General features: G+C 38.7%; 9 protein-coding genes and 3 long non-coding RNA genes across 28 annotated transcripts; 5 read left to right on the forward strand and 7 right to left on the reverse strand.

Moving 5' to 3' along the window:
• Positions 1–459: 459 nt before the first annotated feature.
• On the reverse strand, positions 460–10258 carry LOC131312425 (phospho-N-acetylmuramoyl-pentapeptide-transferase homolog). 4 transcript variants are annotated; one of them, XM_058340152.1, is made up of 8 exons: positions 9888–10258; positions 9368–9436; positions 7189–7406; positions 5682–6132; positions 5330–5394; positions 2363–2556; positions 1328–1536; positions 460–785 (listed from the first exon to the last, which is right to left on the reverse strand). In XM_058340152.1, exons 1-8 carry the CDS (start codon positions 10014–10016, stop codon positions 603–605), a joined length of 1518 nt encoding a protein of 505 aa, XP_058196135.1. In that variant the 5' UTR covers positions 10017–10258; the 3' UTR covers positions 460–602. The 4 variants fall into 4 exon arrangements, with proteins under 4 accessions (XP_058196135.1, XP_058196136.1, XP_058196138.1 ...); XM_058340153.1 differs by having other exon boundaries at positions 7189–7353; positions 9354–9436; positions 9888–10242; XM_058340155.1 differs by having other exon boundaries at positions 7189–7353; positions 9888–10016.
• A 3120-nt stretch (positions 10259–13378) lies between these two features.
• Positions 13379–17541, reverse strand: LOC131312426 (cytochrome P450 710A11-like). Its single transcript, XM_058340156.1, has 2 exons — positions 16735–17541; positions 13379–14459 (listed from the first exon to the last, which is right to left on the reverse strand). The coding sequence occupies exons 1-2, from the start codon at positions 17465–17467 to the stop codon at positions 13693–13695; spliced, it is 1500 nt and encodes a 499-aa protein (XP_058196139.1). The 5' UTR covers positions 17468–17541; the 3' UTR covers positions 13379–13692.
• Positions 17542–21943: 4402 nt separating this feature from the next.
• Positions 21944–31046, reverse strand: LOC131312427 (protein THALLO). 4 transcript variants are annotated; one of them, XM_058340158.1, is made up of 16 exons: positions 30750–31046; positions 29288–29379; positions 28969–29032; positions 28706–28845; positions 28267–28413; positions 28052–28191; positions 26927–27014; positions 26341–26520; positions 25726–25884; positions 25555–25632; positions 25203–25348; positions 24966–25107; positions 23936–24180; positions 23502–23568; positions 22413–22481; positions 21944–22327 (listed from the first exon to the last, which is right to left on the reverse strand). In XM_058340158.1, exons 1-16 carry the CDS (start codon positions 30859–30861, stop codon positions 22196–22198), a joined length of 2001 nt encoding a protein of 666 aa, XP_058196141.1. In that variant the 5' UTR covers positions 30862–31046; the 3' UTR covers positions 21944–22195. The 4 variants fall into 4 exon arrangements, with proteins under 4 accessions (XP_058196141.1, XP_058196143.1, XP_058196142.1 ...); XM_058340160.1 differs by having other exon boundaries at positions 25750–25884; positions 30750–31022; XM_058340159.1 differs by having other exon boundaries at positions 25203–25360; positions 25750–25884; positions 30750–31022.
• Positions 31047–32882: 1836 nt separating this feature from the next.
• Positions 32883–40211, reverse strand: LOC131312428 (protein DUF642 L-GALACTONO-1,4-LACTONE-RESPONSIVE GENE 2). The gene is made up of 3 exons (XM_058340161.1): positions 40002–40211; positions 35289–35798; positions 32883–33641 (listed from the first exon to the last, which is right to left on the reverse strand). Exons 1-3 carry the CDS (start codon positions 40090–40092, stop codon positions 33046–33048), a joined length of 1197 nt encoding a protein of 398 aa, XP_058196144.1. The 5' UTR covers positions 40093–40211; the 3' UTR covers positions 32883–33045.
• A 5407-nt stretch (positions 40212–45618) lies between these two features.
• On the forward strand, positions 45619–46026 carry LOC131314096 (uncharacterized). Its single transcript, XM_058342588.1, has one exon. The coding sequence runs from the start codon at positions 45619–45621 to the stop codon at positions 46024–46026; it is 408 nt and encodes a 135-aa protein (XP_058198571.1).
• Positions 46027–46783: 757 nt separating this feature from the next.
• Positions 46784–48346, forward strand: LOC131312430 (uncharacterized). The gene is made up of 2 exons (XR_009195869.1): positions 46784–46987; positions 47711–48346. It is a non-coding gene; the product is annotated as an uncharacterized LOC131312430 (long non-coding RNA).
• Positions 48347–49065: 719 nt separating this feature from the next.
• On the reverse strand, positions 49066–52634 carry LOC131312431 (uncharacterized). The gene is made up of 2 exons (XR_009195870.1): positions 50840–52634; positions 49066–50786 (listed from the first exon to the last, which is right to left on the reverse strand). It is a non-coding gene; the product is annotated as an uncharacterized LOC131312431 (long non-coding RNA).
• A 15455-nt stretch (positions 52635–68089) lies between these two features.
• On the forward strand, positions 68090–73341 carry LOC131312432 (potassium channel KAT3-like). Its single transcript, XM_058340163.1, has 11 exons — positions 68090–68850; positions 69175–69390; positions 69482–69637; positions 69733–69790; positions 70150–70467; positions 71139–71378; positions 71498–71596; positions 71698–71730; positions 71922–72107; positions 72204–72885; positions 73083–73341. The coding sequence occupies exons 1-11, from the start codon at positions 68672–68674 to the stop codon at positions 73217–73219; spliced, it is 2304 nt and encodes a 767-aa protein (XP_058196146.1). The 5' UTR covers positions 68090–68671; the 3' UTR covers positions 73220–73341.
• On the reverse strand, positions 68981–75072 carry LOC131312433 (uncharacterized). 4 transcript variants are annotated; one of them, XR_009195871.1, is made up of 9 exons: positions 74961–75072; positions 74776–74870; positions 74036–74223; positions 73847–73903; positions 72853–72926; positions 71648–71828; positions 70411–70517; positions 69714–69788; positions 68981–69545 (listed from the first exon to the last, which is right to left on the reverse strand). It is a non-coding gene; the product is annotated as an uncharacterized LOC131312433 (long non-coding RNA). The 4 variants fall into 4 exon arrangements; XR_009195872.1 differs by having other exon boundaries at positions 71648–71786; positions 74776–75053; XR_009195873.1 differs by lacking the exons at positions 73847–73903; positions 74036–74223; positions 74776–74870; positions 74961–75072 and adding an exon at positions 73398–73518.
• Positions 75073–78404: 3332 nt separating this feature from the next.
• Positions 78405–83862, forward strand: LOC131312434 (nuclear intron maturase 1, mitochondrial). 8 transcript variants are annotated; one of them, XM_058340170.1, is made up of 5 exons: positions 78405–79212; positions 79958–81398; positions 81502–81616; positions 81791–81891; positions 81985–83862. In XM_058340170.1, the coding sequence occupies exons 1-2, from the start codon at positions 78459–78461 to the stop codon at positions 81205–81207; spliced, it is 2004 nt and encodes a 667-aa protein (XP_058196153.1). In that variant the 5' UTR covers positions 78405–78458; the 3' UTR covers positions 81208–81398; positions 81502–81616; positions 81791–81891; positions 81985–83862. The 8 variants fall into 8 exon arrangements, with proteins under 8 accessions (XP_058196153.1, XP_058196150.1, XP_058196149.1 ...); XM_058340167.1 differs by lacking the exon at positions 81791–81891 and having other exon boundaries at positions 81985–82304; positions 82619–83862; XM_058340166.1 differs by having other exon boundaries at positions 81502–83000; positions 83097–83862.
• Positions 83863–92033: 8171 nt separating this feature from the next.
• LOC131312435 (gibberellin 2-beta-dioxygenase) lies at positions 92034–95965 on the forward strand. Its single transcript, XM_058340173.1, has 3 exons — positions 92034–92623; positions 93405–93753; positions 95383–95965. Exons 1-3 carry the CDS (start codon positions 92220–92222, stop codon positions 95662–95664), a joined length of 1035 nt encoding a protein of 344 aa, XP_058196156.1. The 5' UTR covers positions 92034–92219; the 3' UTR covers positions 95665–95965.
• A 9374-nt stretch (positions 95966–105339) lies between these two features.
• Positions 105340–106665, reverse strand: LOC131312436 (probable F-box protein At2g36090). The gene has a single exon (XM_058340174.1). It carries the CDS (start codon positions 106497–106499, stop codon positions 105477–105479), a length of 1023 nt encoding a protein of 340 aa, XP_058196157.1. The 5' UTR covers positions 106500–106665; the 3' UTR covers positions 105340–105476.
• Positions 106666–112290: the final 5625 nt, after the last annotated feature.

The raw sequence follows: 112290 nt of genomic DNA on the forward strand, positions 1-112290 counted from the left end.
AAAATAACACACAAAAGTACTCTATTTTTCGATTTGAAAATCATAAATGCTTTGTAAACACCACATTTGTATAGACCCAGCCACCCCCCACTAGTATAAGGAAAGTTGATGGAAATTTGATTCCGGATATAAAAAGATTCGAGAGAAATGTGTTCATGCGCAGGGAAGGTCTAGTTGTCTTCAAGGAGAAGATTTCAGTGCCGAGCGAGTACCACATGGTGCCTGCTCGGCGCATCCGGGCCGTCCATTTTGGTTTTGGACGGCTCGGATTTGGAGAGAGAAAAAGGAGAGAAAGAGAGTGTGTTGGGATGAGAGGAGGAGAGAGAGTGTTTCAATCTGCGCTGTTCAATACACTTTTGGACGGCCTGGATGTCTTGCTCAGACACCACGTCGGCCATGTGACGCAGTACCCACCTGGCACCCAAAAATTTCTCGCCTTCAAGCGTCATACCAACATTATAATTTAAAATCATAGAATTAAAAAATTATTGTTGAAATTTTAGGCACGAGCAATCTTCACAGTTAAATGACAAATTACTGAACCCCATTATCACAAAATTAACGGCGGCCCGGACACAAAATGCTTCCACTGGCCTAGTTGCCTATGCTGAAATTAGACCTACATATCCAGCAAGTAAAGCCGAAAGGGAAGAAATAACATACGCGGCCGCAACGATAGTTGGTTCTTTGATTCCACATAACTCAAGGTGGTGGTGAAATGGTGCCATCCGGAATAAGCGTCGGCCTCTTCCCTGTAGGCGCTTGGTGGTCTTGAAGAAGGATACCTAAAACACAAGGACGAGTGTGTATCAGTGAATGAATATCAGCAGCAGAGCTGGGATTTTGGGCTAAGTAACCCCACATAAAACTACCATCAATATAACTGCCCAGGTAAGGCTTTCAATATATAAGGTTGATTATTGGCACCAAGGTGGTGGCAGGTGGTAATCGCGATTTGAGAAGTCAATAGAAGTTGGAGATAAATGAACGGGAAGATGAGCAAAGAGACTTCTCAACAAAATAAATAGAACTCATGCCAGGCAAATTGAACGGGTTTTTCTAAACTAAATAACAAAAGTGTTCTGCTGAAAAACATTTCACACCGAGAATAATCTTCCAGTAAATTGTGGCAGAGGCAACTTGCCCGTCTGCAAATGAAAAAAGAAAGATGACAAGATTACCAAGGAAATGCACTCGCACAAATGCAAGGAATGGAAGAAACGCAAGAAACTGGTTGGAATTGCACACATGAACTGAAAAAGCATCCAAGTTTTTTCATCACCAGTAAAGGGATAATTAAGGAAAAGAAGTCGTGGATGCATAGTACCTGCATTATAACAGATACTGCTTCAAGAACGAAGATCCCAGACGAAATAAATAACGGAAGAAACATTCCTGTACAAGAAGCCATTGCAGCTAGAGCTCCGCCCAGCGCCAAGGAACCCACGTCACCCATAAATACAGATGCCTTGTATCGGTTGTGCGAAAGAAAACCAATACAAGCTCCTGCCATCGATGCTCCAAAAACAGAAAGATCTGATATCCATAAAGTCAGTCAGTATTTTGGTTTGAATTATTTTACTTCCCATAAGGATCCGGAACCATCTCATAATTGCTTATTTTTCGTCCTCAGTGAACTTTGTTTAGCTTTTCGGTCCAAATTTTTTTTGATAGCTTTTTTGGCTAGTTTGTCTTTTCCAACTGCTTTTCAATTTTGATCCCTAGTTTATTAAATTTCCAATTCGTTGCGTAGAGATAAATCGAATTACTGTCTTAAAATTGTGGTGAAAAATGTAGAAAGATCAGAAAAGACAATAACCAGGAAGAAAAAAAAACAGAGCAAAAGTTGGGCCAAACTTGGTTGGCACGGCTTTTCATGATGATTAGCATTCTAGAGACCATTCCACTTAAAACAGTAACTAGATTTCAACTAGCCGACTGCTATTCTGTATGACAATTATATGGAATTACCTCGGGACAAAATACATATATTTTCTATTAACTTGTGTTATTAGATGACGCAAATGCAGCACAGTTACACTAGGGAAGTAAACAGTCACATCCAGAGCTAAGTTAACTCTATAAGCTCACAACTAATTTCTCATACATTTTCCTTGACCAAGTCTGGCAAGTCAGATGGATTGACGTAAATGTCAGGCACTAGTTTCCTCAATGTGATTCTGTAAGAGCTGCTCTGGGGAAAGACTAAACTGGAAAATCAATTCTATCCAAAGAATCTCCACTTAAAGCTTGTCAATCTATTCTCTTTGGCAAAGTCTTTAAACAGTCCAAGCCAAATAACTCAATCGAATTCAACAAATACTTATAAACAGAATATTGGATATCCAAATTCCAAACTAACCAGAACATATTGGAAGCACAGCAATCGACATTCCTATAAAAGCCAATGCAGCGGTCCCTCCAGCCAGTCCATCAAGACCATCTGTTAAGTTGATTCCGTTTGTCATGGAAACAAAACAGAATGAAGTCAACAATAGATAGCACTTTCCCAGGCAAACAAGCCCCAGAGGGGAAGGTAGAGGAACCAACATTTTCCTGCATTGCAACATTAAAGATCAACATAAGTAGCACCAGCAGATGTTTTAAAGATTTGTCACATGTGCTATTCAAGTAGAATGCAAGTGTCTCAACAGCAGATGACCACTATGAACTTCGAGTCAACTCAAACGGGTGGACAATACTTCACAAGTACAACAATCAGACTTCACAAAGGCTTTGTTACAAAAAAAGTGAGTGGAATAGATTGTTTTAGAAGCAAAATCCCATCTTATCATTGCTTTAATGAAACAAGCACAAGAAATACAAGAACCCGTTAACCATTATACAACTGATGCAAAGGTTTTTAACCTTAAAACAGTAATAAGAAAGAGCTCAAATACTATTCTGTGGGACAAGCAGCGAACTAATAATATCAATAAAATGACAACGAAACTTCCAGATCATTTAAAAAGCAGTAAATATAGTTCTTTTCATTTGCACATTTTTAGAAGGCTGGCATAGCACAATTTCAACCATGTCAGTAAATCATAGTAATTGAGGGCTCCTTTGAACATTGCAAGGCCCCAGTGGTTAACTTTACAGCACTTCAAACCTTTCAGGGCGCACTAAGATTTTACTCCCTCCATCCCAAATTGTTTGTCCGGTCCGCAAAACGATAACTTGAAAATGATGTAATTTTTTAAAGAAAAAATTCAAAGTTTTTCACAAATTAAAAGAACTCATTGATATCTAGTAAGTTGTTACAAAACTTTCGAATTTTTCTTGCAAAAATTGTATCATTTTTAAGACTCCATTTTGCGGACCGGACAAATATTTTGGGACGGAGGGAGTAACCAGGTATTCAAGACATGCCATTGCAGCAGCTAACATACCTTGTACTTAAATACCTTTTATGCCTATTTTTAAGTTACCAACTGTCCCAAAAGTTTAAGCTATTAGGAAATGGGCCCAACCATGTTATGAAGCTATTCAACACCCTACCTCACCCTACCTCACAAGCAACCTGGACTTGTACTTGGAGATGCAAATAATGATAGATAGAGGGAAATAGAAAATGAAGGAAAGAAGCATAATGCCAACAAGAAACAAATTGCAAATGAACAGACTTGAACCCAAGACCTCTCTCAACTTGAGCTTTGATACCATGTTAAGTAACCGATTGTACCAAAATCTTATGCCTTGTTCGGTTTATAACTTGAAATTTTTTTTCCAATTCCAAAAACACTCATTACTCATACTTCCAATCATTACTCTAATTTCTCTCTCCACTCATTACCCTTATCTCGAATCATTATTCTTATTTCTCTCTCTATCTCTCTCCACTCATTACCCATATCTTCAATTATTATCCTAATTTCTCTTTCCACTCATTACCCCAAAAACCAAACCCAAAATTTTTGAAAGCCTCATGTAAACAAGGCATTACGCTTTACTATTAGGACATGGACCCAAAAATGTTTTGTTGAGCTATTCAACCCATCCAATAAAACCACTTTTCGCTTAAGACATTTTCACTCTCAAGAAAACAATTGAAAAGATATGGGTGCGTCGACATGGCAATCATGTGCACGGGTACGGATAATATACAGCTATGATGCACCGACACGGACACGGACACCGAAACCGACATCGAGACACGGGAATTCTAAAAAAATGGGGACACGGACACGGCGGGGGACACGTCACGTGTAAACTATATTTATTTATATATATATATATAAATAAATAAATAATTATAGTTTAACACCCAGAAATTTTGAAAAAATTATAATTTGGCCCCAATTTTTTTTAAAATTACAGTTTGACCCCCAATTTTTTCAAAAATTACAGTTTGGCCCCCAAAATTTTAAAAAAAATGCAGTTTGGCCCCCAGCGGTGTCCCCAGCCATGTCCCCCTCAAAATTTAATATTAAAATATGGGACACGCCACGTGGCGTGTTCCGTACGTATCTCCGAGGTGTCCCGCCGTGTCCCCGTGTCCTGACGCTGCGATTCTTCGACGTCTAGAGGTGTCAGTGCTTCATAGAATTATACAGGTATGTTGCTACTGCAATAAAACATAAAAATAAATAAATAGTATGGATACGACGAAAAAAAACATGTTGTAGTCTACAATAACGTGTTACATGTAAGAATTGTACGTAAAACAAAGCAATGAATGACTTTGGTGAATTCTGAATTCAACATACAAACAATAGTTCAATGTGAAACTAAAGCAACAAAAAAGAGTTTAATGTCATTACACTAAAGTAACATATTGACCAAAATCTTGATTCTACAAGATGCTAAGCCCAGGGAAAAATTCTTATCGATTTAGCGCTCTGTATAAAATCAAATACTATTCTGGGTGCGGTACAGCTTGAGTATAAATAGGGGTGCAGTGCTTCTGGGTTGCGGCAAAAACTAAAGATAATTTTTTGGTGTGTATTTCGTGTGCCTGGTACGCATGTAGAAGTGCAATGCAATGTATCGGTACCTGGTACGTTACAAGTACGGTTGGACATGGTATTATTAGTACCCATGCTTCAATTCAGGAGAGAAGGGTAGGAAGGGAATTCTACAGAGTTTGGCTCATTGACTTTTCAAAATGGAGAGACCTTTTCGGACATTCAGACATCCAAAAGTGGATAACAAAATTGGGACGGAGGGACTAGGAGGGTAGGATTGTCAAACAAACTTTTAACACATTACTCTAAATGCAACTAATAGTATAATTCAAACAGTTGGCCTTCTCTTCAAAATTTATGAGAATAGATATGTGAGTTACCATCAGACAAGTGTTGAACAAATTAGTTACAAGAAGTTATACATGCTGTAGGGTGATGATATCTTTGTAGTTTCCAACCAAACTGAAAATATCGATCCAACAGCTACCTGTATCGAACAACATTTATAATTACTGAAGATATTGAAAATCAAAAGTAACCAACAATATTACTCCCTCCGCCCCATATGTTTGTTGATTTCCAGCAATCGTCTCTTTGATGGGATCAACAAATATTGTACATCGTGAATTGTTTTTTAACTTTTCCACTAATCAACAAACCCAAGATATTAGTCAGGAAAATTGTTTCATTGTTGATCCGGTTAAAGGCACGACTACAAAAAAGTGAACAAACAATAAGGGATGGAGTAAAAGGATGCAAGAAAGCATGCTTTACCTCCAAAAGAATCTTCATCAAAGCAGATAAACCATAGTTGTGATTCTTGATGATGCTTAATACATCATCAAGCAGCCCAATTGCAGCAAAGGCTAGAGTTGCTACTGCAGCGCCCCTAACCTCAATAGAAGAAAAACCAACTGATACTTCCGCAACAATTATGCCAATTGGTACAAAAAACAACCCACCCATAGTGGGGGTGCCCTTCTTAGAGGAGTGCCTAGCTGGCCCTTCTCTTCTAATGATTGAGTGAATCTTCAAACTCCGAAGTAAGGGGACGCATACATAGCCTGCACAAGAGACTACAATTGCAGATATACAAAATGGCCGCATCAAATAAAAGGGTTCTAAAGGCAGTCTGACAATTCGCCATGCACAACAATCCACAAGTAAAAGAAGAATAGTCAAGAAGGTCATGAGTCCAATGTTGGTTATCACTCCATGTTTAACCCTGCATTTCACATGTTTAAGGGAACCATTTCAATACTTGAACTTTGAAATAACAGAACCATCTTGCTGAATTCAAAACTTAATGAACCACCACAAAAACAAAAATGAAAACAGAACAAATGTAACAACAGAAACAGTTCTACTATACTAAACTCTGCACATCAACAATCACTTTCCGAATATGATGAATGCAATAAAAAACAAGACTATAGAAACGTACACCACTTAGAGGATGGGGATGGGAACGGGGTCCACTGTTTGAGAAGGGGATACACCCTTCTAGGAACTCTAAGAGTATCCACTACAAGTACTAGTTGGATGTAGAAAAAGAAATTCAACAGGTCACCAATCATAATGTTGTAAAATATCAGGATATTAGGGACATTTTTTTGAACAAGAACAACATGAAAGTACCAAGAAGCATTCAGCAAGCTATAATGAATTTTGAAAATCACATGCGAGGAAGTGTCTGAGAAATGTGGACACATACCGATCGTCAAGTCCTATGCACCTAAGAAGTGTCCTAAGCGTTGTAAAAGAGTAATGGACACGTGTGGCGAGTGACGTGTTCGACACGGATACAACCCCTTCTTTAAATTATTTATGCTTCTTAGCCTTTTTACGATCTCTACAAAGGTCCTACCAGAATCTTGGGTTCGCTAATTTTATGAATGATGTTATTTAAACTTCTCCCAATTGGAACAATGGCTTATTTCTGTACTAACAAACGGAGTACGAACATAGCAAATGGAAGCATGATATATTGCCTCTTTATTTGACAGAAGATCCGTAACAAATTACAACTATTTGGCTATTATGGAGTAACTAATTTGCTCTACATCTCACGCAACCTTTTACAGTCTCTAACTCAATCTTGATTTCCTTTCCCACAAACTTGAAGCCAAAAGAGAACCAAAATGAGCACACTGCAGCGAAGGGAAGAATACTTATAAGTCCAATGAATAAAGATAAAATGCAAGACATTGAGCATGCATCCGAAAATATCCAAACAGCTACTAGTTATTTAGGAACTGAGGATGTGCCCTTGCGGCCTTGCCTGCTTTTCCTTCGTCCTCTTGTAATCATGGCCAACCGGTGGGCAGTCCCAGTCAAAGCATCATTAGTTTCAAGAAATGGCTCTCTAACCGTTGGCAAATCGATATCAGACACTGGATTTAGCAAGTCATCTCCATCGCTTTCTTCAACTTCACTTGATGAATGCCTGTATTCAAGAATATCATCATCGTCCTCCCAGTCATCAAGTGAAGAAAAACCCTACAAAGCAAGACATATTCCATTGACAGTATGAAAAATGTTTTTCTCAATAATATACAAAAAACAACACTGACCATATATGGTTCTACCATCAGCTCTATAAAGACCATTTATACATCGCATAATCATGTACGACTTTTGTGTGAAAAAGAAAGAAGAGGGGGAGTGTGGAGTTCACATATGTCAAAAATGGGAAATGTATCAGAAGAGCCATTCAATAAGTCAACAAAAACCCTAAGTAGTTGTTATTCAAATTAATATTCCAATAGATTTCCTAGCATCCAAAGTTCCAAACTTGGGACCTGATTGGCGGGGTTAGACAATGGGGTAGATTATAAGTCCATTTAGTGGCGCAACCAGACATTAGACATATATTGTGGGGGAACTTATAAGTACAACCTAGACAAATACTTCACAGTAAGAACCAAGGATACTGAAAGCTTTTTGCAATGAATATAAGAACAAAGCTAGTATCCAATAATAAGGTTTCTAAAGTAACATTAAAAAGCCCTACAAAATTTTCTTATATTGAAAGTTTTTATTAATTTTATTATCAATGCCATTAAAGATGTCTCTCTATCATGTTGTCGCTCATCAACTGATCTCAAATGGTTTCACCAATAATTCTTTCAAAATGTTTATATTGCATAGCATTTGCAACCAATAAGAGTCTTTATTATATGGATATGGATTCTAGAAGAGGATCTGGGTTGGATCTCGGGCTTACGATCATCTAGCGATTGAGATTGCACGGATGAGCTCTGCAAACGGAAGAGAGGAAAGAGAGAGATCAGAAACAGGAATTATGTGATCTCTCTCCTCCCCTACGTGTCCTATTTTATAAAGAGGGGGGAATAAGGGAAGCATTGTGTGGGATAACAGGGGAACATGCGATGGTTCGTGAATGTCCAACCAGTGCCTGCCACTTGGCGCGATAAGATAGTGACAGGGGCTAAGGAGCACTAGCACCAAGCCGAGCCAGAGATACCAGCCAAGGAGGCCAATCAACCCCTCATTCTGTTTCGTTGAACGGAAAGGAGGAGTTGAGGACTTGAGAAGTTATTGTAGTGGGCCATAATTCAACACCATTCGGCCCAAGCCTAGTGTGTTAACCCCAACGAAAAAGGGGCTAGGAGTCCAAAGATGGCCTCCAATGGCCCAGCCAACTAGCACAGGTCGAGAAACCTGATTGGATATGCACGGCCCATGGAATGGCGGGTGGAACGTATCTGCGGACTGGATGTAGCCAGGATGTAGCCATGTAGGTACCGAGTGGCACGGGTCGGCCACAGGGTGTCTGCTTACATGTCATGGATGATGTTATTTGGGAGCATGGTTACGAGTGACGTCATGGAGGGCACAAACTCAACACGAGCTTACTTGGAATTCAATACAGTCTCCCTATAAAAGGTACACGATAAACCCTAGAAAGGTACGCCGTTCTTGTGACCTATATCTTGTGCACTTTCCACCTCCCTGAGTGCCTTCTGGGTGAAATACGACTGGACAACACTTACTATTTGCCCCCTTTTGCACTTCTAACTTTTGGGAAGTACAGGGACTAAGCTGTGCACCACGGGAGGTTTTGCATTTCTGACTTTTGGGAAGTACTACACCTCACACTTACAAGTAGCTTAGAAACAAACATCTCCAAAGGAGACAACTAAGTAATCAAACAGAAATATCTAACCATGGAACTTTTAATAAAAGAAAAACTTGATCCCAGTAACCAGTTTTCTTCCTTCTCTAAATAAGTGTAAACCGCCTCTACAAAAAGTTAGTTTGGACCTTCATCACATCAAAAGGAAAACAAAATAAAGATGTATCAATTCAATGAAAACAAATGAGAAACTAGTTTACTTGTAACAGAATCAAACCAAGACTGGGCAAAAAACAAAACAAAGCAAGATGAGTCAGAGCAAAAAGCATGTGTATACCGATACGCACATTAAACTCAGTACCTCATCCGTGGCTCTAACTTGAACAATCCTACGTCTAAACCCATGTTTCCGAACGCCTGATTCCGATATCTACATCAGCAGCAAAGATACAATCAAGCATACTGTCTACCAACTCTTTCTTCATACATACGCAAGCATATATGGAGCGACGGATGCAGAATTTTAAGGTTGGGTGAGCGTACACTACAAAATCTGTTAATTTATTACATAAGCATATCCAATTAAAGCATTTTTATAAATAAGAAAGATTATGTTCTCCAAAACTCTTGCTTGGGCCGGTGTTTGAATTGTTCAAAATGATGTCGGGCGGGCTACATGTATAGTCTTTACATTTGTTGAGATAAAGTCTAATATAATACAACTCTAGTAGAAATTTGAAACGTGGGTAGGCCGGTCGCCCGAGCTCCTTGTATATATGCGTGCATAGAATATATGTGTGGCTTTCTGTATCAATATGAAAGATAAAAATTCGGCAATGATTTTGGCACTCCACATATTGATAATCACGCTCCACTATTACCTCAAGACCGAAATAAGATCTGGGTCGAAGACGGCGAAATGCTGGATTGGACGAAATGCGAAGCAAAGAGATAGGGTATCTTTGCGACCCCAATCGAGCGAAACAATTTGTATTTGCGACTAACGACATGTCTTTCTTCGTAACAACGATACACAATTCAAGATGGTCACTGTGATTTTTCAATTCTGCCAACTGGGTTGTCGATTGAACAAAGCAAGGAGGCCGTTGAGGGTGTCGATGCAGATGTATAGTTCCATTGAGGGGAATGCATGTGTATTGGGTTATTGAGCATTTTCTGAGCGAGCTTTGGATACGGAATATACCCGGAGAGAGGAGAGTTCATGCTTGGGAGAGGAGAGAGAAGAGAAGAGAGAGAAGACACAAAGTCCGCCGGCACTTCGTAATTCACGCAACGATAGTGACTCGCTTTCTTTGGGTAAATTGCTATTCCCACCCCACCCCGCCCCCCGCCCCACACCAAAGCCTTCCCTTTTTGTTTTTTTTCAATTTTACCCGCCCCCCAGCCCCAGCCTTTCCTTTTTGTTTTCTGTTTTTTTTTAAACCCACCCACCCACCCACACCCCCCTTCCCTTTATTTTTTATTTTTTATTTATCAAACCACAGCCTTACTTAAAACCCGGATTATCCCCGGGCCTCCCACCCAAAAAACATCCCGCCCCCCTCTTAAAACACCTTCACCTTTTAATTTTTATTTTTATTTAATTAATTTTATCTTATTTATTTAATTTCTATAAATACACCAGGTCAAAAATCGTATTTTTTTGATCATTTTATTTTAAATTCATAATGAATTTTTTGCTCTAAGAGTTTTCAACAAACACCCTAAAACTCATTATTTAGTTTCAAGACTCTCTTAGGGTATTCATTAAAAGGGCTTGGAGGCAAAAATTTATTACGACCATTTAAGATGAAATGATCAGAAAAATAACATCTTTGCACTGATTCAAACAGATTGAAAATTGAAACATTTATTTTTGTAACTATATTTTTATTAGACTTGAACCTAGAATTAGACTTGAACCATAGAGCAAATATATGGGGGGGGGGGGGCGCGGCCATATGGGGTGAGGAGAGAAATCCTCATTTTCCTATAAATAGAACCCTTTGTGAAACTATTCAATTCACACCTTGAATCTCTCCAACTTTTCTCTCTAGAAACTTTGTGTTTGCTCTTTGTTCTTACTTTGTTCTTGCTATTATTGAGTTTCTTCTTGAGTTCTTCAAGAAACTCAACCCAAGGCCGCCACCAAACCACCACCCGATCAGCCTCTCGATCCAAAAAATTTAGTAGTTTAGTCAATATTTATTTTCAAGAGAACAAAAAAGTATTTTCTTTTCTCTTTCGAAGCTACCGTAAGATTACCGTAAGAAGTCACTTCGTTCGATAGCCACATTCATCTTCCGTAAGCTACCGTAACCTTCTGTTATATTTTATTTTTGTGTTTAAAAATGCATATTAAGTTAAAGTACTAAAGATAGCATATTAAGTTAAATGCACATTAACCAAAAAATAAATAAAGAAGGGAGGTAAATGAGAAAAGAAATAAATAAAGAAAATAGAAAAGATTATTAAAATAATAATAAAAAGATTCAAAGTGGAAGGAATCAAAAGGGAGTAAAGAGAAAAAAAATGAAAAAAAATTCTAACAGAAAAGAAACAAAAGGAAATAAAGAAGAAAAAAAAAATGGAAGGAGAGAGGAGCAGGAGGACGGGAGGAGGGGAGAGGGTAATATGGGAAATGGGTGTGGGGCCGGGGGGTGGAGTGTCAGGGGGAGAAAAGCAGCCGTCCTTTCATTGGGTAAACTATAATTACACTGGTCTCCCCTGCAGGTTCTTTCAAATACAGAAACCTCTCTGTAGTTTCAGAAAATACTTTGTTTGCAATACACCACATTGCTGTAGTATTAGCAGTCCAGTGGCGACTCCATAAATTTTTACGGTAATAGATTGTTCAAGAATTATCTTAACTATACTAGCTCAATTAAATAGTAGTAATATACTCATACGAGATTTCATACATTAATGTGAATAGTGAAAAAAATTATAAAACATAAGACTTTCCATTGTTCTCGACGGATTTTTATATTTGGAGCTGAGCAAGATTAAATTGGTGCAACATTCTATAAAAATATTCTTTTGGAAAAATTTGTGACGAATAGATTGACTCGGGTCTTTTGGAACACATGCTTTTATTGTTAGAGATATGAAGTCGACTATGTAGAAAGAATCCCTTTATTCAATTGTTAAGTGCACTAAATTTTTCTCTCTTTCGATCTCTATTTCATTTTTCCTCAATTTCCCATTCATCTATTTGGATTATTACCAAATTCCTATGCTCGGTCTACCTGAGGTATATTACTCCATTTATTTATCTTTCTAAACGCACCAATTTCTTTCTCTTTCTATATTGTAATTTTTTTACCAATGTCCCATTCATTTATTTGACTATTTGGGCAATTGATGAGCCTGACCATGTTCGAGCTTCTAGCACTTCAAAATTTTGAGACAGAAGTTAAGAGTTAGACGAAAGTACTTGCTATGTTGGTTCACTGAGACCTCGACATGTTTTTTTAGCTTTTATTTTTTGAGATGGAAGCCTGAGGTGTTGGGTTTTTGAATAATGTGTGCGGCCACACGTATGTGAGAGTGATGTGGTCGGGGTGTGCCCGAGTGAAATCAGTGAACAAACTGGATAATCGAAAACAGACCACTCCAGTTGTTGCTTTTCTTTCTGTTACTTCGAAAGTAATTGCTCCGGCTTTAGCCAATCGAATTTTTGATATTCCCTTTTATTTCTCATCAAACGAATAGCATCGTCTCCTAGAAATCTTAGTTATTCTTAGCATGGTATTGGGAAATCTCATTTTTTATTACTCAAACTAGTATGAAACGTATGCTTGTATATTCGTCCATAGGTCAAATCGGACATGTAATTATTGACATAATTATTGGAGACTTAAATAATGGATATGCAAACATGATAATTTATATTTGTTCTACATCTCCATGAATTTATGAACTTTTTCTTGCATTGTATTATTTGCTCAACGTATCGGAACTGATAATATTCAAGATTATGCAGGATTATACACAAAAGATCCTTTGTTTTACGCCCTTTTTTTCACCACCTGATTACCCCCATCAATCCTCTTATAAGAAATAATTCCAACCGCTTGATCAACAAATCTCTGTTCTTGTTTTGGTAAATTCTGATCAATCAATAAAGCCATTACAAATGAAACAACACACCTGGATTTTCTATTTCCGTACTAACCCAAAATTCACCCAAAGCAATTGAATCAATTTCAACAAGTCTATAAAGGCAGATACCCAAAAAAAAAAAAAAAACTATGGGTAATGTTGGCTTAATCAGATTAGCCTTGAACCTTTGTTGATTAGTGGAGAAATTAGTGACCAAAGCAGGCAATTAAATTGCCGACATGGGTTTCGGATACACGTGTAGAAACTGGAAACAGGGGAATGCACCACTGAGATTTCTTTCATTCATCATTCTAGAGGTTTCTTTATTATAGCCACACAATTGGACCTTGGACCTTTCCTAGACAATACACAAATGTAAAAAGGCCCAATACAAAACATAACATTTGGCCCAATTTCCAAACACTCTATTTAAGCCCAAATACAAAACAAAAATTAAAACAAGAAGACAGGTACAACATTTGGTTACACCCGGGTGTGGATCCATCTCGGAGTTTTACATAAATGATTGGAGCTGTTCAGAGGGTATACCGTAGTTGAGCTAAATCATGAATGGGTGGAATACTATGCGCACCGCTGGATGAGAGAGACTTTGCAATCGTCCTTGGGACAAATGGTGGGGATATAAACAATCTCATCGCAGCCGTCCGATTGGCGCCGCTTGAAATCCATCAACGATGTGAACATGGCGATGAACAACACTAGATGGTTGATAGCGTACCTCTGGCCCACACATTGGTGTGCCCCCGCTCCAAATACTAGAAAGTTCTTTTTATACACCCGGTCCTCCTGCCTTTCGTCCATGAATCGGTCCGGGTCAAACCGATATGGTTCAACAAACCCTTGAAATGAAGACTCGTAAACTGCCGGAAAAACAATGGCTCCTTTTGGAATGGTGTATGTATCCGTTAACGGAAAGTCCTTGCCTGCCAAGTGAGGTACTGACGAGGCTGGCGCACGTATTCTTAACACTTCACGTGCCACTGCCTCGGTGTACTTCATCTCCCGCACCTTGTCTGCAGTGATCAAGGTATTTGATTCTGGCAACCAAATCGAGGCGACTTCACGGCGGACCTTCGCGAGGATCTCTTGGTGGGACTCGAGGAGCGCCACCGCCCACAACAGCGATGATGTGGAGGCGTCCTGTGCTGCGAAAAGGAAATCAAACACGTGGCTGCCGATATCGGCGGTACTTGTGTGCGGCGGCGGCGGAATTCCAATTTTTACCGTTGCTTCGGTTTCCCTTATAATGTCCTTCATCCAGAAATCGATCACGCAAGTAGGCTCGCCGCCGTCCTTCATCTTCTTCTTGCTCTCCTCTGCGCAAACACCTAACGATTTTTTTTTTCAGCAAAAAGAAAATTTCATTATCACTAAGATAAAAGATGAAGTCAAAGACAAATGAAAAAAAAAATGCATAGTCAGAACTTCGAAGAGAACTCGACACTCTTCTAATACCGCTACTTGTACAATCTCAATATTCTGAACCCCAACACCAACCTCTCGACTTTTTTCATTTTAAAAAACAACTATGCTAAAAAAACCGTAGGAAAGGTCAATAGTCGTGACTGTTGACCGTTTAACCAGCCAATGAGCATGTGACACGTGCACTCGTCCTCGCGGGGTTGACGATTTGACCAATCGCGCGACACGTGGCCCTGCGCTTGGGCGCCACGCGCTACCCATAGCTATGCCGCACTCATGTGAAGGTCGCGGGCCCAAATTCCTCCTTTAAGGAGAGAACTATATTTATTCAGGTGGATGCTTGGCGCGGTCCTAATCTAATGGAGACGATAACGCGGTCTAACCAAAATGCACAAAGAACTTGTCCAGACTCTTATATCTGCTTCGGCCTTAAGGCAGGACCCGAGGGGCCCCTTGAGGCTTGGCAGCAGTATTAGCGTGACCGAGTAGGTCACGACCTTGCCTTACGGGAATGAAGGGGATCTAGTGGCTTGGTGGCTGTAAAAGAAGAAGAGGATCTCCGCGAATAAGAGGATACACTTACCGTCATACTCGCGGTCATCGCGAGGGTAGCGACACCTCGACGGTCAGGGCGTACAGAAGGGACACATGTCATTTTATCAGCGCGCCACTTGGTGCCCGAGCATTAACTCGTGTGGTCTATAAACATGAACGTCTCGTCACTGAATCCCAAGAGGTTGTTGAGCACATTGTGAACATTCTCTAAAGAGAGAAAGTTGGCAATCATTAATTTTAAAGGAGGTTTTATCCTCTTTCAGGGGCTTTATTGTCTTTCTTCTTGAGGATCTATGGGTTTGGGTCTCCACTGTCTACCCTCTCTGTTCACCCATGCTCTTTTCTTCACCCTTCTAGATCACTCCTCTCATTCCTTTCCATAGACTATTCCAACCTCTCCGGCATATCTATTCCTAAGGGATATTTGTCCACTCAGAAATCGGACCTATCCTACAAAAACCAAATGGAGCAGCTCGATCACTGTGAGTTTTATTTTGTGAGGAGAGCTTCTAATAGTGCAGCTCATTTTCTTGCTACTCATGTGTCAGTTGGGCTGGGGTCTAGTATATACGTGGTAGGGGTGTAAACGAGCCGAGCCAAGCCGAGCCAAGCCGAGCTTCGGCAAGCTCGAGCTTGGTTCGTTTACTTAACGAGCCAAAAACTCGAGCTCGAGCTTGGCTCGAGCCTTAACGAGCCAAGCCCTTAACGAACCGAGTTTAGACATTTACTAAACGAGACTCTTTAATCGAGTCGAGCCTCCCTTAACGAGCCGAGCTTTTATCGAACGAACCAAGTTCCACTCAGCTCGTTTAGGAAACGAGCTGAATACTCGAGCTCGAGCTCGGCTCGTTTACTAAGTGAGCCGAGCTCGCAAATAGCTCGGCTCACTTACAGCCCTAGTACGTGGATTGACCAACCTCCCTTTTGGCTCTTTTAAAAAGAAACAATAATAAGTCCTCCCTTTTGGCTTGTTAATTTATTACGGAGGATGATTGCCATTCCTTATGTAATCTTTGGTGAATTGACAGTCTCTTCTATCGTTTTTAAACAAGAAAAAAAGAAAAGAAAAAAAGAAGTACTACACACCTAAATGTCCCACCTAAAAAAGAACCAAATGAAATGCACACCTAAATGTCCCCTCAAATCCTCTATGCCAAAAATTTTGTGTACCCATGTTTTGATGTGTTTTGAGCCATTGAAGTATTTGAAAATTTCAAGGGATAATTTTTTTATCCTTGATTCAATGGCAGGAAATACATAGAAACAGAGAACCGAGGATTTTGGGTACTATTAAATTTGTCTCACATCACTCATCTAAGTCACCCAAGCTTGGTTAATAAATTTTAGAGGTTACTCCACCTAATGCCAATTGATTTTAGGTTGGAACCCTTTAAGAAATCTAACATGGTATCAAAGTTAGGTTTTGGGTGGTCTCACCTCTCGGGGAAAAATCATCGCTCATCTAAGCCACTCAAGCTTGGTTAATAAATTCTAAAGGCTACTCCACCTATTGTGAACTGGTTTTAAGTTGGAACCCTCCACGACATCTAACAGGTACAACAAGACTTTAGCTATCCCTAAATGTAACTAAACAAAATGTCAGCAAATTTTAGCTTCATTGACCACCTAATGTTTCGATAAGCCTCTTCCCTGCCAACCTCGCCTCCCGAAACGCGAACCCCGGCAGATCAATCGGGAGCTTCATCAACCCGACATTAAACAAGTTATAGTCGAAGTTGAACCTCTCCTTCGACTTGCCCGACAAATATGGCCCGACGAACACGGTCTGTGACGTGTCAAGGTTCAAGTCGCGACACAACCATCGGAGAGCGATCGGCTTTCCATTCGAGAGCCGCAACCAGCGCGCCAGGTGCTCGACGACAATCCTCTGTTGGATAGGAACGTAAATGGAGAGGGCCCTGGGGGTGAAATTGGGAGCGAGAAGTCGGCGGAGGTCCTTGTGGTCCTGACCGAACATGTAAATGAGGTTGTGGTCGCCGAAGAGTTTTTTCCCAAAGGGGTGGGCGATTAGTTGGAAGGCGTCAGGCCGAACGTTGGCGAAGACCTTGTGGGAGAGGTCAGTGGAGCGGACAAAGACGACAAACTTGCCGGTGATGTAGTTGGCGGAGATGCCGAGGGGGGAGGTCCGGGCTAGGTCCGACTGGGTTTCCCAGAACCGCGTTGGGTTCTGGACAAGCGATATGGCGTTGCCCAAGAAGGGGAATACTAGTGAAGGGCCCGGGACTGTGCTCTTCTTCTTTAAGTAGGAGACCTGTTCAAGGAGGAGGAGGAGGAGGAGGAGGAGAGGGATGAGGTACGATGAGAGTGATGAGAGAGTGGCCCAGATTGATGAGTCCATTTTCACTTTGTTCTCTCTCTCTCTCTCGTAGTCGATAGAGGCCAAATCTTGGGTTGATATCTTATCAAGAGGAGACAATTATAGGAAGGAGATATTGTGACTCAACTATTTATAGAAAGAAAGAAAGAAAGAAGGATACGGTGGAGAGAAGGGACATGACAATTCAGATTCTACTATTGGGTTTAGAGAGGGAGAGAGAAGCGTGAGGATAAAGTCACATAATACGTGTGCGCATGCTAGACAAAAACGAAATTGGGTATGAGTTTGGTCCGACTTGCCTACCCTATAACATTCTGAAAAGATAGGATGCATGAAAGAAAAACTTGAGTCTTGACCATCCAGTATTGTTTCATAGAAAGTTTTTTTTTTTCCCCATAAAAAGTGAATCTGTAACGTCTAATGTTGTTTTATGAATAATTTCATATTTTTTTCATATACTATATCAAGCCTCTATAACATTAGAGTAATGTATGGTGAGACATGATTTTTCGACGAATATCAAAGCCAGTTGTCATTATTGTGTATGACAAGTGAGTACATTCTACTACTCCTCATCTACTATGTAACCTAATCCCAACGTTCTCTCTTCCGTACTAGTTCTATTTCCTTTCACAAACGTGAGTAGGACTGAAAACGAACAGAGCTCGCAAGCTTGACACAGCTGTTCGTAACTTGGCTCGTTAATGGCTTGTTCAAGCTTGGGTCGGAGGTTTAACAAAAGATCTCAAGCTGATTTTTTCAACTCGTTTCATAAACGAATTGAGCTCGAGCTCCCTATAGCTCGGCTTGAACGAGCTCGCAAGACAAGCACTGTACATAATCATCAGTCAAATATGATTATTAATCAGAGTGCCAGAGGTGGGTTTATAGCCCAATGTCACTTTCAACGCCGGCAACACCTCAAAGGTGGAATCGAAACAAGTGCCCCCATCTTTGGTTTCCCACCTGATGATGTTTATAAAAAAAGAAGAAGGTTTGTAGCCCAATGTCACTTTCTCATCTATTCCACATGAAATGTGAGGGTTCGATTCTCGCCAGGAGTACGAGTGCTTGGTGTAGTGGTTCCCTTTGAGCTTGCCTCACTCGTATGCCGCTTAACGGCACCAATTTTTCATCTCTTTAAGAGTATGGTAAACATCTATCGAGTGATAAAAAAAAATTAAGATAGGCCTTCCCAAGAGGACTTCACGTTTTAATCCTTTTTTTAGGTTAATTAATTAATCAGTCCAACTGAAAATTAAATCAACTATCTCTATGTCATTTAGTATTATTGGTGGAAAGTCCACTATCTCTATTTTAATCAATCAGTTCGGCCCTGTTTGGCTAAATAAGTCAATTGGTTTATTTTTTTTTATCTTTATTCAAAAAAAATTCGTATTTGTTAATTTTTCTTCAATTTTTTTGGGATTATTGAATCGTCATGAAGAGAGGAATCTAAAAAGTAAAAAATTATAATCGAAATCCAATTTTTTTTGAATAAAGATGAAAAAAATTGGTTTATTGACTTATTTTTGTCTTTATTCAAAAAAATTAGTTTTTGATTGTAATCTTTTACTTTTTAGATTCCTCTTGTCATGACGATGCAATAATCCTTAAAAAATTGACGAAAAACTAACAAATACGAAAAAAAAATTAAATAAAAACAAAAAAAATAAGTCAGTTAGCTTATTTAGCCGAACCCCATCTCTTCAATGTCAGTCTGACAGTTTGGCAGTTAGAGGTGTCGATGTCCTTTAGATGACATAAGGGAAATTATGGAATCTCAATAAAAGAGGGATACGCCGGCACTTTGTAATTCACGCAACAACAATCACTCGCTTTCTTTGGGTAAACTAATAACTATACTATACGGGTCTCTCCGGAAGATTCTTTCGAATACAGAAACTTCTCACTAGTTTCACAAAGGAGGCTGATTTTGGAGAATAATTTGGGTCACCTTCTTTTAAAGAAGGTGAATATTACCATTCCAGCGATCGGTGAAAATTGTGTAGGATACACAAAATTAATACACTTTTTTGTTAATAATGAGTTAGTTTGTGGTAACACCCACATAATTTCCACCAACCAAGGGAATGTAATGTCCTCTTTAAAAGAGGGTGAACAAAAGTAATTTCCGCAAACTACGCCGGAGAAGGAGAAAACACAAGCTACGCTAGAATTTTTTACGTAACAGATTGTTCGAGAATTATCTTAATTATACTAGCTCAATTAGTTAGAAGTAATATACTCCTACGAGATTTCATCCATTAATGTGAAAAGTGATTAAAAATATAAAAAAAAGTAGTAAGAATTTATATTGCTCTCGACGGATTTTTATATTTGGAGCTAAGTAAGATTAAATTGGTGCAACATTTCATAAATATTCTTTTTGGAAAAATTTGTGGCGAATAGACTGGCACGGATCTTTTGGAACACATGCTTTTGTTGTTGGAGATATAAAGTCGACTGTCGTACAAAAAGAATCCATAGCACGATACTGATAGATCTTTTTACTTAGGGTCCGTTTGAATGGAATAAAAGTGATAAAAAATACAAGAGAAAATAATGACACTTTTCTGGTGTTTTTTTTAGCATGAAAGTACAAGAAAGTGTGAGAACGTAAAAAAATTTCTTGCACTACTCTTTAAAACATTAGTGTATAGCTTCAACTTTTTTGCTAAAAATATAAAAAAGAAAATTTTCTTTTGAAAGTTACCGTATTTTATGACACTTCCTATTATGTCCATAACTTTTCATTTTCCATTATGGTCCATAATGTATATTAAGGCTGAGTTAGTATATTTATATTTTTTCTTGCAAGATTCTTTCAAAAAAAAAAAAATCATTTTAATCAATCAAGTGTAAGAAAATAAAACCTCTTTTCACTTTCTTTTCTTCTACTTTACTTTCCTTTATTTTCATTTTCCAGCACAATTTTATTTCTAATCAACGAGGGAAAGTCTTCAATACACACCATTTTAAGGTATGTACCATATGCACCTATTGCGTGGTTCATATTGTGCCACATAAAAAATTACTTGTAGGACCAGTCATTCATAACATTTTATTTCATATCGTAACTTTTATACTAAAAATTCGTAACTTTTCTTCAATATGAATCGTAACTTTTTAACAATAAATTCATAATATTTTGAGAATCATAATATTTTGGTGTGTTTCAATAAGGGTGCATATGATACACACCCAAATAGGGATGTGTATTGTAGCACTCTCCATCAAACAGACCCTAACCATAACAAAACCAAGATAAACCATCCACCAAGATAAATATATCTCCCACAAATTAAAGCCTATAGACATTCACTCAGTAAAGTCCAAACTGCAGACACTTAAGTTGTCCAATTAGAAACCATATTTGGATATGGGCCAATTATAAATTGATGAATTTAGGCAGATTCATGAAACTGGGTCCAAATTGCCACATCTAGTATTACATCACATTGTTGTAGTATTAGCAATCCACTGGCAGCCCCAAAATTTTTAGTCGATTGTTCAAGAATTATCTTAAATATACTAGCTCAATTAAAAAATCCATAGCACGATACCAATAGATCTTTTTTCTTTATCTGTGCTGATTAACTTCGTAATGTAAGACTTGAATGTTCAACTAAAGCTTAAAAATAAAATTACTACTACTAAAATTCAAAGAAATCTTTACTCTAGGGTGTTCAACTGCACACCCGGGCACGGGTGTGCAGCCATGGGATTTGGGAATCATGCATTGCAGCCCATTCGGTTGTGTTGCAGTCAATCCGGCCGTCCATTTCAACAATGAATGGCTCCGATTTTAATCCGAACAATGAGCAGGGTTCAGATCCATAGGAGTTCGAATTAAATCTGAGCCGTCTATGCAAAAATGGACGACAAGTTTGTAGTGCTGTTGTGCACTACAAAAAACACCAATCCGTGTAGCCACCACCACTAAATTAGGACATTCTTCGTTTTCAAAAACTTCGTGTTTTTTAGTGACCAATATAAATTGGAGAATCCGAAGTTAACAATTTGAGAAGTGCAAAAATCAACTCCATTTTTATTTTCACACTCCCAACAATTTGGAGGGTCCAAAAATCACTTCCCTAAAAATTAACCGATTAGAAACAGCCAAAACTTCGAACAAAAACAAACATTACTTCAGTGCAATTCACACATCGTTGAGATATTACTTCGATTCTCCTGTCCGCAAAAATTAGAGAAGTATATAATTTTTTCCAAAAGCCTTAAAAATATTCATGACAATGAGAGAACAATACATCTTGACTTGCTTTACAAACCTAAAATAATTTGTGAGCATTTATTTATTTATTTTTGGTCAACATTGTGAGTAGTTTGCGCAGTATAATTTGTGAATGCCATTGTTTTCGTAAATATTAGTATTTCTACCAGTAAAAATTTGATTCTCCTTCCTTTTCAATAACAGGAGAGGCAACTCGATGCACTAGACTGATGGACACACCGTGGGCATCGACTACATGCAGCTATCAAGAAACTTAAGCTCGTGGCGAATAATTTGAAACTCACATGAGAAATAAGTATTTCAATAGGGGATTATATTTCCCACAAATTGAAGCCTAAAGACATTCACTCAGTAAAGTCCAAGCTGCAGACACTTATTCCGGGAAATTAGTTTTTGGATTCCTGCTGATCCTGGAACGAGTAACTTACACAGACCAAAACTTCGACAAAATTTTCTGGAACATTCTGCATCACATGACCAAGCCCGCTATCTTGTTAACTCTTGAATCGGATGCTCCTACTGATACCTGCATTGATTCCAGAAGCTTCCCCACCGTAAGGACCGGCTGGCTTCTTGATGTCCCGCACCTGCCCTTTCCTGCGCACCACTGCCTTCGCGTGCTTATTCTGCAGGATTTGAGAAGAGAAAGAAGATAAGTCTAGCAAACATGGGTATGTGGTTTGTTCAAAAGATTGAGATCCTATGGAATACCTTGTAATTCTTCCTTGGATTCTTTTTCGCCTTCTTGCGAGCACGAGTCAATCCTCTGTTCTTCTCCATCTGGTGTCATAGGCAGCAAAATTAGGCCCCAGCCAAGAGAATTAGATGCAGTTATTATAACCGGGCACCTATGAAGCACTGATACTCTGAAAATGTCGTATGAGTGCCAGTACTGGTAGTCTAGTACGGCACAGGTAGGAGTCGTAGGACGCCGGTAAAGAAAAGTGCGTACCATGTAGTGCAAAAACGCACAGCGTACTTTTTAGTTTCCGGGTACGGCACTGGTGGTATGGCAACGGGTACTTATTTGGATGTCTTTGTAATGCTTTTCAAACTTCATGGGTTCCGGAAGGATAGACTTAAATTCTTGGTCTTGGTATGCAATTTCTAAACTGAAGACCACTATGTTTCACATCTAGGGTTAGAACTTTAGAACCTGTATCGACTCTTACAAAGGGAGATGAGAGCTGCAACCACTCATGCGACAAAGGTGCCGTTGGCTGTAAGTGTGTATCAACGTTGGAATTCTGCGTGTGGACTATTAAGAGTTGTGGCCACTCTCTCCACCCTCTTCCTCTTTCTGCTCGCATTTGGCTTGTTTTTTGCTTGTTTATGGGTTAAGCACTTAAGCCCTTTTTATGCTATAGTCAAATAAGGCTTATAGTTGTTATACATTACATTCAAAACATGCTTAGTGATTTTAAAAAAAAATTATTGGCAGGCCCTACCTGTACCCAACGTTTTTAGTTTTTTGCCGTATCCCCATCCACACCGCACCATACCGGTACCTGTACTTCATAGTCGGGTATCATTTCCACTTTTTTTTCCGGAGTTTAGGAAACACTGAAAACTTGTTTGGCAAACAGTTATCACGAAAATCTTATTTAGTAATAGACTTTTAGCAAAATGCCAAAAAAATGTTCTTGGGTAGTTGAATACTTTTTGATGCCAACAAAAAAAAAAAAGTGCATATTTTCTCAAACTTTCTGCGGCCTTTTGATAACATGAAAATCCACCACGGAAAATAAATTGGGCCAGCCCCCAGCATCTAACAAGCACGTAGGAATCGGGTATCCTCACCTGATATGTAATATGGCGCTTCCCATCCACCAGGGCTTCTTCAGGCATAGGCGGTATTGCTGCAGTTCTGCAGAATCAAAACATGTTTTAAAAATCGCACATATTGAAACTATGAGAAAAAGATTATTTACACATACTAAGGTTCAAATGCTAAAATGAGCCTCAATCAATTGAAATATTGAATAATGCCTACAGCATGAGACTAAAGCATGATAGTTTACGTCATAAATTATTAAATCCTCCCAAATGGTTTGACCTTTTTCACTAGTTCCAACAAACATCTCAACAGATCGTCTGTATCTTTGAAAAATTTATCCACACTAATTAGCTGAAATATTTTGGTTGGTACAAAAAACTTGAAATTTTTTTTACACAACTTTGTTGAAAGGCTCGACTGCATAAGAAACGACAAACATGAAAAGAAGTTTGCATACATCTTTGATTTGGCCGCAGCAAGCTTTGAAGCACGTTGCTGTTTTACTTGTTTGTACAAATCATCTTCTGATTCAGATTCTCCAAACTCCATGTTCTTATCTTCATCACTCCCAAGAGTGCCAGGCCCATCTCCGACCTCATCACCAGACTCAACTCCAGCTCCTGCAAGAACCCGGAGCTCGTGCTTCCTTCGCCTTTCTCCAATGTCATCCCGCTTTGGCAAATCATCATCACCAGAAATAATCTGCCAGGTGAAGTCACATGAATAGTTTATGATGAAGAAACAATGTAGGAGATTATTAGCCCAAACGCACCATCTACATGAACATATAGATATCAATCATTGTAAAACTACATATGAACGGTATGTAGAGTAGACCACTTGCAGAGAATTGTTTATGCTTACAGGTGGGATTTGTGGTACGACTTTCAAGCTAGCATTTGACATATTTAAATTATTAAAGCACCAAAAAGCAGGCAGCACTTCACATTCCATTTCTTACAGAAACTTCTCACTCCTTGAGATCATCAATTGTGAAAATGGGCTGATATCTAGAAAGTAGACATTAGACACACCCTGTAAAGATGGATGATATACAATCTTGACAAATTCCAAATAACCTTGAATCTAAATCTAACAATTGCCTTAACTTTGACATTGATGTCAGACTCTCCCTATACTTTGACAAGTATAACACATACGGAGTAATACAAAACTACCAACTGCGAGTGCAATCAAGCAGCTTCATAAATTGAAGGTCAAGCACCTCTTGCCAAGGTCTCATCAGAAAATGCAATAGTACAAAATTCACATGATGCATGGGAAGCCGAAGATAAATGGCAAAAGTTTCACAAACGAACAAATTCGGATTTCAACATATACCAAGGGCAACTAATATCACATAAAAAGGTAGCATATTCTGAAAATAAATTGACTTCTTCCATGCAAAAGATAAATCTTCTGACAGGAATTAGCCTCTTAAAGACTATCAAAAGGGGGACAAGAAATCCCAGAATCCAGATCAATACCTTGGTCTTTTTCGATTGACGAATTACTAGTTGGGATGGTTTGCTTGAACTCATAGACGTTGCATGCCCCTTGCTCATCCCAGCAGTGCCTTTACCCAGATCTGCAGCATCATCATCGAAATCATCTATTGTCTCAAGTTGTCTGTCCAATTACAAGTTGCATTTTAAGTGAATCCTCAAGTCTCCAAAATGTTAAAAAAACAATGTAAATGCAGACGCACAGAACGAGAGTGTTACCCATTCAGCAGTCTTGACCGTTTCTGAACTTTATCACGTTTTGAGGCAATGGAGCCAAAAATACACTTTTGTTTCAACTTTTCTTCGAGAGCAGCTCTTACTTTTAACATTTCCATGCTCTGTACACCAATGTGATCACTCTGAGTCTGAGACATTGTTTGTGATTCATGTTAGTCTATATGGCTCATTAATAAGTTACACAGAAACATAGAGCAACAAATGACACGAAGTTGGGAAGTTCAAGTTTCAGCTACCGCATCCGAAAACTGGCAGCATTTACAAACAATAATAGGTTACCAGACTACTGGTGGTGGGACTTCGCTGTTAATGCTGTTGGATGTTTATGGCTTACCAGATGCTTGCGCCTTTTTCGATTGCTCTCAATATCCTTGGAAGAGTCCACCATTAGTTTGGGAATTTCTTCATGAGGCTGTAAAGATCAGTAGATGTCCACATATAAAAAATTCAACCCAGTAAAACAGGGAGGAAATATTGTTGACAAATGAAAAGCATGGATACTAACTATAACTGTTGCTCCTTGTCTTACAACTGGCTTGTTAAAATTGTTCAAAGAATCAGATGTAGGCGCAACGTCCTCTCTCAGAGATTTCAACACGGTTTGGTCTTTCTTGCTCAAAATATCCTCAAGTTCAGATGGAAGATTCCCATCAAGTTGTTTTAACTGCGACATACACAAATGTCAAAGAGGTAAGGTCGACTTTGATAACCTTCAAGAAGAATCATATCTTGACTCAAACCTCAAAACAATGAAGTGAGCCTGTAGTAATCTTTGGTACAATGGTGATGCCATGCGGCAGTAGGAACCACAACATTGCTGGGTTAGTTAGAGACGAAGGAGTTCCAAATAATCTGATTAGCAGTTTTTATTTACTGGGGATACCATGCATATTTTAACTGTTGCAGTAAATAATTTTTTTGTGAGCTAGAGGTTTGCTGCAGACTAAAACAAAAACTGGAAAGAAGAAGAAGAAGAAGAAGAAGAAGAAGAAAGGAAAGGAAAGGAAAGACAAGAGAAAACTTCTACAATAGCAGTGATGGTTTGGATCTAAACTTTATTTCAAGATTTAATTACACAGAGGAATTAGATACTCGTTAAGCCAGCCAAGAGAAACAGTACGTTGTCTAATAAATTCTTAATCTCCACCAGGCGAGCAATGACCGGATGATCACGAACTGGCTGCCCTTCAGCCTTGAGAAGAAGATAAAAGGTAATAGATTGGCAATACGCAAGAAGCAGCAGCTGTTTCACCTCCATGTAATGCATGCCTCCTTTCATTGCGTTTCCCCATTCTTTAACCTTAACAAAACACGAAAGCAGTTCAGAAGCTGAATAACATCATAATCAAAATCAAACTTAAATGCCCTAGAGATAATTAAAGCACCAAGACCACAAAGAAGAACCAAGAGTCTTCATCAAGTTCAGGGACAGGTGCCGAATCTCTCCTTGTCAGGTGCATAGCATTTGGAAGATTGAAAAAATTCCTTACTTGAACCTCTTCAGGTGCACCACATGTGGCACTACGCACTCATGCCATTATTTCTTGTGATCTAAGCCTTTATCAATAGAAAGGTTTGAAATGGAGAGATTATTGTCCACCATATGGTCCAGCCGTACAGGCCATCGTAGCCAACCATCAGACCAGGTCGATGTAGCAGGAGGTAACTTCAACTTTGATTACAAGTTGTGCAAAAAACAAACATACCTTTCTCAGAAGTGGGTTGACTTTATTTTCTAGCTCTTCAAATGCATCATTCAGCTCTGACAACAAACCAACTAATTCTGGAGCAGAACTGTAAGAAAAAGTACACAGAATATTAGTGGTTACAACTTACAAGCATAACACAGACAACACAGTTGTCAATAAAAGCAAAAATTAGAATGAAAGAGAAAGGGTTTGTCTCACGTATACCTGAACTTCTTTCTTATTTGCTGGAGGGCTATTTGCAAAATATGTTTAGTTTTGAACTAAAAAAAGCCATTACAGATCTGAAACTGTGCTACTGCCCACATTTGGTGGCATTGTCCTGAGCTTGGTTGTCCTCTGTTTTCGGGTATGTTTTGCTGTATTCCCCAGGGTTCTACCCCTGATTGTCTTAGCATAAGTTTTTAGTTTTCTGATAGAAACTTGACATACAGGACAAACAAAAACAAAACATATCTACTGCCGCATGTTAATCATTGCTTTACTCCTACGATACAGACTTTAAGCCTCCTGCTTGGCCAATCTGTTAAACTAAAAATGACTTTGCAGCCTTACCAAATAATGAGGGAGGGAGGGGGGTTGCGGTTTCTATAATTGTATTGACATATTAGAGAGACACATATATGATTGTGGAAGCTCAAGGGGAAAACGAGGCAGATAGAAGATCGAGATCTTAACAGATGCAACATGATAAGGTGATTCAGCTGATTTTAACCGAAACAAATCTGAAATTAGATTCCCTGAAACCTTTTATATGAAACGATGTGATTTTTGTGCCAGAAAACAAATCTATCTTGAACATATTTTATCAGGAATAAGCACATAGATTGTTTTCTTGTTTGTTTTAGGTGTTCAAGCCCGTTCAAGGATTGCTCCTTCAATTTCTCTTTTCCTTCAATGGCTTTCAAGAAGCTTTCCTTCAATGGCTTTCAAGAAGCTCAGCTCTTCCTTCCATTTTCTGACGCAAACTTCCTTCTTATATTGCTTATTTCTCACCAGAAAACATTTACCAAACATGTGCCTTCATAGGACTACAGTGCTAAGCAGACACAAAGAACTTTTGATGGCTCACAAGCATAAGGTTAATACACCTAAAATGTGGAAATTATGAAAGCAATGGCTCACCTATATACAACATCCATTTGCTCTTCCTTGGTCAAAGCATTCAAATCTTTCTCAACTTCTTGATAAACTGAACCAGGGCCATCATGAGCTTCTCTGCCAGCTGAAGCTTTTGGTGCAGCTTTCCCTTTGACCAGAACCTCCTACAATGTTGAAAACCTAATAATGACCACCAGCACTCATCAAATCATACGTAGAAAGGTGATATAAAACCCTACCTCCAATGTTGGCTCTCCGTTGCTCTCATCTTGACTAACATCTTCAAGGCCAAAGTCTTCCAAGGATAAAGATTTTGCATTTTCCTTTCGCAATCTTAACACCTCTGCCTCCTCAGCAGCAGGCTGATCCTCATCACTTGATTGAAGCTTCAAATAACAAAAAAAGCTAAGTTAAGAAGATTGCAAGTGACCAATGACATGACACTTCATCATTTACTTGTTTTTTATTGGCAACCAAACGAAAACTTATCACAGGATACAAACAAGTATGATGGACACAAAGTCCACCAAAGAGAAAATAGTAGGACAAAGAACCAAATCAAAACAAAGAACTCCCTCAAGGGGAGGTGATATTGAACAACACTCGTGACACTTTTACTTCACGTATCAAAACACACAACGGAGAAAAGGAATGACGTCTTTACAATCTGAATCTCACCTCATAATCCATATTATCTGCATTATACATATCACCTCTACGCCATACAACCCTTTGTTTTTCCTCATCTTCAACATCATCGTGCATTTCATCCTCAACCCCACCAATCTTGGCATGTAAATATCTCTGTGTCCTCGCCACTGGAGAACAATAATAGTTAGCACTACAGAAGAAACAGTTCAACCTATAGTTAGCATAATAGCATTCAAAGATATTGTGCGTCCTGCGAACCAAAGAATCAAACAAGTGCTGAGTTTCCTTACTTTTTGCAGCAGTGCCAGTAAGACGAGTGTCATCGTCAATGTCTTCATCTTCCTCCTCCTCATCCTATATGTAGACACACAAAGAAGAAAGGTTTTTCTGACCATCAACAGAAATACATAAACAATCTACTTCCAACATATCTTTCAAGTTCGAAAGACAATATGATAACATCAGGAAAACAACGTAGGGGCGTTCTAATTATAATATTGGCTACCCTGCCATAAATGATTGAAAACATAAGAAAATAGTACAAAATTTCTAATATATATAAACACACCATGTAAATAGTACAAATAGATAAACAGAGTTTCCTATAACCTGAATGTCAAATACAAGGTGTTCATCATCTTCATCTGATGCCCCAATATCATCACTAATGTTGAGTGGGATAACATCCCTCTGCTTGTGAACTGCAACAGCAAAACACTATGTTAGAGCCAGCACAATCTTGGATTAACACTATGGTGACTTTATTCGTACACCACTTAGGTACCCTCTAAAACGGCGCCATGCAAGCACCAAGCACATCTCCTGAGGAGCCCCACATAAGCTTGATTGGACTGTGTAACATGCCACGTTTATATGGCACCAAAGGGGTTGAGAAAATGTGGTCACCGTACCAATATTGATAGTTTTGGGTTCTTGTATTCTTAATTAGTAAGTTCTGAAGCTACAGAATCACTGTACTGACTTCAGATGCAAGTATTGAGCTTAATAGTTCAAAAGATAGCTGGAAAGTGGACCAAAAGAAAATGATGTTAGGCTGTGTATGGGGTTTTGGCCATAAGCAACAGAAAAATTCAAACCATAGATTCTCTAGCCAAGAACCCACCTGAACTATCCCGATTTTCCTTGCTAAAAGCCACCTAAAAAACCCACAGTTCATCCTAAAATACTTCAAAAGGGTCAGCAGTCAGCACATTTTTTCACTCGGCCAAAAAGCTAACCTTTTTGCACATCCAAACACAGCCTAAGCAATACAAGCCATAATTTCCATAGCCTAGATTGATCCTTTCCATTTCATACAAAACAAGAATTAGCTTAATCTAGGCTGCGTTTCGAGTTTTTGCCATTTTGGAAACATTCAAACTTTAGATACTCTAGCACCTTAATTTTCTTAAGCTTAAAAGCCACCCAAAAACCCCCACAGTTCTTTCTCAAACCCTCCAAAAAGGTGACCCCAGTTTTTACTTGGCCAAAAAGCTAACCTTTGTACACATCCAAACACAGCCTAAACAATACAAGCTAGAATTTTGACAACCTAAATTGATCCTTAAAAATCCCAATTTTCCTAGCTTAAAGCCACTTAAAAAATCCACGGTTCTTTCTAAGAAACTTGGAAAGGGCTGTCAGCTCAGTTTTTCACTTGGCCAAAAAACAACCTTTCTATACATCCAAACGCTGCCTAATCAACACAAGCTAGAATTTCCATAGCCTAGATTGCCCTTCCATCTCATACAAAACAAACATTAGATTAATCTAGGCTGTGTTTGGATTTTTTGCCATTTGCGATAGAAATGTTCAAACTTTAGATACTCTAGCCAAGAACCCACCTTAACTGTCCCAATTTTCATAAGCTAGAATCTACTTGGCCAAAAAGCTAACCTTTCTATGCATTCAAACACGGCCTAATCAACACAAGAAAGAATTTTGATTGTGACAACCTCGATTGATCCTTTCCACTTCACACAAAACAAACATAAATTTTACCCCAAATTTTGACGGCGACCCAACAGAGTGACAAGGAACTTATTTAAAATTGACAGATAGAAATATTTACATGCGTCGATTTCGTCGTCCATCATGTCGTAGTCAGGCGCAACGTCGTGTTTTGTGGCTCTTTTCTTAGGGTTTCTGCTGTCACCCTTTGGACCCTTTCTTCCTCTACCCATCGCCTACGAGCAATTCACCAAATGATTAAAGCAAAAAACTGTATCGTTGAAACGAAAGAGAAGAGAAAGGTAGAGAGAGAATGGGAAGATGTAGACAGAGTGAGAATTTTAGGGTTTTAGAGGGAATAACGAAGAAGTGAAAGTGATAACTGGGTTTAGGGTTCTCGTGAGCAAGTGGTGTTAGAATTATTCTAATATGTGAGATACGGAGCTTTTGCCACCATCAATTGCCACCGCATTAATTCGCATTAATGATTCCATCTGACGGCTCAGATTAAAAAGATCTCGCAACTTCTAAATGACTTTACACGACAGCGTTTTGTCATTTGCTCCAAACAGGCAAACAGAAGCTTAAACGTTGAACAGTGCACCGTTCCTCTCCAGAAAGTCTGATCACACAGACTATTAGTGCACAAATTTTATTGTGGGGTCTACCACGGATTTTACACAAATGATCCGATCCATTAATTAAATGTAAAGAAATTTTTAAAGGGTCCCTGCGAAAAATTAGCTCAATCCGATATCTATAGATTGTCGATCCAATCGTCTAACTTTTCATTCAGATTTCGGGATGATGAAAAGTTAAACGATTGGATCAAGCATCTATAGGCATTAATTTTGCTGATTTTTTGCAAGAACCATCAAAAAAATATTTTGCATTTAATGAACGGCTCGGATTATTTGTGTGGTACCCATTATGAGCCCCACAACAAAATCTGTGTACAGATTATCTATGTAGGAGGGTTCGTTTCTCTCCCGTCTCTCTAGATTTTTATTTTTATTTTTAAAGAAAACAAGGATAGGTTTTGTTCAAAGTGCAATATGATTTGCTTTTTGCCTATTAAAAAAAAATATTGATTCGCTTCCGTTTTGATTTTTAGTAAATCGATCAAGACTTTGTTTTGGTTTTCCAGGTCGCTGACAAAAGGAGAAGAGTTTGTTTCCAATTTCCAGATTTGAGGAATGGATACAACAGTAATTGTGAAGAATGGAACCAACACGACAACGTTGTACTTGCACTTTTGCTATTCGATAGCTACTCCGATATTTATGAAAAATCAACTGAATAAATATTCAAAAAATCAGTTGAATACCACCCTACAAACACGAGGTTCATGGAAAATAGCCTTTCCTGTATAAGAACACAAGATTCACATTTACTTCGAATTTTACATATCGTTTGGAAAAATTTAAAAATAAAATAATCTAAAATAAAGTGTAAAAGTTTTTTCTTTAGAAAATACGTACCACTTCGATAAGATTTTTGAACCCTCTGATCTATCTTTTTGGAGCCACCGCGGATGGGAATCTCCTTATTTGGCAAAGAACAAATATGACAGATAGGGAAACAAGTTACCGAGGGAAGTTCTTCCTATTTGGCCATGAAACAGCAACTTAAAGTGGGAAAATAAGTGAATGCTGCAAACAATGGCTCGTCCTCCATGAAGGGGTTGATCAAGCAACAGATCATATACTACAAACGAAGAATATGCAGATCATAGTCATAAAGTACAAAATCTAGAGCAAGCGAAGGCCAAAATATCAATATGCAGATGGCAGTAATAAGCATAGAACTAGGCCCGGTTCAATGCATCGTTGGGATTAAGCAGACGCTGAAACTGAAATCCAGGGAAATAACACAGCCTCAATTCAGAAGATAACAGTACAGTATGTGAAGTAAATCAAAGGCTATTGTTGATGGAAGCCGGAGGCCAACCATGCTCTCCTTCCGGCATTCTAGACCCTGAAAATTGGCCTCAAGTGTTCACTGCCATAACTAGGACAACCTAGGCCATGCCCTTCGAATATATGCTTTCTGGGATGAAAAAGGTAGTTCGACAAAGCAAGATGATCCACGGGAAGGGAAAAAACCGAAAAGGAAAAAAAAAAAAAAAAAGTGACTCGTATAATTACCATGCCCATTAATGCCAGTCTTTGAGTCCTGGTATTCGGTTTCGACACTTGGACACAAGAAAATGCAGCCAAGCTCGTATCTCGAAAGTAGCCAAATAGACCGAGGGTTCCGGCTTGAAACAACCAGGTGCTCATATCTCAAACAGAACTTAAAAACCAAAAGATCCAACATAGACAGGGAGCATGGTTTACCAACACTCCCATGCCAAACCACACAGAACAACAACACAGCTTACTTAATTCAACAAGTCTTTTAACCTTAACCTTTAGCTAAGCCAAAACCAAACCAAACAATACTAATCCCAAACCCGCCACTAATCGAAAACTTCCAAAAACATTCCTATTACCCCTTGACAAAGCAACTCTAACATCATCCACCACCGGCCCACACAAAGAGCTCATGTCGTCGCTCCTCGTATTGTAATAGACGCTGTAGAAGGCGACGCGTGTCCTCTCAGCCTTGGCGGTGAAATTCACACCAGCTGTTTGGAACGTCGAATTGGAATTAGGAGTGTAATGGATGTTCTGGGCTTGATCTCCGGCAAATGCCATTACTGCAAGCGGTTGTTTGCAGGAGTCTCCAGCCTGTCCTAGAGAAAAGGTCAACCGATAGGGCTTGTTTGCCTTGGTTTCGACCATCTGCGAGATTATTCCTTCCTTGCCCGAGAGGAGTTCAATGGCACGTTTGCCCTGTGGGACCGCAAAATGGTACGAGTCAATGTAACGGACAGCCCTGTTTGATTCCACTATCCAACCGGGTAATGAGGACGTCTCTTCGTCGAGGTTGGTGGGTAGAAGGACGCCTAGGGATTCGTTTCTGAACATCCACGGACCTTCTTCGAAATCACCGTTAACCACTGCATTATCTGCATAAATAAATGGGGACGGTAATCAGTATGTTGAAACTAGGTATCCAGTGCTGCAATGCAGTGACAGTCCATCTCGATCCTCTAAGTGATTGATCTATTTTTGTTTCAAGATTATATCGTATTGTTGTTCATTGACACCTACGGTAAGCGATATATTTAAATACAACCTTTTGCCTTTGCATCGGTTGTGTAGCTTCCAATAGAATCAAATTTCTCTAATGGCATTAGAGAGACTGAAATGGGTACCGAGAATAACCTTTCGGGCAAGGTTTATCAACAGCTGTAGGTGGACAAGGGCCTTGTAGCTAGCGCGCGCGCGCGCGCACACATATATGTGTGTGTGTGTGAGCATTATTTACCTTGTATTTACCAATTAGTTTGTTACCACTAGCATTAGTCAAATATTGCGAGGTACTTTACAAACATTGAATCGGCATAGGACTTCTTGGATGCAATTCATGTTTGCACCACTATCAGTATCAACTAATGCTAGTATTACATCAGAAGCTGTTCTTGTAAATCCTTGCTTAACAAACTGCATTTACACTTGAATGCTTGATAAATAGGTTCTTTACTCACTACGAGTAACAATTTTTGGTTCATAACCAGATTTTCAGTAAATTTTTGTCAGCTCACATTGCCTCGTGCCGAGCATGTACTAGTGGATTTCTATGGGGTATGTATAATCCTTATGTACTGCTGTTGCCAACATCAATGAAGAAAAGCTAACCATTTTAAGGGCGTGTTTAATTAGATTTTTTGCCTACAACTTTTGTCGTTAGCCAATTTATTTTCACTAAGCTCGTCCATTTTTAGTGCAACTTGTCTACTCTTGTTAGTTTAGTGGAAAAAACTTTAGGCTTTGTTTCAAAAAGCTTAGCGGAACAAGGCCTTAGCTGCTTTATTTGTCTATAACTTTATGCTTTTAGCCAACTTTTTTCCACTAAACTTGTCCATTTAGTTTAGTGAAAATAACTTCTCTATATGTTAAGTGAAACAGCTTGTCTACTCATTTTAGTTTGGTGGAAACACGACCTAACTCGATTAACGTACATCAACCGGTATCCATGTTGATTCAACTCCGTGGTTGTATTAGAACTCAGTTATTTGATAATACTCGGGTAAAACTTACCCCGTACTGTGTACTCTCTTTTTTATCGGCGAAAGTTAGTATTGTTAGAATCTCGTACTGTGTACTCTTATAGCTTAATTAAGAGTAGTGCTAGCTGCACCGACCAAAGTGTAGGGAAACCGTACCGACGGCCACCGGACGGCCGTCTCCGGCCACCGGACGGCCGATCCGAGCCGTCCAAAAATTTTAAAAAAAAAAACCGAGGGGCCCAACGCGGGAATCAACGGCATCCGAGGTGTGTAAGGTGCTCGGATCAAGCACCTTACACACCTCGGATGCCGTTGATTCCCGCGTTGGGCCCCTCGGTTTTTTTTTTTAAAATTTTTGGACGGCTCGGATCGGCCGTCCGGTGGCCGGAGACGGCCGCGCGCGGCGGTCGGTACGGTTTCCCTACACTTTGGTCGGTACACATAGGATTTCTGCTTAATTAATGCATGCTTTCGCTTTTAACCGAAATTATAAAAAAAAAATGGAGAAAAGCTAACACAAGAGCTAGCTGATGAATCTTATACCTTTGGATTGATCAGGGGTGAAAAGCTTCTTAATCGCCACGTCATCAATGATGGGCCCACAGGTCGGATCATCCTCCATGCCCGGATTCCTGAACACCAAGTTCGCCCCGTCCCCCTCCGCCTGGAACGCCCAGGCGTACGAGTCCCACCCCTGCACGCTGTACACCGTCTGCAGGTCTATCGTCTGCGACGCCCCCCACGGCGGCGCCGACACGTTCAGCGACTCCAGCTGCGCGCACGTGCGGGCCGCCGCGAACGTCACCGAGTAGACCGACCCCTTCTCGACGCCGCCGACCTCCTGGCTGATCTCGGCGTCGTTTCCGAGCCGCACCGCGTGGCTGCCCTGCGGCACGATAAGGATCATGCCGCCCTGTTTCTGCCCGGACTCGACTAGCTCGACGGTGCCGTTCGATTTCCAGCTGGGGATGGTGGCGGGACCGTCGGCTGACGCCAAGCTTGACGAGAAGCCGCCCGTCGGTGGGGTCTCGAAGTCGCCGTTGGGTAGTAAACCTGCAACAAAGCCATGGTAATCACGTGGGACACACGTGCAGATGTTATTGCGGGAGAAAATCATTCGGTGTAACAGTCCGCATAAGAGCATTGCATACAATCAGTCAATAATCTATATAAGTGGGGCCATAGAATATTAAAAAAAACGTTAAAGGGTAGCAAATTTACCAAATACTACAAATTTAATAAGATGAAATTCAAAATAATAGTATATATTAGAATTCTAAATTAAAAAATGAAAATAAATCGGTGGAGGCCCGCGCCCCCAATTGTCCTACACTCGCTCCCCCACTGCTTGCATACGGTATGGAATAGATAAAGTTATTACCAACCGCGCTATTGGTATAGCAAATGTTGTACATACAGCGAGTACAATGTTCTTTCGGATTCGTCTCGAATTCATCAAAGATAATCGGAACCGCTCATTTTGTTTAGAGTCCCAGTAAAAATTCAGCCTCATCCGATATTGTTAAGGGCATTTATAAAATGTACATATTTGCTAGCCTAAATTGGACGTTTTATAAACGCCTTAATGATAGCGGATGGAGCTAATCTTTTACGAAGATCCTACACAATATTTTGAATAAAATAAGTGGCTCTGATTATCTTTGTTGAACCCGAAACAGGCCCAAAAGAGCATTGCACGAGCTATCTATACATCACTTGCTGTACCAATAACATTTCAAAATTATTAATTACCCGATCAATTTGGTTTTCCATAAAATAGTCTCTCTGTTCTTTGTCAATATTGTATACATTAGCGGTGATTAATGAGGTGTTAGAGTTAACACAAAAGAATCCAGAGGTTATCCATAGTTCTGGCCCCCAAAGCCCGCCCATCATAGGGCTCAAACCAAGACCTCTACGGAGGGAGAAAATGAGACAACCAACTGAGTAGCAGTGGCTTCTCACCATAAAATAGTCTGCACAGCGTGGTAAGATTTGGTCGATTGCAAGTGTCCATTTTCTTGAAAAGCTGAACGTGTCCAATTTTACTAAGGGAGACAAAGCAAGTTCCCCAGAAGAAAAACAGGGGGTAAAAGTAATTTTGGATAAAATATTGTTACTCGATGGAGTAAAGATACTCTCGTATGTTGCAAAAACGAGAATTATCACGGTCCTAATTCACAATTCAAACGTTCATGTAATAAGCTTTATATGAGTTTAACGTTCATGCCAAAAGTCAAGCTTATTGGAAGATCGGTAAAATCTTCATCGGTCTAATCATATCGTAATTTTTTTTCGAAAAAGAAGTAAATGGTCAAAATCTTGTTGTCTATTTTTCTTTTGACAAATATGACTTCTGAAAATGGATACCGATATCTCTAATGCACTTGATAGCACATTCCGACTTAAAAAATACTCCGTAGTAAACAGTTTTAATTGCGAAATGAACTCGTGATCGATTTCGTTTCAGAGCGGAGGATCTCGAGCTCAATGATCAAACAATGAGACAAAAGCAGAGGGCAGTGTCATGTCAAAGGCTACGACGCTTTTGGACAAAAGTGTCAAAAGACGAGAAAGCAAGGAGAAAATGCTGCCAAACGCATGCTATCCGCCCAAATAGGTCAATTGACTAGCAGAGCGCAGTGTGATGATTTCCCTTGATTGAAGGATTAAACTTCGAAGTTGGAATGTATTTCCAGCCACCGAAGGGGGTAGCCTCATTGGTAAGGCCTCCCTCGTTCCGCCCAGGACTCGAGTTTGGGTCGTGCAAGTAGCATGGGATTGGGATTTTGTGCTTTTACCAACGTATACTTAGGTGGTGTCGTGGTAACGATAACGATCTTTTATTCGCAATGAATACACTGTATCCAATAACTGGGTACTATAATTTTGACTTCTTACAAGAAAGCGTGCAATTTTTTAATTAAAAATAAATAAAAACAAACTATTTTAGGCATTGGTTTCAATCTTCAAGATGGTGAAAAACTAATGCACAAAAAATACTCAATACTAGTAGTAACAATCATTCTAGCACCACTTCCCGTTCCGCTAAATACTTATATTTTAGTTAGTAAAACACACCCATAAACACATACACAAAGACACTCAAATACATAAAGACACGAGTGCACGTGAGTATCTGTGTATGTGTTTTTTTGTGTGCAAAACCTACAGTGCATGTCAAGAGTCTATGGGCTCGTTCGTTTGGGAAACTTAAAATTTTTGCGTACGGTTCCTAATAAATTTTTTCTATCTATCTTTCTTTTCATTCATTACACTTATCTCTTTCAAAATCCAAATCGGAGAGGATCTATATGCATGCGTTTGCAAGGGTGCAGGGAAAGTAGCATATAATGACGATGCGACATAATCCCGATCTACGATGATGGCGATCAGGCGATGGGGGTCCCATTCAACGTTTCCCTATCGCACAAGGAAAAGATGCCGCGTTAAACGGGTGGGGCCCGTGATTACCCGCTCCGGGGCTCGTCTTTTTGGGCGCCGAATCCCGACCATCATCGCAAGAGCCAAAAGAGAAATTCTCTCTCCCGCCACTTTGCGACAAACCAAAAGTATGGCACCCGAAAGTATACTTCCGATTTCCCACCATACATATACACACTCCACACTACCGGCTCGTCTGTTAGCGGGATATATTTTTAAGGAGAGGCGATATAATAAGGTTCCAATTTCTTTGCAGAAAGGTCTCTGTCGTTCATCTTTGCATTTAACAGTTTGAATTTTAAGAAAACTTTTTCAAAAAAGTGTTAAAAACACTTTTGTAACAACTAAAATTACGAAAACGATACTCTACGGTCCAACAACAAACGGCAGAGAAGCCATGAGTGGTAAAGAAGTGGATATGGTTAGAGGGGAATAATGATGGTGCTTTTTTTTCTTTCCACGGATCACGGTCAAGGGTGTCTAGGTCATCCAAGTCGACGCTAAAAAACTCATACGATATTACTATTTGAAGTCTGATCCTAAGAATCAAACCCCGATTAATTGTGTGAGGAGTAAACCTACCAAACCAAAAGTGCTACATACATAACAATCCAAATATAACCTCTTACATACATGTGGAGTCACACATATTAGAGCGTGTGGATCTCACATGTATATGAGAGATTGTGTTTATTGTGATTTTGCTAATAATAAGTTTATATCGGCAAACAACTTACGAATATTAACACCCATTTTGTGAATGTCAATATACTTTATTTTTATTATCGATACACTTTCTACCTATTAAATGGGCAGAGACTAGCATGTTCCCAATTCAGATGGTCCACCCTTCTGACCCCCCTTTTTTTGGGGTGTTGTTTTTGACCCCCCCTGTTGAAGGTAGTAAAATATAGACTTGCTCAGACAAGAGGTAAATTATAGACTTGCTCAGACAAGAAGCAAATGTTCATATTAATGCTGACTCAGGAGAGTCAGAATATTGGTCTCCAAAAGGTTTTCAGTGAATGATCTGGGCCCTCAATGTAAAATAATTGTAGATTTCAGGTATCACAACCACTGCAGTTTCTGGTTTGGATGAAAGGGAAGAGAAAATGAAAATAGGGAAAGGGGAAGGGACGTTTGGATATTTTTTTTCTTTCATATTTCTATTGTAGAAACAAGAATATAATTATACATTTTGAAACGGCTATTGGAAGTGACAAGACACAGAATTAAAAAGAGAAAAAATGGGGACCAAGAATATAAAATTTTTCAGATAGTGGGTTCTTTGTTTGGTCCAATGACATCTTCTTGTTGGCTAAAAATACAGATTCGTGGGTTCGAAACTTGGCGAACTCTTAGCGTTAGGCCACAAGAGAGAAATCTCTAGTGAATTTTTTAGTTTCGCATGTGAATTTCCTAATTTTGCTTTGCGAGTAAGCTGGTCCGGACGTCTTGTCCATCGAAAAATAAAAAAAAAGAAAAAAGAAAAAAAAAGGAAAAAGAAGAAGAAAGGAAATAGTAAAATGTCTCCCCCTTCCTCTTCTACTCCCTTGGAATCTCATTCTCTGTTTCCGTACATGTGAAGATAAGCATTTGGGATTGGGGGAAAATGCAGAGTTGCAGACATACAAAACGATGAAACCACACCCATACTGAAAAACCAAATTGAAAATAGGTACCGATTGAGATCTCAAAAGAGCAAGAAGGACCCACAAAAGAGTGATCCATAGAATTTAGAAATCAGCCTAATAGAGAAGAGGCATGAGAGAGAAAAATCAAAGGATGGAGAGAGAAACGGGGAGTACATACCGTCTTGAACACTTCCGAAGGCAAAATCAGCAAGCAGCAGCACGCAGAGCAAGACCCGTTTGCTTCTCATTGATCTCCATACCATCCTCATAGCCAAATCCCCACACACACTCTCTCTCTCTCTCTCTCTCTCTCTCTCAAAGACTGAGTCACTGCTCTCTGCACTCTGCTCAGGGGAAGGGAGGGAGAGAGAGACAGTGGAAGTGTCCTTTTATCCAAGATTCCAGCTACTTTGGTCCCTTTAGGTTCTGTTTGAAACTCAGGAAAAAGAAAGGAAAAGAAAGAAAAATTAAAGAATTTTTTTTCCTACTATTATTTAGTTATAGAGAAAAAGAGAAAAAAATAAAAATTTTGAATGTAGTAAATAATAAATTTTCTCTTCTATTTTCCTCTTATTTTTCTTCTCTTTTATTTTCCTTTTCTTTCTTTTCCTTTCCCTAAGTTCCAAACTTAGACTCTTTTTCAACTTAAGTACTCACTAATCTCCCTTTAAAAACACGCTTGAGCACTAGTTACTTTATTGAAATCAATTGATCCAAGATTACTTTTAGTTTTTCTACTCTCTAAAAAGGGTTTCTTTGATTATCAAAAAAAAAAAAAAGGGTTTCTTTAATTCTTCCAAATCCACGAGAAAAGAATTGCTCATGTGTTCCCACTTAAACAGTGCACACATACACACAGATGGCCGGGTTCTCAGGGCAGGTGGGTTATGTATGAGCCCTGCTACTGGTACAGAAATCTGTGCACAGATTTTGTGGTGGAGTCCACCACGGGTTCCACACAAATGATCCGAGCCGTTCATTAAATGTAAAATATTTTTTCAAGAGTCCCCATAGAAAATTAGCTCAATCTAATACCTATAAGTGCTCGATCCAATCATCTAAATATTTATTCAGATTTTTGGGTAATGAAAAGTTAGATAATTAGATCAAGCACCTATAGATATTGGATTGAGCTGATTTTTTAAGGAGCCCTTAAAAAAATATTTTACATTTAATGAACGGCTCGGATCATTTTGTGTGGGACCTGTGGTGGGTCCTACAAAAAAAACTGTGCATAATCTGTGCACAAATTTTTGTATCGGTAGCATTTTTGGTTATGTAATATGTATGGATGGGGGCCCGCGCGACGTACTTAGACAGTGATGAGACCACCCGTGTATATTCAATGATACAAAAAGTTTTAGAGCGCAATACTAGTACATTCTTACCATCACTTTCTCTCTCTTAAATAGGTGTGATCTCACACGTTTAATTATTGAATTGGCCACACATATGTAATAGAGGAGTGGCCGATACATAGACTTAGTGAAATTTGTAATAAGGGCGAAGAATAAAAAAATACAACTTTTTATACGTTTTATAAACGTTTTTCTGCCTTGTTGACAATTGGACTTAAAACAAAATTTTTTATAATAAAAAATTAATTTTTTGCACTCCTCAAATTACTAACCGCACTCAAAAGGAGAGTGCAAAAATCAACTCTTATATGGACTTGATTTATACTCCCCCTTTTGGGTGCGATTACTAATTTAGGGATTGCGAATACCACGTACGAATAAAAATAGATTACTTTTGGAAATCTATTGCCTCATTCTTTTTTTCACTTGCTTATTTTGTATGGATTTATAACATTAGTACTACTATCTTCTTATGTGTAAACAATCAGTACTAAAGAAGACTAAATTACTAAGCAATACAAATGTCTATGGATGAAGACAAACAATAAATGATTTATTATTATTTTTAATCTTGAAGCAATAGATAAAATATATAGAAGTGTAAAAATTACTCATTTTGTTCTTTATTGATAGTCCATTAGAAAATTGTGTCACTTTTTAAGGTATGTTTCGTGTATAATTTTTTAATTTCTTTTTGGATCATTAGTTATAATTGATGGGGGGACTCATATGATGCAACTTTTTCCCTTTTGATGAAGGAAGTCAAAAACATTTTATAGGTTTTTACTTTTATCCTCCTAGTTTTAGTTTCGTTTATTCTAACTCTGTAATTTTTTTTTGGTTGCAATTGAGTCCCATTTGCCATCGTCCTTAAATATTTCGCATGCAAAGAATTTTTTTTGAATTTGAGGTGTTTCAGACTTCAATAGCAATTTAAGCCCAAACAAGGTAAAATAGGTCACTTTATTTGTTTGCACGAATGTAATCGGTTCCTCCTCATTTACATTAAAGAATCTCTATCTAAGCAGTTATCATTGGTACAATTTGTTTGTCGTGGTGGCAATGGAGTTGCTCATTGCTTGTCCCAGAATGCTGTGAGAGGGAGTCATTCTTGTACTTGGGAATTTATCCCTCTGTCATGGCTTCTGTCCTCCCTTAAGAGGGACGGATGCCTGATTTGATGTTTTCTACTTCGTTTCTTTTATAATCAAGATCATATCATTTTGATCCCAAAAAAAATAAATATTGGAATTGAATCTGGCCGAAAAGTGATGGAATAGCTTCTGGTATTCAATTGGGCCTTTCAGCTCTAGAAACTGATTCCTTTCAATCAAATGTGGGAATGTGATGCACAACGTGGAGAATTTTGAAGAGCCTCAAAACTCATTCAACTCTTGGGCTTTCAAATGCACACAAAAGAGCCCAAACAACTCACATGCTCAATAGTCCAAGTCCAATCCAAACAAGCCCAATCCCAAGGTCATTTTTTGGCCAGTAAAAAGATGTAATGTAGAGGCCAAAACCCGAAGCACGAATCACAGGTGACGGGCCCATGGCCCGGTCCGTTGGTATGCCCAAGTCTAGCTAAGTCTAAATTATTTGGTAAGTAAAAAAATATAATAATTGGGCCCAAAGCCCAACCACCCACGGCCCAACAGCAGCAACGCGCCGCGCGTGAGTGATAAATTGGCCGAACCCACTTTATACTTTACACGCCCTCCCCCTTTAAAAACTTGGGTGCCCTTTTGGGCTCAACCCATAGGCAAACTGTGACTTATAGTCCGCCAATGTTTTTCATTTTTGAGTAATGTGAGGTTGAGGGGAGGGGACTCTTCCTTATCTCCACCAAACCCGTGTTGAGAAACAAGTTCTTATTCATCTTTTGACGAGTTTCGTTCAAATGTTTCATGATTCAAACTCCTTACTTAGGAGTATCTAAATCTATTTAGAGTCACCTCAAAAGGTTGTTGGATTCCACGTTAGTTTTGGCGCAAAATTGTCAAGAATTACGTGAACAATCTGTTAAGAAAATAAAATCTCACATTACTTGGGAGTGAAATGAGTGATCACTTAATAACATCTGAGACCTCTCCACTCATTGCCAATTGGTTTTGAGATAGATATAAAGTTTCTACATGGTATCAAAGCGGGGCCCGTTCCACCCTACATTTTAAAAATTAACAATCTACACCTCACGATGACAGACCAACAAAAAGGCTGCACGATGATAGGACCCAAAAAGTGGCCACACGTGACAGACCTCAAATGCGGCTGCACGTGAGGGGGGATGTTGAGGAAATAGAATCCCACATTACTTGGGAGTGGAATGAGTGATCATTTAATAACATCTGGGACCTCTCCACTCATTGCCAATTGATTTTGAGATGGATATAAAGTTTCTACACAATCCATTTTTTCACATCACCATTATACCACATGTCGGTACTCATTGGTAAAGTCCATTTTGACCTCCTATGGTTATCGTCATGTGCAGATATCTTCCTCATGGTTCAAAACTGAGCACATAACTTACTTGTGGTTTTAAAAATGTGCGAATAGACCCCCTGCCGTCATGTTTTCCATTCATATTAATAGACACAATATTAAAAGATCGATATACCCTCATTATGTTTCTTGATTCTTCTTCTTTTTTAAATCTAACCACTCCATCCTTTATACCAAAAATTGAATCCAAACCGTTGATATTGTAAATTTTTACGAGTACTACATCTATGCCAAAATTCAAGTCAACAAAAAAATGAAAAGCTCGTGGTCGAATCGATTTTGTTATGAAATTAAAATTTCAAAATTGAATTTACTAAAAATTAGATCACTGGGTTATTGATGCCTGATTGAGATGATTTTTTATGGAGATACTCTATTCTTTATTTAATACATTATGAACGACTCAGATAATATTCTAGAGGCGTGTGAGATACACCTCCGTTAATATGGATGAAAAACATGACGGCATGTGGTCTATCTGCATATTTTCAAAATCACAAGTAGGTTATGTGCTCAGTTTTAAACCATGAGGGGGTATCCGCGCATGACTATAACTACATAGGGTGAAAGTGTACTTTGCCCAAAATTTATAGCATTCTGTGCCTCTCTGTTTTCATAATACCCATCCGTTTCTCTCGAAAAAGCGAAACAAACGCTTCGGCCGCATGATTGAGATGCGTGAGCGTGTCAGGACCACGATTGGTCCGAGTGCAGATGGACTGACTTCTTAACAGCAAGTTGTGTGCGCGGTGGATGAAATCTATCGCCGATTCTTTTTTTTTGTCTCACTGAAGAGGACTTCAAATTTTCTCAAGCGATGTACGCCGAAGGAAAAAAAAAATGAGCGCGTTGCTCAGATGTGAAAAACGCCCGTTCGAAATTGATAAAGGAAAGGCATTTGATTGTGTGGTCGGGGTCCTCGGGGACCCTCTGTTCTGTCTTCTTCCTCTGATTTTATAGCCTCCGATTGCCATTCCATGTTTTGAGGTTCATGGCTTCTCTTTGTTGCTCTGTTCTACCGTTGCCATGTGTCCCATGACTCAACACCACTACAAGAAACATGAAGCCATGTTCACCTTTTTACCCGTGGCTAACTCCACGTGTACTTCTCATCTTATCGGCACATCTCCGGCTTCCACAAATATGAAGGGCTTAACCTACAGATATGAGAAATTTTGGGGGTACGGGTGGATATCACGTGGACGTGCTCACGTGGTGTTCGAGCAGTTCATCCGGATCCGGATTGTCCAAAAATGTGTTGGACGGTTTAGATTAAAACCCTTTCTCTCCTTTTATCCCACCACTCTCTTTCCTCTCTCTCCCCAAATTCAAGCCGTCTAAAACCGAAATGGACGGCCTGGATGCGCCAAGCAGGTATCACGTGGTACCCACCCGACGCTGAAAAATATCTCGACAGATACATACTTTGTGAGTTTTGCTCTATCTTTTTCACCAAGTATCCGCAATGTGGCACATTTTTATTGAATGGTCATTTTTTGGTACAAACACCATAATACTGACAACTCTTACATATTTAAAATCTATCATGACAAATTTAAAGGATTATATAAAGAGAAATAAAACAACATGGCAAATGATTCTTTAGCTAGTGAGATTCACACCCATTCACTAGGAATTTTGGTATTGGCTTATCGATTGCTTTTATTTTCAAATTCTAGGTGGGTCTTTTATCGATAAGGGAAGAGTTGTTTGTATGATTGTAGTTTCCTTTAGATTTGCAGGAGACAAGTGTGTAATTTTTGATTGATATATTTTTTTTAAAGAGAGAACTTTATTGATAACTGGCATGCTTTAGGCCCTTTATACCATAAATTTGGTGATGCTGTAGTAGTCGACAGAGGGAGATCTTTGCTTACCAAAGTGTCTACCATTATACATCAAGGTACTTGGAAATGGCCTAGACCTCGGAGTATGGCCACAAGGGAAATTGTTGCACGTACCCCCCCTACTTTGATTCCAAACATTGCTATTCTTGATTCGGTTAGGTGGATCTTAACTAAGGATGGCAAGTTTTCTGCCAATTCTGCTTGGCAAGCTTTGAGGGCTGCTCTTCCTATGGTTCCATGGGCGAAAAGTGTTTGGTTTCCCCACCATGTTCCTCGTTGGGCCTTCATAGAGTGGATTACTTTTATGGGTTGTCTTTCTACAAAGGACAGGTTGCTTAGCTGGGGTATGGGGATTGATGCTAATTGTGTCCTCTGCCTTGGTGCCATGGAGTCCCATGAACACCTATTTTTTGAGCGTCCATTTTCTAAGGAGGTTTGGAAAATGGTATTAACCAAGAATCAAACTGCAAGAATTGTTTTTGGGGCTGGCTGAGGAAATTGATTGGGTGTGTTCTCGGATGATTGGTGCCTCTATTCCTAGCAAAATCTATAAACTCTCGTTGGTAGCTTCTATCTACTGGATTTGGCGCGAAATGAATACCAAAATATACCAAGGTAAAGCTATTCTTGTTCCGCTCTTGGGCTCTCACATTATTAATGAAGTTCGGGCATGCCTATGCTCTTGGAGAGGCCTCAAGCGGACTGATGGGAACCATTTGCTGGCTGATATCTGGGGCTTAAATTCTAGGGTTTTTAGTTCCTAGCTGGTTGTCGTTTTGGCTAGTTCTGTTGTTTTCTGTTAGCTGGTGTTTTAGGCTTTGGTTCTCATTGTTTTTTCTTGTTAAGGCTCCTTGTTGGTAGTCATTTCAGAGTCTGTATTGGAAAATTCTATATATTCTGTTTGTTTGCTCTATAAAGTGGTTAATTTACCCCAAAAAAAAAAACAAAAGTTGTCAAGAATTTACGTGACCAATCCATTTTTTGAACACCATTACCACATGTTGGTACTCATTGAAAATTTATACTAGCATTCTGTGCCTGTAGAGACCCGTATTTTATTTTCATATAATTCTTTATGTTTTATGAAGGCATGAGTTGTAATATAAAATAGAGAATGAGTTCGGATGTCGAATGTGCTAGAATTTAGAAGTTCGGGATGTAAGTGTAATATGCATGGGTGTATTAGTGAAGGTGTGTGTAGGGGATAATTTTCCCCCACCTATATTTCTTTTCTTTTCCGGGCCAGACACAACACACCCACGCCATCTCTCCCACGGCTTCTCTCTCTCTCTCATCAAATTTCTTCCCCAAATCTCAAATTAACCAAGGGATCTTGGAGTATTCTTCTCCTAGAGTCGAGTTCTAGCCTTTGATCGCGTTGGAAAGCTCGGAGGAGGTGTTTTCGGGAGAGGTTTTGCCTGGAGATTCTTGGGGTTTTAATTTCAACCTTCGAGGTAGCGATCTCCTGCCTTCTTTACATGTCTAAGTGTTAGTTTGATGTACGGGAATCAAGTTTGATCATTTATTTTGAGTCTTGAACAAATCTGTTATATGCTGAAAATTTCATGGGTTTTGGAAATCTGTCTTTTGGGAGCCCTTCTGCTAGGAATCAATTTTTGGTGTCTTCATATCAGTTAAAGTACGTTTCAATACGAAGACTTCGGTACCAAGATCATGCAAAACCGATAATCACACAATTAGTTATGGATTTTTGAATACTGGCTGTTTGCTGGATGCGCGAATCTGTGCGTGGCTGTCTTCTTTTAACTTTCTGGGCATGACGAACATTTTGGGTGGCTTTGGGTCTTTTACAGGAGGTGCATATTTAAGTTAAGAAGAGATTGGCGTTGGAATCAATTAATTTGGTTAAGTATACAATTTTTGGTGAATTTCTAAAGCTGGGTTGGTTGATAGGTGCAAAAATGGTTGCGAAACTGTTTTTCCTTTGATTGTTGGGTTAATCTCCTCTCGTTTTTGAACCTGGGATTTTTACTGAGCGTAGGGCTTGTAGTTGTGCAACTTTTGGCGTTGGTTTCAATATTTTTGGGTTTAAGATGAAAGGGAGTATGATTTATTTGGATTGAATTGAACTTAAACACTTTTAGGGTATTGTATTGAGCATAAATAGAATCATTGAGTATTGTCTAAACCTGTTTCCATTTGATTGAATGTTCTAGGAAGTTCGAGTCGTCACGTGGATCGAGGTGAGTGATTAATACCCAAAACACATGGTTTGTTACAAGCTTTACGCTTCAATGATGTTTTATAATTTGATATGAACTCCATGGAATATCAATGGAAGGTGGACATGTTTTATATCTATTAATGGCATCCTCCCACGTCCCAGCTTGCTAGGGGACACGTGCTAAAAGGCTAGCAAGACATGGCTACCAAATCGGATAACGAAAGACGTCTTAACTTATCCACTACTGGGGACGCCTGGTAGACATGAAATGAATAGAGGATGTGCATTACTATGCTATGTTGCTATGAAATGTGATTCGATTTTAAATGGTTTTATCATTGTCCATGGAAAGCATGCGAATTGCGTATTAATCATTCATACGAGCTTTGGCTTATGTATTTTCTTTTCCACCTTTCAGGAAGCGACGCGTAGTGTGGCAGAGTGTTTACTTTTGAGATGTGTTGTATATTTGGAAAAGGAAGTTATGCTTCATGGTCACTTAGCTTTGTGTATGATTTGTTTAGTTTATAAATTTGTAGGTAAGCACAGCTCTGAGAGGTTTATCCTTTTGGTTTGTTAACCTATGTAAGACTTTGGTTTGTTATCAATAAAAGTTAACTTTTGCTTCCGCTGTTATGTTTAGCCCCTTTTGATTATCGTTTGCTTAGATGATATTTGATTTGTGATTTGGCCTTAGTGAGAAATCACTGGCATTTGTCATGATTAAGACCTCAAGGGGCGGGTCAGGGTCGTGACAAAGTTTTTGGTATCAGAGCATAGTCCGACCGAAAGTGTGGAGGTTCACATCGCTAGGGACACATCCTTGGGATTTATAGGACCTCAATAGAGTTTGAAATGGAAACATAGTCTCGATGTAAAGTATTTAGGATGATTCCAGGGGTTATTCGAAGGGATTGTTTATCTTGACCGGAGCACTATTTATGACTACACTTACACTTACCCTCAGAGCTATAGGATGAACTCGTGTAACTGAAAATTGAATGCTTTGTGATTATGTGTATCCTTAGCGACTATGTGCTGTGTTGTGTTTTACTAGTAAATGGTGAAACTAAAGGTATTGAGATATTAAGTTATATACCTTGATGTATATGTGGTATATTTCTTTTTAGCTTTGAATGTCGAAAAAGAAATGTGTTTTGTGTATCATTGATTGGCATATGCGAGTTAAGGTTGATAAATCAATTCCTAAAGATGTACATGGGGTTAATTTAGAGCAAATAGGTATACCTTACCTATGTAGTTATCTGATTGGTATAAAATGTTTTTGTCTTTGTACATCTTTGTATATGTTCTTGCTTTTAACTAGTCGTAACCAAACTACTTGACTTTTTAAATTGCCTGAATTTCATATGTGTTCTATTTTAGGAACATTTGGTATGGAAATAGGAGAGCAGAATGTGATGGTCGATTTTATTGTGCTATTTAAGATGATAAGCTTAAATTTACAATGCATTGATATGTGTGCATGCTAAGTGATGTGTTGGTTGTTAAATGTGAATGTATATGGCGAAATGTGAAATGCATTCTTAAGACTTTGGGAATCTATCTCCGGATATTCAATTTGAAGTGCGACTGGCCACCGCGGCTTTATGATTGGATATCTAGAATAGAAGCCCTTAAACAAGATTAAAAAAAAAAAGAAGAAGAGAAGATTCGTACCCTACGAAGGAACTGAATATCGATAGTTCATGTGTCATTATAGTTAAAGATTTATACTTGCTTGTTGATCTTATATTTTGAAATATGGGACTATTTTGGTGTGAAGATTTCAGTGGCAAAATTAAGAAAAAGAAAGAAGAAAACATATCACTTCGGACCTTGTTGCTATATAGGATACAAGTAAGCAAAATGCTACTCGATTTCTTTTAATATGAAGTAAACGATTTAACTATGATGACTTCTCTCTAAAAATTAGCTTATTAATTTGTTTGAGCATAATTATGAAGAGTATGCATGTCCTCTTATCATTGCTTGATGGGTCTACTGTGAATATTGTTTTCATGTTCTATAAAAAATTGGTGAAATTATAAATGGATAGGTAGGAAAAGATGATGTTAATGACTTTTAGAGACTTGACTTGTTATCATAATATGTTATAGATTGTCATATTTGGAGTTACTAGAATTGAACCGTTTGTTTTGCTCTATGTGTAGCAGCTCTAGATGTTGATGTTCTATTAGAATAGGAGTAGAATGTTTTGGAAACAATTAGTGTCGATGGGACTTATCTATTTCTGTGTAACGAGAATCGGTAGTTAGGTTAGGAGGATATGGGAATCTAAAATGTCTCCAAGAGTATCTGAACCATACAAGATTCGCTTTATATATAGAGATACAAAAAGTTGGACAATAAGCTTTGACAGACTAAATCCTAGTTTGCTGCTAAAGTTATAATTAGGTGGATTAATAGGAACTGAAAAGGTGAAGAGGGAGCATAAGAGGAAGGGAGCACATTAGACTTACACGCTGACATAATATGAGGCAACATTGTTTGTTAGTTTTGACCACAAAAAAAAAAAAAAAATGAACTGTCTCCTCCATGTTTAGAGTTAATATGTAATGACGGTTATGCATAATATGACTTGTATATATTGTTTTGAGATCAAATCGTATGGTTGTCGAAAAACTAGATTGGAAATTCTTAACAAATTTGAGATACTTACTTTCTAATAATCTTGAGCTATGAAGAAGAAAAAGAACCTTTTTGCTTCCTGTTGTTGAATTACTTATCTAATGTGAATACATGAAGCAATCCGGTAAAATAACGCCGTCAATTATTATGACGTACCAAGGAAAGAATAAAAAATAAAATAAAATTTTGTTGTAAGTTCAAACTGTATCTTCTGTTATGAAATCCTATTGGGATATGATGAAAATTATTAATCTAATTCATTTTTGGTAAAGAAGATCACAACTGAACTGTATTTTGCATCATGCCATGGGAATTGGATTAACTTCCTAAAGGTTCGACTCCTAATATTGTAGAGTGTAATTCTGCATGTGTTTGGAATCTTTGGAATAAATGCATAAGATTATGGACTGGTATAACTTTTCAATTATTAAACTGTTGGGTAACACACCTTATAGATCTAAGTCCTAACAGATGGGATATTGCCTCCGTTTATAACTTTCTGTTTCGCACATTGTATACTCCATTGAGCGACTTTTCCATAGTACCCTCACTAGTAGAAAGGTTACCTGAACTTCATTTTTGTTGTGTGACCTATCAATTCAAAAAAAAAAAAGAAAGAAGAAAAGAAATTTACTTCCCAATGGTTTAAGTGTATCACTGAATATACATTATTCCCTCACGTATGATCAGAACGGTATCTCATGGTCATGAGTTAAAATCTCAATTTTTGGAAATTCTTGCATCTAATCACTTTGAGTCATTTTTGGAGTATTGAGGCATATTATCCTTTAATCTTATTGCATTGGTTGCATTTGGTTCTCTATTAGGGATAGAGAATAAGAATTGGGAACAAATTTTAGACATGTTCATACAGTATATTTGCAATATTCTCCACCTCCGATTGAGAAGGGGGCTTCCTGCTTGTGTTCTTGTTGGTTTTGTAAAGGTTGGGGTATATCTTTGAAATGGAATTCGTAGCATACAGACTCGTTTGGACGCATAACTCATCTAGTGTAGCTTCTTATGTATGTTTGTTTTAAAAGCTGACTGTAATCTACTTAGTTGACTTGTCTTGTATTAGTAGAGAAAACCTTAACAAGAATGATAATTTTCATTTAGACAGAATGTGTTAACCTTTCTGGAGTGGGGTATTGTAGATTTACAAGATAGGGATCCATAGTTTGGAGGACATGTTTTGTGTTTCTATTTTAGATTTCAATGGAAGTTGGTGGACACTTGCTTTAGTGTCGAGTTTTATACCTTTTATAATTTTCAGCTAGTATCGGAATAGCGCTTCTTTGGAATGATAAGAAGTATTAAAGATGTTAGTTTCTAGTTAGCTTTGTCACTAGAACTGCCCTATATACACGATGTTTTACACGTAGATGTTTCAAGATATCTTCTCGAAGATTTGTTACATGATTACTATAAGAATTCTTCAATTAGATTCCAAGAAAAATATGAATTCCCGAGAGTGATCCGCTGAGATCATTAACCGAGGAGAAAGAGGTTGTGACAAGCATGCATGTTTAAGTGACTTCACTTTGTCTTCTATGAATACGTGAGAGTGAAGTAAAATGGTCAAACACATTTGAAATTAAAATGCTTTCTATTACTTTCATGAGATTAAGTTGGTACGTATAGCCTTGATGTTAAGTGATGTTAGAATGTGATTTGATGATATCGTTTGATTAACTAGAACTCTAGTATGAATTGGTGGTTGATTTTAGTCTCATGACGATTCTACGTGGAAGAAAATGTTGAAATGAAAAGTTGTGCCTTGAAAGGAAAGAGTGGATATATGGGGATGTGATGAGGTTATTGTAATGTGAGAATTTTAAATTGCAAAAGAAATGAAACGAGAAAAGATGAAATAGAAAGAAGTATTTGGACTTATCGTCGTCGTGATTGATATAAGTTTCTTGAATCTGGATTCCGAGGTGGTAGATTCGTTGTGTTCTCTTGCCTGGTGTGTTGTTACATATCTAAATTGTTGCATGAATTAGTTGATGTGGGTTATCAAATTTCGAGGACGAAATTTCTTTAAGGAGGGTAGGATGTAGAGACCCGTATTTTATTTTCATATAATTCTTTATGTTTTATGAAGGCATGAGTTGTAATATAAAATAGAGAATGAGTTCGGATGTCGAATGTGCTAGAATTTAGAAGTTCGGGATGTAAGTGTAATATGCATGGGTGTATTAGTGAAGGTGTGTGTAGGGGATAATTTTCCCCCACCTATATTTCTTTTCTTTTCCGGGCCAGACACAACACACCCACGCCATCTCTCCCACGGCTTCTCTCTCTCTCTCATCAAATTTCTTCCCCAAATCTCAAATTAACCAAGGGATCTTGGAGTATTCTTCTCCTAGAGTCGAGTTCTAGCCTTTGATCGCGTTGGAAAGCTCGGAGGAGGTGTTTTCGGGAGAGGTTTTGCCTGGAGATTCTTGGGGTTTTAATTTCAACCTTCGAGGTAGCGATCTCCTGCCTTCTTTACATGTCTAAGTGTTAGTTTGATGTACGGGAATCAAGTTTGATCATTTATTTTGAGTCTTGAACAAATCTGTTATATGCTGAAAATTTCATGGGTTTTGGAAATCTGTCTTTTGGGAGCCCTTCTGCTAGGAATCAATTTTTGGTGTCTTCATATCAGTTAAAGTACGTTTCAATACGAAGATTTCGGTACCAAGATCATGCAAAACCGATAATCACACAATTAGTTATGGATTTTTGAATACTGGCTGTTTGCTGGATGCGCGAATCTGTGCGTGGCTGTCTTCTTTTAACTTTCTGGGCATGACGAACATTTTGGGTGGCTTTGGGTCTTTTACAGGAGGTGCATATTTAAGTTAAGAAGAGATTGGCGTTGGAATCAATTAATTTGGTTAAGTATACAATTTTTGGTGAATTTCTAAAGCTGGGTTGGTTGATAGGTGCAAAAATGGTTGCGAAACTGTTTTGCCTTTGATTGTTGGGTTAATCTCCTCTCGTTTTTGAACCTGGGATTTTTACTGAGCGTAGGGCTTGTAGTTGTGCAACTTTTGGCGTTGGTTTCAATATTTTTGGGTTTAAGATGAAAGGGAGTATGATTTATTTGGATTGAATTGAACTTAAACACTTTTAGGGTATTGTATTGAGCATAAATAGAATCATTGAGTATTGTCTAAACTTGTTTCCATTTGATTGAATGTTCTAGGAAGTTCGAGTCGTCACGTGGATCGAGGTGAGTGATTAATACCCAAAACACATGGTTTGTTACAAGCTTTACGCTTCAATGATGTTTTATAATTTGATATGAACTCCATGGAATATCAATGGAAGGTGGACATGTTTTATATCTATTAATGGCATCCTCCCACGTCCCAGCTTGCTAGGGGACACGTGCTAAAAGGCTAGCAAGACATGGCTACCAAATCGGATAACGAAAGACGTCTTAACTTATCCACTACTGGGGACGCCTGGTAGACATGAAATGAATAGAGGATGTGCATTACTATGCTATGTTGCTATGAAATGTGATTCGATTTTAAATGGTTTTATCATTGTCCATGGAAAGCATGCGAATTGCGTATTAATCATTCATACGAGCTTTGGCTTATGTATTTTCTTTTCCACCTTTCAGGAAGCGACGCGTAGTGTGGCAGAGTGTTTACTTTTGAGATGTGTTGTATATTTGGAAAAGGAAGTTATGCTTCATGGTCACTTAGCTTTGTGTATGATTTGTTTAGTTTATAAATTTGTAGGTAAGCACAGCTCTGAGAGGTTTATCCTTTTGGTTTGTTAACCTATGTAAGACTTTGGTTTGTTATCAATAAAAGTTAACTTTTGCTTCCGCTGTTATGTTTAGCCCCTTTTGATTATCGTTTGCTTAGATGATATTTGATTTGTGATTTGGCCTTAGTGAGAAATCACTGGCATTTGTCATGATTAAGACCTCAAGGGGCGGGTCAGGGTCGTGACAGTGCCTCTCTGTTTTCATAATATGTACCCATCTGTTTCCCTCTAAAAAGCGAAATAAACACCTCGGCCGCATGATAGAGATGCTCGGACATGTCAGGACCACGTTTGGTTCGAATGCAGATGGACTGACTTCTTAACAGACAAGTTGTGTGCACGATGGATGAAATCTACCGCCGGTTCTTTTCTGCCTCACCGAAGAGGACTTCAAATTTTCTCAAGCGATGTACGCAGAAGGAAAAAAAAAATGAGCGCGGTGCTCAAATGTGAAAACGCCCGTTTGAAATTGATAAAGGAAAGGCATTTTGATAAGAGGTGTTTTGTGATAAATATGATTGATTCTCATTAATTAATTGGTGGAACACAACCACACATATGTCCCCACACATATATGGGAAAAGAATATAACCAATTAGGAAACGATAACTATGGAAAGAGAATAATAATCCTAGAATTATGGGAAGAGATTGCTCCTATAATTATTCTGATGGATCTCAATTGATTCGGTCCGCTAATACATTCGATTGTGTGGTTGGGGACCCTCTGTTATGTCATATTCCTCTGATTTTATAGCCTCTGATTGCCATTCCATGTTTTGAGGTTCATGGCTTCTCTTTGTTGCTCTGTTCTACCGTTGCCATGTGTCCCATGACTTAACCCCACTACAAGAAACATGAAGCCATGTTCACCTTTTTACCAGTGGCTAACTCCACGAGTACTTCTCATCTTGTCGGCACATCTTCGGCTTCCACAAATATGAAGGGCTTAACCTACAGATACGAGAAATTTTGGGGGTACGGGTGGATAGCACGTGGCCGTGCCCACGTGGTGCTCGAACAGTTCATCCGGATCCGGACCATCCAAAAGTGTGTTGGACGGTTTAAATTGAAACCCTCTCTCCCCTCACCCCACCCCACCTCTCTCTTTCCTCTTTCTCTCCCCAAATCCAAGCCGTCCAAAACTGAAATGGACAACCCGAATGCGCCAAGCAAGTACCACGTGGTATCCACCCGGCACTGAAAAATATCTCGACAGATACATACTTTGTGAGTTTTGCTCTATCTTTTTCACCAAGTATCCGCAACGTGACATATTTTTATTGGACGATCATTTTTGGGTACAAACACCATCAATACAGACAACCCATACATATTTAAAATCTATCATGACAAATTTGAAGGATTATACTGTATAAAGAGAAATAAAACAACGTGGCAAATGATTCTTTAGCTAGTGAGATTCACACCCATTCACCAGGAAATTTGGTATTGGCTTATTGATTGCTTTTCTTTTCAAATTCTAGGTGGGTCTTTTATCGATAAGGGAAGAGTTGTTTGTATGATTTTAGTTTCTTTTAGATTTGTAGGAGACAAGTGTGTGTAATTTTTTATTGATTTTTTTTTTTTAAAGACTGAGAACTTTATTGATAAAAGATATCATAACCTACCGTGTGCATTTAATACAATTAGAAAAAATCAAGTCCTAATGCATGTGTGAAAGACAAATAACACATATAAATCAAATGAAGGATACACCCAATGGTAAATTGATGAGAAGGTTAGATGTCAGAGAAGCACATGCAAATTGTCGATAAACCGATGTCATGGTAGTTCCACAGTTCCACAATTGACGAAGCACTCCACGAAGACTGACTGATACCAACCAAGTGACTCTTGCAATTCAGGTAGAAAGGCCACAAGCTCAGGTTCGACACTTCCAAATGAGAAGGACCTAAGTCACATAATACGTGTGCGCATGAGCGTGAAAGCGTCTTCTAAAAACATCTCAAACTAATATAATCCGGACGAGCTGAGAATTAAGAGCGCGAGCGCGATCCAGGAATTGAATCTTAATGGATAGCATGATCTCCTCCTTCATGAATCTCCAACATTTTTTGGACGAAAATGCTACGTGCACAGGAGTTGTTAGATCCAGCCGCGCGTATGCTTCTTGTTGGGATATTACTCGAACTATGCGATCAATCTCACCAGCACACAAAACACCGACGAATCTTGTAGAGCATTTCAAAAGCTTCGCGTTAGGCTAAAGACTCACCCAAAACGGACAAGGGTGGATTGGGATATTTCAGTTTAAAGTTGCTGCTCATTTTGTGAGAAATTGGACCACAGTTTTTTCTGATTCAAATAAAAATAAATCGAAAAGAAAGAAAGAGGAGAGCAGGACCAGTACTGGCCACTCAACTTGCACCAGTCTCTAGCCCAAGATTGGGTGAAGGTTTGGGGTACTGTCTTTTGTCTTCCATCAGCGACAATAGGAGCATCCCATTTTGGATGTGATGGCTATGGCATTACGAAAAGAATCTAGCTTATCGGCAGTCCCTGACTCTAAACAAAAAAAATGAGGCTTTTCTTATAGTCAAGAAAGTGCTTATTGCTAGTTTTATTCTCAAGCTTACAAATGTTAGATCGTAATCGCCCACCACATTATGCTCATGGACCTAAGCCTGGATGGACGGACGGACGTAAGATTTCAATACAGTTAGGCTGTGGGAAAGTAATTTTACAAAAATTATCCTAAATATTTTTTTTTAACCTATACATTCAATTATAAAAATATAGTCACACATAATGGTGGAAGCACTTGTGCATTCCATTTAAATACCAAACCTAGTGTTAATTTATTAATATTCTATAAATGCATACAAGTAAGAGGACGATTATTAAATTCGTCAAGAAATCTTGAATGGGCGGGTTTCAGGTTTTTATAAAAATTTTAGGCGGGCGAACTAATATTATTTTTGACATTTTTGAGAAAAAATAATCTAATTTTAAAGAGATCTTAAAACTCTGGCAGGGTGGTCATTCGAGCTCATTGGCCCCTTGATTCGCCCTTGCTTTGGGCCTAAATTTTGTCACAATTAGAGGTCCATGATAGATATAAGCTACATATGTTTAAAGTATGTGTTAAAGTCGATCTTGTAATATTAAGAAAATTTAGTGTTCCATCGGCAAGTTTTCGTAGTAAAAACTCATAGGTGGATGTTTAATCAATGTATTTATCCACAATTGCACAAATGTACTTTTAATTAGGATTCGGACTGGACACACACTATGGCATTACGAAAATCAAGGCTTTCCGGAAGTCAAAAAAGTGCTTATTGCTAGTTTTAATTCTCAATCTAACAAATGCTAAATCGTAATCGTAATCGTAATCGCCCACCACATTATGCTTATGGACGTCTCAATCCTGGATGGAAGGACGGACCTAGGATTTCAATCCAATTAGAAATTTTTAAAAAAAAATAGTAAATATTTTTGATCAACCTATACATTCGATTATAAAAATATATAGTCACACATAATTGTAGAAGCACTTGTGCATTCCGTTTAAATACCAAACCTATTTTATTCTATAAATGCATACAATCCTATAAGAGGACGATTATTAGATTCGTTAAGAAATCTTGGATGGGCGGGTTTTAGGTTTTTATAAAAATATTGGATGGGCGAATCAATATTATTTTGACATTAATTCTTAAGAGATCTTAAAACTTGGGCAGGGCGATCGTTCAAGCTTATCAGTCCCTTTGTTCTCCCTTGCTCGAATCTGAGGCAAAAATGGCATGGTGGTTGCTCTGGGCCTAAAATTTTGTCACAATTAGGGATTCCCAATAGATATAAGCTACATATGTTTAAAGTACGTGTTAGGATCGATCCTATAAACGGTGTTCCATCATAAGTTTTCACAGTAAGAACTCATACCTGGATGGTTAATCAACCTATTTTTCCACAGTTGTACAACTGTAGTTTTAATTAGCTTCTTAATCGATCTTCTTTTCTTTCTTTTTTTTGATGTATTTTTCAATCTTTTAGTTCATAGCTGTCACTTTATCTCTTAATCTTAGATAGAATAAGTAAAACATTGCACTCTCGCATAACTTGCACCGTTGCACGCGCAACATTGAGGCAAAGTTCTGCCAAAGTTTTTTGGGCTTTTTGAGCGTTTTGTCCTCATTTAAATTTTTTCGCGTTTGTTAGTTTTGCGCCTAACTTTTGTAGATTATTCATTCGTCTCGAATAAAAAAAGTAAAAAAAATTACGACCTTTACCAAAACATTTTTGAAAATATCCAAAATAGAGCTTCAAAAGCTGTGAAAAAAATTTGAATAAGGACAAAAGACCCAAAAAGCTCAAAAAAACTTAGCGGAACTTAGCCTGATTACCCTTAATTTGGTGAAGCCTACAAACTACGACTACGTGATACAGTATCTACCCCTGTTTCTACAAACTACCCGATTTTTTGTTAACTTAGGTGTGTTGGTGCAAGAATTAGCTTACGTACACGCGCCTCAATTAATTTTGGGGACCAATTCCGCCGCCTACTCGCGGGGAAACAAGATAATCTTGGTAGTTTAGTTCCCGTTTGTTCCATCCTTGTTGTGAAAGGATAAGTGCCGCTTCCTACCACTCAAAAAAGGTGTGGACAATGAAATGCTCATCATACATGATGAGTTGAGCCGTACAAGCCAAAAACACCCCAAATCCCTTGAACATGGTGGTCCGTACCGTAGGTGGCCACAAGTTAGTTAGCATGGCTTCCGTCGGACCAAGGGCAGCCAAGGAGTCCGCTTGTTGATCGAAGCATTTGGTCCCCGGCATTCGTCGTTAAGCAAATGAGTCTATCCCTAATTCCCTCGCCACTTGTTAACTTGGGGTTGGGGATTCCTTTGCTGAATCACTTTCAATGAGTTCAAATATTGTATGGACGTCAATCGTCGGTTAATTTTTTACGGTGCAACGGCATACATTTATAGTGGTAGTATAATTTAGTAAAAGATGGAAAGACAGTAATTCTAAAAATTAATGATTGCGTTTTGAGTTTTTTCTCTCTTTTTTTTTTTTCAATAATTTTGTTTTTTAATTGCAAAACACTCAGTAGGTGGAATAAACATCAGTAATCCAGCAATTGATTGACTTATGCTTATTGCTGTCATTCGATGGAATAAACATCAGTAATCCAGCAATTGATTGACTTATGCTTATTGCTGTCATTCGATTGACTTACGCTTCTTTTTTTTTCAATGGCAAAAGAAAATTTTCATTAATCTTTGAAACATATACAAAGACTTATAATACAAGGAGAACGGCATCATATTTCTAACAAAGCTAAGAATAATTCTTTATCCAGTCCAAAACTCAATCCCTCAATTGGTAAGAAACCAAACACCTATATGAGTTGAAGCCCAAACACCTAGATGGGCCAAGTCCAAACCCAAAGAAAGTGCCTTGTTTGGATGGTGTTTGGAGAGGGAGAAGAAATAGAGGAAGAGAGGAAAGTGATAGAGGGCGGGGGGGAGGCATCGCCCCAAAGAGGAACCCTAAAATTGGCGCCGAGGAACCATAAAATTGCCACAAAGAGAGAGAGAGAGAGTGCGCGCGCGCTCTGTAAACATGATTGACTTAAGCTTAAGCAATAATGTTTTATTCGACAGGCTCTACAAATTAGAAGGATCATATCCCGTTTTTTAAGCTCGAGATGACATCGATCGATTTTGGGGGACCACATGTGCCCCCAACCACAAGCCTCCAACAAGAGTAATGATAACATTTGGGAATCGGGATACCTTGATTCGGTTGGAGGAGGAGGATAGATCACAAGCCAGAAAACTTACCCACCTAACCTTAATACGAAACGCATGTGCTCTGTGTCCAGGCTTCTGCAATACGGCCACGTGAAACCTGAAAAGGCATCTTTTGTGTACTTTTGTTTTTTTTTTTAATAAATAAATCAGGTGTTCGGGCCAACTTATGCTTCCCTCGACTAATTCTGGAGGACCAATCTTACTGCTTACTTGCGGGGGTCCCAATTAAAGTCAGAGCAAAACTTTGTTTGTACGGCTCATTTTGCTAACCTAAGCGTCTGGGCCAACTAACATGCTCCTCGACCAGAGGACCAACCCAGCCGCCCCCAAAAAAATTGATATCACTCGAGAGGTTTTGAATCTTAGATTTTAAGAGGGAGGGCTGCCTCTTTTGTGACCTTGTGTAAGGACGTACACGGAATTTGAACTTTAAAATGATCCAAGAAAGGGAAAAAAAAAAAAATCAACTTTAGAGGAATGAACGTGTGACAAAAATAAAAAAAATTCATAGCAAACGTGTTCAATTTCGGGACAAATTATTTATAGGAAGATGCTAGAGTGTCCCCCCTCTTGTCTGGGGGACACACTATCACCCTACTTATCAGCCGTTTGATTCATCACAACCGTTGATTAAAATATTACATAATACTTAATAGTTGAAGAACCGGTCACTGTGAAAAAAAAACCCTTAACTGATACCTTTTAACCATGGTTAATTGGTTATACAGTTTTGTTCCTCTACCTCTCCCTCCATGGATTAAACGTTTAATTTTCCTCTCCATCTCCATTTCTGTTTCTCCCGCCTGAAACTCTCAAACTCTCAGCAGAACAAAACCATTTCTCAAATGGCGAACAGAGCCGGAGGCCGGTGATCTCGATGTTTTGTGTATCTGTGTATGGTCTGTGTCTTTGTTGGTTTCGATTCCTTCGGCCATAACAAATGGTATCATCGTATCAGAGCCAAGGGAAACCAAAAACTCAGTTCACACCATTGTTTCCGTCTCTCTGTTCAAATCTGCATTTTTACAAAAATTATCCTAAATATTTTTGATCAACCTATACATTCAATTATAAAAACATAGTCACACATAATGGTAGAAGCACTTGTGCATTCCATTTACAGAAATGCTACACACACATACAATCTGTGCACAGATTGTGCACAGATTTTGTTGTGGGGCCCACCACGGGTCCCACACAAATCATCCGAGCCGTTCATTAAATGTAAAATATTTTTTCAAGGGTCCCCGTAAAAAATAATCTCAATCCGATACCTATAGATGCTCGATCCAATCGTATAACTTTTCATTATCCGAAAATCTGAATGAAAAGTTAGATAGTTGGATGAAGCACCTATAGGTATTGGATTGAGCTTATTTTTTACGGGGACCCTTGAAAAAATGTTTTACATTTAATGAACGGCTTGGATAATTTGTGTGGGACCCGTGGTGGGCCCCACAACGAAATCTGTGCACAATCTGTGCACAAAAATCTGTACCGGTAGCAGGACTCTCATTCAGAAATCTTGGATGGGCGGGTTTTAGGTTTTTATAAAAATGTTGGGTGGACGAACTAAATATTATTTTGACATTTTTGACAAAAAAAAATAAAAATCTAAGAGATCTTAAAACTTGGGCAAGGCTGTTGTTCGAGCTCATCGGCCCCTTGGTTTGCCTTTAATCAAATCTAGGACAAAAACAACATGGTGGTTGCTTCGGGCCTAAAATTTTGTCACAATTAGGGGTCTCCAATAGATATAAGCTACATACTTTTAAAGTACGTGTTAGAGTCGATCTTGTAATATTTTAAAAAATTTAGAGCTTGTTCGTTTGGGGGTTTCAAAACCCCTGCGCGTGGTATCTAATAAATTTTCTCTATCTATCTCTCTTCACTTATTACCTTTAAAAACATCTCTCAAAACTCAAACCGAACAGGGTCGAATCTTGGGATGCAGTCACAAATATTGAGAGGATGCAATCACAGTGTGATAATGCATCCTCTCAGATTTTATTCTCAAAATCCCTTTCAAACACTCCCTCAGTGTTCCATCAGCAAGCTTTCACAGTAAAAACTCATAGGTGGATGGTTAATCAATCTATTTATCCACAGTTGCACAAATGTACTTTTAATTAGCTTCTTAATCAATCTATTTTTCTTTTGATGTCTTTTTCAATCTTGTAGTTCAAATCTGTCACTTGATCTCTTAATCTTAAGTAAAACGTTTCCCTCTCACATAACTTGCACGCGCAACATTGAGGGGTGTTTCCACTAATATTTTTGGGTAACAACTTATGTCATTTTACTATCTTGTTCATATTAATCACTAAGTTTTGACATCTTAGCATTTTGTTCACACTAATCAACAAATTTTAACATTTTGTTCACACTAATCAACAACGTATTTCACTCACAATCAACAACTTATTTAGCATCTTGTTTACATTAATCAACAACTTATTGGTTAGTAGAAACAACTAACAACTTGTTAACAATAACATCTTCTCCTTAACTTATTCATTACCGGAAACACCCCCTGAATACCCTTAATTTGGTTGCTTTGAAAGGAGGGCAAGAGGGTAATTCCACATACCAACTCACTTAGGCAATACCATTAATTTGGTGAAGCCTACAAATTATGTGATACAGTGTCTACCCTGTTTCTACAAATTACTTGATTTTTTGTTATAACTTAGGTGTGCTGATGTAGGGATCAGCTTACGTACACGAGCCTCAATTAATTCTGGTGACCAATCCCACCGCCTACTCGCGGGAAAACAAAATGATGTCGGTAAGTTTAGTTCCAATATGATCCATCCTTGTTGTGAAAGGAAGTGCCCGCTGCCTACCACTAAAGAATGGATGAAGGAATGGGGTACGGTCTCTTGTCTTCCATCAGCGACAATAGAAGCATTCCATTTTGAATGTGATGCAAAGGGGGAAGGATCCCGTCCAGTCTGTCCAGACCAGTTTGATCCTGTTTTTGCATCCAGACCGTTCCGGTCCAGATTTTTTCAGGTACATTTTTATTACTTCAAAATATCCAAAACACCCAGAATAAACTGGACCAAATTGGACGACTTGGGTACAAAAAATGGACAAAACTGGTCCGGGCAAACTGGATAGGATCCAGTTGGACACACACTATGGCATTACGAAAATCAAGGCTTTACCTGTAGTAAAAAAAGTGCTTATTGCTAGTTTTAATTCTCAATCTAACAAATGTTAAATCTAAATCGTAATCGCCGACCACATTATGCTTATGAACATTCCAAGCTTGGATGGAAGGACGGACTTAGGATTTCAATCCAATTAGAAATTTTTTAAAAAAATATTGTAAATATTTTTGATTACCTATACATTCGATTATAAAAAATATAGTCACACATAATTGTAGAAGCACTTGTGCATTCCGTTTAAATACCAAACCTATTTTATTCTATAAATGCATACAATTCTATAAGAGGACGATTATTAGATTCGTTAAGAAATCTTGGATGGGCGGGTTTTAGGTTTTTATAAAAATGTTGGGCGGGCGAACCAATATTATTTTGACATTAATTCTAAAGAGATCTTAAAACTTGGGCAGGGTGATCGTTCGAGCTCATCGGCCCCTTGGTTCGCCCTTGTTCGAATCTGAGACAAAAACGGCATGGTGGTTGCTCTGGGCCTAAAATTTTGCCAGAATTAGGGATTCCCAATAGATATAAGCTACGTACATTTAAAGTACGTGTCATAGTCGATCCTGTAAACAATGTTCCATCATCAAGTTTTCACAGTAAAAACTCATACCTGGATGGTTAATCAATCTATTTATCCACAGTTGCACAAATATACATACTTTTAATTAGCTTCTTAATCAGTCTTTTTTTTTTATATCTTTTTCAATCTTTTAGTTCAAATCTGTCGCTTTCTCTCTTAATCTTAGATTGAATAAGTAAAACATTGCACTCTCGCATAACTTGCACCGTTGCACGCGCAACATTGAGGCAAAGTTCCGCTAAGTTTTTTGGGTTTTTTTGAGCGTTTTGACCTTATTTAAATTTTTTTCGCGTTTGTTAGTTTTGCTCCTAACTTTTGTAGATTATTAATTCGTCTCGAATAAGAGAAGTAAAAAAAAATTATGACTTTTACCCAAACATTTTTGAAAATATCCAAGATAGAGCCTTAAAAACCGCGAAAAAAATTTGAATAAAGACAAAACGCTCAAAATGTTCAAAAAACTTAGCTGAACTTAGCCTAATTACCCTTGGTGAAGCCTACAAACTACGTGATATAGTGTCTACCTCTGTTTCTACAAACTACCTGATTATTTGCTATAACTTAGGTGTGCTTGTGCAGAGGTCAGCTTACATATGCGAGCCTCAATTAATTTTTGGGATCAATCCCGCCGTCTACTCGCGGGGAAACAAGATAATCTAGGTAGTTTAGTTCCCATTTGTTCCATCCTTCTTGTGAAAGGATAAGTGCCGCTGCCTACCACTAAAAAAGGTGTGGACAAAGAAATGCTCATCATACATGATGAGTTGAGCCGTACAAGCCAAGACACTCCAAATCCTTGAACATGGTGGTCCGTACCGTAGGTGGCCACAAGTTAGTTAGCATGGCTTCGGTCGGACCAAGGGCAGCCAAGGAGTCCGCTTGTTGGTCGAAGCATTTGGTCCCCGGGCGTTCATCGTTAAGCAATTGAGTCTATCCCTAATTCCCTTGCCACTCGATAACTTGGGGTCGGGGATTCATTTGCTGAATCACTCCCGATGAGTTCAAATCTATTGTACAGATGTCAATCATCGGTTAAATTTTTACGGTGCACCTGCATACAAGTATAATGGTAGTAGATATATTATTATAAAATAAAAGATGGGAAGACAATAATTCATAAAATTAATGATTGTGTTTGATTTTCTTTTTCTCAATAAAAATAGGGAAATGATATTGACACTCCAAATATTGATGCAGGCACTCCAAAAAACAAAAGAAAATGGCTTTGGATACTTATTTAAATTGCAAAACACTCAATAGGTGGAATGAACAACAGTAATCCAGTGATTGACTCATGCTTATTGCGGTCATCCGATTCACTTAAGCTTAAGCAAGAATGTTTTATTCGTCGGGGGCGGACCTACATAGAGGCAAGCGGGTCACCTGACCCCACTTGATTGGAATTCTCTACAGAGATATGCACATATTTTTGGATATTTTGATAATTTTGCCTCATGACATTATACTCTCATTCCTATATCTTGTCCTAAGTAGTACAGTATTGGAAAATTACAATCTTGCTCAACTTGTTTCACCTAGCGCCTAAACTTTTTTTTATTTTTTTGGTCCCATCTACTTTTTAACTCAAGTAATGCATATATCTTTTTAATTTTCTTATTAATTTTTAATTTGAATAAAAGTTACAAAGATTAAAAAGATCAGGACATCATGACATCACAACGAGAAGCACACCTTCCAATGAGTTCCAACTAAGTTGGTGTCCATGATTACCCACAATCATATGCTACTAGGACTCAAACGAACCAAACTAGTACAGTAGTTGGCAAGAAACCAACCGTAATTTTCTGAATATTGAATTATTTTGGTCGCGAATATTTGACCTTAGTACCATAAAATTCTAGGTCCGCCCCTGCGTCGGGCTCTAAAAATTAGAAGGATCCTATCCCATTTTTTAAGCTCGAGATGAAGTCCATTTTGGGGGAACCACATTCCTCCAACGAGAGTAATGAGAACATTTGGATACCCAAGTGATTCGGTGGACGGAGGATACTAGATCACAGGGCAGAAAACTTGCTCGTTAATATTGTGCTTTGTGTGTCCAGAAGTTGGCAATACGGCCACATGAAACCTGAAAAGGCCTCTTTTGTGAACCTTTTGTTTTACTAATAAAGAACCCTGCTAACCACATTTGTGCACAGATTTTGTTGTCAGGCTTACTATGGGTCTCACACAAATGATCCGAGCCGTTCATTAAATGTAAAACATTTTTTCAAGGTTCTTGCGCAAAATCAACTCAATCTAATACCTATAAGTTCTTGATCAAATCATCTAAATTTTAATTCAGATTTCCCGATAATGAAAAGTTAGATAATTAGATCGAGTACCTATAAGTATTGGATTGAGCTAATTTTTCGCAGAGACCCTTGAAAATATGTTTTACATTTAATGAACAGTTTGAATCGTTTGTGTGGGACCCATGGTGGGACCCCCAGCAAAATCTATGCACAATTTGTACACAGATTGTTTGTGTGGATAGATTTATCCTTTAATAAATCAGGTGTTCGGACCAATTTACGCACACCTTGACTAATCCTGAAAGATCAATCTCACCGCCTACTTGCGGGAGTCCCAATTAAAGTCAGAGCAAAGCTATGTATGACTCGTTTTGATAACTTAAGCATCTGGACCAACTAATGTGCACATTGACTAATTCCGGAGGACCAACCCCACCGCCCCAAAAGAGTTGATATCACTGGAGAGGTTTCGAATATCAGATTGTCGGAGGGAGCAAATTCCTAAGTCTCAAGTACCGCTAGGTGTTGCCTCTCTTGTGACCTTGTGTAAGGATGGACACTGAATTTTAACTTTAGAATGAATCAAGAAAAGAAAGAAAAAAAAAATCCAACTTTAGAGGAATGAGCATGTGAAATAAATAAATAAATAAATAAATAAAACCCTTATAGCAAACGTGTCCAATTTCGTGACAAATTACCAATATTCCCAATGGATTACCACTACCTTGTCTTCACCAAAGCTATATCAATATATTCCCAATGGGTTTTCTGGGGTGATAAGCAGATAAAAATGCTTTCTTTCACGTCTACAACCTATTCTTGAGGAATATGATTCCAAATCCTACAATTTAGGATTGCTTTAAGCCTATCTAATAAAACAAGGATGGATTACCAAATGAGTGGGCCGTTATCCATCCATAGACACATAAATGAATTGTTCAACAGCTTTGTGTCACGCTTCTTTTTCCTCGGCAAAAGAAATTTTATTAGTAACTCGAAGCGAAAATGCAACGAGAAAAAAGGATGCAGGCAAAAGCAACAAAGCATGAAAGATATGCCCCCGAATGGAACACGTCGCCCCACCAGCTAAGCCAGCTTTGTGTCGTACTTGCAGTTGATTCCTTGCATGAGAATTTCTCACGATGCAACAACCCCCAATAACGAAGGTAGAACAAAATCAAAGTGTGGAAAGTATAAAATGTTTGACTGCAGAGCATTCTAATTGGATGTAGACATCTACACCCTGCTATTAACAGTTTATGATGCCCAGTTGAAGCTACAATGAATTTCTTGCAATAGTTGATGCCTAAGCATTGAATCCACAGTGAATTTCCAGTACATGAAGGGATCATCAATTCCTTCCTTATTAGTAGGGCTATAAACGAATAGAACAGTTCACGAGCTCGGCTCATTAACTCCCGGCTCGACTCGGCTCGTTTACTATTCCTTCCTTATTAGTAGGACTTTAATTCGAGCCGAGCCTCCCTTAACTAGCCGAGCTTTTGTCGAGCCCAGAACTCGAGCTCGGCTCGGCTCGTTAAAACGAGCCGAGCTCGAGTTTTCGGCTCGACAAAAGCTCGGCTCGACTCAATTAAAGAGTTTCGTTTAGTAAATGACTAAGCTCGGCTCGCTCGTTTAGTAAACGAGCAAAGCTTTACAGCCGTACTTATTAGGGCAATAAATTCGTACGATGCAAACAGCGAAATTTCGCCAATCAAGCTAAGGACCACGGGGCTGAAGTTTTGCTGTAGACCACCAATATTTTCTAGGACCACAGTGCTTGCATCTTCCCTTGTGTTGTACCCATCGGAACATCACGAGATCTCTTTGTATTTCTACTCTGGTCTCTCTTAGCCGCACGATTCGCTGAAGTGGTAAACACGTGTTCGCAGACTTTTCACAGGTCATGGCACTCAGTTCATATGATTTTCACCGAACACGAATGTGGTGTTATCCTTGTTGGGAGGAAGCGCGTTGTGTTTGGAGGTCGGAGACGCAATGAGTGAAGCCCGCCACATTACAGCCCTTACCTCTCAAACCCTATCAAACTACACAGTACACACACAACCATATTTAGTTACTAAATTTGAGTTTCTGGGAATGCCTCTATTTAGAACTAGACTCTACAGGTCCACGTGGCATCCATAACATGTTATCCCCCTCCCTTGTCTGGAGACTGAAATGAAAACACTATTAGACATATTTCACTCATATCTTGTCCTTCAAAAAGCCCCGACTATATATCACTCCTCATCTACTGATGATGGAGCTTCCACCATTTCCACCAACAACATTACTCTCTCTCTCTCTCTCTCTCTCTCTCTCTCTCTCTCTCTCTCTCACACACACACACACACACACAGCAAGACTCATATCTCCGCAACTGCATGACATATTACCTCATGTCTGCCACTTCATACTCTGGCAGCATTCTTCCAATCTCGGTACATTTCTTGTTCAAGCACAACTGAAAATACTCCTTTCGCCTTTTGCCTTTCTAACCTTTAGCACCCGTAGTGATGCACTAGTTGCAAAAATCATAACAAACACGTTCAAAAAACCATTATAAAGGTGGCATCAAAGAAAAAGTTAATAACAGTTAGACACCTTGCCCCGTCACTAGCCAACATCGATGCTTATATATCAGCTCGTCCCAACAACTTAACCCATCAAAGTTTAAAAGACTCCACCGTAGCCTTTGAGTGAATTCCAATTCAAAACCCACATAATGTCGCTTCCATGTACCAAAAACTTCTTGCAACGCTTTTGCGATGAGTTTGGAGGGGGTAACGATAGGGCTTTCGGCTCCTTCTCCAGTGATCACATCCTCCCTTCCCTTGGAGCCAGAATCAACCAAGCAACCAAACTCCGAAGATGCATTATCTGCCCGTTCACCCCTCGTTATAGGTACTGATGCACTCTAAATCTGCTTGCACCGGTTTGGTTGGTGTTTTCTCAGAACACTTTTGAGATATTGTCTTTCGAAACAAACGACACACTCATACTTAATATTTCATTTGTTCTCGAGGGATGTAGTTTTCAAGAATCGAAAAGCATCTTGTTTGTGCTTTCTCAAAAAAATGAGTTAGTTTCACGAAAACTGAAAACAAAAGCAAATTTCAAAAACCATCAACCAAACAAGTTTCCTGTGTCTCAGAGAAATCATAACATAAAACAAGAAACAAGAAACAAGAAACTATGCCAAACCTCATTCTATGTTCTTCATTTCAGGGCTTGGGAGATGTTCTTGATTGTTCTAGTGGTTTACTCCGCCTGGATCTGCCCATTTGAGTTTGCATTTCTGAAAAACAAGCAAGATGCCCTTTTCATAATTGACAACATTGTCAATGGCTTCTTTACCATCGATATTGTTCTCACCTTCTTTGTGGCATATCTTGACAGTCAATCGTATCTTCTTGTTGATGACCCCAAGAAAATTGCAACCAGGTCCTTAAGCAAGGAATTTCAATAGTCATTTGTGTTTTCTGTCTAAAAAGTTGCTGACCCTCTTTAGATGACACCCTTTTCCAAATTACAGGTACATATCAACCTGGTTTCTTTTTGATATCTGTTCAACACTGCCCTTCCAATCCCTCAGCCTCCTGTTCACAGATCATAGTAGTGGAATTGGCTTTAAATTACTCAACATGCTCAGACTTTGGCGTCTCAGACGAGTCAGCTCTTTGTTTGCAAGGTCCATCAACATATTCGAACCCTTTATTGGTTTGGCAACTCTTGAATGATTATAATGGAAAACACAAAATACTTACAACATTTTCTTTCCTTCAGACTAGAGAAGGACATCCGCTACAGCTATTTCTGGATTCGGTGCACAAAACTCATATCTGTAAGAAACAAAATTTTATCAGATTCCTATACGTCACATTGTAACACAAGTGATAAAACGATAATGAAAACTTTGATTTCAATCCATTATAATTTTCCAGGTTACAATGTTTTATCAAAAGTACCTACAATGATGAGAATGCCACATAAAAGTTGCATGCAAATCGAAAAATGTTGTTTTATATCCTTTCAAAAAATTTGACCTACAATCAAGATGCCCATAATTACAAAAAGTTTGTTTCATATCCTTCCAAAATTTTCTGTTACAATTTTTTTTTCAAATTCAAATGATCCGAATCTGCACATAAAAGATATAGAACCGAAACGAAAACTTAAAATTTCTTTCCTATGTTTTTTCAGGTTACACTATTTGCAGTACACTGTGCCGGATGCTTTAACTACATGATTGCAGATAAATATAAAAATCCAAACAAAACATGGATTGGTGCAGTCTACCCAAATTTCAAAGAAGAGAGCCTTGGGGACAGATATGTAGCTTCGATTTACTGGTCTATCACAACATTAACCACTACTGGTTACGGGGACTTGCATGCTGAGAATACCAGAGAGATGTTGTTTACTAGCTTCTACATGCTATTCAACTTAGGATTGACAGCATACCTCATTGGAAACATGACAAACCTCGTCGTTCATCGGACCAGCCACACGAGAAATTTTGTACGTTCTCTTTCCTACAAAATTATGCTGCTTCCAAGCCGTTTTTAAACCTCTTTAAGGAAGAAAAATTCACACACTAAGCAGATTCTACAAAACCAAAACTATGATCGCAACCCACCAACAAAAAAAGAAAGAAGAGGGACCAGATTCAAAGTCACCACCGTCAAAAGTACAAGAACATACATTTAATACTCCCTGTGTCCCCTATTGTCTTTATTTTCAACAGTCGTGCCTTTGCTAGGATCAACGAGTAATGTTTTCGTGAACAATTTTGCAGAATTTTATTCACCAATCAAAAAGCTAATTGGGATATTAGATACGAGAAAAATGTTAAAAAAGTTCTTCACAAAAAGAGATCATTTGTCCATCCGATTCAAAGCACGACTACGAAATGGATAAACAAAATATGACAGACTCAGTGGCTCAGTTTATCCTCTCAATCATCTTGTAGTTTTATATGGAGAACTTCATACACCTTAGCATCCTTTTTAAGACTTAAAAGAACAGTTATTTGCAATTCCTACAGTAAAAAGTATTTTACAACAACGTACTCTCAATCATCAGCCGCCACACTATAATGGCCCATTCTAATGGTCAAGTTTTCTTCACCACTTCATGGGATCGTTTTCTCAAACTTGTCTTGTTAAAAGAACTTGCTTTTGATCCTGTAGAGGGATACTATCCGAGCTGCTTCAGAATTCACAAGAAGAAATCAATTGCCCTCGCGCATAGAGGATCAAATTTTGGCTCATATATGCCTCGATTTCAAAACAGAAGGACTGAAACAGCAAGAGACCTTGAATGGCCTACCAAAAGCCATTCGTTCTAGCATTGGCCACTTTTTGTTCTTCCATGTCGTTCAGAATGTCCACCTTTTCCAGGGTGTTTCTCACGACTTCCTTTTCCAATTGGTATTCATTTTCTTCTCTCTTCGATTCCATTTTTTCCATGTTCATGTGTTTTGATGAAATCCTCTGTCAAAATTTATTCTATGGCCGTATATAACACCAAACCACATGCATTGCAATAGGTTCCTCAAATGGAACCAGAGTATTTCCCGCCCAAGGAAGATGTGATCCTTCAGAATGAGTCACCAACAGATCTTTACATAATTGTCTCAGGAGCAGTGGTGAGAAAGCTTTGTATCCATCAAGAACTGTAATGTTTTAATAATGCTTACCTGTAGCATATCTGGATTGAGAATGATGTCCAAATGATTTCTGGTGGCAGGATTTCATTGCAGAGATTCATGGGCAAGACCAAGTACGTACTTGTCACAGTCATGAATTACTCCTCCGTCTCCATTTGTGTCCTTGGACCTTGACAGTTGCAACTTAATCAGGTCCAATTGTTTGAGATCTCTAAGACAAGCAAGTGGAGACGGTAAATAAATGTATGTAGAATGAACAACAAAGCCAATCTAACTTCATATTCGTTCATGCACTTACATACAGTTTCTTGGAAAGGCCATTGCGGGGGATATATTCGGAGAAATTGGAGTTCTATGTAACAGGACACAACCATTCACAGTTCGAACTGCTGAGATTTCTCAAATATTACGACTGAACAAAACTATACTGATGAAACTTATTCGAGCAAATACAGAAGATGGTGATACCATTATGAGCAATCTTGAAAAGGTATACGCAAGATTAAATTTTATTGGCTTTCTTTCTCATTCCCCAAGACACGCTGCAAGGAAGGTTGATTTAACTTTTTATACATCTAATTTACAGAAATTGAAAGGGATGGAAAGCTTTTGCTCCGTGAACCTATGGAAAGATCCAAGTTCGAACATGGGTGAGTGGGTTGATGAAGCAATTGAAAGAGAGAGCTTTTCTCATGATACAAGTGAAGAGCATCCGCATGGAGATCCATCAATGCAAGATATGAGCAATATAGGCTTCAATAATTCAGATGTTAGTGGGAAAAAAGAAACTGGAGAAGGTCATACTTTCACCAGAGAAGGAAGGGACATAAATTTATTTGCTGATTGCAGCCAAACAGCCTTCCATGTTGCTGCTCGTAATGTGCATCTTGAAATGGTTAGAGCTCTTCAGGAAGGAGGAGCAAATGTAAACAATCCAGATGCCAGCGGGTGGACCCCAAAAGCTCTAGATGAACAGCAGGGAAACAAAAACAAAAAAGACCTTATACTGAGTTATGGAACGAGACGGATGATAGATGAATACAAAACCAACATTTTCAGACCAGAAACAGCACAGAACACTAGGAATGGTCAGTTCAAGCCTTCAAGAATCAATGGTCATTCTAGGGCTCAGGCTGAGAATCATATTATCAAACTCCCTAAGAGAGTCACCATTCACATGAAATCCCACAAGAAGATTTCCTCACAAAAGCAACTTGGGAAGCTAATAATCCTACCTGATTCCTTAGAAGAGCTATTGAGGATCGCCGGTAAGCTTGCTTTGACCTCAAAGAGTACTATGACACTGAACCTGCAATTAAAAACTATTTATTTAGTTGATATATTCGGTTATACATATAAAGACAGTATGGTATTCAATTTCAAGAAATGAGTACGCTCAGGCCTAAAAGGTATGTCATATTTTTTAGTGCTTATGTTTGCATACTATGCCATTGTGGAACTGCAGGTGAAAAATTTGGAGACCACAGTCTAACAAAAGTGGTAAACGCAGAGAATGCTGAAATAGATGACCTAAGTGTTGTCCGAGATGGGGACACTTTGTTTCTCCTTCAAGTTGATTCTGAAAGTTCAGAGTGTAATTAAACTAATTATTGAAAAGCGATATTGAATAAATGGAAAAGCTTCTAGCTTCAAGGATACTGTGTTACAATGAGAGTAATAACAAAACAACAGGGTATATAAGTCAAATGAATTGTCTGTCCAAAGAAGTTAATAGTACTGAAAACTGGAAAAGCCAATCACAGTTGCATTCAACACATACAGGATTAAGAAAACATCTCATTCAATTGCTTCTCGTATCCAGGAAAAAACACATCTTGCAAAATTGTCATGATTTGGTGGTGTAAAGATTGACAATTCCGCAGTATTGTTATCATTCCTCCAATTACATGTTTTTTGTTTAGGACTGCAAGAGAGAACCCTCCTGTTACTTTTTCTTCTTCTTCTTCTTCTTCTTCTGTTTAAAAAAAAAAAAATAGCAGCAGTATCCTTAGGTACACTGGGTTTTTTTTAGTGTGACAGAGGGCTGTCGATCAACAACTATCAATTCATTGGACAAAGAAAGACCAATTGAGCCACCTCTAATACTTGTTATGTCACTGGGCTTTTTTTAGTGTGACAGGGGGCTGTAGATCAACAACTATCAATTCATTGGACAAAGAGAGACCAATTGAGCTACCTCTAATACTTGTTATGTAATGGTCAGACTACCTTGGCTTCCAGATGCAATAATAGAAATGCAAACAATTTTCCGCTCACTTTCTCCTGCTGCGACCTCCAAAAAGTGACACAGGATTATGCTTTATACAATATAATGCTTCTGCTGAAGGAAAAGCAGAATTACCTTTGAGTAGTTCCTTTACGGAAAAGGATGAGCTTCCATGTTAAAAACGAACTCACCGAAACGATTACCAAAGTTGTCCCCAAGAGCCAAGAACAGATACTTCAGTGTTTCACCGGAGCAAAAGGTCCCAACTTGTCCCTTCTTCGAGGAAGAAGCATCCTCAAATCATCTGGAGGATTCCTCCAGAATCAACCTAGTGTAATTGTCCCATGCCTTGAAAATCTCACAAACGGATTAGCGATAGCTGCACAAAAGTCAAAACTAATTGAAACTTAAAATGAGACGGGAAATCAAGATTGTTTACTATAATAACCGTAATGCCATGTTAGATTATCTGGGAAAGGGAAAGATTGTATTGATAATGCTTGAGTTCAGTATTTGTTACAAGAGAGGCTATAATACCCACACAAGTATGGACTTCACTGAACGGAAAATTGCAAACAATCCAAATGGTGATCTTCAAAACTCATGCGTGAATGGCCAAAAGGACCAACAATTGAAAAGTCAAATTTAGTCATTGCAACAATTCTCACATATAAACATTAACATCCATTGCACCAAAATAAGAATTCCATTAGAGCATCTCTAGCCCTTTACTCAAATTTGAGTAAAAGCTTCATTCGGTATGTGTCGCTCCAATGGGAAAACTCAAATAGAAGCACAAATTTGGGTAAAAGCTTCCTTTTAAGGCATAGTTGTAAATTGTGAAGTGCAAAACAAGATAACAATAATTTGAGCAAAACTCTACACGGCATGAGTTTGAGCCAACGATGGGGAGTGAGTTCAAGGCTTTTACTCAGAATTTGGTCACGAATCAATCGAAAGAGTAAGAGCCGGAGATGCTCTTGCCTCTTTAGTAAGTCGTGGAAAAAGCATTTTCAATCACGTTTCCTGCGAATGGCCACAGATGTAAGCAACAATTGGAGCTCAAACAACAAAAAAGAAACAAGACAGACAACCCAAGTAATCATATGGACAAACCTAGAGGATTTTGAGGTCTAGGTGCTGTCCTGGTCCTTAATGCACGATCATTGGCCGACTTTGCGTCACCGTGGTGAATATCTTTCATCGAGTATGGCAGTCGCGCGCTAGGACTGCGGTGACCGTCCACCGCACATATATATATAGGCCTACTCCGGGCCTCAAAAAAATACAGAAAAATATTTATAAATTTTAAAATAATATTTTATGGGACCCTGTGAAAAATCAGCTCCAACGAATATCGGTAGATATATATTTTTATTTAATTTCTAGGGAGGTAGATATGTTTTTTGATTTTTTTTGAATTTATAGGGAGGTAGATATGTTTTTTGAATTTGTAGGGAACTTACGAATTCAAAAAAAACAAACTTATCGATATTCGTTGAAGCTGATCCCATAAAATATTATTTTAAAATTTATAAATATTTTTCTATATTTTTTGGGACCCACTTAGGCGCGTGGTTGATGGTCTCCGCATTTTCATGCGGTGTACTAGACTTTCCGGGCAGTCGCGAGCTAGGTTTCAGATTCTCGATCCACCCAAACGGCCAAACTTATATTGAGTTTGTATGCAGAGAGAGAGAGAGAACGAAGCCAAGAGAGAATGCGGTTCCTTTGGCTTAACGGTTAACTTTCTCCCCATCTTTTTTTTATTCTTAACTTCCTCCACCGCCCCGGCCGGGTTCTGAGCGGCGTGGGCGAATTGACATCCCTAATCTGATTCAGTGAAAACGTTATGACCAAAATTTGCTAAAAATTCATGCAGTGACAGTTTTTACGATTTCATGAACTTGATTCGAATTTGCTTTATAATTTCAATGTTTTTTATTCCTCCCGTCGAAGAAGATGGATGATTAACCAAAATTTATGAACGTAAAAAAATATTTCCTTTCTTCCGATTTACTACTATCTGTCTAATTTTGAAATTTAGGGAAATTACATTAAGCCCCCTCCAACTATACCTCGGTAACGAGTTGCCTCCTTCATCGTTTAACTCGGACACTTAACCCCCTTCATCTTTTATCTGGCGCAAAATGGAAGATGCCGTTAACGGAACGAAGACAATACTGAGGAATTTCCGTTTGACCGGAAAAAAAAGGAGGGAATACTGACTGATTTAAGAAAAAATTTACTAGCTTGGGATCCGTGAGTTTACTTAATTGACATTATCATACACAACCAACATAATTTAAAAAATTAGTCTAGAGTTCATTATAGAGAACTTATAACCTAGTTAGTTCACTTCTAATATTTGTAACCCCTCTAGTCTACTAATATAGTTTAGTAAAAGCATCTCCAGCCTTCACCCATATTTTTCCTCAAATTTGAATCAAATTTTGGGTAAAAATTCATTTTGGGTAGACACATCTCCAACCATCAAACCCAAATTTTACACATCTCCCTCTTTTTCTCTTTCTAACTAGCCGTTGGAGAAATGGGTCAAGGCAAAAGTTGTCTCAAATTTGGGCAAAAAAATGGGTAAAACCCAAAATGGGGAAGGGTTTAAGTCAAAGATTGGAGAAAGATTTTTGTGATTTTTGCCCCATTTTTAAATTTGAGTCTTAAAATGGGTCAAGACTAGAGATGCTCTGAGCCCTTAAATTTACTTCTTTTAAAAAAGAAATTAAACCAAGACAAAAATATCCTCCTATATAAGCTGACATATAGAGAGAAACTCTATATCACAAACAAATCTACAGCACAGCCTCCTCTCTCTTTTGCCTCATCTTCATCCTAATCCCCTCCGCCCCCATCTCCGCCCACCACATGGGCCAGTGCCGACACCATCGCCAACATCTCCACCTCCCTGCGGACAGCATAGTCAGCAGCGGTGATTGCGATGACATCATCCCATCTTCTCTCTCCCTCTCCTCATCCCTCCTCCGCCTCAAACTCGTCTTCCTGCCGGAGTTCCTTTATAGCCCCTTTGATGCCCAGGTGAGAAAGGGGAAGAAAGGGGAGTGGTCTCCCTTAGTAGTGAGAGAAGAAAAAAAAGGGGTGGGATTTCTCACCATCCCATCCAAACGCACGTGAGAAATGAAACTCTCACTCCCATCTTCGGCGACTGGTCTTTTCTCCGGTGACTCTCTGGCGACCTTGAACTATTCTCTCTCTTCTCCGGCAATCTGAAACTGTTCTCCCTCTTCTCCGGCGACTACACAGCCACTGGTCCAAAGACGAAAAGACGACGGCGTAGCCGACACGCGTTGCCGGAAGTTGAGCGAGTGAGATCTACTCTCACTCACGCTCTCCAATCGCCTGTCTCTTCTCCTTTCTCACGGAATCGCGCCAAAAGTGGCGAGAAACAGAAACGGGCAACGATGAGACTCTCGTCTCCCACCCTTCCTCACCCTCTCTCGCCTTGTGGATCATCTAAACGGAGGAGAGATTGAGTTCTTCCTCCTTCCCCTTTCTTTTCTCCTGAAATCGCTCGATCCAAACGAGCCGTTAGTCTAGGCTGTTTTCCTGGCCGATCTCGCCCTATTCCGCCTAACCGTGCTCTTTTTCGGTCATACAGGATCATTCCGTCTGGTACCGCTCGCTTTTGGCCAGAGAAGAAAGCAAAGGGTACGACAGAAAAATGTAAATAAAGAAGAGACGTTATATATTCTTACCTCTGCAACCCACAGGCTATTTTATCTACTAGTCTACCACTTGTTTGCTGTACCTTTTACAAATCACGGTGAAATTATTATTTATGAAAACAAGTTATAAAATGATGTACTATTGCATTTTTAATTTGAACCATATACACTACTTTTTTCTGAGATTTAGGTGAAAATATATGTATTTTTTTGACAAATATGCATGTACAGTGGTAAATCCGAAACGGTAACCAGTAAGACACCGGTACCGGTACGTATATCAGTGACAAAATCAGTATCATCTCCAGTATGGTATTCAGAACCTTACTAGTAGACGTTATATATTTTGTCCTGTAAAACTCCAAAACAAAAGAACTAATAACGTTATATATTTTCTTATTGAATTGATCTGCGCAGCAGCCTCTCAAAAACACATATGAATATATCCATATATGATTATATATGGTTATATGAGAATATTTGTGACCATGTGTGTGTGTCTCTATATATATGAGCTTGTATTGATTAAAAAAAATATTTCAATTTGCATAGAGAACATATAACGTTGTGTATGAGATTTTGTCTTGTAAAACTCAAAAAAAAGAAGAGAAGAACTAATAAAGTTATATGTTCTCTTATTGAATAGGTCCGCTCAGCGGCCTCTCAAAAGCACATATGGATATATCCATGTATTATTATCAGAAGCAAGTTGAAGAGGCCGCTGCGCAGACCAATTCAATAAGTGATGGATAACGAAACATATAACGTTATACATGAACTTTTATCATATCATATGTAATATGTGTTTTTTCAAGGTTCATAATTCTATCATTATCATAATTATTGAAGGTTGAAACCAACGAAAACAATCAGTTCATACTATCACCAAGACTGGAATTGCTAACAAGAAGACATGACACTGAGAAATTCCATCAAACACCTGAGACGCATCACCTCCTCCCCCACCCAACCCCCTCCCCACCGCCGCCGCCATAACAGCAACCAAGAACCGCCGCCGCCACACCACCACCCAGACCCACACTCCCTCCTAAACCAAGACCCAATCCAACTCCTCTCCTCCCTCTGGATCAAATGCCAAACCCACCCCACCAAACCCTTCCCCAACCTCACCGGCTTCCTCTCCAACCTCGACCTCTGGGTCCTCTCCTACCAGCGCGCCTCGGCCCACCTCACCGCCTCCTTCCCTCCCAAATCCTCCCTCCCCTCCCACACCCTCCTCTCCCTCCTCTCCCTCCAAAACGCAGTCGTCAAAGGCCGCTTCCAGTGGAACTCCCCAACCCAGCTCCACATCCTTAGCCCTAATCCCGCCAAACTGCTATCTCCTTCTTTTTTCCAAGACCGTGTTGTTCAGGAAGTGCTCTTAATGATCCTCGAACCGGTTTTCGAGCCCCGGTTCTCGCCGAGGTCGCACGGGTTCCGGCCCGGGCGGAACCCGCACACGGCTATTCGGACCATCCGGAGTGGTTTCGCGGGGTACCTGTGGTTCTTGAAAGGGGATGTGAGTGGGATGTTTGAACATGTTGATGTGAATGTGGTGATGGGTTGTGTTGGTAAGGCTGTCAAGGATAAGAAAGTTTTGGGTCTGATTAAAGGGGCATTTAGGGCACCGATGAACGACAATGGAGGAGCTAGGTGCAGTAGTGGAGGTAAAGAAGAGGTTTTTCTTTTCTTTATTTTGTTGAAGTAATCTTTGTTGATGGTTTAGGTGTTTTCTTGGCTTATATTGTTGTGATTATTATTTTTTGATAACAAGTATCTGAATTATATCAAATGGGACGGCCATTAAGGGAACAAATAAACAAACAAACAACCCTTCAACCTCCAGGGGTGTAGCCTACTGGCTCATGCCTCACTCCCACCCATGGTGTTTGGGTTGTCAAGAGATCACGGGTTTAAGTCGTGCTAATGACGCTCTTTCGAACTTGGTCTCCACTAGCCCTTGGTGGTCGCTTCTGGGCCCGCCGTGCTTTATTGTGTGTTAGCCAGGTGAAAGGCTTGCTTGACTATAAATAGATTGGTAAGAAGGTATTAAGGAACTAGTAAAACCGCTATTCCCGTTTTTGGGCTATAAGACTCTTAGCATCCAGGGAGCTACGTGCATAAGCTTTACTACAAAAACGATTCCTCTCCCGGCAAAACGTGGTTCGTCAACTGAACCATTGGAGATGCTATTGGGGAGTGTATAGTTCGCTGGAATTTATTTGCAAATGAATGGAATGGCCATTTACCTAAATTTTGAATGATCCTTCTATGCTGCCTCCAGTCTAGTGAACCTAATAGTGCCTTAGGGAGAATTCGGTTATCGTTTTTTTTCTTTCCTGTTTACTAGATGTATATGGTTTGTGCCTAATTCTGACATAAGTTTCATTGTTGCTGACAAAAAAAACAAAGGTAAAGAAGAGTTTGGAAAGAAGAGGAAGAAGAAGAAAACTGGTTCAAGTAAGAAAAAGATTCTAAATGCAGATGAGCCGAAGCTGGACCCGTATTGGTTGAGAATTTTTGATAGTTTTGCGCCCGAGGAGGCTTTCAAGGTACCCAATTATGGGTGTTGTGGAATTCTTAGTCCTTTGTTGGCTAATGTATGCCTTAATGAATTGGATCATATGATGGAAGAGAAACTTGTTGAGTTTTTTAGGCCGTCCAAGCTTGATTCGATATGGAAAAGTTCATTGGATGATGGTAGTCATAACCCTGCTTGGCCAGAGTTTGTTCCATCAAGTGGGGAGGATAGAACGAGGAAAATGGATTACCTTCGTTATGGTGGTCATTTCTTAGTTGGGATTCGAGGACCTAGAGAAGAGGCGTTGAGAATTCGGAAGGAAATAATTGACTTTTGTGAGAGCAAATATGGGTTAAGTTTGGATAATTCAAAGGTGGAGATAGAACACATCAGCAGAGGAATCCAGTTCCTGGACCATATAATTTGTCTCCGGGTGATACACCCAACTCTTCGATACACTGCCACTGGTGGTGAAATTGTGAGCAAGAAAGGTGTTGGTACTTTGCTTTCAGTTACAGCTAGCTTACAACGATGTATTCGTCAATTCAGGCAGCTTGAGCTCATTAAGGGTGATAAGGATCCAGAGCCACTGCCTTGTACGCCAATGCTCTATTCAGGTCAAGCTCATACTAATGAACAGATGAACAAGTTTCTTGAGACCATGGCAGATTGGTACAGATATGCAGATAACCGCAAAAAAGTTGTTGCTTTTTTTGCATATGTGATACGTGGTTCTCTTGCTAAACTGTATGCTGCAAGGTATAGATTGAAATCTCGTGCCAAGGTATACAAGATAGCTTCGCGTGATCTCAGTAATCCACTGAGGGTGAGTAATAAGAGTTCTGTACCTGAGTACTCTGATCTTCTGAGTATGGGACTTGTTGATAAGATAGAAGGTGTGCAGTTCTCTCGCATGTCTTTGATTCCTTCTTGTGATTACACTCCGCTCCCAAGGAACTGGGTCCCGAATCATGAGAGGGTTTTGCATGAGTACATCAGATTGCAAGACCCAAAATTCTTCTGTGCATTACACAGGTCAATCAAACAAGAGGCTCTGAGTGTGCCTCAAGATGAGATATCGGAGATTTTGTGGGACTGTAAAACACTTGGTGTTCATAGACTGTTATCTAATCCTAAATGAAATGAAAAACGATTAAAAGAATGTATTGGTAGTTTGGTACCTACAGATCTGAGTAATAGAACCAGAGAATCTATTTAAGACCTCAAGGAACTTAATTGCTGGCGCTTTTTGGTAGCACGTTTCCTCAAAAAGATTGTGGGCATTGTGTATCTGCGTAATGGTCAGATGCGCACTAAGCGCAGTATTTTTCGGTAAATAGCACACTCTTTATGTTGTTGAGGACTATATTCTTGTATAATTTCTTCTCTTCTGTCACCTCAATATTTATTCTTGGAATATGTGCTATATGTTTAGGACCCTAATAGCCGCTGTACCTGCGAGGAAGTTTGCGAAATAGCATAGGACAGTGCATAGCAAGGGGCTCGTAAAGCAAGCTTTCGGTTTCTCATATTTGGTTAACTGCCATCAGGTTTTTCTGAACTCTCCCTTTATTTGCTAACAAAATTAATGGAATTCTTTCATGATTTTGTTTTTATGTAACTTATGGTAAAAACGATTAGGGTAAATCACAAAGATGTATGTTAATTGCAATCCTACACTGATCTTCCTGAGCTTCATCAATAATACCATTTTTCCACCTCAGTTTTGGAGCTACATGGTTAGAATTTTCCTGGAGACTTGAGTAAAGTGGAGAATTGAAGGCAAAGTTACCTAAATGTCAGAAGTGTTTTATGTCTGAAGCATGTAGGGATATTCATATTGTGGATATTTCAGTAACATGTTTTTAAAACTAAGAGGACTTATGGACCCTTCTCACCCTTTCACCTCCATTCTCAGGACAATAGTATGAAGCCAGAATGAGTGAGAGAACCACCAGAAGTTTCTTGGAGGGAGAGGGAGGGACAGTTGAGAGGAGGGAGAGAGTACATTTTCTCTCCGAAACAAGTGTAGGACGATGATACGGCTTCTCCTTTTTGCTTACAGGACCTTAGACAAAAGCATTGGTATGTTAGAGATAGAAGACAACAATCTTCATATCTGAAATGATGGGGTGAAGAAAGAAGTATTCAGATAAAACCTGACCTGAGATGAAGTCCCAATCAATATTAACCCTTTCTGGGCTCAAGCATCTGAAATGGTTGCGAATAATGATCAAGGTAAGTCTTCTCACTGTCGTACCTTTTTGATGGAAAAAAAGTCTTGGCTGTGAGCCGCTTATATAAGTGGTGACATTTCAAACTGGGTTTTGGATATCATTCGTCTCATTCGAGATGATTGCTTTATAATGAAATGATTTTGCTAAATTTTTCATATTTTTTCAGTAAACTGCACAAGAACCCCGTCCCTTTAATTTGCGACCGTGAAAAGGAAAACCTAGGCGACTTGAGCATCATACTTTGGATTCTCTTGTTCTCTCATTCAGCTTGTCATGGTACACGATTTAATCCATGTTGTTGAAACCATTTTTCAGGTAAAAAGGAAAGGATCAGTAGCTTGAGGATCGTTTTAGTGTAGGAGATTTTGTGTTAGACCTAAAATGCCACACATGTTTTCTGTTTTATTGCAAGGCCTTAGAGAAAATGAATTATTGTGTTAAACAGTGGAATATTGCAAGGCTTGAAAGTTATAAAGTTCTTACTATCAGAACATGTACTTGTACATTTTTCAACAATCAACCCAAAACTTAATGGGAAGCTCCTTTATTCTTGGTTGTTTCATGAAATATATTTAGTTGATTGGCCTTCGTGAGGTAAAGTCCTTAAAATTCGTTGAGGGGTTCAGATGCAAGAAAACCGCTTGAGCCGGTTTGTTTACTACGTTTGTTGAGTGGACCTTGGCGGCTTTACGCTCAGGTATATTCGTTTTAGGCAACCCTACTTTCCACATTTTCCCATCCCTCAAACCATGTTACTAAACTTTCTTGCGCAATTTGATTTCGTGACTTTTAGGCACACCTTGATGCAAAGCCTTTCTGGAATAAAAGACTTCACCGGAGCATTTGCCCATCCTTCGACTCTAGGGGCACCCACATCAGATGAAGAGCGTGAAATTGTAGGAAGTCATGTTTAGGTTTGCAAAGGGCAAAGGGTTGGCTTGGGAAACCTCTTCGGCTTGTAAGGATAAAAGAGAGTCAGACGATGGCCAGAGCTATTCTAGGAATCACTCTAGCAAAGTAGTAATGAAGAAGGATAAAGCATATGACAAAGCGGCGTTCTGTCAACATGCTAAAGGAGAGTGGTATCAGAATTAAGGCTCAAAAGTCAGAACACCCAAGTTGATCCATCCTCAACAAAAACATGTATTCAACTCTTTAAAACACAATGGAGGAGTTCGTGGACCCATCGCTGTTTGTCAAGACTTTTAACAAGCTTGCTGAGGGCCTTAGCATGGTGCGCGCTTGGGTCAGTAACCTTCCTTGAGGCCAGTCAGTTGACGATGTCAGTATGGTGGTTGTTAGGTCCTTCTTCGATGTGGTTCTGGGTTGTTTTCTGTTTGTCATAGGTGCAATTTAATCTCCTGTTGGTTGTATGCGGTCGTATAGGTTGTCTTAGGTTTAATTTCTTGTTGGTCGTTGGCTGTCGTAGGTTTAATTTCCTGTTTTTGTTTTACTATGTAGTAACAGAATGCTTCGAACTATGCTGATAAAAAAAAAAAAAGAATGCTTCGAACTATTGCAGTTCTTGTTCAATGAATAAAGTAATTTTGTGAGTTTTTTTTTTTCATGTTCTATGTTTCTGTATAGTTCTTCAATGCTTCATACTCATCTTTTATTCACTTGTCAACAAGAAATAGGCTACACATGAACTCATACTCGCGTCAGATTGTTCGACGAAAATAGAATCGGAAGCTATAATGCAGAATCTGTATCCAGAGCTATAGCAAACACGCCTTCAGAATGGGTCTGTCAATGGGCCGGATCCGATAATGATAATTTGAATCCAAAAAAATCGGATCCGAAAATCTGAATATGATCCGATTTGAATTTTTTTTTTTTAAAAATTCCAGAATTTTTTTAAAAAAGGGAAAAAATGTATTTTTTTTCTCTCCAAAATATGAGAGGAGAGAGGGAGAGATCCAAAATATAGCAGTCATACAATAACTAGCCCTCCCTTGCACTGAGACTTTACTAAAATTTACAATCAATATAGAGTTCAACCTATTTCATAAAAGCAAACTGTCTATGAGGATGGCAGCATTCGCAATTCCTTGTTTCTGCCAAGCTCCATCTATTCGAAAACAAAAGGAGACCCCTCCTCCACCACCCCTCCTGCTACTAGCCTCATCAACAATATCAAAGTTAGAAGCATATATATGGTTAGAACCCATCTTTAGAGCATCCGCAATGGGAATAATTAAATTCAATAATCAAAATGTGTCACGTCAGCATTTGATTATTCATTTAGTTCATAATCAAATTTAACAAACTTTACCTTCACATTGGTTATTTTTGCATTCCTATAAAAAAAAAAACCCCACAATACGCAATGCACCTATGTCCAATTGCAAACGAGTTTTAATCACGCACTCGACCACACAAATTATTCGTCTTGATGAGACGATTCTAATGTGGGGTGTTTTTTAGTTTTTTAGTTTTGAGTTTGGTTATTGGGTTTGATTATTGAGTTTTGGTTATTGGTAAAAGTTGTTAAGTTTAGTTATGGAATGGATGAAATTTGATTATTTGCTAAAAGACTTGTAACTTTGCTTATTACAATGTGAGGTGTTTTTTTAGCATTGTTGTTAAGTTTACGTATCCATACCAATTTGCTTATTACAATGTGGATGCTCTTAGGCCCTGCAACACCTGAACAGAAAAGCAAAAGCCATTAGGAATTTCATGATTTGGGAGGACCACACTATTCCATACATCTCACAAGCACCAGATCTGTAACGATCCGGATTTTTGCCCTTTTTTTTTTTTAATACAAATTTGAAATGTTAAAACTAATTCAATAATTAGTTAGATTTATTAATTAAATTACATTATTATGTGTATATTTGATATTACAAAAAAAAATCGTATTCGAAACATATTATACTTTAGAGATATGCATTCATCCCTTATCATTCGTATCTAAACGCTAATTAGAATTCTATTGAAACTATATCTCTCTCTCCTCCTGAATTCCACCACCTCTATACTTCTCCTCTATAAATACCTCTCTCCTCTCTCACAATACAACACTCTTAGTCCTCTGCAAAAACAAAAAAAAACAAGAAAAGAGGGATCACACCCTTTCGATTTTCGTCCATATCACGTCCCTCTATTCACGGCGTGTTTCCTCCTAGTTGCTGTCGTTTTTAGGCCTAAGTTTCTTCACAAAAGTTGTAGAGGGCGTCGAGAGCTTCGATTTCGACCCAAGAATCGCCCAAAACGGTCAAGAATTGATAGAGTTATTGCCATTCAAAGTTAGGTAAAATTCTCGGATTCTGATTTTCAGGCAGATTTAGCGATCCTTCTAAACTTCCATTTTTCTACTACTTAGAGTGGTTTTCGGGCTTAGACTTCTTCATGAAAGTCGTAGAGCGTTTCAAGATCTTCGCGAGAGACATAAGAATCATCCAAAACGGAAGATGTTTGGTTAAGTTATTCCAGCCCTAAGTTGCTGCTAGAATATCAATTTTTCGCCATCAAACGAAAACCCACTGGACTCCACCGAATCGCCTTGTCCGGATTAAAGGTATTATAATCCATATCCTAACTTCTCCTAAGTATAATAAGTGTTTGTGTATTGTTGTTTAACGTTTCGGAGTAGGAGAAATCAACCCCGACGTCGCACGGTATCTCACGGTATTCCTCTATTTTTGTTTCGAACTGTTACTGTTCATGTGTAGCTTTTTTTTTTTTTTTGGAAAAGAAGATGCTGATATTACACTTATCCCCTTGGGTTTCCTGAGTTTATGATTTCGGCCCAGATGTATTAATAACATATTAACCTTAATCCCTGTGTTTCTTACTCTAGAATTTCGGACTATAACAAGTTTTGTCCTTTTGTTATTATAATGCGAGGAAATCATGTTTAGTTTTGTTAATAACATTAACAAGATAAGTTAAGTCACTTGTGTAATAAAAATTGCTTGCACAAGTAGTAATGTATGGGCATCGGCCTAGTCATAAAATATTAAGGGATTATTTACTTGCACACTATCAATTGTCATGCTTGCTTTCACATAGAAACATATCATGTTTATTGATTACGTTATTATGGATTCTTGATTGTTGTATTTGTTGGATCGGAACTTGGTTCGCTTGGTGGTTTCAAATGAGAATTTTGCAGACGTTGTAATTGTTAATGAAAAAGGAAAAAAGGAAAAACAGATGAAGGTTGTGGGCTTAGCAGGACCTCGGGGGTAGCCTGACAGGACCCCGTATCGATCGGGGGTAGCCTGGTAGGACCTTGAGGGTAGCCTGAAAGACCCGGTGTTGCTAGGGTGGCCAAGCAGGACCTCAGGGGTAGCCTGGCAAGACCTCAGGTATTGAGGATAGCCTAGCAGGACATTGAGGGCAGCCTGATGGACGTAGAATTGTGAGGGTGGCCAAGCAGGACATCAGGTTTTGAGGGTAGCTTAGCAGGACAGGACCTTGAGGGCAGCCTGATGGACCTGAATTGAGTGGATAGTCTACTAATACCTCGTGATATTGAAGGTAGCAGGACATTTAAAATATGAGTTTGTAAGACGATGGATACTATGATGCAGGTATGATTATGAAATGTGAGATTCAAAATAAGGTAATTTAAAGGCTTGTTAATAGATTTATTTATTTAATGCTGGTCGTTCTATTATTTCCATATGAATTGTGATAAGACTGCTTAGCTGTAAAGTAAGGGGTTGGTAGGGTTAGGATTATTCTACCGAGTGAATTATCACTCACGGATACGTTTGTATCTTGGTAAATCGGTTGTTTCGGCGATCAATTTGCCAGAGTATGCAGAATTCAATGGTGGAGCAGGTGACACAGGAAGAATACTAGGGGCGGAGATCGAGTATGCTTGGGATCTGTATCAAGACTAGAGTCGTTCTGAAGTTATTTCAATAAATTGCCAAATTTTATTAAGGTTAAATAAAATTTTTTTTTTTGAGTCAGTATCTTCCATGAGAAGTCGGCTCAATGCTCTTCAGACCAATGTTTACCTTTGAATAAAAGTTTTGTATTTACAATTTGAGTTGAAATAAAGAAATCCCTATGTTGATACTTCCGTGTTTATTTGGTTGACTAAAGAAATTATTTTCGAAAAATAATAATTTATGCTGCCGATATTCGTTTAAAATATCGGGGTGTTACAAGATCATAATTAATCTAATCTATTACTACTACCTAAAACCTCTAGAATTACTCAGGTTTTCAGTGGGAAAGTCGTTTAATTTGGAGCCTGGGAAATGTAAGACACAAAATGCTATGCCTTGAACATTTGAATACTTTTTTGTTCTGTAATATACTAATATGCAGTATATAAGCATAAGGGTACAGTTACTTTTTGGGTTGAGTAACATAGAAGTAGCTTATTATTGTGAAATCCACATAACACAAAAAAGATTCATAAACACTCTCCTATGCAGATTAGCATAATTCCCACAAGTCCTATGCAGATCCCACTCAAGCCAGACAAATGGGATTCAGTAGTTAATTGGAGACAAGAAACAATGGAAATGTAGGTTGTATTTCGGATTGAGAAACAGAGACAATGCGAGAGCGAATCTATGAAATGTAGGTTGTATTTCGGATTGAGAAACAGAGACAATTGAAGACAAAAACCCTAGAAATTGAAGAGAACAAGGAGGGAGGGTATGCGTGCGAGGTTATTGAATGCGAGAGAGAGAGAGAGAGAGAGAGAGAGAGAGAGAGAGTTGGTGTTGGTTGGTGACGAGTTTGTCGGAGTGAAAGGAATAGGGTGTGTTATCAGGCTTTTGGGGGTTTTTTAAAAAAACAATCCTGATCGGATTTTTTTTCGGATTTAATCCGAATCCAATCCGATCCATCCGTATTTTTCGAATTTGGATTACCGGATTACGGATTGCCGTTATCGGATTCGAATTCAGATCGAATTTTGCAGATCCGATCCGATCCATTGATAGACCTACTTCAAAATTTAAAATTTGATCCGAAAAGCACTTCAAACCCAACATCTCTAAAATCAGAGTTTGGACCATATTTTACTGTAGCTTTTCGGAGTTCCTACATCCAAAGAATCTACTATTGATAAGGACTTTTTACTAACATCAGGGACAACTTTTTAAAAGTCAAAAATCTCAATAATTGCTTCTAGAATTCTTCGTAGCCAGGTAAATGCACTCAATTAAACATGTCAAAGTAATATCCCATATATTCCCTCTCAAATCTTCCGTACCGAAAATATGGTGTACCCATGTTCCGGTATGTCTTTTGTCGTTGAATTATTTGAAATTTTCAAGGAACATAAAAAATTTCACTTGATCCAACGGCTGGAAATTCGTACGAAAGGTACGGAGGAATTTGGGTACAGATTACTTGGACAGAACTCCTCATATTTTTCATAAAAACACGTGTTGAAAATCGTTGTGCATGTAAGTGAGAGAGAATTCTTGTTTGCTTGGATACCTAGTCACCAGTGCTTGTTCCCTAAACGGCACTCCTGCATCGATCCTGTCAAGCCTGTCATTGCACATATATCTTGCTCGGAGTGTAGGGCTGACAAACGAATCAAACTACTTGAAAAAAAATCAAAATCACCTAAAAAAAAGAGAAAAAGTTAAAGGGACCGATGATGTGCATACCGATAAGGTACCGACGGGGCACGCAGGGTCCACTCCGAGTCCTACACGAATGATCCGAGCCGTCCAATAAGTTTTTAAAAAACTAAGTGGGCTCACATGGTCTTGAAATCTAAATCAAAAAATGGAACCTACACATATGGAATTGAGCTGATTTTACGTGAGTCTACTTGATTTTCTTTTTTTTAAATTATTGAACTGCTCAGATCATCTGCGAGGGATCCAAAGTTGGTCCCGCGTGCCAGTCGGTACCCTTCCTGTACCTGCGAATTCTAAAAAATTGCAGTGTATTTTTTGAATATAGGGAATTCGTTTGAACCCTCTGAATAGTGGAGGAGCCACCCCTACTCACATAAACAAGCTACGATGAAATATTTTATGAAGCTCATTAAGTTTTTAAAACGAAATCAAATGACTATTCGGATTGTTCAGCTCGTTTATCGCCCCAGAGAGAGAGAGAGAGAGAGAGAGATAGTGTGACATGTGTCTCCCAACAACTAAACTAGTTTTGTGTCGGGACACGCCGTGTCGAAGCCGTCGGGTTCAAACAAAAGGCCCACGAGCCTAGCAATGGGGTGCAATGACACGGCACCCAATAGGCCGGCACGGGGTGGGCCTGGGCCACGTGATGGGCAATCCCCCCCTCCCCCTTCGATCCTGGTTTTTTGATTTCCCAAATATCATTGCAAATTCAGGAGCGTACACGCCTTAGCATAGGTGGGTCACGTGACCTACCTGCAATTTTCATGTTTTTTTTTTTTTAATAATAAATTTAGGGAACTCAAACGTGGACTAAAGCCTCACTACAGGCTTCTCTCTCTAAAACAAATCGTTCTCGCCCAAATCACCAAACGGCGAAAACTCATCAAATCCTCTTCAACCTTCATCATCTCGATCAGTCTTCAATCGTCATCATCTCGTTTGAGTCTGAAAATTCGGTTCAGTCAGGTACGCAAAACATGTCTTTTACTGGTTTACTGGTTTTTTCATGTTGTTTCTAGTGTCTCATGTATCCCATGGTGTCGGTGAGACAATCTCTTCTCACCATGGATTGCCTATGGACGCTGGACAAAAAAATTTGCTGATTAAAAAAAAAGTAATGCTTGAAAGATAACCCATCTGCATAGAAATTCTAGATTTGCCACTGATTGCAATGTGTTTTGTTTTGTTTTTGTGTTTTTGTGTTTTTTTTTTTGAAATGAAACAAAAGAGCTATGCAGTGTAAAACACTGAGATATATAGGGAATGGTGATCTCATCAGTCAGATGTGAGATCGAGGCCTAAGTACAAAAATATTGTGGTCTTCTATTTTCATGACAGTTTGTTAGTTATTCATTGAACAATAGCATCCTTCGTGTGGCGAGCATGCGTGTACACGTAATCTGTTGAAATTTTTTCATTTTTTATTGTGATACTGAGATATCGATGGTGTCTTCAATTCCATCTAAATCTATGTATGTAGAATAAAAGACATACATGCATAATATTCACATTTATGGAAGAAAACGCTGCCCACTTAGATTCTCATTTAAAATAGTAACAAATATAGTATTCCACAAAAACATGACTTTTAGTATATTTTTCTACAAAATAGTGAGTTATAACCCATGGATGTTGGTTATGACTCATTGGACATGTATGTTCATCTAGATTGATATTAAAGGATATAGTGGGGATACCTTGCACCATGGAATATAGGATGAGTTGTACTGTGCATAGCATGAGAGGTAGGATAATTATAGCTTTTGGAAAAGTGGTACTTCAATGGCCTTTTCTATCACATATTTTTGAGGATTACATAAATCCTCGAGCCTAATATCCAAAAAAAATAAAAAATGGCAACCAAGTGTTAGGCCCAGAGTACTTTACCTCGACTAATCTTGGGAGACTACAATTAATTCACCGTCTACAGTCCACTAGTGGGGGTCCCACTTCAAGCCGGATCAAATATTCTGTAAGAACTAACCGCAAAGGAGTTGATAACACCTAAAATGTTTCAAAATCTAAAATTTTAGAAGGAAACAAATTCCTAAGTTTCAGGTGTTGATACATGACATGAAAATCCCTTGGGGTTTATATACAAAAAAAAATAAAAAAAAAGAACTTGGTGAAGGTATGATAAGTTACTATTAGAAAAGAGAAGTCCAATTTAGAGACTTGTCATCTAGAAGCCCAGGACCTGCTGTCTCTTAGAAGCCCGGAGAAAACATGAGTGTTGGTCCCATCTGGACCGTCTATACTCGGTAATAGATGACTCACATTTTACTTCGGCTGGATGATTGAGATTTATTCGATCAAGATGAAATCTGAGCCGTCCATTGTCGAGCGTGGACAGCCCGAATGGAACCAACACCCATATTGTCCCTAGCATGGGTCCCCCATATATATATATATATATGCAACTCCTATTTCTGTGGGTGATCATACTAATGATCCATGCGACTGTACGTATATGCTCAATGAACGGGAAATTACTCCCGCCCGTCACTCCAATAAAGATGTCGTCAAGGAAAACAAAGGGCGTACTTGCTATTTAAAGTAAATATTCTCAAAATCTAACTGCCCAAAAAATGAGGGGTCCCTATCCATGAACACAGGGGCGGAAGCACATGGGTATAAGGGAGGGAGGCCGACCCCACTAGTTACAAAATTTTCTTAGGGATATGTATAATTTTTACCCTATTTTTATTAATTTGACCCCAAATTTTCATAAGCATAGATATAATTTAGCTATTTTAACCCCATAAAAAATCTATAAATTGTCCTAACTTGTTTTAAGTGCATATGAATATAATTTTTGACCCCACTAATCAAAATTTCTGACTCCGCCCCTACATGGATACCATGCTCCTTAGTTCCTAACTTCCTATAGGGGTATGTATGTGAAAGCAATTGAATGGGCTTGTTTTCGGCAGATAGATGCAACTTCGAATTCCACGAAGGTAAAATAATGGAAGATTTGCCTAGTTTTCAACTTCAAGACTCAAAAACCAATCGAGATGGACGTAAACTAGTTCGGATATCCAGTTATAAAAATGTTTAACTTTATAAGATTGGTGCATAAGATGAGGTTATGGGCCCATTGAATATGTGCTCAATAATACAGTAGAGAAAAATTTCTGTCTCTTTGCCTAAGCTGACACACAAAGCCAGATGGCCCCCCTCTATAACTAGTAACGCCTCTCTGACATCTCCTCTCATGCATTTACACAATTTGCCCATTTAAAACTCCATTACCAGTTACCAATTCCATCACATCCCCTCTCTCTCTCTCTCTCTCTCTCTCTCTCTCTCTCTTTCTTACATCCACAACCACAACCATGGTGGTCTTATCTCCGCCAACACTAGAGGATTTCTCTCTCATCAAGACATGCAAGCCCAGCGGGAGCCTCTTCACTGGGATTCCGGTGATTGACCTCTCTGCCCCTGACGCGAAGACCCTCATCGTTGAGGCCTGCCAAGAGTTTGGGTTCTTCAAGGTGGTCAACCATGGGGTCTGTCTGGAGTTGATGGCCAGGTTGGAAGCTGAGGCTGTCAAGTTCTTCAGCCTGCCCCAGTCCGAGAAGGACAGGGCCGGCCCGGCCAGCCCTTTCGGCTATGGGAATAAGAGGATTGGCCCCAATGGAGATGTGGGCTGGATTGAGTACCTCCTCTTCAGCGCCAACCCTGACTTCATTTCCCAGAAGTTTCTCTCAATGTCCCAGGAAAAACCAGAAGTTTTCAGGTTTGAATTTGTCCACTAAATGTTTCTGTCTTTCTCTATTTATGTATAGGTTAGTTGGCTGCGACTCTTGGCTTGCATGATGTATACAAGATTTTAAATAAAGGCCGTATGTTATCAACCCTTATTTCTGTCTTTCTCTATTTATGTATAGGTTTGTTGGCTACTACTCTTGACTTGCATAAGTCAAGATACATGCAGGGTTTTAAATAAAAGCCGTTACGTATGTTATCAACACGTAATGGGATTGTCGTCCGATTCTGTTATTTACCTCTGTTACTGCTGATACAGTGTGATATTGCCGTTAATAGGGTTGTATCACCGATAGCTTATGTTTTTCGATACCGCGATTTAAAACCATGTAATGTCCATTGTGATCACTCCGTTTCAAACCCCGGCCTAGTATATATGCTTAAAAAATGCAGCTAGAAGGTGTCTCTATGCGATCTAAATATTTTTTGAATAGCTAAAAAGAAATTTATCTAAGAAAAACAAAAGAGATTAAAAGAACCCGAGAAATTATGTCGTCATGACAAGGAACGAGAATCCCATCAATTGGCACCCGCAACCCTCGCACCAATCATATGCCGCCAAGAACTCAAAAGACAAAATCGTCGAAGAGGCCAACCGGAAACACCCGTAACAACCACTTCCTCCTAAAAAGCAACCGAAAACCTCATCCTCATAAATCTAAGATCCTTCCCTCCTCGGCCGACATTGCTCTATCTCTGTCTTCCAATTTGTGTTCTATTCTACTAATGGATTTCTGATGAAATTTGCACAGGTCTGCCGTGAACGAATACATCTGGAAAGTGAGAGGGGTGGTCTGTCGAGTGCTGGAGCTCATCGCGGACGGGCTAAGGATCGAGCCGAGGGACGTGCTGAGCAAGCTGCTGAGGGACGAGAAGAGCGACTCGTTCTTCCGGCTGAACCACTACCCGCCGCGCCCGGAGCTCCAGGCGCTGAGCGGACGGAATCTGGTTGGCTTCGGAGAGCACACGGACCCACAGATAATGTCTGCCGTGAGATCGAACAACACAACTGGCCTGCAAATCTCTCTGAGGGATGGGACGTGGGTGTCTGTCCCACCTGATCAGTCCTCCTTTTTCATCAATGTTGGGGATTCCTTGCAGGTGAAGTACAAGTACAACCCACACATTCATATATCTTATCCGTTTACTGTACCATTTAAGAGAGCTAGGCAGTAGTCAACATTTAGATTCAAGTATGAAAAAAATTCTTTCCACTTTTGTAGATTTTTGTGTTGGTGAAATTTGGGACAATGGCAGGACGCACAAGGATAAAGTTTTTCCCATAATGTCCGGGAAAGAGAAATGAAGGGTTTAGATTCATTTTGATGTTTGGGTTCACACATCAAAATGAAGGCAGAAAGTCTAGGACCACTCTTTCATTTCCACCGCTCCATGCGGGGTTCATTATGGGTCCCATAAAAATACAGGAAAATACTCGTAAATTTTAAAATATTTTTTCATGGGGCCCTGTAAAGAATAAGTTCAATCGCTTATCGGTAGATATATTTTCTGAATTTGTAGGGATGGAACTGAGCAGTTGAGCAATTTCGTCCTACGAATTTAGAAAACATATCTATCGATATGTGGTTAAGCTGACTTTTTACCGGGTCGAGGCCCAGAGTGAGCCCCACGTGAAGCGGTGCAAAATAGGGGTAGAAATGGAGGGGTGAACATGGCACAGCTGAAAGAAGTACTTATTTTTTAAATTAAATGTGAAGTTACGTGAGAGAATGATTTGTTTCGAAAAACAAAAAATAAGAACATTAGCGAAATGGGGTCAATCATTAATTTTGCCATTCCCGGACATTTTCGGAGAAACTTTTACCGGATATAACAACACTATCTCGCAATTAAAAAAAAAAATCGACCGACCATGCAGTTTTTTGGGATTTTTTTGGATACGGGGGGCCATTATAGAACTCAGGCCCCTGCATATTTATATCGTGCCCGGACCACCGGTGTCGGATGATTGAATTATTTCTCATATTCAAGCCCCAAAATTTCACTTTCTTTCCCGTAATCTGTGAGTTACGTTGTTGACTTCTTCTAAAGTTGCGTTCCGAAATTTCGCATCTTTTCAATGGGCTTTTCTCTGTTTCCACTCTTTGCTTTCCTCTGCCATGGCTTTTGCCTCACGATTGTTCTTGCTTTTCCCCCTTCAACGAGTCGCTTTCGGTGAGTTTTATTACTACTTTGAAAACGTTGGACCCAGTCAAATTAAGCTACACGAACACTTCCATGCGCATTCGCAGCGCGCATAGGGTCCACATACATACGTGCAATATCGTTCTTGCTTTTCAACGCGCGTGGGTCCCGTAGCCGTAGTTAAGCGTGCGTTCAAACGTGTTTTACTTAATTGCTGTTCTCCTCAGCACATATAACACGGCCGAACATTTCTAACGGTCGGGGGAAAAAAATATTTGTGGATCTCCTTAATGTTGGCGTTTACTTTTACTACTTTTCTTGTTTCAAAAACTTTAGGTTCTGTTTGGAACTCGGGGTGAAAAGAAAAAAGGAAGAAAATTTTAAATTTTTCTCTTCCTTCGTTTGGTTCGTAAGGAAAGACAGGAGAAAATTTCCAAAGACAAAACTCAATTTTTCATTCAATTTCTCTTTAATTTTTTCTTCTTAATTAGTATTTTCTTTCCTTTTCCACTTTCATCCCCAAGTTCCAAACAGAACCTTGCGGATTCCGGGTTTATTTATAAAATATTGGGGATGGTGGTGCAGGTGATGACTAATGGGAGGTTCAGGAGTGTAAGGCACAGAGTCCTGGCTGACAGTTTGAAACCGAGGGTTTCAATGATCTACTTTGGTGGGCCACCCCTGAGTGAAAAGATAACACCTTTGCCTCCACTGATGGAGGAAGGAGAGGAAAGTCTGTACAAGGAGTTCACATGGTGGGAGTACAAGAACTCTGCCTACAAGTCAAGGCTGGGTGACAACAGGCTGGGGCAATTTGAGAAGATCATCAAGAAGAAGAAGAAAGCAGCGGCAGCAGCTGGCCCGTGAATTTTCATTGGCCCCGGCCCCCTTCCTACTCAAAAAGTGAGATCCCATTTAGGCAAAAGGGGTTTTGTTTTTGGGGTCAAAATGTTAGACTAGGTGTGGAAAGGTTGACTCAAACTCTTTTGTTGCATGGCTTTAGTTGGCATAGGAATAGGTTCTTTTTATGAATCTTCACTAGTCCCCCCTCCCCGCCCCACCAACCCCCTTTTTTATTTTTATTTTATCTTTCTTGTGCTTTAGTAACTTGTAGCTTGTAAGTACCCCCTACCATTAATGCAAGGTTATCCTCGTCTTTTTGGTTTTTCCTCGATGGTGAGAGGTGTCCGGATCAGTTTACGTGCGTCTTAATTAATCTCCTTTCGGTCCGGTCAAATGCATGTCATCCGAGCCGGAACCAGAGAATTTGCAAGAAATTACTCTCTTGGGGTCTGACCTCGAGAATTGAAGACTGGTCAATCGTGTGGGGGAATGCTTACGTGCGGCTCAATTAATCTCCTTTTGGTCCGGTCAAAGACATGTCGATCATTCATGCCGGAAACCAGAAATTTTGCAAGAAATTACTCTCTTGGGATCTGACCTCGAGAATTGAAGACTGGTCAATTGTGTGAAGAACGAAATCACTGAACAATCAACCAACCAACCAGACTATTCCTCGAAGTTATCCTCATCATTTATGTCATCATCGTGTCCTGCCTTCCTCACATGATATTTGAGATTTCCTCATTTGACCCCTAAAAAAGGGGATATAGTACGCTAGCTACCAAATGGAGTCTTTCGTGCATCACCCACATTGTTGTTATTTATTTATTCATTCATTCATCCCAAAGTCATCAACAATTAGGTTGGTACGGGAAATTATAGGATGCGGTAGTGATGCTTGAGTAGTCATTCCAAAACCACACTGAGGGACTTCTCACATACAATCATTTTGTACACATATATCATTAAACTGCTGGAATTTCAAGGTTTTTTTTTATTTATATAAAACGGTTCTGGAGATCACTTAATCTCGGTTTCCAATAATATTTTTTTTTTTATCTATATTTGTACATACATTCATTATTTTCAAAAATCTCTTTCAAAATCAAAACCAAAACCAAACAAGGTATATAACTTGAAAATTAAGCGTATCTATCTTCAAAGGGATTTTACCAAGTGGTGTGAGAAATCTAATAAGTGTTTGTTTTTCATAAGGTCGCATATACAAATTCTACGGAGGCCAATAAAGATTCCAAATCATGGAACCACTGGAGGGTTTGTCCAATGTTAACTTCAGGCTTCCGGATTTAATTGAGTGTGTGCGTGAAGTATGTTTGTAAGTTTTTGTGATTGAATAATAATTGAATTTGAAGTTCATGATGGATACAAAACATTGGATTTTGGCCTTCTGTGAAGTAGCCAGGGCTTTGATCAATAATTACCCGTGGCCCTAAACTTAACAAGAGAACCTTGGCACCAGTTTTGTTCCTCTTGAAAAGAAAGAGGAAAGAGAGAGAGAGAGAGAGAGAGAGAGAGAGAGAGAGAGAAAAAAAAAGAAAGAAAGAGAGGAGTCAAATACAGAAACCAGTGGACATCCATATCATGATGCATGTCTGGAAAGGGGTCCCAAAAAATTCAAAGAAAATAAGAAGATTCGCATACACGGGGAAATATCACTAGCTGAAAGCTAGCTGTTGTCACGCTCAGTTAAAGAGTTTGTCATGACCATCCATCCAATTACTAGTGCAGTTTTACATCACACCCATCAGTCTGGAGAGAGAGGAATATGATTTGGACTAGCACTTGCAGCTGGCTCGTGTTATTTTATGAACGGCCCCGGGCTCCTAATCACCAATAAGGAATGACCATTCTCTAAGTTAAAGACTTGAAGTGTGCAATTTGGGTCATTTCAAGGATTTGATTTACTCGTATGTTGTTCTCGATACGTAACTCATTCGTACATACAAGGAAAAACAGGATAATAAATTATGGATAGGATCGTGTCGAAAGTTGCGCTAACTTTATCAGTTCAATTCAATAGATACACGCATGGTTCTCGTAGGTGGATTAATTGGTACATGAATGTTACTCAGAGAGTCTTCTATCAAATTCGAGAGTCATTTTAACAAACTAGAAGCTCAAGAGTCATCAACTAGGAGTGAGGATTCTCTAAGCTAAAGATTTCAAGTGTTTGGGTCATTTTAAAGATATGAATTGCCCACGTGCAGTTCTTGATACGTAACTCATTCATACAAAAAAAAAATCAAGATAATCGAATATCAAATATAAATAGAATCGTGTAGAAAGTTGTGCTAACATTATTGGTTTAATTAAACGGAGACACACATGATTCATGTACGTGGACGTTACTCAAAAGTCTTTTGTCAAGTTCAAAAGTCATTAATATTAATCATGCATGGAGTAATAAGATTCATGAATCTATTTATTTTCTAAGTTTGCGTACTTGACTAAGTACGTGCATGATAAACGAGTCTTATAAATTCTACAAGTGTTTGGGTCAATTTGTATTCTGGCGGCGGATGAGAGAAGTCATATTATGAGAGAAAGTTCTGGTAGTTTCTCTTGTAGCTTCTAAAATACTCTTCTTGTTCTAAGCTTTAGATCTAAATGGTCTTGGCTAGGCTTGTATATGGGGTTCTAGCTGCATTATTGGAGAGTGTGTTTTTCTCAAGTGATAAAGATCCTCTCGTGTAATAATCTCTCAATTGGTCCTTCTTGTAATGCATCAAGTCATTCATTTTAGGGGGATTCGAATAGAGGTCCTAAAATTAAAAGAATCTTATAAAATTCAACCCTGTCCTAACCAATCTATTATCATGAGATCTTCAAATTTAAGATATTCCTACCTTCATGTAGGTCATTCGTTTATTTGTCACACCAAATTAAGAGTACTTCGATTATTGATTTATTTCTAAGATCAACAGTAGTTAAGAGTCGAATAATGTTTCCAAATTAAAAGATAGTCAAACATTAGTGTCAATTTGGAGAACCAGGGATGGTGTTGTGCACCAGCGGCATTCGAGCCGTTTGTTTGACAATCCCGTGGCCCAGATTTATCTCGGCAGTGAACGGTTCAAATGCTATACAGTGGAGATGAGATTTGAACCGTTAAACTGTCGAACAGACTGCTCGGATGCCGCATAGCATGGTGCTGTGCAACTTGTGCACAACATCATCCCCCAGTTGCATTAGACGAATTTAAATGTTATTCGCACTTTGGCCCTTTTGAAATTTTTTTTATTTTAATCACAGATGTTTTTTCAAATCAGGGAGCTCTCTTTTCTTTCTAGAGAATATAGGCTCTCCTATTTGATGGGCTGCTTTAGTTCTTTTGTTGATTGGATATCTTTTTGGCATTTTTATGGTGTGTGTAACTATATTATTGGACTTCATGATAATGACAATAGTAAAGTTATTTCTCCTAAATGATATTTTAGTTGATGTACATAAGAAAAATGACCTATATAAAAATATGTGAAAACATGAATTTTAGTTCATTCAACCTATTTAATTTAGCGGAAACGCCCCTCAATAGATATACACTAGATAAGGAACCAAATTTGGGGCTCCTATTTTGCAAAATACTTTTGGGGGTTCAATGAATAAAATCTTGTTTGCCATGGCTTTGGGCTGGTATTGCTTCTTTTAATCTTTGCTGCCTAAACTCTCATGATCTCATCCAAATGGCACGTTATGCTCTCCATCTTTTAGTACTACTCTTTCTAGCCTTCTTTGTTCATTTTTCTTTTCCAGAAAATTCAACGTATATTACAAACAAAAAAGTTCAAAGGGACTCACCTATCTCGGAAATAAAAGAAAAGAAAAACAAAATACAAAGAAAAGTCGTAGAAAAAACAGCTCCAGTGTTGAAACCCGTCTGATCCACTCATGGAGGTGGTTGGGTAAACCTTATGGCTCCGTTTAGTTATTGAGGTTGTTTACATGGGAAATAGATTCCCAAAGGAAAGTGAAGTAAAAAAAAAATATGAAATTTATTTTTCTGAATGTGTTCACTTGACAATAAATATTGCAGAAAAACTTAGGTTCCTCTATTTTGGCATGATCTATTTTGTAGTAAAGTGTTTCTTAGTGGGGAAATTAGAGTTACGTACAGATCTCACAACTTTTTTGGTATAATAATTGAGTTATGGAAAAATTGATTTTTTCGTTCTTTCTCGTCCTTTCAGTGCAACTAATCGGGAGCTATCTGAGTCCACGTTTCACATGCTGCAAAATATGGCACATGTCATAAATGAAATCTGTGTGAAAAATCTGCGTCCACATTTCACATCTGTGGGATCCCATGATTCCCATTGGTTGGTTCAAAACTTCAAATCCAATGTTCCTAAATGGAGAAATTTTTCAGTGCCGAGGGGGCACCGTGGTGCCCACTTGGTGCATTCGGATCTTCCGTTTCGGTTTAAACAACTCGGATTTAGAGAGAGAAAAAAGAGAGAGAAAGAGGAGAGAGAGTGCAGGGGTGGGAAAAGAGAGAGCATTTCAATCTGGACAGTCTAATACACTTTTAAACGGCTCGGATGTACCCGCTCAGACACCACGTCAGCCGGGTGACGTGGTACCCACCCGTCACTGAAAAATTTCTCTCCTAAATGGGCTTTTGGGCCTTTTTTGTGCTGTCCTGAGCGACAACAGCACTTGTGCTTCAACTATGGCTAATCTGGAGTGATTTGGAATGGTAAGGGTTCCATGGCATCTCTTCGTGAATTGGGTGCAGGAGTATACCATAATTATCAAACCAATACTAAATATCACTCAGAAGGTGTAGAGGAATTTTGAGAAAGAATACCATAATTATCAAACCAATACTAAATATCACTCAGAAGGTGTAGAGGAATTTTGAGAAAGATACTGTATACGCTACTACTATGGTAGGGATCAGGGTTTTAAACAAAGGCTGTTACGTATCGTATCAACCATTACGTAACCAAATTTTGGACCTTCGATATCGTTATTTACTAATATACTGGCCGAGATATGACCATATTTGTGGGAGAAATTACATGCCATATTCTAAATAACATTCATCAATCAAATTAACAGAATTACGTAGCTAGAGAAAGGAATAGTGCTTTCCTAAGGAACCATATACTCTCTTCCTAAACATGGTTGAACGGTACTCCTTCCTCAAGATACAATGACTTTCAAATTCTCTTTTGTGCAGCGAATCAGACTCACGAACTAATGTACTAGTTTCCCATCCGTATGAAACAGTAGCAAATAGGAGTACAACTTAAGCCTCATTCCGCTAAATAATTCATTTGGCTTATTTTTTTTATCCTTATTCCATTTTTTTCATATTTATTAGTAGTTTTTTGTCGATTTTTTTTGAAGATTATTGCTTTGTTATGACGAGAGAAATCTAAAAAGTAAAAAATTATGATCAAAATCTATTTTTTTGAATAAAGACGAAATAAAAAAATTTAGATTTTAACCGTAATTTTTTTACTTTTTAGATTTCTCTCGTTACGAAAAAGAAATAATTATAAAAAAAAAACAGACAAAACACTAAAAAAAATACAAAAAATAAAAAATAAAGATAAAAAAAATAGCCCCCTTTCCCTACAAAGTTAAATTTCCCACAGTTGCTTTGAAAGCTCAGCCTTTCGCCATTCAATGCTTGTGGTGTAGAAACTGTAGATTGTCAACGCGCATTGGCATTTATGCATTGTGTTTAACATTTAGAAACGAATGTACAGCTATATATAGTATAACGAACCTGGAGACCCTGCCAATGGTGCTTGGCAGGGGTGCCGAGCACATCTCGGCTGTCTAAAAGTATTTTAGACGGTTCAGATGTAAAGGTACCGAAAGGATTTAAAAAAAAAAAGAAAAAGAAAAAAGATGTTTCAATCCGGGCTGTTGATTTCGAGATGAACGGCCGGATTGGCCGCTCGACCATAGTATAACAGTACTCCCCCTGTTCTATAATGTTTTTTCGGTCCGCAAAATGATTTCGTAAAAATAATACAAAATTTAAAAAAATTTCAACAATCTACTAGATATCGATGAGTTTTTCTTTTTTTTGAGAGAAATACATTATTTTTGAATTTTCGTTTTGCAGACTGAACAAATCTCTATTATAAAACAGAAGAGTGTGGGGACAAGTTGTTGGAACAGCTCAGATTCATTTGATCCAAAGGCTGTAGTGCATCCTCCCACTTTTCGGTTAAGTGTCCATAGTTTTTACCTAAATCACACAACTGTCATCCTCTTTCAACCGGAATGGATAGTGTCGTAGGCACGGGTTAGCACTATATTTTAAAACGGAGGAAGTATAAGTATTAAAGTATCAGTCAGCCGTTCTTGAGTGTTGACCATTGAATGTTCGTTCTATATACTGTAGTATATATCTCATGAGCCGTCCTAGTTGGACTTTCGGAAAATTGGACCAATCCACTGCTTCATCCCTTCTACTCGAGTGATTTTTCAGTGACTAGCGGATATATTCTATGTGATATACGCTCGGCGCATTCGAGCCGCTCGATACACTTTTAGACGGCTCGGATTGAAACCATTTCTCTCCTCTCACCCAACACTTTCTTTTTCTTTTTTCTCTCTTCAAATTCGAACCGTTCAAACACGCAATGGACAGTTCGGATGCGCGAGCGGACACCACGTGGTACCCGCTCGGCACTGAAATTTTTTCCCTTTCTACTCTTGCCAGAATCTTCTAGAAAATGGGACAAAGCAAATACAGTTACTACTCCATTATATAATGGTTTGTATATTGTAGTAGCATAAAGTGACAATGACATACTCCAAATTGAGAGCTCTCTTTCACAAGTCTATCGACTCCGTCCACGCATTCAAAAAATATAATTAAAATAGAATGACCAAGAAAATTAATACTCCACTACTATATCCGATGAATCCCTAGATCCGATAGTACTAATATATTTACCCACGCGCTGCTCGTGACGAAAGTTTTGGCTCCATGCAATGGACAGTTCGGATGTCTGCTGCTTTTCGGTGTGTGTGTGTGTTTTTTTTTTGTTGAAATAAATCGTTTAGCAATATCTATCACGATCCCGGCCACCGTCATATCAAGTTTCGATTGGATTTTAATTTCCTAAAGGAATTAAGAGAATCGCTCGTGCGTATTAAAAGTCATGCAATAAAGGAGTTATATTATTTTTCTTCAAAAGATTAGTATTACCCCATTCACCTAATTGGCAAATCACGAAAGATCGAAAGAACCAAAGTGTGAAGAATGAAGTTGAACTCGGTTGTACGTAGTTGCTCTATTATTTCCAGTTTATGGTACATGGTATCAGGGGCGGATCTAGTAAAGGAACAGGTGGGTCACGTGACCCACCTGAAGTTGTCGTAATATAGTAATTTTTTTTACAAAATAATATAAGTAACATATATAAAATTTCCCCAAATATAGCAAATGAGGTACTCCTGTACTAGTGGTATACTAGTGGTAAGTGCTTGTGCGGCTGTGCCTTGAGGTAAGTGGCACAAGTTCAAACCTTTCTAGTATCGTCCAAGGTTTGGTTATTTTTTTTTTTTTTTTTGTAAATGTGCTTAAATGCTTTAAACACAAAAAGTTCTTCAAAACTTCCAATTATAAGAGTTGTATCCTGCCCAACAAGGACTTATGTAGTAATAGTACCACAAAGCCACAAATACCTTAGCACCTATTACACAACTAAATATAAGATATAATAAAATATAAATACAAAAACACAAATAATCCATTAATTTTTCTTAAAGTTATTCATTACTTCGTTTAAGTATTTTTACTCAAAACATGCTTGAAAGGTGACCCATCTGTGTGAGATTTCTGGATCCGCCACTGCATGGTATATTAATTAATTTCCTTATTATATTAAGATTTCGGTGAAACTACGTTAACTACTTGAGCCTTTGCCATGTGTGCGATCCCCAATCAATTCCCAACATCTTTCGATTTTTTTTCATCATCTAAAAGTGAGTAGTACTCCACAGTCCACCACACCCACCTAGCTAGACAGAAAGGCTTTTTCTTCTTAATTTGTAACCTTTTTTTTTTTTTTGAGTAATATGCTTTTGAGAGAATTGAAGATAGATTTATCAGTTCATATAGGAGTATTTGTTTAGTGAAGTTGTTAATTATGAGCCCTAAAATTAATGCTAAACCTATATGATCAGTCCGGCTGTAGCCCTTCCAAACCCTATAAATTATCTTCCTGTAGGATCGGCACATACCATTGGCCTAACTTTTGGCATCAACACTGACTTGCTTTAATTCCCTTTTTTTTTTTTTTTAAATTAGACAAGTTCAAGTTCTGGCAAGGAACAAAAGTCCAAGCAAAAAAATCAAAGCAAGTATTAAAAATAGAAACAAATCTACCTGCAATCTAACTACCCACACAGGAATTTTTTTTTTTTTTTGTCATTCGTTAAACCTAATATACTCTATCTTAGAGAATTTTGGAAGAAAGATGAGTACTTACTGAAATCGAATTCTGACCATGTGCATGGAGCATAATGGAGGCACCAACTACACTCTACCCTGCTTGCTCGAGGTTTGATTAGGTTATTGTGAAACCCCCACTATTAGACTTGGCCAAGATTGAAAATTAAAACGTGATCCAGAATAGTGTACATGTTTTAAGCAATTTTTAATTGAAAAAGTCCTTGTCATGTGAGTTAATCTCGATCCCCACTCAACTACCCAAATAGACTTTGATACGTACTATGGTGTGGGCCACCGCACGTACATGACGCCTAAAATGAACTAGAAAAAAAAAAATAATCACAAAAAAATGGATAATAGCCACTTACTTTCCACTAATTGATAAGAATGAGATATCTGATCACGTGCTATAAACTATTTTAGGGTCAGTTAATACAGAGTTTTGCTCTTATTTTAATTGAACTCCCCTATTAGTGAACGGTAGAATTGGACTCTCGAATTAGCCGAGGTACCCACAAACTGGTCCGAACACCAGATTTTTTAAAAAAAAAAAAGAGATAAAAAATGAAAGTCTAATATGGATTGAGGTACATAAGAAATGAGTTGATTATACATAATGAGTTAATGTAATTTATGGGTTCAGTTCCCGTCCAGAGTGGACTAGGGTCCAGTCCGGTTAAGTAACTTCAGTTCAGCAATTGTGGGCCCGGTATGGGTTCACAACAATGATCGAAATCGTTCATCTTTTAGACCTTGTTGAGAACACCAGCCATGTAAAAAAATCATTTTTATTGGATGTTGTTTGATATAATTTTGAAATGAATTAAACTTGGAAAAAAAGTTGCACAACACTATATTGCAACCCATTTAACACATTTATTTTATGCTTAATGCATTTAGAAATTATATCAAATGATATTCGATCAACATGATTTTTTACGTGGCCAATATTCCCGACGAGCTTTAAAAACTGAACGATTCTGATTATTATTGTGGGCCCGGTAGGGATCCACAAACGCCAAACTGAACCATTGTCCATACTGGACAGAAACTGAACCTGTAGCTAATATTGGACCGTAGTCCATATTGGACAGGAACTGAACCTGTAATTTATATTGAATACTATTCAAGAAAAAAAAAAAAGTACTGTAATAGTGAATACAAGCTTCTGTGAAAATGGATGTAAACTGTTACATTGAATTTGGCTTCTTTATGTTACTGTCAAACGACCGAAAATAATTTACTGTATAGTATAAGGCAAAACAACAGTAATATCTGTATTTCCTATTTTGTACTATTACAAAGACCGAAATTTCGTCGCCAAAAACTCTAGCGACGAATTTTGTATTTTTAGAGACTGAGTTTTGTATTTTTGGGGTAAGCATAGTTGTTAACTATATCTCCTCAACAGAACAACCACCCATGCCACGAAAATGGTGACCCCTGTAGCCATGCACACCAAGTCCAGCCGCCTCTCTCTCCTCTGCTTCCTCTCTCTCATCTCTCTCTTCCTCCTCAGAAACTCCACATACCTCTCTCTCTCATCATCATCATCCCCTCTCTTCCCCACTTTCTTCCCGCCCTCCATCGCCTCCTGCAAGATTACCAAGCTCTCCTTCCCGCTCAAAGTCCTGCCTTCCATGTCCTCCACCTGCAAGCTCACCTCCTTCAGCTGCAGCACATCCCCTCCTTCCTTCCCCCTGCACGTGACCAGCACCGTGAAAAGAAACGAGCCGAGCACCGTGGCGTACCGGGCTTGTACGTCGGCCGTCAGCCAGTTCAAGGTCACGGAAACGGGCCGGAGGCTGGAGAAATTCGCGGCCCGTTTCGTTCTGGGATCGATCAGGATCCAGCTGAGTGTCAAGTTGTTTTCTAGCTCCGATTGCAACGTCTCCTCGCCGCGGCCGTGGAACTTTGCCGGAGAGGAAACTGTTTCTTTCTGGTCAAGTAAATCAACCCGGAACGGCGAGCAGAGGAACCACCCGGTTTCGGTCTCGGTTTCGTGGGTTTTGGAAAGTATGAGTTTGTTTCGGTAGCGTACGTCGACAGCGGAGATCATTCCCGAGGTTTGTGAATTCAACTTATGTGCACCTCGACTGATTCCAGGGCTGCAACTGCGGTGGTGGAGGGCGGGGAATGAGTCGTAGTAGAAGGAACGGTGGCCGGCGGGCATGGCGGAGATTACGCGACCGATGACGGGATCGACAGTCGAAGGCCACGTTCGGTTGCAGATTCGCTGCCATAGTTTGTCGGCGGCGGCAAGCTCATGGAGTCGGGACGAGGCGCAGCTGGCGGTGGCAAGCGTGGGGCCATCGAGCCGGGTCAGGATGTGGGTTCGCATTATGTCCTCGTGCAAGGCGGAGAATGACGTCGTGAATTCTCCACCTTGTTGGATGAAATCTCCTGAATCCATTTTTTTCCCCTCTCTCTTCTTTTTGGTGGAGTGGTGTGTGGTATTGTGGATTTTGTACTTTTTCTTTCTTATTGGTGGAGTTGTATTTGATGGTATCTCGTTATATATAGATAGTGTGTGATTTGGGCTTTGGGAATAGTCAAAAGATTTCGGCTTTGGGCAAGGGTCAAAAGTGGCATGTTCTTTTTATTTATAATGTAGTAATATAATAATGGATCAATTATCTGGGTCGTTATTCGTGTTTGATTTGCGGAGCTATTCCGTGTAAAACGTGTGCCATATCCATGCCACCTCAGCATCTGTCAGATAACCCCTCCAATCACCCGCCGATTATTGGTTACTCGCTAATTGGCTCTAGTCCACTCGACATCTCTTGAAAGTCAGAGTTCGAACTAGTCCCATCGTAGATGTTTGGGGTTAAGAGGGTATGGAAAACCTCGGAAACCCGCACGTGAATTAACCTACTAATTTCTCATTAACTCCCGTTGATGTTTACAATATTGGAACAAAAAAAAAAATATTGGTTACTCTTAGAGTGTCACGTGGTACTCCTTGCAAATAAAAAATCGACGTCACATAATGTGAGTTACTCATTGTTTCTGAACCATCTAACAAAAATGAATGATAAATTAATACCCCTATTGAATTATTTGTCGCTGGGTAAATGGTTAGTGGCACTCCGATCCGGAAAAACGCTGAATAATTAATTACCACCCACTAACTAGAGTTTTAGGTTTTAAAACACTATTTAGCCAACAATTCTCCGAAATCCAATAGGGAAATTTGCAAGGGGACAGCAGTGTGCTGCTGTGCCCGATTCTGGGCCCACTCCGGTCTCGCTCCGATGATCGGAATCGTTCACTTTATAGAGCTCGTCGAGTAGAATAACCATTCAAAAAATCAGCTTAATTGGATATCGTTAAATGCTTAATCAGAGCCATATAACTCTCGGTCCATAGGTTATAGTGGATTTGATCCAGTGTTTTGGGTCCATTAACATAAAAAGGTTCCGATCAGGCACTTAACGATATCCAATTAAGCTGATTTTTTGCATGGTTGTTCTACTCGACGAGTTCTACAAAGTGAACGATTCCGATCATCGAAGCGAGACCGGAGTGAGTCCAGAAACTGAGCCCAGCAGGCCCCCGCCTCCGGGAAATTTAGGAGTTAAGTTAAGAATTTATGTTTTGTGACAGACAATCCCACGCTAGTTGGGTTTCCGTCATCAATTTTGGTGCTTGAGGTGGTTAATGTTTGTGGTCCGTTCACGTTCGGTAGAGGTCGGAATTTTCGGCCCGTTTGGATGCGGAAAAAGAATTCGGAGTATTAGTTAATAAGAGAATAAGATAGTAGGGGTAATAGTTAATAAAGAATAACCCACATTGATGTGATATTTATGGAGGGATGATTAAATAATAGTTTGTTTTGATGAGGTATTAGAGAAGGGAGATTAAATAATAGTACTTTGTTTGGATGGAGGATTAATTATCAAAACACGTCATTGGCCGTCATTTTCCCTATAAGGAATGGTGGATGATATAAAAAGCTATCAAATGACTATTTCGCTCTTGTGCAGTCCTTAATTAATTGTGTACTATTACATTTTATATGTACTTGCAAATTTAATTATTCTTTCACAATTTAAGCCGTAATATTTATTTTTACTAACAAATTAATGAATAGTATTATTATTAATTTTTTTTATAAAATTCGGTTTTTAAAAAAAAAATTAAGTGTTCCAAATTTCAATCAGTTTAAACCGGTGAAAAAATTTTAGTTTTCTGATCATTTTATTCTAAATGGTCATAATAAATTTTGACTATATGGCTCTCATTGATTAGCCGTAAAAGATATATAATTCTTCGACTTTCTTAAGGCTAATCAACGAGAGCCCTAGAGTCAAAATTTAATTATGAAAATTTAGGATAAAATGATCAGAAAACTAAAATCTTTCCACCGGTTTAAACGGATTGAAATTTGGAACATTTAATTTTTTAACCATATTTTTAAATATATAAATTGTCTAAAGAGGTTGAAAAATTAAGTGTTTCAAATTTCAATATGTTTGAACCAGTGGAAAGATTTTAGTTTTTTGATCATTTTATCCTAAATAGTCATAATCAAATTTTGACTCTATGGCTCTCGTTAATTAGCCCTAAGAGATATTTGATTCTATGACTTTCTTAGGGCTAATCAACGAGAGTTCTAGAGTCAAAATTTAATTATGACCATTTAGGATAAAATGATCAGAAAACTAAAATCTTTCCTCTGGTTCAAACGGATTGAAATTTGGAACACTTAATTTTTTTTGCTCAGCTTTCCATCTCGACTCTTCGAACAAAAGCAGAACTAGAGTTGCGGCAGAAATAGGAAATAGGAAGCTGGGGTCGGAGAAGGGGGATAAGGAGGGGTGGAATCGTCAAGTTTCAAAGGGGATTAGGGGGGATAACTTATAGAGTTATAGGGACCTCAAACCCTATCCGAAGATAATATCCCTGTTTCCCCTCTTCTCCGGTCTTAACCAAGAAAAAACGGTGTTCTTGAAAACCCCTCAGTTTGTAGTTTCCAAACGGGGCAAAGCCTGGGCCCCAGGTCTTATAAAGGGGGCAAAACTAATCCCCTTGCTGCCGAGCAAAAAAAAAAAACTAATCCCCTTGCCAAAACCCTGTCCAAATGGGCTCTTTCAGGTGAATTGATGGACTAGAAATGCCGGAGGAGGGTGTTTGGTCGCTTTCAAATACCGGAAAAAGGGTGTTTGGCCGCTTTCAAATACCGGAAGAGGGTGTTTGGCCGCTTACAATGCTTTCCAAATTTTCGAAGTATTTCTTTCATTATCTGTCTTGTAGTCTTTTTGATAACATGGTGTTTTTTTTTTTTTTAATAATTGGATCCGTGTTATGTTATTGGATTCTACAAAGTTATTGATGTTATTGGTCGAATATGATTATGAGACCGAATGCCACTGATCTGATTGGTCTATACACAAGCTCACCTGGCTCAGGAAAATTATTGACCTGAAATTATTTCCTTTGTTATCCCCTATTCTCTCTGATTTCCCCTAGCTTTCTACTAGCTCCACGTTAGCCGGCCATGTTGACGGTGTGAAGAAGTGAACGTTTGGCTCTTACATATGCGCTAGACACTAGTTTCGTCTCTTAGTCTTTTCTTGTATTAATTGTGTCTCTATCTCTCTGTATTTGGGTAGAAATCTGTACTTGCCGTATATCTTGTTCTGTATTCAGAGTTCATCTGTAGATACCGTATGACTTGATTAATGAATTTGCTTCTTCCGTTGAAAAAAAAAAAAGTTATGCAACAGCTTGCAAATTGGAATGAAATATTGTGGGACATGACTTTGTAATTTACTGTAAAAAGGTTTGGTGATTTAATCTTTTGGATTTCTAGAAACAAAAAGAGAAGAATGTGTAAGGAGGAGTTTAGGCTTAACTTAAGTAATTTAATTTCATGGTCTTTCCTTTTAGGTTTAACTGCAAAAGTGCAAACAATTCAAGATGGAAACTTGGAAAGTATATCATAGGGTAGTGATAATACGTACCAAAACCGTTTTTGTTGGTGTCAAAACTTTAGTACATAAAAATCTTGTACATTACAAATGGTACAAGCCTTTTGTACATTATACTAAGTTACTAACATAACTCTTTTTTTTGAACGGTCAGGGGTACGCCAAGGTCAGCAAAGAAACAATCACTCTTATTGTTTTACTAACTACAAACATAAGTCTCTCTTTTTTTCAACATTAAGGAGTGTCTGAGTCGGCTATTTTTGTCAACTTATAGTCTTATTAAAGCACAATGCAACAAATGATCTCGAGGGATTAGCCCTTGGTACAAACTGACACAACAAACTTCAAACAGAAGAAGAAGAAGAAAAACAATCCCCAAAACAATTAGGGGTCAAAAATCCTCTTATGAACTCTCCAAGAGGAAGCAATGCCTAAATTCTGATTCGAAGGTTTAACCCTTTTCCAGGAGCTAATACATTCACGAATGTCATCTATAATAAGCCTTCTGTAACGAAGAAAAATCTCTACGTACACTGACGTTGAAAAATTCTACTGTTCCTCTCCGTCCGATCCACAACCAGTAGATGGTAGCTGCCAAAGACAGCTTGAAAACAGAATGCATCATAGAGCTACCACCCCAGAATTGTTTAGTCCAAGCCATTACCCTTTCAAGATCAGCTAGCTGGACCTTTACTAACCCCATTACATAATAGAACTGCATTCCAAACTTGCTGTGAAAAAACAAAAGTAAAGAAGAGATGTGAATGAGATTCATCTAATTTAATTTCTCTATCTAGAACAATAATATTTAGAGCTGACTGTGGTGAGATACCTGCCCAAATTATGTACCACCTGCTCCCCTTACTTCTGGTACAGAGGCTCAGGAGGGTGCCAATTATCAAGCCATATATGCATAAAAAAGTATCATTATCATTCGCAATCTTGTAAGTGATCCTAGGCTGAACCTTGACTCGGAGCTTCAAGATTTTCCTCATCGTCCATGAAATATATGTATGCACCCACTCTACCCATAGAGTATCACTCTTCTTGTAGACTGCCCAGAGTAGAGATGTCTGACCACAGAAGCCCTGTTCCAATCCTTCGGAATTGAGTTTCACCCTCCACTTAAGAGGGTGAACATTACCCTTCTTTTTATTGGTTGAGATGGTATGAACCCTACCACAAAATAATGTCATGCTTACCATGCAATTGTTTTAAGGACGGTAAACAAAATTGCACTCAATCCTTCATGAGTATAAAGCCAAGCCCTCCTTCCTCTCTTGGCACACTTTCTTTCCAATAAACTTTAGCCCCTGAGGCCCCGTTTGTTAACTTCTTTCAGCCTTGGGATTGGAATGATAATCCCAATGGATTACTAATCCTTTGTTTGTTTTCACAATAAAAAGGTGGACTATTAGTCCCATGGCATGTGAATCCCTTCATTATGGGGTATTACCAATATTTTGGGGGACTTGGTATTCATAGTCCTAACCTAAGGGACTAAATTACATTGACCCAATTACCCTCCACTAGTTGGCTATTTAGGATCATATGAAACAGAAACTTAGTAATGAAGTTCTGGAGACAAAATTTAATTATGACCCTTTAGAATAATATGATCAGAATAATAATATCTTCACACTGGTTCAAACGGAATAAAAATTTGAGTGCTTAATTTTTTGAGACTGTTTATATATTATGGTTAAAAAATTAAGTGATCCAATTTTTAATTTATTTGAACCGGTGCAAAGATATTGTTATTTTTATCATATTATTCTAAAGGGTTATAATTAAATTTTGTCTCTAGAGCTCTCATAATTAAGTTTCTGCTCCATAGAATCCCAAATAAAGAGCAAAAACTTAATTATGAGAGCCTTAAAAATAAAATTATTGTAATTATGAATCTTTAGAATAATATAATAAAAAATATATTTTCTCACCTGTTTAAAATGGATTAAAAATTGGAGCATTTAATTTTTTAATTACATGTTATTTTTCAATTTTTGCATAAGGACAAAAATAGAAATATATACTATCGATCCAATCATATCCCATGTGAAATTAACATGATATTAATATACTCATCATCTAATTCTATTCTATATAAACATACTCATTACAAATCCCTTTTGATTATCAATCTCAATTCTAATCACATCTCCTTATGAATTCCATCCATCTATTACTGTTATAAAAAATGGGCCCTGAGTGCTTGAGTTCAAAACCATATCAAAGAAAGGCTCTAAGAAGTTCTAAATCCTGAATAAC

Source organism: Rhododendron vialii, chromosome 13a (genome assembly GCF_030253575.1).
Source record: "Rhododendron vialii isolate Sample 1 chromosome 13a, ASM3025357v1".
Lineage (NCBI taxonomy): Eukaryota > Viridiplantae > Streptophyta > Magnoliopsida > Ericales > Ericaceae > Rhododendron > Rhododendron vialii.

Coding starts and splice junctions, on each gene's coding strand:
- LOC131312425 (XM_058340152.1), bottom strand. CDS start 10,016: ATGTCGTTAGTCGCAAATACAAATTGTTTCGCTCGATTGGGGTCGCAA. Junction 2,557..5,329: donor ATATCATCACCCTACAGCAT/GTATAACTTCTT, acceptor GTTGCAATGCAG/GAAAATGTTGGTTCCTCTAC. Junction 786..1,327: donor CAGTATCTGTTATAATGCAG/GTACTATGCATC, acceptor CTTGTGTTTTAG/GTATCCTTCTTCAAGACCAC.
- LOC131312426 (XM_058340156.1), bottom strand. CDS start 17,467: ATGGACTCATCAATCTGGGCCACTCTCTCATCACTCTCATCGTACCTC. Junction 14,460..16,734: donor GAGGCTTATCGAAACATTAG/GTGGTCAATGAA, acceptor AAAAATCGTTAG/GTGTTTGCGCAGAGGAGAGC.
- LOC131312427 (XM_058340157.1), bottom strand. CDS start 30,861: ATGGGTAGAGGAAGAAAGGGTCCAAAGGGTGACAGCAGAAACCCTAAG. Junction 26,521..26,926: donor TCAACCCACTTCTGAGAAAG/GTATGTTTGTTT, acceptor TGTTTTGTTAAG/GTTAAAGAATGGGGAAACGC. Junction 23,569..23,935: donor GCTGCGGCCAAATCAAAGAT/GTATGCAAACTT, acceptor TTGATTCTGCAG/AACTGCAGCAATACCGCCTA.
- LOC131312428 (XM_058340161.1), bottom strand. CDS start 40,092: ATGAGGATGGTATGGAGATCAATGAGAAGCAAACGGGTCTTGCTCTGC. Junction 35,799..40,001: donor CTTCGGAAGTGTTCAAGACG/GTATGTACTCCC, acceptor GCTTTGTTGCAG/GTTTACTACCCAACGGCGAC. Junction 33,642..35,288: donor CACCCCTGATCAATCCAAAG/GTATAAGATTCA, acceptor TTATTTATGCAG/ATAATGCAGTGGTTAACGGT.
- LOC131314096 (XM_058342588.1), top strand. CDS start 45,619: ATGGCCACAAGGGAAATTGTTGCACGTACCCCCCCTACTTTGATTCCA.
- LOC131312432 (XM_058340163.1), top strand. CDS start 68,672: ATGTCGCTTCCATGTACCAAAAACTTCTTGCAACGCTTTTGCGATGAG. Junction 68,851..69,174: donor CCGTTCACCCCTCGTTATAG/GTACTGATGCAC, acceptor TCTTCATTTCAG/GGCTTGGGAGATGTTCTTGA. Junction 71,731..71,921: donor AGATTCATGGGCAAGACCAA/GTACGTACTTGT, acceptor ACTTACATACAG/TTTCTTGGAAAGGCCATTGC.
- LOC131312434 (XM_058340164.1), top strand. CDS start 78,459: ATGACACTGAGAAATTCCATCAAACACCTGAGACGCATCACCTCCTCC. Junction 79,213..79,957: donor AGCTAGGTGCAGTAGTGGAG/GTAAAGAAGAGG, acceptor AAAAAAACAAAG/GTAAAGAAGAGTTTGGAAAG.
- LOC131312435 (XM_058340173.1), top strand. CDS start 92,220: ATGGTGGTCTTATCTCCGCCAACACTAGAGGATTTCTCTCTCATCAAG. Junction 92,624..93,404: donor GAAAAACCAGAAGTTTTCAG/GTTTGAATTTGT, acceptor AAATTTGCACAG/GTCTGCCGTGAACGAATACA. Junction 93,754..95,382: donor ATGTTGGGGATTCCTTGCAG/GTGAAGTACAAG, acceptor ATGGTGGTGCAG/GTGATGACTAATGGGAGGTT.
- LOC131312436 (XM_058340174.1), bottom strand. CDS start 106,499: ATGGATTCAGGAGATTTCATCCAACAAGGTGGAGAATTCACGACGTCA.